The following is a 108,814-nucleotide window of genomic DNA, read 5'->3' on the forward strand; positions in this document are numbered from 1 at the left end:
AATGAACCACTTCACACTTATCTGGGTTGAACTGCACCTGCCACTTCTCAGCCCAACTCTACATCCTATCTATATCCCTCTGTAACCTCTGACAGCCCTCCAAACTATCCACAAAACCCCCAACCTTCGTGTCATCCGCAAACTTACTAACCCATCCCTCCACTTCCTCATCCAGGTCATTTATAAAAATCACAAATAGTAAGAGTCCCAATACAGATCCCTGAGGTACACCACTGGTCACCGACCTCCACTCAGAATATGACCCCTCAACAACCACTCTTTGCCTTCTGTGGGCCAGCCAGTTCTGGATCCACACTGCAATGTCCCCTTGGATCCCATGTCTCCTCACCTTCTCCATAAGCTTCGCATGGGGTACCTTATCAAACGCCTTGCTGAAACCCATATACACTACATCTACTGCTCTCCCTTCACCGATGTGCTTAGTCACATCCTCAAAAAATTCAATCAGGCTCGTAAGGCAGGACCTGCCCTTAACAAAGCCATGCTGACTATTCCTAATCATATTATACCTCTCCAAATGTTCATAAATCCTGCCTCTCAGGATCTTCTCCATCAGCTTACCAACCACTGAGGTAAGACTCACTGGTCTATAATTCCCTGGGCTATCCCTACTCCCCTTCTCGAATAAAGGAACAACATCCGCAACCCTCCAATCTTCTGGAACCTCTCCCGTCTCCATGGATGACACAAAGATCATCGTCAGAGGTTCCACAATCTCCTCCCTCGCCTCCAACCTGGGGTACATCTCATCCGGTCCCAGCGAATTATCTAACTTGATGCTTTCCAAAAGTTTCAGCACCACCTCTTTTCTAATATCTACATGCTCAAGCTTTTCAGGCCACTGCAAGTCCCCAGTACAATCCCCCAGATCTTTTTCCGTGGTGAATACTGATGTAAAGTATTCATTAAGTACCTCCACTATTTCTTCCGGATCCATACACACTTTCCCACTGCTGCACCTGATAGGCCCTATCCTTTCACATTTCATCCTCTTACTCTTCACATACTTGTACAATGCCTTGGGGATTTCCTTGATCCTGCCCGCCAAGGCCTTCTCATGTCCCCTTCTGGCTCTCCTAATCTCTTTCTTAAGTTCCTTCCTTTTAGCCTTGTACTCCTCCAGATCTTTAACATTACCTAGCTCTCTGTACCTTTTGTATGCTTTTCTTTTCCTTTTGACTACATTTATTATAGCCTTCGTACACCACGGTTCCTGTATCCTATCATGACTGTCTCATCGGAACATGTCTGTTCAGAGCTCCATACAAATATCCCTTGAATATTTGCCGCATATCTTCCATACTTTTCCCAGAGAATATCTGTTCCTAATTTAATCTTCCAATTTCCTACCTGAGAGGCTCATAATTCCCTTTACTCCAAGTAAACACCTTTCTAGCCTGTCTGTTCCTATCCCTCTCTAATGCTAATGTAAAGGAGATAGAATTATGATCACTATCACCAAAATGTTCACCCACTGAGAGATCTGACACCTGACCAGGTTCATTACCCAATATCAAATCAAGCACAGCCTCTCCTCTTGTAGGTCTATCTACATACTGTGTCAAGAACCCTTCCTGAACACACCTAACAAACTCCACCCCATCTAAACCCCTCACTGTCTGGAGATACCAATCGATGTTTGGGAAATTAAAATCCCCCATCACAACAACTCTGTTATTCTCAGACCTTTCCAGGATCTGCTTCCCTATCTGCTCCTCAATAACCCTGTCACTATTGGGCAGCCTATAAAAAACACCCAGCACCGTTATCGACCCCTTCCTGTTCCTAACGTCCATCCACAGAGACTCCGTAGACAGTCCCTCCACAAGGTCCACCTTTTCCGCAGCCGTGACACTATCTCTGATCAACAGTGCCACTCCCCCACCTCTCTTGCCTCCCTCCCCGTCCTTCCTGAAACATCTAAAACCCGGCACTTGAATCAACCATTCCAGCCCTGGAGCCATCCAAGTCTCCGTAATGGCCACCACATCATAGCTCCAAGTATTGATCCAAGCTCTAAGCTCATCCGCCTTGTTCACAACACTCCTTGCGTTAAAATAGACACATCTCAAACCTGTCTGAACCCGTCCCTTCTCTATCACCTGCCCACGGCACCCACTCCTAGCCTCCTCCACTCGAGAGCCAAACACCTCCTCCCCAGGATCCCACCCCCCAACAATTCTAGTTTAAACTCTCCCCAGTAGCCTTCACAAACCTCCCAGCCAGTACGTTGGTCCCCCTGGGATTCAAGTGCAACCCGTCCTCTTTGAACAGGTCATACCTGCCCCAATGATCCAGAAAACTGAATCCCTGCTCCTTACTCCAATCCCTCAGCCACGCATTTAACCTCCTCCTCATTCTGTTCCTATACCCACTGTCGCTTAGCACAGGCAGTAATCCGGAAATTACTACCTTTGAGGTCCTGCTTCTCAACTTCCTTCCTAATTCTCTATAGTCTCTTTTCAGGACTTCATTCCTTTCCCTACCTATGTCGTTGGTACCAATATGTACCACGACCTCTGGCTGTTCTCCCTCCCCCTTCCGGATATCTTGGATGCGATCTGAAACATCCCGGACCCTAACACCTGGGAGGTAAACTACCTTCCGAGTTTCTTTCCTGTGTCCACAGAATTGCTTGTCTGCCCACCTAACTATAGAGTCCCCTATCACTAGTGCCCTCCTCACTCCTTCCCTACCCACCTGAGTCACAGAGCCGGGCTCTGTGCCAGAGACACTGCCACCGTTGCTTCCCCCAGGTAGGCTGTCTATCCCAACAGTACTCAAGCAGGAGTACTTTGCTGTGGAAGTGTAATCAAGGACTGCCATCTCTGTTCTTGGCTCTCAGGGTTGGGCCCTTGGTGTCTGGACTGCAGATGGTCTGGACAGCACTAAAGAATCTACTCACATCGTGGTTATAAGCCAATTGCAGGGCCTCCCACCATCTATTCTTAAGGTCATGGATTTTCAGATGGACTTTGGCTGTCAGATCCCTGTACGAGCACTGTGTAGTTTCCAAGCTAAGGGAGTCTCAGATTTCTGGTCATTTTCATCAAACCGATTTGTGATGTTAACCATAGTTTCCCCTCGAAGATTCAGCAAGGAGAAGCAAAGGAGCTGTCCCTGAGTCAGTAGTTATCCCACTGTTATAAGCCTCTTGAATGGTCCTCTTGTATAATAAAGATTAACTCTTGATCTCACAGTCTACCTCGTTATGGCCCTTATTTGTCTACCAGCACTGCACTTTCTCTCCAACTGTAACATCATATTCTGCATTCTGTTATTGTTTTCCCTTTTGCACTACCTAGATGCACTTGCAGACAAATGCTGGAGGAACTCAGCAGGTCAGGCAGCATCTATGGAGGGAAATAAACACTCGACATTTTGGAGTCAAGACGTAGACAGCCTCCATAGATGCTGTCTGACCTGCTGAGTTCCTTCAGCAGTTTGTGTATATTGCTCCAGATTCCAGCATCTTCAGAATCTCGTGTGTCCCAATGTCCTTATATGTGGAATGAACTATCTGGACAGCTTGCAAACAAGCTTTTCACTGTACCTCAGTACATGTGGCAATAATAAACTAATTACCAGTTATCTCTCAATAACTATCAGAAAAACAGATCATCTCTGGTCATTATCACATTGCGCCACTTGTGGGAGTTAGTATGGATAATTGGGATGGTGTCCGCCCTACATAGCAACAGTTACCACAAATCAGAAGCACTTAAATGACTCTGCACAGTTTTGGTCCCCTTATTTAAGAAAGAACACACCAGCAATGCAGGCAGTCCAGATAAGGTTCACCAGGCCAATTGCTATGATGAAAAGGTTGTTCGTCACAAACAACTTAAAATAGTTAGACCTGTATTCAGAGACACAGGAGACTGCAGATGCTGGAAATTTGGAGCAACACACAAAGGATCTTCAGAGTTTAGAAGAATGAGGGCAATCTTATTGAAACTCAAAATCCTAAGGGGGCATGATGTTGCAGTGTTTCCCCTAATGGTAGAGTCACAAACAAGGAGATATAGCCACATGGTAAGGGGGCAGTGGTTTAAAAGTGAGGAGCAAGAAATTTCTTAGAGGGTTGTGGAGCCGAGATCACCAGAAGTATTTAAAGAGCAGGTAGATAATTTTGTTTGAAAGATTGGGAACTGAGGCTATGAGGAACTGGCACAGAAGAAGATCTGAGGCAGGGGCAGAGCAGACAGACCATATTGAATGGATGGGACCAGAGGCTCGGAGGTCCAGCTGGCCTACTCCTCCTGTTTTCTTGTGAAGTATTCAGTGTTGCCTCTTGCCTGATGGGTGATGACTTAAGAGTGGTAAATGGGGCAAATTCTCCTCTGTGTTCCCAATACAGCACAGGGCCCCTCTGAATGTTCACTGTTCCCTGCTCTGAACTTGGTGGAAACTTCGATACTAGTGGCTCATTGTTCAACTGCAGCAGTTTCTGGTCCGTCAAGAATAGAATGCGTAAGGGGAGGGGTGGGTGGGGGGGTATCTAATTATCTCAAACACCTTCAGGTAGGGAGCCATACCAGTACTGGCATCCCCAGGAATACAACGACAGGCAACTTCCTTTCCAAAGAGAAGGCAGGAACCGGGAGCAGGAGATTATACAACCCCTCGTGCTTGCTCTACCATTCAATGAAATCATCCTCTTTCCGACACTGTCCCTAAATCTCTTGATCCTCTTGACTTATCAGTCTCAGCCTTCACAATACCGAGCATCCACTGCACCTTTGACAGCAGGGGAAGCCTCAATGTCTCATCCTCTATCACGTTGCTTCAGTACTGCACTGGTGTCATATTGGGCTTCTGTGCTCAAGTTTCTGAAGCAAAGACCTTCCAATTCAAGGGTGAGGGTGTTACCAATGTGGCCACAGTTGGCATCATACTCATCAGCTGACCATTTGAGATCACTCCCACATCGTCATTGCCATCTAGAAGGTGAAAGGAGAACATCATGATGCTTTCCAAATACCCACTCCACCTCCACTTTGATATAGAAAGCAGCCATTCCTTCACCAAGTCAGAGCCTTCGAACACCCTGCCATGACACCTTGGAAGCACCTGCACCAGCATACACTGCAGAAGCTTAAGACTGTGTCTTACCAACATGGCACTTAGACAGTTGGTTACAACTGCTGTTCCTTTCACAGTACCCACATCCCAAGACCAGCTCTTAGGAAAAAAAAACTGCTATACTTGGGCAATTTGTGCCAAAGTCCTGAGACTAAACAAGTCTCTTCCTCTCACTTGCAGAGATGCAAATCCAGTGCAGAGATTTCATATCACCTTGTCCGACAAACTGCATTCGTTCTATATCTCAGCCTGTCAGGGCAGCTTCAGTTACTGGTGAGAAATATGCAGACCTTACCCTACTGTTCCCTCATCTGGTGATCCCACCATTGATCCTATCCCTCCATCTTCCAACATGTGTTGACAACGATTTCTGCAGAGGGTGGCTCTGAGCAGCTGTGACAAGGAAGTTTAGAGGGAGAACATTTTAACTGTGTGTGAAATCAAGAAAGAAAAAATTAAAAACTGATAAGCAGAAAAACTACAGATGTTGAAAGATTGAAATAAAAAAATAGAAATGTTGGAAATACTCAGCAGGTCGGGCAGCATCTGTAGAGGGAGCATCAAGGTCTCAGTTGTTAAGTCTTTCTCTCGCGACAGATATTGCCCAACTTACCAAATATTTCCAGCATTTTAGGATTTTAATTAAAAATTATCTTCTAAAAGTGCCACTAATAAACCCAACAACACAGGGATCCTTGTAATAAGAATCACTAAATGACATTTTAAATAAATGAATTTCTATTGCATCTTACGAATACTAAGATATCCCAAAGCACTTTTCAGTGTGGTCACCATTGTAATGTCAGAAATGCAGATATCACATTGCACACCACAAGTTTCTACAACACAATGTTGAAAATAACCAAATAATGTTTATTGGCTGAATGTTAAAGAGCAGTCAAGACAGCTGGGAGAACATTGCTTTTTCTCAAATTGTGTCATGGGCATCTCACAAGATGTTGGAGGAACTCAGCAGGTCAGGCAACATCTATGGTGGGAAATGGACAGTCGGTCTTTCAGGGTCGTCTGTTCCCCTCCACAGATGCTGCCTGCCCCACTGAGTTCCTCCAACATCTTGTTTATGAGCTCCAGGTTCCAGCATCTGCAGTCTCTTGTGCCTCCATAGGCATTTCTTCCAGGTAAGAGGTTAGAGGTTAGACAGAGCTTTGGTTTTTAAATCACAATGCAGCTGTCTCCCTTAATGCTCCTCTGGGCCCAACCCATCAGCATCTGTCTCAGAGGTGGGAGTGCTACCCATTGAGACAAACAAGAGAGAGAAGCCCAACTTTCATTTCCCCATCCAAACTCCGATTGCTGGTCTCCTTCCATTCCTGATTCCTATCGCCAGCTAGGAATTGTCTGGTGAATAAGGACCAGTCATATGATGTGGGTGTCATTGGCAAGGCCAGCAGTTACTTCCCATCCCTAACTGAGCTTGACGTTTGTTAAGGCCATTTCAGAGGGCAGCTAATGGTCAGTGTTGTGAAATTGGTGGTACACATAGACTAGACTGGGTAGGGATCAAAGGTTTTCTTCCCTCAGTGAACTGGCGAGTTTTTAATAACAATCTGGTAGTTTCATGGTCAAGGTCATCATTACTCTGTTTCTTTTTCCAATTCCTGATTTATTTAACTAGATTTATATTCTGCTGCTGCTGTGGTGGGATTTGAAGTCGTGCTTCTGGATCATCAGTCCAGGCCTCTAGACTTATAATTCAGTAACAACCACAATGCTATCCATACCTTACACCTAAATGCAATCCACCCTAACCTTGACAATTGCTGTCCAGCTCACTAACAGTCATTGTTCCACTGAGACTGTGAACAGCTGACAGGGCCTGCAAGCACACCAGGGAAGGTCAATGCTTTTGGAGAGAACTGTATGGAAGTTCAAAAATATCAACTTACCAAACTGAGCCAGTATTTTTGGAGCAATGCAGTCCTCAGGAAAATTAAGGTTTGAAACCCCAGAAATCCATGCACCTTAACAGTAACTAGTCCAGCTGCAAGCTTAGGAGAAAACCAAAGCAATTAGACAAATTTACATCATTTACATAATTTAACATTTTAAAGTTAAGCAATAAAAGAACAATTAAATCTGATTATATACAAAATGTAATTCTTTTGCACTCCCATATAAGTCAAGGGATTTGGATAAGTAACTAAAGGGGGAAAATAGACTTGTACCCCTCTGGTGAAAGAGCGCCAAAGTTGAGACTAATTAGGAGGAGGTCTTTCAACTGTTTGATGGGCTGAAAGGCCTCTTTTGGTGATGCATCATTCCACAAATGAGGACAACAACCTCTGCTGCTATTACACAGCAAGGAAGTGGTGAAGATTGAAGGTACTTCCCACAGTGTCTACTGGGCAGAACGAAATGATCCCAAATGGCACACAATTTTGAGATCCTCCTTCAGCAGGGCACAGAATGATCTAGACAAATTAAAACACCTTTTATACAGAATATACACACATATCTTCATATAAATATAAAAATAAATTTTATTTTAATGTGAGCACAGAGCTACTTTGATCCAACATTAATACTGATATGCTCACAGAGTTTTGGTCAGCTACTTCCAAATACCTTTCTCGATAAACATTTGTGATGGTAAAAACAATGCAGTACAGGACACACAATCAGGAAAGAGTCCAAGTCCTTTCAAGGTCTATTGACAAATTAATAATCAGATGTTGTTATGTTCCCCACCAAATTCCAACCAGCAACAGAATCTTTAATTAAAGTTGTTACAAATTCTGAATGCACATAATGCTTTGCTTTAGAACTACAAAAAGAAAATCATTTACATCTTTTTTTTGTGACCATCATTCTCAATGTTGACATTGAACAGTTTAGTAGCCAAAATAAACGCCAGTACTTTTTAATCAGTCTCTGTGATTGCAACCAATAAACATAAATAGCAGCATTGAAAAGCTGTAATTTAATCTCAGATTCAGTAGTGCTATTATTTGATAGAGAAAAGTATCGGTTTTGGTTAAAATCCCACCAGTTCAAAGTTAAATTCAAATTAATTTGATTGGTTCCAGGAAAGTAGACTTGTAAGCTATTGGAGTTCACTGAAACCCTCCTTATGTGTAGATGGTTCCTAATGTCCTCTGGAAAACAGGGATAGACAATCCACTGGAATTGCTCACATCCCAAGAATTTTAAAGATAAACCAAAAATTAATTCAGGTCATTGACATGTTGAAAGATTAAATTACAGCATTCCAATAACCAATTATCTATTGTTCACATTATGTATTTACAAACACATATTGCTTACATAGACACACAATATTTGATTGCCATATCAATCCTTCCCGGGTACTTTTTACTGTTCTCATATTTTTTTTGCTCAATGATAAGTTTATGGGTTAGGACCACATCAGAGCCACACAATTTGTTCTATGTTGGTTTAGGGGCCACAAACTCAGAACCAAAAATTTCAAAGTGTTTCTTTCTCTTGAACTGCAGAAAGGTTCTCTCTCATGTGTTCCCATGTCTGTACAATTGTAATAAAATCAATGCTCGATTGATTACAAAACTGCATGAAAATGGTTTCACTAGGAAATTTAGCTATCAACAGGAGCTATTTACCCCTTCCTCGCCCTACCACCTCCCATCTCATTCCCAGTGATGGTCAATGTTTACATCAAGGCAATATATAACATAACAGCTGAGGGTATCTTTAAGCCTAGCCCTTGGGCTATGCAGTACTGTCAACATTCCTGCATGTTGCATGACAAACTAACATACAATTACACACAAAGCACATGACAATAAACAGCAAATTTGAAAGTTACCCAAAAGGGACAAACAGATTTTATATAATGTTAGTGTATTGCTACCAAAGGCTTATGTTCTTGGAACATAATCACTCCACAGATCAGGTGAAATCGTTTGTCTGGTAGAATTAAAAATCAGCTTTCCTTAGGAAGCAGGGAATTCTTAAACATCACAAAACTATACATCTGGTGCACTGTGTTCTTTGGGAAATCTCAATCTGAGATCTTAATCTCAGTGCCACCAAACAGAGGCTAAGCAACTTTACAGTTGTGGTGGAAGTGGGAATTAAATCAGTTCCTCTCTGGGTTACATACTTACTGTGGTCCAGACCTGGGAACAATCTGTCCATCTGCATCTTGACCACATGGTGTGCAGGGATTTGGAGGAAAGAAACTGGAGAAAGTAATAAAGTGTACAGGAAATGAAACACAACAGCATAAAGAAATGAGGACATGTTATTCAGAGTAAACATGAAGAGAGAATTTAGTGGGGAAGGGATGTTTATGTGGGACAGAATAGTTTTCTTAATTAAAGCATAAGAATACCTTTCTCTTTCATCTGCAATCTGTGAATTTTTTTTAATTATAAAGATATCCGCATTTTAAATGAGACTTCCCAAAGTTCTGTTTCAAGCTTGCACTGCTGGTTAGGGGCAACATAGGAGCACCTTCCCTGTTGAATGTAATTCTCTGGAGGGATGAAGGTAATAATATAGTCCAAGTGCTCATTGTATTTTTTTTCCAAAAGTATGTAATAAGTAGAAAATTAACAAAAAAGAAATTGAGATAATATTCTGTTTACAAGTAGCAGCATTTGGTTTGAAAAGACAATTAATTTTGAAGTTAGCAAATGCATGACTCAAATGGCTAATCTTGAGTGTTTCCCAGCTAACTGCAAACCCCAACTTAAAAATTGAGGAAGCTTTCTCCATTCACTGTTTAGACCAAGACCCTTTGGAAACCTCTCACAATTTTACCAGAAAGAGCAAATATCAAAAATATTTTCATTGAATTTTTCAATAATTATAAATTAACACACAGCAATCTATTAAATGTTCCAGTTTTATCTGGTACACTAAGTCATTTGCTGGTCAAAAGCTATTTCTCTTCACCACCACACGGCAGTAGAGAGCAACCTGCATTCCCAGATTTTGAAGCACCGTATGGTGACCAGAAGGGTACCTGACTATTTGGGGGAGTAGTCTTCATGACATAATTACAGAGATGGAACCTAATATCTGATTTCACACCACAGACTGTAAAATACAGATGAACAAACTGCAAAAATATTTAAGCTGACAGATGACTTTCTAATGGATGTTCCATGGATCCCAAATGAATTCTTTATTTGCTCGTATACTTCTTATGAATATTTAATATAGTAAGCTCTAATTCATATGTATTAATGCACCTCTTCTCAAGTACAACCTTTCAGTTAATAATTGACGAGATAATGTTTCTTGGGTTCAGTGGGTCTTTAAAAATCAACACTGGGGCAATGTACAAATCAGCCACTATCACCACACCATACTTCTAACATCGCTTTTCTCCCAGGAAACAAGGGCTTTTGAGTGACCACTCTGAGGAGCAAAACTATTTACAGTGTGAAACAAAGATGGTACACCAATTCTGCTATACTACTGCTGAGCAGTGAGAATATAAAAAGTTTTAAGTAGTAAACACATGAAAAAATGCTTCAACAACTGCAAAGTACTAAACAACTGCAAAGAACTTCCCTGTGATGGTAATAACATTATTTCATCCAGTAAACCAGAGGATAATATGTTGGCCATGGACAAGAATCAACTTGTACCAACTGCACCAAAGAGTACGTTAAGAATTGAAAATGGCTATGAAAAGTGGATGCTAAAGCATTTTATAGTTCTTATTCAAAGATAAATGCTGATATAGAGCCTGAAATTTTTAATATGACATACAGAATTAATGACTGGTACCAAGAGTACCACGATCAATGTAGTTTGGAGACAGGATGCCCCATACTTTTGACTCAAAAATGTCTATGCCATAGGGAAACCATAGGAATGTAAATGAAAACAAAGTAGCAGCTACTGTGAAATGACTTTGATGCTTTGATCTCCTAGTTCCTCGGCTACCCTTTGGTGTCAAATTTTTCTTTTTATCACAGCTTTTCTTTTTATAATTTGATCTGAGTTGGCACATGTGAAAAGATCTTCAAGTAATTACAGAAGTCACCTAAAGCCACAATTAAGAAACAAACGAAGATGATGTAAAATGCAGAGAAGTTTTATCCCAATTCATTGAGGTTCTTTGAAACAAGGAATCCACTCAAATCAACTCTATTAAGGTTTCAGTGCCATCCCTTTTAAAAGAAATTGTAAGTTTTACAGCTGAATGAGCTTAAGTTTCAAATAATTTCTAAGTAGACTTCTTTCACACAGACCCATCTAATTTTACATTTGCCTCTGACAATGGTGTATGCCATATACCTATCTCAATATCAATCCTGTCTTTAATTTAATGATTATCCCCCAAAAAAAGTTGGAGTGCTATTCAGGAAATTATGTTGTGTTGGATGAAACAGCAAAGTAAACTGGAAAGATTTGCTGTGGACAATTCTGCTACAAAAATACAGTAACTGGGTCTACATTCATGCCCATAATAGTATGGAATTCTTCAAGCAACACAGAAAGATAATGAACATGTTCAAAAAAAAAGGAAGGTGGGAAGTTTTGTAGAAAAGAGTGATAAATTGTTGCGGGTTCTACCTCAGAATTCACAAAACTGCAGTAGAAGCAAGCCATCCTCGATCCCAAAGGACTGCCCAAGGGGGACACATAGCTGTAAATCAGTTTCTAGATTTCTTTGAGTATACCTACCTCAAAGATTAACAGCAATGGCAGAAAGTGTGCAAAACTGCTGTTTTCTCCAAGGATAACTATCACAGGACAGAAATTATTTGGCTAATAATTCAGAAACCCAAATAGAGAAGAAACACAGTGCAATAAGGACTTTCCAATTTTGAGAGTGACTGTTTTGTAATTTCACTGCCCTTACATTTGTCTAACAGAAAAATCAAGAAACTAACAGGCACTTAATTATTCTTGTTCTATTATCTAAGCAAACAGCAATATTAAAGGGGTTAAACCTGTAAGTGAAAACGATGAGCTGATGTAGCTATGGTCTAATAGGCAAGGGTTCTTGCAGCTAGTTATAACTCTGGAATTTTCATTAAATTCATGGAGTCAACAGAAGAGTGCACTTACACTGAAAATCTCACTCAGGTTAAGGTCAAAGTTCTGCAAGCTTGGACAGCAATGCAGATTGGAAAGAAGCTACCTTTAGGATAACGAAAACCAACTCTGAAACAACTCTGCAAATTTGGATTGGGCAAAGTATATGCAGTTCACATGCAGATGGGTTTTGAAAAGAAAGTTAGTGGTGTACTTTGGGAATTACCAAGGAGAGGGCTTTTACTGATAGTTATAATAAGATGTAATAGAAAAGTGAACAGACTACTTTTCTCATCCTTGTAAGAAATGGAATACCTGAATTAAGTATCCAACTTTCCACATCTGGCAGAAGGTTTGTTCAATTTCAGTACAGGAAGCAACAATGAAGCATGGTCCAAGGGCATTTTCCAACTTTCTACAAGGCAATGTTGGATAGTGACCCCATATATGATTGAATATGTAAGTAACAATCATCAAATATTGCGGGCAAATTTTCCAAGCAATGGAAAAAGGGCAGCTGCAAGCGCTTTTACCCATGAGATTCTGGAAAAAAACTAAACATCTAAGGAGGCTAAAGATTTCAGCAGAATCATTAGGAGCTACTCAATATATGAATGAACAGAACTCTTTTACACAAAACATTAAGAGCCCAACAAGTTCATTACTGAATGGTTGTGGTATAGCATTAATCTGGGAATTCTTGGAGCATTAAGTTGCAGGAGCTTATCTGAACATTTTCAAACTAATATGTTGGAATATGTGTGTATTTTGATTTATTAACATTCATTTTTAATTGGATCCTCATCTCCAGTCCTTTGAGTGATGCTCAGCCGGGGCATGAATTTGCCCATTTGCCCTGTGTAAAAAAAATCTCAGAAGATTAAGCCACAAACCCCTATCAATTTCAGCACTTCTCAGGGTATACAGTCTTGATATTAAATTGACCATATTATTTAGATACATAAATTAGATTGGAGATATTAAAGGTGAAGGTATTTTCAATTTCACATAAAGATGGAGTTAAACTTGGTGAGGTTTTAAAATCCAGGACTTAAAACACAATGCCTTTCCATTCTCCAAACAAATTCTGGTATGTCAATCTTGAATGTCAATCCAGCTTGCAGGATCTTTTCCTTCAGCAACTATCTGAACGTTTAAAAACATCTTCAGAAACAAAATAGGTTTTGCCAACTGAACAAGGACAGATTATTTTGTTATCATCTTCACACACACAAAGAACTGAAGTTCTGATCAGCTAGATAGCTTTCAAAGTTTCTTGATGGGAAGATGGATCCTTCCAAAGTTTCAAGACCAAGGTTGAATTCTGAGTTAGAACATCCAAAGCAACAGCCAACAGGAAACGTCAAGATTTGATGTCAAGGAAATGTACTAAATCCCTTGAGGCAGATCAAACACGGGCATCCCAAAAAATTTGATTATGGTCAAACCCTAGCTTTAAAGATATCGTAGGCAACAATTTTCTGGTTTCAGCACCTATCTTGAACATGGACTGAACTGTTTACATCTATAATTTTCAAAACATAGATGTGTAAAAACATGCCATAGAATGCAACTGAAAATCATATAGGTGGGTAAGTTTTTGCTTCCATGGAATGGACAAAATATGATCAAAACAGGATCAAACTTGTTTCTTCATCGAGGTTGATAACACATGTTGACAGTGCAGTCCTCTTCATGGATCAAAGGAACATTGAAAGCTTGTAATTTGTTTTTTCATTACTTTGAATTCCAAAGATAGCCACTTCAATATGGGCATTTGGTTTATAAATATATTCGGAATGATAGACTACGTTGTTGCATATCCCAGATTCACTAATGAATAGGAACTTAAAGGAAGAAATACTTGGAAACAAAATGTCCAGCCATCCTATGAGCCAAGCAGACTGAAATCCAGGATGCTATTGATGTCCTATTGGCATTAATCCAAAAGTCAATTTTTGAATATGAAGGAAATTGTGCAAAACATTCATAAATCGGTGACCTACACTCAAGAATAAAAGTTGTGGCACCAGATAAGAAGCAAAAAAATGCAGGTGTTGCTAGCAAGTTCTTCATTACATGTGAGGATTGAAAATGACAGTTTCTTCAGTAGCGACAAATTCATTCCAACATTAGAAAGTGAAACTTCAATGTTGGCAAGATCAAAGCTGTACCAAATATGGGATAACCAGCAGGGAGCCTTGCATTTTGACAGAGAGAACTTTACCATCAAGATAACCTGAAGAACACTTCATGCAAGGGTTCCCACAGTAGATTGGAAGAGAGGTGCCAACAAAAGCAAGACCTAATTTGTTGAGCCTGTAGAACCAAAGGGCATAAGTAGTAGTAACTGGCAAGTGAGCATTTTTAATGTCCCAGTCATATTCTGCACATTAAATCCAAAGATTTACTTTGGAAGGCAAGCTGACAATTTGAACTCTTCTTGATTACAGCTTCACATTGCTTCTTAGAACCATTTGAGTCTTCTAAAGTTTCTTTTTCTCACTTTTTGTAGAAAAGCCAACTACAAAAGGTTAATTATAGCGGTTTATTCCACATTAGTTTTCCTTGGCGTGGTCCAGAGACGTATTATTTGATGAGGCAGCCAAATGTGTGCAACATCAGGTATCTTATAGTGGCAGTTAAAAAAATGGCAATTTATTTCTTTTAAAGCACGTGATGGTGACCCTGCTGTTAAATTAGTATAATTTACTTGTATAGAAAAACAAGTCTGATCCCGGAGAATCCATTATCCACACTGCCAGAAAAGACTTGGATACTGACAGGAATCCAATGGAAATTAATTCTTATGGTTCAAGAAATGATTATATAACATGGCCAGCCTCGCCAGATTCCTTGTCACCTGGTTTCACCCAACCATCAGCAATTGTTCACAGTGGTGGAAATATGAGAACTCAAGAATGTATTTTTTAAAATCTAGGAAATATTTTGCAGTTTTAGTTTTTTTCTCAATGATTACACCAGACTGTACTCTATCAGTGCACAGTGCAAGATGTAGGAGAGTATTTCTCAGATGCACACTTACAAGATCCTCACCTGTAGATAAACACTGTTGGTGACTTAATTATTCATATCTGTAGCATAACTCCATAAAGTGCAATTAATCTCAAGCCTTGACTTTTTTTTGGATGAGATTCCATTCTACTATTTTGTGTTGGTAAGCTTATTCCTTTATGTTGAAGGACAATGACATGTGAGCATCTAGGCTGTATAATTTACACTTAGGTCCTTCCATATCTGGTGACCAGTTCGGTACCTGTTCAGCAATATACAACTGAAGCAAGCAGTTGTACTTTGCTCTATCCCTGGCCATGCCCACTGACTACACATTTTACTGTCACATGTAGGATCAGCTAGTCAGACCCAGTCAAGAAATGAGCAACTTCCCCATAAGGCGCTTCTGCTTTCAAATGCAAGTGATAGATGCAAATCAATTTCACAATCTTTACTTTAGAAATACAGCACTTCAGTAAATGATGTACCAGGCTACCTTAAATGCCAGTTTTAATTTCTATCTGTACATTAGGAAGGGCATAAAAATACTACAATATTGAGCCAAATGCAGACAACAGCAAATTTATACAGGTCTTCAGGGAAAAAAAAAGATTTCACCATCCCTCCCACTTATGTAATGTTTCAAGTACGTAAATGCTCATTATTTGCAGCAAAATGCTGAATCCTTAGTCATCCCCAAGAAAATTAGACTAGTTTCTTTTTTATTAATTACAGGTCATTTCCAAAAGCACAAGTTGTCTCTGAAAAAGCAGCCAAATCTTTCACTCAGACTTTTTCCCAACACAGGTGAGTCTAAGTGTGTTAACTGGACAATGTATTTACAGAAGAATGTTCCTCTTTGTGCAGTGACATTGGATCTATAAAGTTACCCTTTTCCTCCAGTGAAATAACATTCACATGAAAAATGGCAAGTGGTGAAATATCAGTAGTTGTACAACTTAACTCTAGTAGTGTACCTTGAAAAGGGACTTCACAGCTTAAACTTCACTTTGCAGCAAATCCTAAATATCATGTCATATTAATAACACTTACTAAATGTTTATAAACTCTTAAGAAAAATAAATGGAGAACTTGATCTTTACTTTTTAATTCAGGAAAGAAGAGTTTGTTTCTTCTTGCTACATACATATTACATTTCATCTGAAAAGTAACCATCAAGAAAATGTGTGAATGTGTGTATGTGTATATCCATGAATAGATAAAGCTTTCAAAAAAAAAAGTCAGAATTCAGCTACTAACACAGCAATTCAGTCTTCAATATTAGAATAAACTGGATTGTATGGAACCAAGTCTGGTTACACTGTATCCACCTCGATTCATTTTATTTCTTCAAAGTCACCATGAATGAAGCAAAAACGAGCTCTGAAACAGACTGATCATATAGAAGTCACTGTTTTTCAAAGCTGTTCCAATCATTACTTGGGGTGCCATTGTCCCACACAGCCCACCACCACCCCTTCCCCACCCACCCGGTTCCCTTTCCTCCCTTCCCCACTATTTATTTCTTTAAATATATAAACAGCGAACAAGGATTGTTCAGCAAGGCATTCCTTGGAGACAAGCAGGTCGATTTGACAAAACAGTGACTGGTACAGAATGAGTCAAAGGAAAAAAAAGGCTAAGAAAAACACATTGGGTAGCTTGTGCTAATCAACTGTTTCGCCAGCCTAGGGACAGAAATAATCAAAGTCTTAACACATTGCACACAATTAGGTTTTATGTAGCCTAATATCAATGGTTGGTCAGTCTATTGCAAAAATAGAAGCTCGTTATGTGCCTGAGGAACATTTATTCCAAGAGTTACCATCTTTTTGTTTTTGAGAACCAATGACAAGAATCAAACTTTTACTATACTTTTTAGAAACATCATAAATCTCATTGTGGTCTGCTAGTATAACAAGTAACTGTGCCCACTGCACACTCCACAGCTCCCAGTCCTGCTTGCTGTGATTTTAGTCTTCTTGCTTGGATTGGTGGAAGTCTTGCCATGTTCTCAGCCAGTTATTAGATGAAGCAACCAGAGCACTACACATCTCATTCCACCCAATATTCTGCGTGGCATCTTAACGAACAGCACTGGCACTGCCAAGGGAAGACGCTCCATCGTTGAGGCTGTGGAGAAAATAATTAAATGGCATGCAAGAAGCAGGGGTAGCTTACTTTTGGTTTTTAACATGGACCTCCTGCATTGAAGTGTCGTGGAATTGATGCAGGAGCCAATCCCAGTAGCTGCACGCATCCACATAATGTGAGTAAGTTTTTTGTCATTGGCACAAGCTACAGCCCCCAGCGAGCAGGCAATGGATTGCAAACGTTAACGCCTCTGCCTGCGGGAGTCAAACTGTGAGCAACAGGTAGTTCTCCCAGAATGAAACACCTGTGATATTAAGTCAAAACAAGTGTGTCGTCATGTTTCTGAAGTCTGGCACTGTAACCTGTCTACACGTAACTAATCAGACGGTAGCGTCCAAACACTTTCAATGATGACAGAGACATTTCCCATTTGCGTTTAACCACTTTTTTTCTGCCACAACTGGTACAAAAGTAAAACTGTAATTTAAAAACAACACAAAGTAGCAAAGGGTCTGAAGAAGCTACAGCCTTCTAAGACTGTATTTATAATGATTTTTGCAACAATATAAGTTTTACTTTGCGTAAAAGTAAGTGGTTGTCTTGTTCCAAGTAAGATTTCTATGCACGGCTGAAGTTTCAAAACTCTCCTGATGGAACACTGGCTTGCTGCAGTTTGTAATGACCCTGTAGTGAAATGGTTAACCTTAACATACCCTTGACCTAGCACAGCAGGTCAACGTTGGAGAAGGCAAGTGAAAGAATCAGATAGGAACCAGAAGGGAGAACAGACTGGGACACAAAAGACATGTAGGTGACCTAAAAGCACCATGCTGAACTTTTGCCACTATGACCACAAAGCTGCTCAGTTGAGCAAGGGTCAGAGATGAAAGAAGAGTTTCACATAATCCCCAATACAGAACATTCACCTTTGTCAGCTGCTTTTAATTTTCAATACCTTGGAGGCATATATGGTCTTTTGGGAGCAGTGGCAAAAGGGGGATTTCCAAGAGGTAAGCTGGATCGCTTCCCACTTTGAAAAGTTTCCCGAGGCCTAAAGGATCCTCTAAAGTCTCTATGGAAGAACCTACCAGGACTACTGTAATCTTGCTGGGTTCCAAAAGGTGGCCCATAATAATCTCTCGCAGACCTTTGCACTGGAGCCCTGTTGGTTAAGCTAAGGAAGTCTCTTGGAGGGCATGGAAGTAAGCCAAGGAGTTCTCGAGGTGGCCCAGCTAATGGGCCAAGGAGGTCTCTTGGAGAACCAGGTAGAGGACCAAGGAGGTCCTGTGGTGGAGGGCCAGGAGGTGGGACAAGTTGATCTCTTGGAGGAGGGCCAGGAGGTGGAACAAGGTGATCCTGTGGAAGTGGGACAGGAGGTGGTGGGCCAAGGTGGTCCCGGGGAGGAGGGCCAGGAGGAGGTCCAGGAGGGGGAATGGGTGGGGGTCCCAGGTGATCTCGGGGAGGGGGACCAGGAGGAGGCCCAAGGTGATCCAGAGGAGGAGGACCTGGAGGGGGCACTGGGGGACCAGGAGGTGGTCCAAGGTGATCCCTTGGAGGAGGACCAGGAGGTAGACCAGGACCAAAGTGGTCAGGGGGTGGACCAGAGGGTGGTGCAATGTGGTCAACAGGGGTCCCAGGTGGTGGTCCAACATGGTCCCGTGGCGGCCCAATCTTCTCATGGGAGGAACCGGGAGGTGGCCCACTGTGGTCTTGAGAAGAACCAGGGAATGAACCATGGTCTCGAAGAGAACCTGATGAGCCACCCATATGTTCCTGTGGTGGGACAGGAGGGCCTAAGTGATCAGGTGGAGGACCCGGGGGCAGACTCATGTGATCCCTTGGGGGTCCAGGTGGCAGTCCAATATCCCTCAAGGGAACAGGAGGAGGACCAATGTGATCTTGTGGGGGGCATGGGGCAAGGACATGATCCGGAGGAGGCCCAGGCGGGTGCCCAATGTGGTCTCGGCTGGGGACAGGGGGTGGCCCAATGTGATCATGTCGTGAGCCAGGTGGAAGTCCAATCTGCTGAGTTTGTCTTTCAAAAGGATTGCTAAAGCTGTTGGATCTATAGCTGCTTGACGTGTCAGTGAACTGGAGTCTGTGTTCTTCAAACTGACTTCTAAAGCTGGGAGGGATACCTTGAGTCATCTCAGAAACATCAAGAGACGAGGAATCATCATCAAAGTCTGAAATGCTTTCGCTAGGTTCAAACCAACTACTCCTGGACCCCCCCCTCCCATGACTCATACTACCTCTGCCTGACCCTCGGCTGGAGTCCAGGGTCTGGATGGGTTCTCCAAACATAAGCCTCCCAGCTGATGGGGTACTGGAACCTAGTGTCTCTATGGGGGCTCCTTTCTCCTCTACGTTCTCAGGTAAATCTGACGTAGATATACGAGTCTCAATGCAATGCTGCTCTCCATCTGCATTCTCTGCAATCCCAGATTGTCCAAAAATTGGCAGGTTCCCTTTCTCACTCAAGCTACCTGACGGAGCAGGACTAATGGGGCTTTCTAAAGGTTTGTCATCAGTAGGTCTACGCGAGGCATTTTTTAACATATTCTTGAACTCAATGGTTGAAGTAGCAGAGACAGGAGAGCCCAGTGTTACAGTTTTATCAATGGCGGCAGCAGATGTGCGGCTAAAAGAACCAGGTACAGCACTCTGCGAAGAGGAAGATGATCGGGAAGGGGTAGAACACAGCGAGTCAGAAAATGCTTTCTGAAGTGATCCTGTGTGAGATATATCTGAGAAGGAGGGCTGTAATATGATATTATTAGACTCTGAGCGGAAGAACTGATTGTTCTGACCTGGTGAAGGAAGGTTCTCAAGTTCAATTCCCTGATCATCTTCCCTATACCCTTTGCTACTATTTGACCTACTACCATAAGCTTCTTGCTTCTTAAGAATGGATTTCATGGGCTTAGAGAACACAGACTTTAGACGACTGTAACTGGCAGAGATAGACTGGTATTCATTGGGACTCTGCATCTGATCTGTTGGTTTGTTTGATTTGAGAATAGATTTCGGGGGCTGTTTCACCAAATTCGAAACTGAAGCAAGCGGTGGTCCAGCATAATCAAAATCAGTGCAGGATTCACCTGCATAAAACTGTTCTTGAGGAGAGTCTCTGTGGGGGGAAGATCCTTCCCACATCTCTGAGGATTTGTAGGAGGAAGGGAATGAACCCCTTCCACGGTTATATGAAGTATCGCTTTGGTAAGAAGGCACTGTACTGGAAATCTCTGAGTAACCAGAATCTATATTTTGTGGCATGGAAAGTGGGGGAGAGATTGTGCTACTAGTTGAAGAGGAAGGTGGACTGATTAGCTTAGACAGTAAGGACATTGGATCAATAGTGCCTGTTGTTGCTGGTTTGTCCATCATTTCATCCTGGGTTGGAGTTCCACCTCTCTCGTCTCTGACAGGTGTGCCATCCTGGTTGTCTAGAATGGTACTGCTGGGATTACGACTTCCATCTGAAGGCTGCAAGAGACTCTTAGAGTCGCTAGAGCCCAAATTGCTCAGGAGAGGGATATTCAGATCTAAAGCCTTAAAGCCTGGATTGACCTTCAGAAAGTTGTGAATTTTCAACTCCAAACTTGATGGTGAGGGTGGCTGTTCTTCTGTTTCAGCTGTAACTGCCTCAATGGATGTCTTCTGACTGGTCAAGCTTCCTCTTGATGAAGAGGCAGCATTGCGGAGAGAACTTTCAAGTACGTTAGTGCTGGCTGGTGTCTTCAGGCTTGTGTTGGACAGGGCAGGACTATGGTTTATTGGGGCAGAGTTCACTGAGGAAGCAGAGGAAACTTCTGATGCAGGTGAATTTGGAGAGCAACCAATCAGCCCTTGAATCACAGGCTGAGTGCTGGAATTGATAATAGGAACGTTTTTGTCCAATGGACTGGTGATGTTTGCCACTGCTGGGGTAGAAATACTTTGAGTTGCGCTGCTGGATGGGACAGAAGTGTTCCCTGTCACACTCTGAAGCAATGATGAGAGACCTAATGGGAGAAAAAAAGTCAGTTATATTTTGTAAACTAATTTTAAAACTTGCACCCTGGCTGCAAAAACAAGGGAGGAAGGGAAAACAGTTTACAGTTAAGTTAAAAGACTGGATTTTAATTCTTCTCCTTTATATATTTCTACCTTAAACAACTTTGACTTGTTTTACAGCAATACATCCTGAAATGCTTCTTGAAAATAGAGGATTACATTCTGAGGAAGAGGGAGGGCTCTTGATAGCTTCGTGGTGTTTTTGAAAGTGGGGAAAATATGTCTGGTGACTTTGGAAAGTAATTCCCAAATGCGAAAGCTTTGATGACGCTGCCACTGATGAGATAGAGGGAAAGGGTATCCTTTCTGTACATCACAGGTCACTTCTTAGGAATGTATTCAGACAAAAAAATGACAAAGTTATATTAGGATTCTAAAGCTGGGACAGAGGAATTTTTAATGGTCTTAAATGAGAAGAAGAGTGATGGGGCAGAAATTTGGGAGAGAAGTCTGGAATTTAGGGATGCCCAGAAGACTAGAACTAGAGGAATAAGCTGCTCTCAGAGGAATGTCACATGCTGAATTGGGACCTAGGGAAGCTGTGGTGTCAACATGGGCATGAGAGTTTTAAATGCAAGATGGTGCTGGCCCAGAAGTAAATGTAGATCAGCAGCAATGGTGTGAGTTATCACTGAGATAAGTTAATGGTATGTGGCAAGGAAATGATCAGAATAGTCATATGGAAAGATCAGCAACATGGAGAGTTGGAATAAAGCCCTATGGCCTAAGCCCTCCCTCCCAGTCTCTGTAACCTACCCACCCCTCTAACTTCTACTATCCCTACACTCATCCAATGCTTCTGTTTGAAGTTATCAGTATCAGGAATCGAGTGCCACAGCAGTTAGTGCTGCTGTCTCACAGCTCCAGGGACCTGGTTTCAATCTTGATCTCTGGTGCTGTGTTTGTGTGGAGTTTCTTCCCACTTCCCAAAGACAGGCTGGTGATAGGTTAATTGGCCACCGGAAATTGACCCGAATGTGCGTGCGTGGCAGGAGAATCAGGCCATACTGACGGCCCTAGAGAGAGAACAGGTTACAGGGAAACGTGGGAATGGGATCGATGGAATTACTCCGTGCCAGCACAGATGATGACTGAATGGTATCCAATATCAGGAGAAATATGAAATGTGAACATTGACCTGTAGGTTGCAGAGATAAGATCAGGGTCTGTTCAGTAGTCTTCGCACAGTTCCTTAGCTTTACCTTGCAGTGCGGGAGCAGAAGGCCCCTGGGTCTTGCTGAGTGCTGACAAGATGCTCTCCGGAGTTAATTCAACTTTTGACAGGATGCTTGCCAGAGGATTGGGAGGAACTGGAGAAGGCTTCTGAACAGGGGCCTTTTGGCCAGTATTGAGCTGCACCCCAGGAGAAGCCACTGATGTTACAGCAAGCACAGGCGTTTGACCAATCACTGGGCTGACTGCAGAGGGCAAGAAAAAGAAATCTGACAAGTTCAGTAACAAGACAAACTTGCAAAGTAATGGAGCAAAAATTAAAACAATTAAACAAGATTTCAATGCAATTTAATCCTTCAAGGGACCAGCAAATAGAAAACTCATGCAAAATATTAAACTGAATTGTAACATTAGAAATGGCACTACCCAAATATGCCGATAATTGCTAAGACAACTGGTTCAGGCTGGTTGCTCTCTTATACGTTACCAAAAGATGATATGGATTTACATGGGAGAGATCTGATCCCACAATCACGTTATCTGGCAGGGTTCAGTGGCAGCACCTTGGAGTGGGATGATGCCTGATTTACTTCCATGCCTCTATTACCCAATAGTAATACTCAGTGTAAATGTTCCTCAACTGCTGAGCATGGCTTAGCCAGCAGACTGGTGTCACTAATTACCACAGTTGTCAGTACCTGAGAACAAAAGTTATGTAATCTGCCTCTTATATGATGCTCTTAAATTCATCTCCTCAAATGCTCCCAACCCTTAGAACTTGACTCTATGCCAAGACAAAGATATATTTGGAAGAACAAAAAGAACAAAACATTTTTCTTTACAGAGCACAAACGTTTCACATGCCAAACATATTTTTGTTTGATTTTATCCACAGCCCTGGAATGTTGGCATTTTCATCAAACCACATTCTGTAAAACACTAGCAAGAAAAGTTATTTTTTCTTATAAATCTTTGGCTCAGTGCAACAATTGTTTTGCGATTTAACCAAACCTACCTGTGTTTCCATTAGATTAATGAAAAATTGCAGCGTTTACCTACAGTCACAGACATTTCCAACAAATGGATAGTCACCCTGATTTAGTCAGTATAATCCATATTCTGGTCAAAAAATTCAAGTTGTAAGGAAGGAAAAAAAGTTCTCCCGATTCATTTCTTTTCCATTATTACCTGATCCAGTTCAGTACAATAGAGAGGAGTAATACACAGCAACTCCCAAAAATGGAGGCTCTTAGAAATCAAGCCAAATGTTTGCCTCCTGGGCGCACTCACCATCCCACCCACATTTAGTTGTAATCACTCCCAATTGATGCTGGGTTATGGTACCAGCTACTCCACAGGATCCTGGAAGGGCAACCAAGCCAAAGAAATCCTGAGCTCACTGTGCGTCCATTCACACTTCCCAACTGCAGTCACTGAAAAGCATTCGAGGCGGAAGTTCTGACTGAGATTTTCCCCTCTCCCTAACCCAGGAAGGGCAGGATTGCATCTTATTACAATGCCTCCTTTAAAGTCCCTAGCAGTATATTCCACACATTAAATACTCACTAGATCTTAAAACTACTTCTCATAGCACTCTTGGCCCTGCTACCAATCACCTTCAATCTATGTCTCCTGGTTCTTCACCCCCTCAGACAATACCAATTTCTCTCTACCTGTTCTGTCTGTACCCTGTATGATTTTAATACCTGTATCAGATCCCCTTTCAACCTCCTCCGAACTAAGGGGAATAACAACCGCTTCTTCAGTCTATCCATGCAAATCCCACCCATCTTGGCAAACTTCTTCTGCATTCCTCTCCAAAGCTTTTACATCATCCTCAAAGTATGGTGCCCAGAACTGGACACAATACTCCGGCAGTGGGTGAACCAGTGCTTACAATCATGATTTTCTCACTCCTACATTTTATGTCCAGGATGCCATGCATTTTTAACCATTTTCTCTACCTGCCCCACAAATTTCAACAACCTCTGCACACATACACTCTCAGATCTTTTAGAGTTGTGCTCTGCTCATTCTTTCTACCTAAAATGTAACAGTTGACAAGTGTCAGCATTAACTTTCATCTCCCTGCCACCCATTCCACCAGCCTGTCTACATCTCCTTGAAGTCTTTTACCATCCTCCTCATGGTTCAACTTTTGAATCATGAGCAAATTTGGAAACTGTGCCCTGTTCACCCAGGTCCAAACCATTTATATTTATAAATCAATGGTCCTAGTACCAAGGGCTTGGAGATCTCCATTTCCCTCCTGTTCAAAAGACAAGCTTTCATTAGCAGTCTCCTGTAATGTAGCCAATTTTCCATCATTGCTGCCACAAATGCTATTAATTCATGGCTTTTAACCTTATAACATTTTATCAAACACCGCTTAGAAGACTGCCTCTAATCAGTCTAAGCGACTATTAATTCTATCCCCCATTATCGTTTCCAGAAAGTTCCCCATTATCAAGGTTAAACTAAAGGACTGTTAGCAGTTTCACCCCTACATCCATTTTTGAACAAGGATCTAACACTTGCAATCTTTTAGGCATCACACCCAAATCTATAGTTGTTCAGAACATTATGGCCAGAGGCTTCTGCAAATTCCTCCCATACTTCCCTCATCAACCTGGGAAGCATCGCACCTGGATCAGGTAATTGACCACTTTTAAGTGCAGATAAAATTTTCAAGTACTTTTCATCTACTTTTCCCCACCCACAATCTTGATGACACCTACCTTTGCCGAGACTTCAGTACAGCTTTTTCCTTTGGTGAAGGCTATTATAAAGTACTCATTTAGTACCTCAGTCATTCCCGCTGGCTCTGAGTAAATTTCTTTTCTGGTCTCTAATAAGACAACTTTTCTTCTTCCAACCTTTTTCCTGTTCACATTCCAACAGAATATTTTTGGATTCCTTTTACGTTTGCTGACATTCTTTTCTCGTGCTCTCTATTTGCCTTTCTTATTTCCTTTATTACTTCTCATATGTAATTAGCTTGTTTTTCACTGTTGCAAAACACTCATTGGTTTTTTTTACATGGAATGGTATATTAATTACCGAGTAACAATCAACTTCATTTCAAAGGTTTCTTTCACCATCCCTTCCACAAAATATTTACAGAACAGAGAAACATTTAATTCATGGTGGACAGAAGTCTAAGGAAATTCTTTGGTTAGAGTCTCTTTGAATTGCAACCTTTATATCTGGTCACATTCTTAGAATGAAGTAGAAATGTTCCCTACTCCATTACAGTTAAATTAATTGTTACTGAACAGGATGGCTTGTGCCTTTTTAAAGTTGAGGGAAGTTTCACAGATCTGTTATCATTCCACCTTGTACCCAGGTACTATTTAGCTCAATGCACACCCTACAAATGTAATTCAAGACCACATCAATGCTTTCTCTTTCACACTATGATTAGGAGGCGTCAGAGTTTGTGTGTTTTGTTAAGGCTTTTTGATTGAATAAAACCCAAATTAAAAATGCATAAAGGTTGTTTTTGTCAATTAATTTCATTGACAAGACTTAATGTTATACCTTTCCCAAAATGTCAATCCTCATTCGTTGGATAATCACTGTTAGTGTGTAGACATTCCACTCTAGGGCTGTTCAATGCAAGTACATCTCAACGCTGGCTTTGGACTTCAATGAAGAGAAAGAACACATCTCTTTGACCATTTTCCCATAGTTTACTCTAAGGAGTACCTGTTCAACTATTGCATGTTCTCCGAGATTGCTTCTAATCCAGGTTCCTTCTCAGAATCTCTAGACTTCTATTCATCCAGCCTCTTTACCCAAGAAGAGGTGAATAGAAACCCTGTCACAAATCATCATGTCTGCATTATCAACACTTGTTACGAAAAGCAGCAATGCAAGAATTAAGGTACTTTTTAAAGAAGTCAATACAGTTTGTATTAGAATAACTGTATTTTGCACTAAATTGTACCACATCTGTTTTTCTTATAATGATATGAAGTATATAATCAACAATACCTTTAACCTGCTTGCAGCATGGTTTGTTCCGACATTTCTTTAGTAACAAAATCATCAAACTGGTTGTCCCACGTGATCTCCCAGGAGTAACTTTTTATAATTCAGGATTATATGTTATACCCGAGCTACATCAACCCACATGTTGCAGATAAAAAGACACAATACACAGAGATAAGTCTGTTTTTGCAAATAGCAGTCAAACTTTAAATATAATAAAGATGTTTAGGGAAAATTTCAAAATCTAATGCAAGCACTCAATGGCATTATTTAGTTTTCTCAAGTTAAGTACAGACCAATTAGCTCCCTCTCCCATGTCCCATAACATGACTCAGCTGAAACCACCAAGGACAGCACAAGAGTGTGATAATTTCTCATATTAGTCTTCTGGTGTCCTCCCACAAAGACCAACAGCTTGGCAATAACTACTGCCTTTTCTCAAAGACCGACAAATGAATTTACTGCCTCAGAGTAACAATGGATTTCTCTTCTGAACTCCCAACAATCAAAGGCAACATAAGTAGACTGATATTTATAAGGCACTACATGTCATCTCAAAAAGTTTCTTCAAATTCAAAGGACTGCCATTTTGCACAGAGTATGATCCCATGAACAACAATGAGACAAGTAACTTATTACTCAGTTTTTTTGCTATGTTGATTAAAGATAGAACGACAAAGACAGCACAAGATCACCTGACTTTTCTTCAGGTAATACCATAATATCTTCAGCAGCCACCTATGAAAATCCTGTTGTGAGTGCAATTTGATTCAAAGCACACAAGTGATGACAATGTACCACCCACTGCTGCAGTGAATTGTCAGCTTAAATCATGTGCTTAAGCCCCAGAATGGTTCTTAAAGGACAAACTTCATTTGCAGGTAAGCTGTAAATAAATGAACCCGGCTAACATGCTTTTCAAATTAAACTGACTTGCAAGTTAGCCAATTAATTATCAAAACCTCTTTGCAAAAGAAGAAAATATTGAAATGTGCAACCCGCCCCCATGAACAACTCCTAAATAATCCCTTTTGAGGTGATGTCTGGCAAAGCCTCTGTGTCTCACCTGTGTTCTTCATGGCTGTTGTCAGACTGCTAAGGATAGAACTAATCTTGCCCAAGTCGATATTTGCCAGGTTTGGGAGGCCCAGGGGTGGTGTTATGGAGCTACTCTTTGCTTGTGTGCTCTCTGCTTGGGTGGATGCTTTTTCTGGCTGTGGGCTCGCACATGCTGCTGTTGTGTTTGGACTGGATTCCTCTTTCTTCTCCTCTCTTTCCACTGCTGAAGAGCAACAATTAGAAGAAAAAGGTTCAAATTGGGATATTTTATGACTGGCCACAATTGATTTATCTGCAAATATCCTTCCATCTTGTTCTTTGAGGTTTAATGTCCTTCTTGTGCTTAGATATATAAGCATTAAGTTGTCATATGATTGTGCAGTTAGACCCAATTCCATCCTTGCCAAGTGTAAACATTCTCATTTCCAATAGGAATGAGAAAGAATCATGCTCTTTCCATCTCACTGCTCCATGTTGTCAACTGTAGCATTCCTCCTATTCCATCACACTTGCAGTGAGTCTACTCATTAGACCTGTTCCAGGTGATAAGGAGAGGTCTAGCATCATTTCTGACTGTTGACCAGTGAGCTGGGCTGTTCGTGAGAAAACGTATTACACTGGATTTCACTATGGTTTGAAGGTAAATGCACCTGTGGTTTGATTTCAGCCACAGACACTGCAGAAACTTTAGAGTTAAATTCTTGCTCTGTACCACTTTAACAGACCCAGCTGGGGTCAAAGGGCACCATATGACTTCTGTATGCTGGTATATTTCAGCATTACTATGTCTGCCAAGTGACTCTTCCTGGCAAGTAGAGTTTTGTGGAACCTGCTGAGTTCTTCCAGAATTCTGTGGATGTCAGGCAAGAAAAGACTTGGGCCTGATGCCAGTTCCAATTATCAAACATGCTAGTGCCTCGATCAGTTTGTGAAACCAGGCCATCAGGTTGAGGGGTCAGATAGTATCAATCTGGGTAACTGAACTCAGATCAATCTGCCAGAGAAACAAAGATTCTAAAACAGTCAATGTAACTAATAAAGAGCACACTTTGAATTGAAAATTAAAGCTTTATATTAAGTGAAACATAAAAAAAAATCCTACATTAAAACTATCCAATAAAACTAAGATAATAAGGGCACAGATGAGCAGATCATTAAAAGAAGTACCAAACAAAGATGAAAACAAAGTACACGCAACTGAATTTCAGGGATACAAAAGTCAATAATATTGCTGTTATATACAGGAGCCCTGACCAGGCTGCAAAGAGTGTTGTGCACAGCTTAAATATTATTTATATCCGTACTAGTACTAGAGGAAGTATTAAAGAAAATATATACACGGATGTCACCAGAACACACAAAAGGTAATTTGGTCTGGAAGGTTAACTTTGTTCTTTCTCATAGATGCAGCCTGATCTCCTGAGTATTCCAGCACATTCTGCTTTTAACCTCAGAGATTACGGCGACCGAAAAAGAGTGAGAAGGTGAGGATTCTGCAAAAAAGAGGTGGAAAGATTACCTTGTAAAATTAGGAATGGACTGTACGGGGTGGATAGGGAGACAACATGTCCAGTGATGGGTAGCTTTTACAATAGGCCCATTAGTGCAAGGTAGTTGCCAACGAATTCAACAAAGAAATAAGGAAATATTTCTAGATTTAGAGAGTGGAACTTGATACCATGAGGGAGTGGTTAAGGCAAATAGATTTGACACAAGGAAACAACAGAAGAGAATTTAAAGGTATATTGGAAGAGGTGTGTGGAGGATAAACACCACCGTTAACTAGGTAGACTGAAAGGCCTGCTCTGTGCCTCTGACCAGAGATAATAACTATTGCTAAGCCTGGTACCTATTATGTTTGTTGCTCCTGCGGCTTCATCGTCTGAAAGCTCCATGTCCTCAACGTCACAGTTATCACCTGAAGCTTCAGGCGTTGGCGGCCCAGGGCTCCCTTCCACCTTCTTTGGCAGCTCTGGAACAACCTCCTCTGCAGGGCGAACGGGGGACTCAGAGCCAGTTGGTGATGGAGCGTCTATGCTCGGAGAAGGAATGGGAGACTCGTCTGGATCCGGAAGGGTTGTTTTCAGCTGATCCAACTTCTTCTTCAAGTTATTGACTCTGTTGGCAAACGTCTTATACGCCTGTAAGAAAATAATCAATAGCAACAGAGGCAAACAATGAAACAAATAGGCAACAATGCTTGTCCCACTGGCCATTTATTCCATAAGAAACTAAGAAAGTTGGATCAGAAGTGATAAGGAAGCTTGTAGCTTTGCCGTGATAGGAAGAAAAATAAACAAGAGCAGCCAACAGAAGTAACAGATCAAGGTTACTCAGGTGGTCACATGCAAACAGCAATAATCACAGTGGCTAGTTTTCTCAATCTAAGTTTGGTTAGAAGGACCATCAATGTACAACAAAGCGTGTACCATCTTCACATTGGCAACATCTCTTGGCTTATGTAAAAATTGGAATATAAGACAACCTCCAATAACACCAACAAACCAAATAGCATTTGATAAGCTGCTATACTCAGTGACAGCTCTGCAGTACTGAATTATACAGCAAAAGGTGGGGAGAAAATTGGACAAAGTTTATTGAGCATTCCCTACACTTAACTGGCAGGAAGCATTCCCTATACTATAATCATCAAGCACGCCACTCAATCGCTATTATCAACAGACTGCTTTATATGACATTCAGGAAATCCTGACCACCAGTGTGATAGTTCCATGCATGCTGCCCTTGGTGGAACAGTTCATGGGTTTGGGAGAGGCTATCGAAGGAACTTTAGTGAACTGCTACCATGGAGTGGTATGTCGTATACTTTGCAATAACAAAGTACTGGAGGTGAAAGGGTTCAATGATTAAGATGGAGGAGTACAGGACAATGAAGCAGCAAGTGGATGGGAACATGTAGCTCGTGGCCTTTCCATTCACCTGCTGCCTGTCCTTCTAGATGTCAGTGGTCATTAGGTACTTGAAGAAGCAAGTCTTGTGTTCCTGTAAACCTACAGGGGATTCTGCTTATCTTCTGAGCTAAGTGATGAAACAAAGCTTCCTGAGTGGAAGCTACCAACAGGCACAATTATGGAGAATAGGAAGCACAGTAAATGGCTTGAACACTCTACAATATTTACCAATGGTAGGGTAACACTGACACACATCTGGAAATTCAAATGTACCTGGTCAATGCTTGATATATTCAAGTTTTTATACTTTGAAATCCAAGAAGCTGAGATGGGTTAATTTAGATTTTCAATATTATGAAGGAAATGGAAGGTGGACGCACACTTCCGAATGATATAAAATTAAGAAACTCTGGAACATGGCTGAGCTAAGTTTTGCAAAAAGGATAATACATATGGAACAAGTTAACAAGACAACAAACTGCACAGTAAATGACCTTGCTACAGGATACACATTTGTGGGAAATCCCATACAAATGTGGCATGTGTTCTCACCAAGAATCTAACAAAGACTTACGTTTGCTACAATCTTCACCTCCTTATACTGAGCCTCATAGAATATTTCTGCGTTTTCGAGAGCTTCAATTAGGGGTGGGGTTTTCTTCACTTCCCTCTCAAGCTCTGCACAGAAATCTTCCAATTTGGAACTGGATTCCTCAAAATCTTTAGAAAATCGCTTCCCCCCAGCACGATCTGAAAAATGAGAATTAAATACTCCATTGAGCAAGCACTGTGGCCTGTACAAGTTACTTGCGATTGTTCAATATAAAGTTATGGCTGGCTATACAAAGGACCAGATAAATGTATCAAGAAGGGAGACGGAGAGATATTCATTCTTGAATCACTGGGGAGACCAAGTTGAAGGTTCAGAGATCAATAAGATGGACAAATGACTCTTTCCTACCACAACAGAATAAATCTTATTGAGTGATTGAAAAATAAAATGAAATTCAAAGTTTCTACATGTCAAGCAGCACTGTATAACTATTTAAATTAGATCCGATTGTCCACATTTCTCACCATTAATCCACACTCAATTTTGGTCATGTGTATTTCAACTTTTGCCCAAGCTTCTGACCATCGTTAATGATTTCACCTTTAAAGCAGTCTGTTGGCAGAGAAGTCCAGAAGCAATGCTTTTTAACTGTGGGTTCTTTCTTTAAGTGTCCCTCTGCAGCACTGTAATTGCAGGTTGCACTCACTTGGGGGCACCATATCTCAGAGAATAAACAAACAAATCCTAACCTAGGGCCCAGATTTTCCAAAATTGGGCTTGTAGTTGTGGCTCACACTTTCCACAGCCTGTGCTTATCCACAGATACACAAGGTCAAGACCATCCCAGATTCGAACAGCAAGGTTCTGAGCAGCAATTCCACCACAACCAGCACATTTTCAAGAACAGCTACTTCCTTCAACTGTTCGATTCTTGAAATAACCGGCAAAACCCTAATCACCACTAGTTTAGCAAAACTATGACCAGCCTGATCACTTTGCACTAAAATAGACTTTGATTTGTTTTTGTTCTAATTATGTTTTTCTTTTCTTGTGAAAATTCTTTATAATTTATGTTTAATTTATACTTTTCTTGTGAATGCTGCTTATATGCCATGTGCCTGTGATGCTGCTGCAAGTACTTCAGCAGCATCACATTACACATGCACTCGTGCATATGACAATAAACTCGACTTTGACTTTGCCTTAATGTCGACTGTCCATTTCCCTCCACAGATGCTACCTGATCTGCTGAGTTCCTCCAGCATCTTTTTTTTACTGCCTTAAAACACGTCTGTAAACCTTAGAGCAAAGCCCCATTCCCAGCTTTACCTTATGTTAAAGTTTTATCAATGCTTCTGATATCCCTGATATTCAGGGACATTTAAAAACTACAAAAATCAAATAAGCAATTTAAGAGTTTTTTTTTAATATACTTACCTATTCATGGCACAGCCTCACAATCAGCATTCAAATGAATGAGCTGAGAATTCTGGGCCAAGTCAAACCCACCACAGGATCTGAGAACAGATCTCCCGGAGAAAACATGGGCGAATCTCCAAAGTTTCAGCTCCACTGCTGGACCTCCTGCAGAGATCAGCTGCAGAGCACAGTAGGAATAGCACGATTGGGATCTCCGCAGTGGTGGGAAAACAGTGCGGAGATAGTGGTATTTATAGGCAAAATCAGGTTCATCTAAAAAGGACCAATGCAAAATACAAATTGGTTCAAATCCTTCTCCACAACAAGTGTTCTGGAGGTATTCAAAAGATTACACACACACTTTACATACAATTCAGTGCTTTACCTTTCAATCTCTTCAAAGTCTCTGTGCTACAGACATCCACGCGGAGAGTCCCAAGCTGTTTCTCTTTGAATTCTCGCTCATCCTCAGCTTGTTTATATGACCCCAGCTGATCAATCAGCGCTGGAGGCTGCGATGGAAGACAAGCACAGAGTCAACTTCTATGAAATTCTGATTAAACTCCCAATGTTCCACAGCACCCATCCGAGGGTCATTCACAAGCCAGGTAAGGCTCTAACACCCACACTATAAATATGGCAGGGCAATGAAATACATGCTAAGAATTCTCAAGCTCAAAGCTTAAACTGAGTGAAGGATCAAACTTATTTTGTCTCAATCTGTAAGATGTGGCTCAGTGGAAGCACTCTTGCATTTTGACTCATTAGCTCATGAGTTCGAGGCTCACACCAGGAAAATGGCTCACAACACACTCAGTGGCACACCAGGGGAGCACTGCACCAAAAGCGGTGCCAATTTTAGGCAATGCCTTGCCTGCTCTCTTGGGTGAATGCGGAAGATCTCAGAGATAACTTTTGAAGAGCCTGGAGTACTCCCCAGTACTCAACAACACCATGAAATGGAGATTATTTGATTGTTGTGTCCTGGCTCTTTATGGAATCTTGCTGCATGCAGATTGCGAATAAAATCCTTCATTAGAGAGTAGATTAAACAGCTTTCCTGTTCATTGCAAGTTTCCTGTTACAATGATTACATTCCTTAAATTCCAAATTAGACGTAAAGAGATTTAGAACTTCCCAAGGATCATTAATCAGGTTTTTCTATTATGGCCTCACCACATAATAGATACACAAGAAAATAGGATTAGGATTAAGAGTGAACCATCCAGCCTTTCAGACCTGCCATTTCTCCACACCCCGTTATTCCTTGATCTATCAACTATTTATCCACCTCCACTTTAACTAATACTAATGATCCAGCTTCTATCACTTGCTGGGATGGCAAATTCCAGAGATTCACCACCCTCTGAAAGAATAAATGTTTACATAAATCAGATCTAAATGACAGACCACATGTTGTAGTTATGCCGCCTTGTTCAAGACTACCACTAGTGAAAACATCCCAACTTCTACCCTGTCAACCTCCTGTAAGATCTAATATGCTTGAATAAGGTCACCTTCTCCTGAACAGGAAAACATGCCTAAACTATTTAGTTTCTCTTGGTAGAACAACCCTGTCATTCCAGGAAATAAACTGGTGAATCTCCTTTGTATTGCCTTCAATGTTACAGTATAATTTTACGTAAGGGAACCAGGTGAGACCTCACCAACTCCCTGTACAATTGCAACAAAACTTCCCTATTTTTAAACTCCAACCACTTTGCAATAAAGGACAAAATGCCGTTTGCCTTCTTAACTACTTGTTGAACCTGCCTGATAGCTTTTTTGTAATTCATTCACTAGAACACCTAGATTCTTCTGTACTTCGCTCACTTGCAGTTTCTCTACTTAGATAATAACCTGCCTTTTGATTTTTCTTACCGCAGTGCATGACCTCACATTTCCTCACACTAAACTCCATTTTCCAGCCTGTTGCCACTCTTATCTACATCCCATTTAGAACGACAGTATACTTGTCACAATATTCCCTTCCACCTATTTTCATATCATCGGTAAATTTGGAAACATAACATACTGGTCCTTCCTCCAGGTCATTAATGTAACTAGTGAACAGTTACCAGCCAAGATCCAATCTTACAAGTCAGAGGGTTAAATACATAGCACGATGCAAACCACGCTCTCCTTAGACTGTCTACCAAACTCAAGGAGGAACAAATCGCAGGATTCAATAACTTGCCTCAGTGTCACAGAGCTAAAAGGAGAATCAGTCAAAGTTTACATCCGTGAGAAGGTCGCTCATGTGTGGAAAATGAACTACTGGCAGAATCAGGCTTCACTGATAAATACCTGGTGAGATCTTTTTTCATCCACGAGCAGGGTGGGGTCATAAAGGATGTTTTACTCCAATCTCTCTTGGAGAGATACAACATCCATGAGGGAAGTTAAAATGTTAAATCTTATTTTTTTTCTAAAAAGAAATCAAACTTATATGTAGTTTGATTTCTTTTTAGAAAAAAAATTCTGACTTTTGCGCTCATGTCAAGGTGAGGATTATTATTATCAAATCTTTCTTCAGTGGCTATGTAGACAAAGACTAACATTTAAATAAATCCCTTTACTAGTCATTATAAAATGACATGGTCAGATGGATGATTACATTCACATTATGAACATTAAAAGGCACTAAATAAATGCAGTGTGTTGTTGCGTGTAGGGGACGCCAGAAGTGACAATCTAGGCATTCACACTTGGAACAGCACCTCAGAATAACCTCACCACATGACAAGTATACCTATAGAATCCAAATCTCAGCAACTGGAGAGATCGGAAGTAGAAAAATAAAATACAAACACAAGAGACTGCAGATGCTGGAATCCAGAGCAACAAACAATCTACTGGAGGAAGTCAGCTGCTCAAACAGCATCTGTGTTGGGAAAGGAATTGTCAACATTTCAGGTCGAGACCCTCCATCATGGAATAAAATACAAACACTCACCCTGAATTCAGCTAGAATCTTGGATTTCACAACAACTCTGGTTTTATTGCTCACTGTGGGGGACAAAAAAGAAAGGTGAAATCAGCTGTGCATACAGCAGCGCCACTGGAACAGAGGTATACATTGCCGTTACTGAGATTTCACTAATTCGTACCAATGAGCATCTAAAATATACAGCCAGTGTTTATCTCAGAGGAATCTTCAGTGAAAATCACTAACAATCAAAACGCAGAGCAAATGATCACAGAACTCAACAATGAAGAATGAAAAGAGAATTGAGCGGTTTAGTCTCAGGGCTCAGATGTGATTTTCCTTGACTACAACAGCCCAGTTCCTGTGGTTTGAATGTTATCTGAACAATAACTACTGAAGCCAAGTCTTTGCAGAAGCTCTTAGATGCAGTCTCCTGGGCCAAAGTGAGTGGGGCAATAGGTGTCCTGTAATTGGCCCCACTGGATTGTGATGGAAGAAGAAAACTGGCCCAAACCATGCTTCCAACAAACAAGCAGCAACCTCTGGAGTTGTCTCAATGAAAACTGATCCTGACAGTATAGTCAAGGTCACCGTCTTCTACCCTATCCCGAACACCCCACCACCCAGTTCCCCAATCCCAATTCTCAAAGATGGCCAGTTGGAAGGGGATCTATAAACTGTCAGTTTTTGGGAGTGGGTGTAAGCTGAATACAAACAACAGCAAGGAGAGAGATGAAGCAGACAATTCTATATTATTTCTATTGATTTGTCTTGGGGTAAACCAGTCAGGAAAAAAACTGCAAAAACTGAAGTGCTTTCTTGAGGTTAAGATATCTATTGGGCTTTAGGGCAACGGGAGTCAGAACCAGCAGAGGTTTCTCGACAAAGATAACCATTACATTAGATAGGCAAAAGTGACACAGCTCAGAGCTGGATCATCAACTAATCATCTATAGCTTAAGGTTTAATTCATTAAATATCATTATAGACATTTCAATGTCAGACTAAACAGCCTTGTGTTGGAAGAACAAGGTCCATAATAACCTACAAGGTCTGAAATGGAACTTGTTTGTCAGCCTCATGAGTAAACTGGAACAGCAAAAGTAGATTGAATGTCACCAAATATTCAACGTTTTATTAAATAATCAAATTCTGAATACATCTTTCCTCCTGCCAGAAATTTTATCCATACCTGTTTTCACTTTTGTAAAGTCAGGTGTCTTTCGTCCCACTAAAATGAATGGAAACAAGTGAAAAATAGTGAATTTTCTGTTGCTTAGTCTGAAGTCTTCTTGCAACAATCACTCCAGACTGCACTCTAATATTTTTGTTTGCATTTGCACTTAAGGGAAGTGGTAACTATTAAAAACATTTTATTTTAAAACATCTGGCCCCAGTTAATGGTCTTCACTAGTGGTAACTGACAGAAATAGACATCTCCCCAAACACCTCCCCCACCCCCCGAAATCTCAAACTCTTATCAGTCACCTCCAAGCATTTTAAATGCAAATCATTCCCCTGATAATATGCAAAGACTCAACAGATTGTTCTGCAGTTTTCCCTGCTTGAGAGGGAGTTCTTTGTTTTTGCCTGGCACATCCAGTGACAGATCGATATGCTGTAGACATGAGCCCACTTCCCTCTCAGACTATGATTTAAGAATGCGTATTAATGGGTCACCAATCAATGGTACGACGTAAATAATCCCATAAATATGTCCTGCTGAATCCCTTCTGCTTTTCTAAGCACTGAAACTGCTATATTTCCACTTACAAAAATTTCACAAAATATATTGTTTAAGACAAGGCACAAACATGATGCTCATCCAGCAGAAACTATGCCCCCAGAAGTCCAATCCTGCTCTGGGCTGATACACACACTCAATGAAAACAACAGTTATGCTGCAAAGTTTTACATGAGGAGGAGAAGGAAGAAAAAAATTGATCTTGATTGTGAAACTGCACACACAAGAGCTGCTACATGCTTCATAGGTCAACAGCCTTGATCAAGGTTAGACCAGAAGAATGACCTGGGTAGGTACTGGGTGAGCTACTGAAGTTAGTGGAACAATTCACTTGCCAGAATCAGCATATTGAGCATAACTCAAAAGTGGCTGAAGTAACCCCGGTTTATAACCTGCGGCTGCTGGTTCAATGTAAGTTTCACACCTGCAATTAGGAGGTGATTAAAATTCATAGATGATTGTATGATGGACAGACCTGAGGATTTTGTAAATTACAGAAATGCGCTATTGGAAACCTGCTATACGACGTGAATTTTCATCAAAGTTAACACTTATCAGATTAGACATCAGTCACCATCACAATATAAATGCTCAACAAATTCCATTTGTTTTTGTTTTAAAATCATATGTTTTTGGGTGGATCATAATTCTGGTATCCACATTGTGTTTCCTCAACCTTTCAACAAGAAGACAGCATAAATCATGTATATAATCTTGCAATATGTTGGCCAAAGAACAGCAGTTACTTTTCTTGTGTTGTGGGTGCTTGGTTTGTGCCCAAGGGAGACCCTACATTCTGTCAATCTGAATGCCCGACTAACCACACATAAAAACATTCTCTGCTTGACTGAGTAGCCTTTGGCATTAATAGATTTGCTCTGATGCATTTTTGTTTGTTTGATACTTTAAATAACACACCTCAGCACTTATTTATGAGTAAAACAAAGAAATGCACGAGGCATCAAGGTACAGGTAGTTCTGACATAACCTGCCATACCCATAAAGCATTGGCTACAACTTGATCAAGAAAACCTGTTTAAATCTGTGCTTTGAAGAAAACTACAGCCTGCTCTGCTATAACGTGACTTTCTATAAAGTGACATTTCTTTGAAACATAACTATCACAGTATATCAGAAATACCTGTATATCACCTAAAAAAATGTCCAGAGCATGCAATTAAGCAGGTAAAGACAGCATCATTCTGCACATCTGCATTGTCAATAGCTATTCTCTGTTGGTAGTAATAAGTTTGATGACTAGGGCATTGTGAGGGGTATCGATCGGGTGAATACATGCAGGTATTTTCCCCTCAGGTTGGGTGAGACTAGAACTAGAGGTCATAAGTTTAGAGTGAAAGGTGAAATATTTAAGGGGAATCTGAGGGGAACTTCTTCACTCAGAGGGTGGTGCGAGTGTGGAATGAGCTGCCAGCAGTAGTAGTAAATGCAGGTTCTATTGTAACATTTAAGAGAAGTTTGAATAGGTGCATGGATGAGAGAGGTATGGAGGGCTATGGTTCTCCATATAGGTGCAGGTAGATGGGGCAAGGCATGGACTAGATGGGTCGAAGGGCCGGTTTCTGTGCTGTAGTGCTCTATGACTCTGCGCAAGAGTACTATGCTTTTCTTTGTATTGTCCAGTACAAATCTTGACCAAACAAATCACCAGTTTAGCAACAGCCACAAGTCAAAGCTTCAGCCAAAAAGCAGGAAAGCAAGAGTAAGGACAAGTCTGATCCAGTTTTCTCCAAACTTTCATAGTGTGCAAGCTGCTCGATTCCTGTGGCATCACACACATTAACAGCAGTGCCACTGACTTGACTGCATCTATCACTTGTTACTCTACAGCAGGCTGTTACATTTTAACAAAAGGCAAATATTATAGACACTGGTGGCCTGGAGTAAAAATAGAAAATGCTGGGAACACTCAGTAGATGGGGCAGCATCTGTGGATTGAGCTAATGTTCCACATTTTTCTTTCTTGACATTTTCTGATTTAATCGCAGGCATATTTATTTATCTGAAAAGGGGACACAAAATTGCCCTACCATCAGAAATGGTTACTGACAATTACTTTAATTTTATTCCATAGAAAGAGGCATTTCAGCTCAACTATCTTTCCCATAGTGTATACTTCATACAAGGCTCAACACAACTTGACTCTACATCACAACCTAAGGTAGAGACTTTCATTATTCATTCACATGATGCTGGCAGACAGGTCCATATTTATTATTTCTCCCTATCTGTCCCTGGAATGAGTGGCTTTCTACGCCATTTCAAAGGACAATTAATGGACTCCACGGTGGTGGACCTGGAAACATCTACAGCCAAACTGGAAAAGAATGTCACATTTCTTGTCCTAAAGAACACTAATGAACCAGATGGGTTCTAATGTCCTAAAATGTCCTGAAATCCAACCATATTGTGACACCAGCTTTTTAATTCCAGGTTTATTTAATTCACTGAACTTAAGCTCCCCAGATACTATGTTGGGGTTCCAGTTTAAGTCAGCATCTTGTCTACTAGCTTGGCAGCTTAGTAACCCAACTACTAAGCAACCGTACCCATTATGAACAAGTCTCTGTTTTATGACTAGATAGAAGACTGCAAGGATCAGATAATTGGCACTGGATAAATAGTCACTTGAAACACAATTAGCAAAGTCTTGAGGACACCACCTCCACACAGATCTTACAAGAGTAAACAAGTTTTGGAAAAGTTATGAAGAGGGATAAAAGAATAACCAGGAAAAGAATAGGACTCATTAGTGACAATAGGAGCAATCTCTGCATGGAAGCAGAAGGTACAGGTGAGGTCCTAAATGAACACTTTTCATCAGTGTTCACAAGGGAAACAGACTCTGTAGTTGGAGAACTCAGCAAAGTGGAAGATGTAATTCTAGTGCAAGTCTCCATAAATAGAGGAGTTACTTAATATCCGAGCAAGCTTAATGGTGGATAAATTCTCAGGGCTGGGTGTGATTTACCCCAGGCTGCTATGGAAGGCAAGGGAAGAGACTGCTGGGGCTCAGGCTGAGATTTTTAAATCTTTGCTGGCCACCTGAGGTACCAGGTGACTGGGGGATGGCGAATGTGACCTCCCTTTTCCAGAGCAGCAAGGAAAAGCCTGGCCATTACAAACCTTTGAGCTTAACATCAGAAGCAGGAAAGCCATAAAAAAATCTGAGGGACAGGATTAATGATTACTTGAAAAGGCAGAGATTGTGCTAGTTAGTTTTGCGGTTTAATCTATTTAAGAGGCAGCGAGAATGGCTTTGTTAAGGGCAGATCTTGTCTGACCAATCTCACAGAAATTTTTGAGGGAGCAACAAATGTATTGACAAGGGAAGTAGACATGGTTTATAAGGACTTCAGTAAGTTTTTCGAAAGGTCCCATGAGGGAGACAGGCTCAAAAGGTTAGAGCCCATAGGATATAGAGCAAGATGACAAACTGGATCCAAAATTGGCTTGGAGACAAAGGGTGACAGTAAAGAATTATTTTTGTGATTGGATAGCTGTGACTTGTGGTGCTCCACAGGGATCGGCACTGGGACCTTCGCTATTTGTAATAGGCATGAATGATTTGAATGCAGGTGTAGGATGCATGATCAGTAAGTTCACAGAAGATGTGAAGATTGGTGGAATTGTTGACATCGTGGAGAGTAATCCAAGCCTACAGGGTGATAGCAATGTGTCGGAGAAATGGCAGATGTAAATTAACCTAGATAAATGTGAGGTGATGCATTTTGAGACTACTAATGAGGCTAGGACATACACTATTCCTTGGGGGTATTGAAAAACAGAAGGACCTTGGTGCGCATCCAAAGATCCTTGAAGATGGCAGCTTGGGGCAGAGCATTGTTAAGAAGGCATATGGGATGCTGCCACTCACTATTCGGGGCACTGAAAACAAGAGCGGGGAAGTTATGCTGGAAGAGTACAAATGCAAGTTTGAAGGAGCACTTTTTCCACATGGCACATTATTAAAACATCAAAACCTTGCGGTTGTCAAGGCTAAAACTGTAAAAGCATCTGGGAAAGGACTAGATAGTTATTTGAAAAGAATATAAGGGGAGGTTAGGGAAGGGGATTAAATAGATTAAACTGCAAAACTAACAGTAGCACAATATACTGAACAGAAACAGCACCACTGATACCGGATCAGTGATTCACCCAGATCTTTTTCATGTACAGTGGCATCTATGAAGAGATAAAAAGAGTTAATATTTCACTCCACAGATGCTACATGAATATTTCTAGCACTTGGTTTTTAGTATCGGATTTCTGGCCTCTGTAGTTTCATTGTCTTTGGATTAATTTTCAAGTACCTCTGGTTGTTGTGATTAGCTGGAAATTCTGTAGTTTCTTGCAATGATTAGCTCTCCTCATTCCTTTCTATCTACCATTCACTGGCAGCTTCCTACTTCCCAAATTGCAGCTCCCTAGCTGGGCAGTTCAATTCTAGGGAATTTTACTTTTGTAAGATTTTACTTTTAAGATTAATAATGTTAGAATGAACATTAATAGGCTGTCTGTGCAATCCAACCTTATATCCTGAAGTAAACAAAATAATATCACAAAAAAACCAGAAGGATTCTTATATTGTTTATACCCAGCTATTTATTTGGTAGCTCTAACATAGAAAATCATTTCCCAAAGTGTTTAATGCGGGCTAAGTGAAACACAGACATGGAAGTGAAATTAGATGAAATTACGCAAGTGATCAAAATAAGAGGTGGGTTCTAAATAGGATTTTAAAAGGACATGTTGGGAAGAGTTATAAACAGTGTGATCTTGGACCTAAAGATACTGCCATGAATGGTGGGGAGGGGAAAGGATGAGAGTGATAAGAGTCCAGAGATATATGCAGATTATTGACTTTGAAGAATACAAAGGTATAAACTGAAGTCTATTGAAGGTAATAGATAGAGCCCATTAAGTATGTGGTCAAGTACTTTACTCTGGAGGAATAACGAGCATTAATATGCCAGATGGATGAAGCTGGAGTGGAGGCAGACAAGGTTAGGGAGTAAGGAGTCACAATGCAATATCGCTATCATTGAGGAGATATCTGCACTATAATCTCCTTTGCAAGTGCTGTGAAGTAAACAACATCTGTGAGTATGCACACAAACTTCAAATTGCAAACTATGAGTAACCCCAACAAACGAAGGCATCCACAGAAATTTGATTTAGACTAGGCTCAAAGTTTACAATGCTGTATCCCAAGGAGTGTGATGTTTTAGAATTCTGAAAGGCAAGGTACCTATAGCCACTTTCCCTCCAGAATATGACACCATACAGGAAAAGCATGTATTTAATAAACTAACTAGATAAACAGTTCAAAGGTGTTGAACAGTAATGAAGAGCTTCTAACAAACTGATAAACTGCGAGCTGTCCCACAAAGCTGGTCACTCATGTCCTCCACACTCACTGAGTTATCTTGTCTGAAACACAAATCATTACACAAAGAGATGGAACAGAGACTAAATAAAGGGACCAAAGGTAACTGAGGTCCTCCAGAAGAGACTTCAATAACTGAGGAGTGTTGATGCTTAAGGTAAAGTTTACCTGCTTAAAAATGACAAATATCGTCTAACCATTCTGAGAACCAACAATATGCAGTTTTTTTTACACAAATTGCCTTACCAAGAGCAGCACGAAGGTCTACAATCAATTCCTCAGGGTAGACGCTCCTCTGCTCCCATATGGTAAATATACGGTCCACTGATTTGCGAATAGAAGGATCCCTAAAAATTAACCATTTGTGAGTTAGTACTAGCTTAAAATCACAACAGAATATTTTACTTAACTTTTTACACTTGGTGATTCATTAAGATGTAAAGTTTATTTGAGTTTTGTCATTGATTCATCCAGTGCTGAGTGCGACAATGGTGAAAGGTTGTAGACACTGTAGGCTCTCACTTGTAGTTCCCTTTTTGTCACATTCACCAACTGAGTCTCTCGATGACCTTTCATATCAAGTTACTTTCTATTATACTTTATGGAACTCAACTAATCTACTTAGGCAATTGGTGCATCCGTTCAGCTCTGTCCTCATTCCCATTTCCCCCTCTCCCATCTCTTCCTAAAATTGCCTCTCATCTGTTAGGCTTCAGTTCCAATGAGCAGTACACTAAATCATTTAATCCATCTTCTCTTTACAGACGTTGTCTAACCTGCTGTGCATTTCAGTACAAATGTTTTGTCCAGTTATCAGTAACACTGCACAAAATAAGCCCATGTTTGCAACTTCAGCCATGGACAGGATTAAGATAGAAGATGAAATATTAAACAATTTTTACTGGAAAAAACTGATCTGAATGATAACATGCCACATACACAAAGTTTTGTAGGACCAGAATTACTAAGCAGATGAAAACAGTCATACTGAATGGAAAGTGCAACATTTTCCGACCTCTGATGCAATAGCATTAGTTTGCAAATACCCAAAGCTCTGACTGGCTTTTGGATTTCTTAAGATTGTACTAAAGCAGGTTCCAACAACAGTTCTGACAGCACTACTGAATTTCTATATATACCTTCACATGTATGTATTCCATAAATTACTGTCAAACTTTTTCCATTAAATCTGAATGTGCTGATAGGCTCACTTCTGCTTGTTACTGCAAACTCTTTGGCCAGATTTCCTAAGCAGCTTATAGTTATAGTGGGTCATTTTCATATTTTTGTTGGTACAATAGTACATAGTCAAGGACAACTACAACAGGACAGATGTGTCACAAATTTGACAGGTAGCTAAAGGAACAGAGATCACCAGGAGAAACAAGGTACTGGTACTGACAAAGTGCCCCAGTTCAAGTTATATTTAAATGTATAAAAGCTAGTGCCACATTTAGACTTAATTATAAAGTGACAAAGTTTCAACAAACAATGTATGTGAAATCTCAGCTTGGGCCTGTAAGACATCCTTACGTAAACAGAATAAACAAATTAAACAGTTCACAGCGCTTCACATGAACAGCTTCAATGTAAATTATTTAAAATATCCCAAATATTCCATGTTTGTACTGATACTTGTCAAGCTGATATGGTGACTTTTTAAAGGCAATAGGATTCAATGATGTTAGTTACTCATGTTTGTGTAGTTTTAACTTTCAGTAACTCCTACAAATTCTTGGAATTAGTTATGATTTGACCACATGATTCTTCAGATCCAGGTCCTCCTACTTCCACACAGAATTCACTTCCAGGCCTTAACTCAGCAAAAAGTGCAGACTGACAAATGTTATATTCCAAACAAGCACGGGGAAAGGTTATGTAGTAGGACATGATAACTAAATTATTCCTGAAACCATCTTCATACAGAAGAATTAATGAACATTTCATGGTATACAGACTGTCAGAAACAATTAACAGATTTGTAGACCACTAATTGAACTTTTTGAGGGAATCACAGTGAATAAAGCAGATTTTCAAAAAGGCCTTACATAAAGAAGTCAGAAAATTTAAGGCTCAGTGTATTAAAGGAACTGCAATTACATAGGAGAGAGATAGCTATGAATCAGAAGACAAAGATTGTCGGTGAAAATGACGTACCCACACCAGGAACCAATTTGCTACCTATTTACAAAAGTAGGTTGTCAAAGACATATGAGGCATGATAATACAACTGAAAGAAGTATAGCAACCAAAGATTGTGGCATGAACAGTTTAGCACAATAAGCAATGAAAAGATAGGTGACATCAAGTTTCATCCAGTTCCACAACCTATAAAAAGAGATCCCGAATGAAAATCTGGCAATGTATTTATCAGTTCAATCTAGGACAAAAAAAGCTATTTCAATTAATTTCTACTACTTCCCTGCCACTGGATTCAGGCTAGTGCCACTTTTCTTGAATTAGAGAAATTATGGCACAGAAAGAAGTGGTTTAGTTCATGGTATCTTTCCTATCATTGTCTCCTTCCAATGACAACATGTATCATTGAAATAGTAATGGACCCAGCTACACTTATCTTTTATTGTGGGGGGGGGGGGGGGGAGCGGTTTGAAAGATTCTTTTTTCCTGTTCCACGAGTGCTGTCCCTCACCTCTCTTACTTCATTGATGACTACATCAACATGTTTCTCGCTCTCAATGAACTGAAAAATTTCATTGTTTACTTCCAACAATCCTCACTATCACACCTCAGACAATCCTTTCTTCAGTTTTTTTCTTTCTCCATTTCTGGTAGCTATTGGAGTCAGGTTGGGGACTCCAACAGCTACCTTCCCCACTCCCTTCCATATTCCATACCAGTGTTTTTTTTAATGAAGTCTTCCTTTACTGTCAGTTGAGGGTTCGCTCTGCCTTGGTTGACAGGGCCCTTAATCATGTTAATTCTATTTCCTGCACTTCTACTCTTACCCCTCCCCTTCCTCCAGAATTATGTGTGGAATCCTCTTGTTCTTGCCATCTGGGGGGGGGGGGGGGTGGGCAGAAGTTTTTTTTATTGTACTAGTATCAGCAAGTTACTGGAAGTACTATAAAATGTACAATTTGCAGATGGCAGAGCATAACATATAACAGATGGCAGAGCATAACATATAGCATGTGGGACATTTCTATCTGGCCACCTTTGATTGTCATGTGTGCTCACCATTCCCCTACCAGGAAATACAAGGAACAAAGTCACAATTCCTGATTGCCAAAGCCCTGCACAACACAGATCCCTCCCACCAATAATGAGAGGCCCCTCCCTCATAACAGTGACTGTTGGTTAAGTTGTACATCTGGGCTTACCAGCTCTCACAGCTGTGAATGTGTGTGAATGTCTCTGACATTCGAAAACAATGAAAAATATTCAAAAACTATTAAAATAAATACTTAAAAACATTAAAACTGAATACACAATATTACCACAAAACAGTGAACAATAATTAATTCAAAAATATGAATTACCGGAAACGTGCCCGGATAACCCAGTATATTTCTCAGCAAAACTACTGGAGAAGTGCAGGAAGTTGGCATCCCATTGCTGGACCTCATGAAGTATCCAACATAGGCGCACAGTCCAAGTGACAACAGTGAGGATCTCACAGGAAGTTCAGGACTCCCATGGTCACATGAAAGGCCCTCAAAAGTAATTCTGATTTTCAATCTGACCACCACCCAAAACAAAGCATGTTTAATGCTATAGACAGAACATGCTGAAGAAGTGGACTCCGAGTCTAATGCGAGTGGCAGTATTATGGAGGGAGGCAGAGGAATAATAAAAGAAAGTAAATAAAATCATTTACGTTTCTTGGGCCGATACATATCCAGTTATTCATGGTGGAAAATGAGCACATGGGAGGCCCTAACAGTTAAAAAGATTGTCAACACTAACGCTTAGGCTTACATGAATAACGATAACATGGATGAAACACTGGAGTTTGATTAGAACCTTTGAAGCTATACTCCAGCCAAAGTCAACACCTTCAACAGATAGAGATAACTGGAAAAACATTATAAGAAAAACATCCCACAACTAAAGGAAGTAGGGAAATCACGCAGAGAGGGAGCATACTCATTGAAAATGAATGGCAAGGAATATTAAATTACATTTCACTAAAATACCCGATAAAATCTTCACTCACCTCACCAATGTGCCTGCTTCAATTAGAACCTCAGAAAAAGCATCTCGAAATATAATTGCATTTTTCCTTTTGCAATTCTGAATAACATCATTGGCAACATAAAAAAGGTTCAATCGATGAGGGATTGAAGCTAAACAAGGGAAAAACAGAAAGCTTTATTAATTTGTGACAGTACTCCAGATGGTGGACAGAAGTGCAATATAATTTGCCAATTTACCAAAATTAAATATTATACACTGTGCAACATCAGCTAGAGAATTACACATGAATGGTACATGGTAATAAATGGCTGGTAATTGCAAAGCAATTTCAATCTTAGATCTTTCAACACACACACACAAAATCCATTAGGTTTGGATCAAGATGTAAATCTTTTGATGTATGTTAAGCTAAAGGTCAGCAATTGATGAAAACAAGACATTATTTCCAGGAGCAAATTTTCACACTGCTCCCACTAGAAGTACCAGTTAAGGTAAAGATTGCAAGTATTACTCTGAATGGCTCTGGTTTGTGCCTTTCAAGGACATGGCAATGGTCTGCAAAGGGTGACAATCAGAGCTACAGTACATGAACAAGAATTACAGTGTAAACCTAATCAATTGAACTCAATTCATTTTCTCTAAATGTTCTTTTTTCTTGTTATGCTTTACAAACTTAGAAGTGTTTCTCTTATTAAGCTTCTATTTCTAGATTGGGTTATTTATTCCCATGAATGAAGGCTAATTTCCCTTAGCAGCTATGTCAATAAAATTGGGACAAAAAGTTACTTGTTGGAAGGATTAGAGGGAAGTTAAGGAATTTATTTTCCTCACCAAAGAATGCTAAGGATCTGAAAATCTCTGCCTGAAATGGCAATGGATGCAAAAACATGATCACATCTAGAAAGTACCCAGATTAGCCTTAACCCTGCTGCTTAAACGGCTAAATACCAAGAATTGGCAAGTGGGATAAGGCCAGATAGTCTTTGGCCAAATGGTCTTCTGTGCAGCAGATCTCACTGACTCTATGAGATCACCGTCCTATAACAACAGTTTCATGTAAAGCTTTTTTTTAAAAAAGTATTCATTGTTCAAGATCTAGGCATCACTGAAAGGTCAGCATTTACTCCCATCTCTAAATACCTTCCTGAAGATAGTGCTGAACTGCCTCCTTGAACTGCTTTGCCTCTTCTGGTAAAGGCATTCCTGTTGAGTTGTTGCATACAATGCTCCAGAATTTAGACCCAGCACTGGTAAAGGAGGGAAGATGTACTTCCAAGTTAGGATGGTGTGCAAAGTGGAGAGCAATGTGCAGATGGCCATGGTCTCTGTACCTGAAGGCCTTGTCATTCTTGGTGGAGAAGTTGTGGGTTTTGCAGGTGCTGTCGTAGTAGCATAGATGAGTAATTTCAGTGCATTTTGTACACTGCAGTGTTGAGGTAGAGAATGATTGCTTAGAGTGGCGAACTGCATACAAATCAAGTAGGTTGCTTTGGACAGAACACTGCCTCAGAAGTGTCACACTCCTGTCTCATGCCTTGTAGAGAGTGGATAAGCGTTAGATGATTAATCATGTACCAGAGAATACCCAGTCCCTGACCTACTCATGTAGTGCAGCTTACCTAGTTGAGTTTTTGGTCATTGGTTATCCTCAGGATGATGATGGACAGGGTAACAGAAGTGCCACTGAATATCAAGGGCAAACAAATCTCTTGTTGGAGATGGCCATTGTCTGGCACATTTGAGATGTAAATGTTACATGCCACTTACAAGGCCAAGGCTGACTGTTGTCTAAGTCTTACTGCATGCAGCCATGGACTGCTTCACTTGTTGAGGAGTTGTGAATGGAATTAAAAGCAATGCAATCGTCAGCAAACAACCCACTTCTGACCTTATGACAGACCATCAACGACGCAGTTAAAGGTGGCCTGAGGAACTCCTGCAATGATGTCCTGGAGCTGGAATGGTTATGGTTGTGGTTGTAAAATCACAAACATCTTGCTTGTGTGAGGTATAACTGCAGACATTGGAGTATTTTTCCCTTGATGCTATCAGTCAGTTTTTACAGATGCACCATTGTCACATCCAGTCAAATGCTGCCTTGATATCAACAGCAGTCACTCTGAATCCGCACCCCTGAAATTCAACACTTGATCACATTTGGACTAAGGTCATGATGAGGGAAGGAGCAGCATAGTCCTTGCAAACAGCATCAATAATCAGTTTATTGGCAAATTGGTGATTCTAAAAATGATCTGTTTGTTACCAATTTCAACCTCAATATACAGCCAATGCAAATAGATAACAAGCAGCACTTAAATAGCACTTTTAAATTTCACCCCATGCTATCATTTATTACAAACCTAATCAATATCAAATTTTTAGATTCAGATGAGCACATCGCCAATTTCAATCCTTTCATCTTCCAACAACTATTGTACAATAGGAGCAAGGATCCTGGATCTTTCCCTTTTGTGCCTCAATGCAGTAAATATTAATCACAGTTACAAGTAAACTCACAAAAATAAACTGCAAAGCTGTTGTACTATGCTGAGGGTTCCTTCCGATATTGATTAAACTAGTCAACAAAAAATTTTTCACAAACCTTAGCTCATTTTTGTATATCCACCACTGGAATCGCAGACATACTCTTGTGCATTAGTTAAAAAACTAACGCTACAACTCACTAATTGCACACAAAGCTCCTTCAATGCACTTTTAATTCATCACCTCAAACTGCTCCAATACCATCACCACCAATGCAACTGCTATCTTGAGTAGTGGGGAAGAATGAGGAAAAGTTTCGCCAATGGCTACCACCTGCCGTCTGGGTCTCAAAATTTGCTCAAATCATGTTTATTTACATTCATTCTCAATCCTAAACTAATTTCAAGAGATTTATTTCACAGCAGAAAAACCAGCCACAGCAGGGTCAATGAGTTCTTAAAACTCAGTCTGGAATATATGCATTATCAGCCTATGCCACAGATTTGAGAATATTGTTCTACTGAAGAACTAAAATGAACTATTTCCTTAAATGTTTTCAGTAACTTCTGGAGGTTTTTATCCACAGAAACTGTCCAGTTACGACACCTTTTCATTTCTCAATGCCTCTCCAATCTCCTCTCCTAAATTTACGATGGAGTCAATGCAATGGAGCTAGTTGCCTTTAGTATCTCTAAGTCTTTTACACAAAGAGTTAGCAAACTGCAAAGGCAAAGGGAAACATTCTAACCAAACTTAATCCCCTCTTCCTTCACCACAAAGGATCAAATGGATAATGAGCAAGGAAATTTTGGTTGCTTTTCCGTTCGTAACCTGAAAGGGCACTGAAAGTAGCAAGGACACCAAATGTGTTCTGGATGAGGGATTTCAACATCAATTACTTAAAGTGGCTTAGCACCACAACCCACTGACCAGGCTGGTCAGTCCAGAAGATACTTGACCTTGACATTATACCCACTGACCTTGTCCCCACTAATTTACCTGCAGCAGATTTATTTACCACATTGGCATCAATAGGAGTGACTACCACGCAGTTCTTTTGGAGACAAAGCTGAATCTTCACAATGAACACACCATTTATCATACTGTATGGCACTACAATTATGCTAAATGGGATGGGATCACAACAAGTTTGGCAACTCAAAACTGGTCACCCATGAGCTGCTCTGGGCCATCAAGAGGAGCAGGATATACAGCACCAATGTACAGCACCACAATTTGTAACCTCTTGGCCCAGCATATCCCTCACTCGACCATAGCAATCAAGCCAAGGGATCAAGCTTAGCTTAATAACTGTAGAAAAGATGCTAAGAGGAACATCAGCCATTAGCTAATTCAGTGAAGCTGCAATATGAAAAAAAACTTATTCATCTCACAACCAACAGATTAGATCAAAGTTCTGCAGCCATGACACATCCAGTCATGAATGGTAGTGGACAAATAATGACATTTTTTATTAGTCACATGTACATCGAAACATACAGTGAAATACATCTTTTGCATAGAGTGTTCTGAGGGCACCCCGCAAGTGTTGCCATGTTTCCGGCACCAACATAGCATGCCCACAACCTGTACGCCTTTTGGAATGTGGGAAGAAACCAGAGCACCCGGAGGAATAATTGAAGAACTCAGAAAAATTACAATCACCAGGGAAGTGGCACTGAACAACTGCTGGAGCTGTGAGCTGACAACAGTCTGAGTCCAGATGTAATTCACCCTAGGGTCTCAAAAGAAATGGCTAGTGAGATAGTCGATGCATTGGTTGTAATTTTACAAATTTATCTAGATTCCGATAAGGTTCCATTACTCTGAAAAATAACAACTGTAACTTCTTTATTCAGAAATGGAAGGGAGAAAGAAAGCAGGAAACTGCAGGCCAGTTAGCTGAATATCAACCATTTGGAAAATATTAGAAGCTATTATTAAAGATGTTATAGCAAGACTCTTAGCAAAATTCAAGGTAATCAGGCAAAGTCAACACAGTTTTGTGAAATGAAAATCATGTTTGACCAATTTATCACCATTCTTCGGGAAGGTAACGTGTACTATACTTAAGATTTCCAGAAAGTATTTGATAAGGAGCTGCATCAAAGGTTACTGTGGAAAAGAAAAGCTTATGGTGTAGCAGATAATGTGTGGTATGGGCAGAAGATTGGCTGGCTAAGAGAATACAGAGTAGGCATAATGACTGGCGTGCCACAAGAATTGGTGCTGGGATGTCAAGTTTTTACAATTTGTGTAAATGGCATGGATGAAGGTCCCAGAAGTATGGTTGCTAAACTTCCTGATGCCACAAAGATAGGTAAAATTGTGAAGAGGACGAAAAAGAGGATAAGGGATATATAGATTAGGTGAGTGAGCAAAAATCTGGTCAATGGAATATAATGTGGAAAAATTAAACAATTGTTAATTTTGGGGAAAAATAAAGAAAGATTATCTAAAGGATAAGAGATACTGAGCTTTGGATCTAGATGTTGTGTTCCACATTTTGCAAAAAGGTTAGTATGTAGGTGCTGAAAGTAATAAAATGACAAAAGGTTATTGTTTATTGCTAGGGGAATTAAATACAAAAATAGGGAGGTCATGCTTCAGTTACAAAGGGCATTGGTGAGATCACAGCTGCCATACTATGCACAGTATTGGTGTTCTCATTTAAGGAAAAGATGTTAATTGATTGGAAGCCGTTAAGAGAAGTTTTACTTGACTGAAACAGGCGTGATGCCTTCTGAGGAAAGTTTGAGTAAGCTGGGCTTGTATTCACTGGGGTTTAGAAGAACAAGAGGTGACAAATGAAGCTGACATTTGATCCTGAGAGGTCTTGACAGGGTGAATATAGATGGGATGTGCCCTTCTGTGGGAGATTTTACAACAGGAATCACAGTTTAAAAATAAGGGATTACCTACTTAAAACAGATAATATGAAATTTTTTTTCAGAGGGTCATAGGTCTTTGAAACTCTCTTCCTCAAAGGATGGCGGAAGCAGAGTCTTTGAACATTTTTTAAGAGTTTGATAGTTATTTGATATGTAAGGGTGGAAAAAATTAACATGGGCAGCTGGCACTGAGGAACTGAGGTTACAATCAGATTAGCCATGATGTTATTAGATGGCAAAGCAGGCTTGAGAGACCAAGTGAACAACTCCTGTTCATATTCCATATGCTTATAATCAGCTGATGGGAGGAGGCAACTCCAAAAATATCCACAATGATGGCACAGCCAGCATGCAAGTGCTAAACAAAAGGCACCTGCAACCGCATTCAGCCAAAAGTGCCAAGTGGATGATCCATCTCAGCCTTTTTCTGAAACCTCCATCATCACAGAAGCCCACCTCCAGCAAATCTGATACACTCCAAGCGATGTCAAGAAATGGCAGAGGGCATTGGATACAGAAAAAGCTATGGGACCAGACTTTATGGCTGTAATACTAAAGACCTGCACTCCAGAACCAGCCACTCTTCTAGCCAAGCTGTTTCAGTGCAAATACAATGCTGGCATTAACCTGACAATGTGAAAAACTGCCCAGGTTTGTCCTGTTCACAAAAAGCAGGACAAATCCAATCAGGCTAATTAACATCCAAACAGTCTACTCTGGTTTATCAACAAAGTGATGGGAGGGTTCATCAGCAATGCTATCAAACAACAGTTACTCACTAATACCCTGTTTGGATTTCACCAGTACCATACTGCTCCATACCTCATCACGGCCTTAATCAGAATAGGTTGAATTTCAGAGGCAAGGTAAGATTTTGCTCAAGGCATCATCTGACTGCATGTGGCATTGATGAACCTTGGTAAAACTGGTCAATGAGCATCAAGGATAAAACTCTCCAACGTCTGGAGTGCCTCGCACAAAGGAAGGTGATTGTGATTGCTGGAGGTCAATTACCCCAAGCCTTAGCACATCACTGAATGGTTCCATAGTGCAGTGTCCTTGGCCCAACCACTTTTAGCTGCCTCATCAATGACCTTTCTTCCACCATAGTCAGCAGTGGGGACATTTGCTGATCATTGTGCAATGTTCAATTCCATTGGCAACTTCTCAGCAAATGAAACAGTCTGCATATGCATGCAACAAGTCCTAGAGAGCATTCAGATTTGGACTGAAAGATGGCAAGTAACATTTCCACTACAAATGTGCCAAACGACGACCATGTTTAACAAGATAGAATCTAACCACTTACCCTTGATATTCAATAGCATCCCCATTGCTGAGTTTCCAATAACAACATCCTGGGGGTGGGGTCACAACTGACCAGAAAATCAACTGGATCAACCACAAAAACACTCCAACTACAAGAGCAGGTCAGAACCTGGGTACACTGCAATAAGTGACTTGCCTTCTGACATCATAAAGCCCTTCCACCATCTTTAAGGCACAAGTGAGGAGACTGTTCCACTTCCCTGCGCGAGTGCAGATCTGACTCTCATTGAGAAATTTGAGCACACTCTTGTGTTTCTCCGTCAGTTTATTTAACCCATTTTAGCCATATGATGAAACTGAGCTCCAAGTTTTAAACAATTTTTGTTCACATTTGGCTCAACTGATAAGCTCAAAATAATCATCTTGTATCAGCTAAAGGTTGTAAAATAAATCAGTTTTGTATACATGACCTTTTGATTATGAGCTACTCTATAGCTTGTACTACCACTCCACCTTCTTTTACGTTTTTCAGAGGTGACCAAATTTTCATTGCCAGTGTTAGAGATCTGAGAACATCAATCACTTGATTTTGCCAAAATCAAAGATGTCAGCTTAATGAAGTTACAGAGAGACGGGGAAAGGAAGAGACGGGGAAAGGAAGAGACGGGGAAAGGAAGAGACGGGGAAAGGAAGAGACGGGGAAAGGAAGAGACGGGGAAAGGAAGAGACGGGGAAAGGAGAAGGCGTGACCTAACATAAAATCATACAGAGGATAGTAGTGTGTTTATTAGAAAACCTTTAGATAATATAAAACTTGCAAGACATGTTAACCTTATTTTTGTTTCGTATAGATACTTATCAACCATTGCACTCCCAACATTTTTGAGATTTTTTTCCCCCAGGAACATAGATCACCATATACATCTGCCTCCACATGCTGACAATATCTTTACACCTTTTTACATCTGTACATACATATTAGGGATCATTCAGCCCACCACACCTACTTTTCCACTTAAAAAGATGGTGGCTGGTCCGATGAGAACCTCAATTCAGTATCGCTATCTACCTGCAGTGTCCTTCCACCTCCTTGCTTATTAAGTCCAAGTACCTCTGCTTTAAAATTATTCAAAGAGTTTGCTTCCATTACCATTTGAAGAGTGCCAAGACCATGGACCCTTACAGAGAAAACATTTCATCGCATCCGTCTTAAATGCCAACCGCTTATTTAGAGGAAACATTTGGTTTTCCAACCCTATTCTTAGGCTTCCCAACAGCTCCAAAGTTCAGCAGTATTTTCCTCCTATAATCTGCAGGCTTTCCAAAGTGAAGCTTTGTAGCACCCAAGGAGTACGTCATTTATTTCCCCTTCTTTGCAACACTGCTGGGATTTTACATAAGAGTATGGTGTCTTTTCCAAAAATATAATGCAAAAGACAAGCACTGAGGCAAGCTGCAGCATTTCTGTTGCCTTACAATCACTCTTCACAGTGAATATTAGATTGAGTCTGAAGCACAGAGTTTGTACAGAAAACAAATCACAGTTTTTCCAAGATACGTAGTGAACCCACTTAAGCAAAGCACATATATATAAAAAACATAAAAATCAGTAAAAATCCATGTGATTGTCATTCGCACCAGGAGAATCCTTAAAGAGTTAGTCTTTTAAATCAGAATTAAAGCTCTTCACTATAGCTTAATGTTGCACTGTTAATTGTTTTGTCATTCCTAGGACTGAAGATTGATGAATCTCTCAGATGTGCCCTTGAATGTAAACATTTATAAACTTTCAAACACAATGAACAATTAGATAAATGTTAATATAATTTCTCTCAGCACAATCTGCTTTGGCATTGCAGATACGTTGAATAAACTTGGGGAGTTTTAAGATTGTACCAAATAAATACACAGCAACATTTGTACTTCAAATACCTAAAATGTAACTGTACAAAATTTTAAACACACCTTTGATACTCACAATTCAAGCCCTTGTGGCCTTATGACAAGTATCAATTATTCAATACCAAGAAAATTCCTAGTCTAGCTGTCTCAGACCAGTGGGCAAAAAAAGCTATAATTTAACTCAATGTCTAGTTCCCTGCTAGACACTGAGGCAATCAGTTTCCTTGCTCCTGATCCCTGTTGCGAAGAGCACTGTATCAGGTGAAGAAAGGTCAAAGCTAAACTGTGCATACCTTAAACTGTAATTAATTAACAGCTAGCAATATTAAGATTGACCACATAAGCAAACTGCCAGAAGTGCATCAATTCCAAATCAGATAAATTGAAACATAAAACACAGAAAATTAAGCAAAACAACTTCCCAACAATTCCTACATCCCTATCTTTCACTTTTAAAGGTATTTTTCTTCTCAGACAGTTTCTTGGGATTGAGGATGATTCACTTCCACTCTGGTTTTGTGGGATTAGATGGTTTACAAGGCCAATGTGGGGAACTGCAGATTGTGTCATAGATGGGGCAGGTGGTGTCTGACTGGGCAGACTCACGTGCAGTTTCTCAGAAGGTCCATCTCTTCTGCTGCTTACGAGCTCTGTGTGCTCCCAATACATGGATTTGACATCCTCAATATCATCCCAAATGCTTGTTTTAGAGGAGTAAGAGGCCAGGGATTCCCAGAATAGGGTAGCTGCATTTCTTCGAGGAGGCTTTGAACACATCCTTCAATCTTTGCCCCTGCTCATCTGATAATCTGTTCTCATAGGAACACAACAGCACTTTTGTTTCGGGAATCTGGCATTTGATGTGCAAGCAATGTGGTCAAAATAGTCAGCAGTGTAACTCATGCCTCGATACTGGGCTCCTGGCCTGGGAAAGGACACAGATGTTGGTTTGCTTATCCTTCCAGTGAATTTGGAGGATCTTCCAAGGGCAGCATTGGTGGTATTTTTCCAGTGCCTTGAGATGCCTGCTGAAGGTAGTCCAATTCTCAGAAAATTTAGGGAAGGGACCACTGCTCAGTAGACATTGAGTTTTGCACCAGACACACAAGCTAAGACATTAACTAACATGTTTACAACAAAACTTTTCTCAAAGACTGACTGCATCATTGTCCCAAACATTCTTTTCAATCTTGCTTGTTGCAAAGTTGCATTACAACTCCAACAAACTTTCCATAGAGGTGGAGCTAATCTTCAGAACGAATGAAACACTGCTCAACCTACAGCAACTATGCTCTAGAACCAAGGCTACCCAAGCTTCAGTACAACTACAATCCTTGCAGTTGTACACGCTCAGCGGCCCAGCTCCAAACCATCATATATGCTTTCACTGAAGCATACAAGAGAATGGGCCTTACACTCAACATCCGTAAGACAAAGGTTCTCTCTACCAACATGCGCCAGCTGCAACACAATGGACTACAACAATTAAGTTTCATGGTGAGACCCTTGTAAAGAAGGAACATTTCCCATATCTTAGGAGCCATCCTCAGTGAAAGCAGACATTGATGATGAAATTCACCACTGCCTTCAACGTGCCAGCACAATCTTTCGTCTATTGAGGAAATGGGTATTTGAAGATCAGGACGTCAGACCTGGTACCAAACCAATGGTTTTAAAGACTTATATGTTCAAAAACTTATAAAACAAAACAAAGGCATAATTCAAGACACCAGCCCTTAAAAACAACAGAATGGGGCTTAAATCATGCAATAATGTTTAATAAAATTAATATGGCAAAATTGGAGCAGATACTAAACTTCTGAGACCTGGTTGTCTTCTTCAAAGTTCAGTTTATTCTGAACTGAACTAACTTGCACAACATTTTTCTTTTACTAGAAATCAAGTAGAATTTGTGATGCTTGCTAATTTCCCATGCTCCTCTGACAAACTAGACATATGTGGGCTCCAGGAGCAAATATCAAAGTTGCCAACTTCTTTTCAGCTCAGGATCTAACAAGAGCGTAAACAGGGAAGATTCTCACTGAAAATCTCTTGAAACTGACAATGAAACACAAAAACACCTATAGACAGTTAGCAGATTCAAGGAATTGCCTCTGTATGAGCCAGCACACAAACTGCAGCACTAAAAAAGAAAGCCCCGGAGTGATAAAATCATTGAAATGTTTTGTTGTAATATTAATTCCATACCATTAAACAAATAGACTTCTACATAACATGACCTTTCTACTGATTTTCCCCCAAATCAATATTTTATTTAAACTATAGCTTTTGTTTCCAATTTCCTTTCACAATTATAATCCTTGTCTTTGGGGGGAAAAAATCTTATTGCCTTGATATTTCCACCATCACTCCAAGAGGCAGCATCCTTTTTGAAAAACACCAAATAATATAAAATTGTCTTCATAATGTTAGTTTTCCCACTTATAGGCAAAATGTTATATACTAGTACTTACACTTTTGTACCTTTGAGGCAGCAATATTTCAAAACAAATCTAAACAATCCAGAGCTGCTTCTGATGGCAGGCAGCCACAGTATCCCAGAGCAGTGAAGTTATTAGAGACATCACACAGTGTTTAAAGAAGATGAATGTGTGCAATTTGTGATAAAAGTGCTGGATTTAGTGGATTTAAATCTGTTGTTGAACAGGCATGAGTATTTAATTATGAACAACCACACTTTGGCAACTGCAGCCAAATGAAAACAGCCTTAAGCTGCTCTCCCTAAACAATCATGGAAACCAAAGCAATTTAACTATAAAATTACACTCCTGTCTCTATAATTAAACAGAATAACTGGTGATTTAAAGAGTTTCTGCAATCATAGAACATAATCAGCAATCTGTAGACAGCACACTTTAACCAACAGCTTACATGCTAAGGAATTTATTATATTGAGCTAATTAAACATAGATTACAGGAAACTGCCTTAATAATGATGACATCAGCTAAGTAGCTCAACGAAAAAGGTTTGATATAGTCTTGACAAATGATTGAAATCTACAGCTGTTACTATAATCTGCCTTAGTGGGCTTGGTTTAAGAAGGGAAACTGATCAGAGTTTCCATTTGTGATCATTTTCCAGCTAGCTCTGTTGGAAGTGGGCACTGTAATAGGACAGCACAAAATCAAGCAAATAACCCCAACCTCCACCAGTAGATGAACAGCCTGACAACAAATACAAGCCAAGCTCAAAGAGCTATTGCATTAGGTGTCAAAGGGTTTCCAGAAGCTGTGGTACCTTACATACAAAGGAACAGACCAAAAAAAAATTGTGGCAGTGCAATTTTGATGATGTCTCTATACTGACAGCAGAAGAGAAGCCAAGGCAAGTAAGAAACTAGCATTTACCGGATTTAGATTTTAGAATTTGTGGTGCACAGGATAGTTTCCTCATGGCTTGTAGATAATAAGAAAGAACAAGCTGCAATATAACCGCAGTATGTGTTGCATTCAATGCAGGTAAGTTGAAAGGAGTATTTGGACCATCAGAGAAGGGGAAAAAACAGATTAAAGGAGTACACAAACTGGTAATATCAAAATAGAGAGAACTGAAAATCACAAAGATCAAGAAAATGGAAAGAAAATCCTTCAACTGTTCTTTTTCAGGTATGCTCATTTAAATACCTTTTGCACACTGATCCTGCAATCTCCTACACCTCAGCCCTACTAAGATTGCCCAAAACTTTTGTTTCTTCCTCCAACAATGTTGTCATATTTATTAGTAGTTTCTTTTAATAAGTAAGCCATATGAATTTTTGGTACGTTGAAGCACAATTTAAATGCTAGTAGTTGCAATACTAACCACTAGCCCATGGACTTACAGGTAGGATAGTAGAATGGGTGGAGCTTTGGCTGGTTGGCAGAAAGCAAAGGGTGGGAATAAAAGGATCCTGTTCTGGTTGGCTACCAGTTACTAGTGGTGTTCTGCTGGGGTCGGTGTTGGGGCTGCTTCTTCTTACTTTGTACATTAATGATTTGGATGATGGAGTAAATGGTTTTGTGGCTAAGTTTGCAGACGACACCAAGATAGGTGGAGGAGTAGGGAGTATTGAACAAACAGGAAGGTTACAGAGAGACCTAGATAGTTTAGGAGAATGGGCAAGGAAATGCCAGATGAGGTTTAATGTTGAGAGATGTGCCATTGCACATTTTGGAAAAAGAAATAAACGGGCAGATTATTATCTAGAAGGGGAGAAAATTCGAAGTGCAGAAGTACAAAGGGACTTGGGGGTACTCGTGCAGGATACCCTAAAGGTTAACCACCAGGTTGGATCGGCAGTAAGGAAAGCGAATGCTATGTTGGCATTCATTTCGAGAGGTATAGTGTATAAAAGTAGGGAAGTGTTGATGAGGCTCTACGGGGCACTGGTAAGGCCTCATTTGGAATACTGTGTGCAGTTTTGGGCCCCATATCTTAGGAAGGATGTGCTGATGTTGGAGAGGGTTCAGAGGAGATTTACGAGGATGATTCCCGGAAGGAAAGGACTTACATATGATGAGCATTTGTCGGCTCTTTGACTGTACTCACTGGAGTACAGAAGAATGAGAGGGGACCTCATAGAAACATTTCGAATGTTGAAAGGACTGGACAGAGTAGATGTGTCTAAGCTGTTTCCCTTGGTGGGTGAGTCCAGGACCAGAGGGAACAATCTTAGAATTATAGGGTACCGGTTTAAAACAGAGATGAGGAGAAATTTCTTTAGCCAGAGGGTAGTGAATTTATGGAATTCTTTGCCATGTACAGCAGTGGAGCCCCAATCATTGGAGGTGTTTAAGGAGGAGACAGATAGGTATCTAATTAGTCAAGGTATCAAGGGTTAAGGGGATAAGGCCGGAAATTGGGGCTAGAAAGGAACAGTTTTTTTTCTATTTTTTTTCTTTAGCTCATGGAGCAGACTCGATGGGCCGAATGGCCTACTTCTGCTCCCTTGTCTTGTGATCTAGACCATCAAACAATACAATGGCTTTGATTCCAATTAAACATGCTTTAGCAGAAGGGTAACATAGATAGCTTACAGCAATAAACTAAGATTGTGAAAAATTGGGCAGCATGAAATCTCATAAATATCACTCATTTGAAAAGAGGCATTCAGCCCATTAATCAATACCCTTCCAAATTTTCACAATAGGAGAAAACATTGAGCCTCATTACAACAGATTAATGATATTGGTGGTGATGAGTGTGATGTGGGACAATGAGTGAAAAGAATAATATTAAAAATGATTAGACTCAATAATAAAGTGAATAGCTTGAGATACAATTATTTCTACAAAGTATTAAAGATGGAATATCAAATGCATATGTGGAAATATTTAAACAGAGAATTCCAGTAGGCTTAGTTGACCAAAAATCATAGCTGCCCACGGTGTGATGAAGTGGAGACTAGCTGTCCAATGAAAACTAAATTCATGAGCAAAAGCTTCAGGGGTGAGGAGAGCAAGAAACATAGGGCTTGAAGAGGTTACAAAGATGGGGGAAGTAAAGTCATAAAGGATTTTAAACAAGTGAGGTTTTAATTTTGAGAAATTAGTAATACCAGAGGGCATTGCAAGTCCATGAGGATAGGCAGTGATGACCGTGAAGGATTTTATGTGGAATAAATTGGAGTCAATGGAGTTTCAAACTAGACGAAATTTATAGAGGATGATGATATTGGAATAGTTGAGTTTTAGGGGTGACAGCAGCACTGAAAATATTTCAGTAGATGGTCATTAAAGAAGGCAATATCACTGTGGATATTAAATTACTTTGAAACAAGGCTGGAAGTTCAGAGGCAAAAGAAGGGTAGAGAGAAGAGAGTACATGTTGACAGAAGGCATACAGCACACAGGAACTGAGGCACATCGTTGGTGTAAATATTTACTTCACATCCAACTGTAGCACAAATGAACAATAAGAGCTTGATGCTGATACAACATCTCCAAAATGAGAATTTCTCAGCACAAAACTTCATTTGCTTCAATTTAAAGCTTATAATGAATAATCAGAATGGATTTCAAAGGAAGAATTTGCTTGATCGACCTTATTGAATCTTATTAGGAGTTAACAGACAGAGTATATGCAGCAGATGTAATTTAGCTCAATTTTCAGAAAGCATCAAAAATATTAATCCAGAATAGACTATAGTAGCAGCCACAACGGTTCACAATTTGCATTAAAGAATCAAAAACAGAATTCCTAAATCTGAAAGTGATAGCTAATAGAGGGGATAGTCAATACTGAGGATGGCAAAATGTTACAGGAGGACATAAATAAACTTGCAGAATGAGCAAATAGTCAAGTTAATAAAGATAAATGCAAGGTAATACATAGGAATAACAGTAAGATAAAATTACTTGCAAGGTGGGAGACTAAAGGCTTAATGTATGAGGAGTGTTTGATGTCTCTGGGCCTGTACTTGATGGAGTTCAGAAGGATGAAGGAGGGATCTCATTGAAACCTACCAAATACTATAAGGCCTGGCTAGCAGACATGGAGAGGATGTTTCCAATAGTAGGAGAGTCTAGGATCCGAGGGCACAACCTCATAATAAACAGACAACCCTTTAAAACTGAGATGAAGAGGAATTTCTTCAGCCAGAGGATGGTGAATCTGTGGAAATCAGCCATGATTGAATGGTGGAGCAGACTTGATGGGCCAAATGGCCTAATTCTACTCCTTTATCTTATGGTGTTATAGATAGGGCAAAGGACCAAAGAAATCTTGAAAGATGATTGCACCAAAGTATAACAAGGCTACAAAAACAAAAGAAATCAAGAGGAATATAATAAAAAGCGGGAAGCTCTGCTAAACTTGTATCGAACCTGCTTACACCTCACCTAGAGTACTGCATCAAGTTCTTGTTAATCTATTATAAAAAGACAGAGGCACTGGGGAGGATACAGAAAAAAATTACAAGAATGATGCTAGAAACACAAAGGTATACAGATCAGGAAAATATGAACAGATTGGGCCCTTTTCTCTTGGGAAAAGATTGCTGCTCCTAAGAGGTCTTTAAAAATAAAAAAGGCTGTGGTAAGAATAAATGCAGAAAGAATGTTCCCATTTGTCAGGAAGAGCATATAAGATAGTCACCAAGAAATCCAGGAAAGAATTCCGAAAAAACTTCTTTACCAAAAGAGTGGCAAGCATATCAAAGTTGCAACCACAGAGAATAATTGAAGCGAATAGTTTGGAAACACTTAAGGGAGGCCGGACAAACACATGAGAGAGCAGGAAAGACAGGAGGGTACAGTGGAGCATAAACACCGGCTGGTTGGGTCACATGCCTGTTTCTGCACCATGTATCCTATATAATCCTAACATAATAATCCACATTCACATCATTTAAAATCCCTGTTTAAAATTCAAAAAACTCACTTCTGCTTTGACACATGTATGATCACGTAATCTGTTAGGGCTTTGTGCACACATCCAGTCATTCAGCTATTTCCTAACTTTTGCTGCACAGTTAGTGTCATAGTGATGACCTGCAGGCAGGTCACAAAAAATGTTAGAGAGATCCGAAAAGGGAAGAGAAGTAAAAGCTCAATAATGTGGTGCAACAACAGATCATAACTGTCACATAAGATACATTTATACCATTTCTATACCAATGTCAACATAGAACAATACAGCACAATACAGGCCCTTCGGCCCACAATGTTGTGCCGACCTTCAAACCACTCCTAAAACTATCTAACTCCTTCCTCCCATATATCCCATATGCTTATCTAACAATCTCTTGAACTTGTTCAACGTATCAGCCTCCACCACCACCCCAGGCAGCACATTCCATGCACCAATCACTCTGTGGGTGAAAAACCTCCCTCTGACATCTCCCTTGAACTTCCCACCCATTACTTTAAAGCCATGCCCTCTTGTATTGAGTATTGGTGCCCTGGGAAAGAGGTGCTGGCTGTCCACTCTATCTATTCCTCTTAATATTTTGTATACCTCTATCATGTCTCCCCTCATCCTCCTTCTCTCCAATGAGTAAAGCCCTAGCTCCTTAAGTCTCTCCTCATAATCCATACTCTCTAATCCAGGCAGCATCCTGGTAAATCTCCCCTGCACCCTTTCCAATGCCTCCACATCCTTCCTATAATGAGGCAACCAGAACTGGACACATAGCCCACCAATCTGACAGAAAATAATAATGAATGTACACCTAAAGGTCTGAACTTTGAAATTCATTCATCAGTTAACCTGGCTATACAGCAAAAGAAATTCCCTGTTTGTACAACACCTTGGAACTTTGAGGTGGTGAGAGCTGTTCAAAACCATATCATTATTTATGGTGAACTTTGGACTGTTCGAATTGTCACTTCAGCTGACACCATTCACTGACACGACGAACCAGGAAAGGATGAATGATAATTGGCTTCAAGTATTTCAGAGGTGGGAAAACTCAAAAAGTTTTCCATTCCCAAGAAAATTAATTATTTTAATAAAGAAATCAGATTTTGATTAGGCAACAGCTTTCACACAGTAAAACTCTGATTATCCACTATCTGTATGTTCAGAAATCCCCAAATGTTCGGCATCTGGCTCACCGGGTGCTGTTTCCAGCTCTCCCTTTAAATCCATCAGTGTCCCACTCCCCTGAAACTCACTAGGACCACCATACTCACACTCCCCTGAAATTCACTGGGACCCTATACCCACACTCCCATGAAACTCACCAGGTTCCTGTTTCCTACACTCCATTTAAACTCACTGTGGCCCTGCTTCTCAAACTCCCTTTAACACAATGAGGCTACATTTTCTGTTTTTAAACTCATTTCCCACACCCCTTTAATCTCACTGGGGCTCTTTTCCCACACTCCTTTGAAACTCATTGGGGCCATATTCCCATGCCTGTTTTACTTGCTCCAAGGGACCCATTTTCCATGCTGCCTTTAAACTTGCCCAGTTCATTGGAAATTCTTTTAAACTACTGCATAAAGAAAAGTGAATTCAAAGTATGCATTTAATGGGAGTAATATCCTATCATCCAGAAAATCAGTCGTTGTGGCACCAAAGTCCAGAGGGTGCTGGATTATCGAAGGTTTACTGTATAAGCTTCACACATTAACATACCCTCCTCTTCCCTCTGCTCCCATCCCTCCCCAGCACTGTAAAAACAATATTAAACTAGGACATGGATTGAACTGTCAGTAAGTGTGCTGCTTCTAGAGAGTCCCACAAAATGTATGCTGTCCAGAGGCTTAGGAAGGGAAGTGGTTTCTATCTGGGAACAGTTAAGTAGGAACATCAGGGAGGCAGTTACACCTTACTGTGCCCTGTATCTGCAGTTTGAGGTTGGCTCACAGCCCCCCTTCTTTGGCAAACCTTAAATTGCAGTGGTAGGTAATACACACGAACATGGCAGAGAATCTGCATGGCACACGCCAAGGAGAAATGTGGGAGTGGAGACACTAGGCATGTACACTGCTCTGTTGAATAAATGGCATTTACTTTTACTGGAGCTTTCAGTTAGGGCAGGCACGGTAGTGTAGCGGTTAGCATAATGCTTTACAGCGCCAGCGACCCGGGTTCAATTCTGGCCACTGTCTGTAAGAAGTTTGTACGTTCTCCCCGTGTCTGTGTGGGTTTCCTCCGGGTGCTCCGGTTTCCTCCCACATTCCAAAGATGTACAAGTTAGGAAGTTGTGGGCATGCTATGTTGGCATTGGAAGCATGGTGACACTTGCGGGCTTCCCCCAGAACACTATACAAAAGATGTATTTCACTGTGTGTTTCGATGTATGTGTGACTAATAAAGATATTTTATCTTATAAGTGGACAACATGTATAAACTAATTTACTTGCCACAAGAATCTTAGTACACATAACCAAAATGTACTTGTGGGATATATTCACAACAAAGAAATATTACATTTCAGATAGTGGGAAATGCATAAAATCAATCTTCCATTCATCTATCAACAAATACAGAACACATTTTAAAAAGTTTTTCCACCAGGTTAAGGAACATGGTATTTACATAACACTGCACAATACATCAACACTCTAATATATACTAATACCCCAGCTGCCTAATGTTTTACTGATTTTAAGAACCACTAGAAATGGTACTGAAGTATGCAGGCCAATAGGACTATCGATGATGTAACTGAGGACTGTGGTTGGGTACCATAAGCCATCTCGATGCAACGAATGGGACTTCAAGGCTCCAATGATTTCCATGATACCTAGTGGAAATTGCACCCACATTGACATTCGTTGGGGAAGCAAAAGATCTGTCTTGAGTAATAACCATCACAGTTAACTATTCAGCTGACAAGCACAATGGAAAAATGTCCATTTGGAAATGCATCAAAGAAAAGCCAATATCTACCTGGCTCAATGGATTTGTAAAATAAGGCGAAAAGACAGAATCTCTAACTAAAATTCAGATTGAGACATCACAACTTTCCTACCAGCTCAACTTTTTAGTTTACTGCAATACCACTAGTAGCACACTTATCAGGAAAATACATCATTCAATACTCTGGGAAGCTAGCTGTACTGCTATAAACTGCCCATCAGCATTAACTGAAAAAAAGGACAAGAGACATCTGCAGATTTTAACTTTTCAAATATTAGTGTACTTGCTATTAATAATTACTTCTTAAAACTCATGTATTATTGGTACAGTGACACTGTGGTAACCCAGAAACACATTTAAATTTTGAGAACCAAATAAATCCAGAAAGAAAAGCTAATATCACAGCAAGGTGGCACAGCAGTTAGTGGTGCATCCTCACGGCTCCAGTGATCCAGGCCTTGGGTGCTGGGTGTGTGGAGTTTGCACATTCTCCCCATGACTGTAAGGGTTTTCTATGGGTGCACAAAAGCATGTATGGCTACAGCAAATTACCCCTCTCTGTAAGTTACATGGCAAAAGAATCGTTGGGCAGTTGAAGGGCATGAGAGAAACTGCAGTGATGCAGAGAAATGAGAGGGGGGGTGGGACAAATGAGAATGTTCTGTTGAAAGCCAGCATGGGCCCGAAAGGCCAAATGTCCTCCCTGTGTTGTAATCTGTAACAGCAAACATGAAATTATCAGATCGTTATAAAGCTTCTTCTGATTTATGATGTCCTTTAGGGACAAAATCTGTCATCCTTTTAATAAAGTTGGAATGTGCATACAACTCTGAATCCATAGCAATGTTGTTCACTCCTTAGTATTTGAAGGTGACTTGCCACCACCTTTACAAATCCACTTAGGGATGGGCAGTAAACCTTGCCATCAATGACCAGCTCACATGGATGAGAAAAAGATTAATTGTTTTCATATATTATCCATTGCATTTTCACTACTTCTACATTAATTACTTTAACTTCCTGTCCTGGAAGAAGTGACTTTTGTTGTGAAGAGCTTCACTGACATTGTCTCTTAATATATTCCTGTGAGGGAATTGTCGAGTTATGAACCTGAACGATAAGCAGTAACTCATTACTAAAACAGGTAAAGCACCGTATCTCATCGTGATGCTAATCCTACCTACTTAAGCTTCATGGAGACACGAGAGATTCTGCAGATGCTAGAATCTGGAGCAATACACTCAAAATGCCGAAGGAACTCAGCAGGTCAGTAGGAAATAAACAGTCAACGTTTTGGGTTGAGACCCTTCATCAGGACTGGAAAGGAAGAGGGCAGAAGCCAGAATAAAAAGGTATGGGGAGGGTGGAGGAGCACAAGCTGGCAGGTGATAGGTGAGTCCAGGTGAGAGGGGGAAATTAGGTAGGTGGGGAAGGAGGGATGAAAGGGAATGATGTGAGAACCTGCTCCTGCCCCACTGAACTTGTGTCCTCATATCTCGACTATGACATCCGTGACACTTCACATGCTCTCCATCACTTCAGCAAATTTTCGGTTCCCCGGCCACGTCTGTCTCATTTTCACCATGGACGTCGAGTCCCCGTACACTTCCATCCCCCGTCGGGAAGGCCTTAAGGCTCTCCACTTCTTTCTTGACAACAGACCCAACCAGTTCCCCTCCACTGCCACCCTCCTCCATCTGGCAGAACTGGTACTCACCCTCAACTTCTCTTTCAACTCCTCCCACCTTCTCCAAACCAAAGGTGTAGCCATGGCCTTAGCTACGCCTGCCTTTTTGTCAGCAACGTGGAAAAGTCCACGTTCCGAGCCTACACCGGTGACACTCCCCAACTCTCTCCCTGCTACATTAACGATTGCACTGGCGCTGCTTCCTGCACCCATGCTGAGCTCAGCAATTTTCATCAACTTTGCCTCCAACTTCCACCCAGCCCTCAAATTTACTTGGTCCATCTTCGACACCTCTCTCCCCTTTCTAGATCTCTCTGTCTCCATCGCCAGAGACCGATCACGCAGCGACATCTTTGACAAACCCACCGACTCCCACAGTTACCTCGACTACACCTCTTCCCAGCCTGTCACTTGTAAGGATGCTATTCCTTTCTCTCAGTCCCTCTGCCTCCGCTGCATCTGTTCCCATAATGAGGCTTTCCATTGCAGGACATCTGAGATGTCTTCCTTCTTCAGTAAACGGGGTTTCCCTTCCACCACTATCAATGCAGCTCTCATCCGCATGTCTGCCCTCACCCCATTCCCCCCTCTCCCGACGTAACAGGGACAGGGTTCCCCTTGTCCTCACTTACCAACCCACGAGTCTCCACATCCAACACATCATTCCCTGCAACTCCCACCATCTCCAATGGGATCCCACCAGCAGGTCCATCTTCCCCTCTCCTCCCCCCCTCCACTTTCCACAAGGATCGTTCTCTCTGTAACTCCCTTGTCCATTCGTCCCTCCCCACCAATCACCCTCCTGGCACTTATCTCTGCAACCATGCAGTGTTACACCTGCCCCTACACTTCCTCCCTCACCACCATTCAGGGCCCTAGACAGTCCTTCCAGGTCAGGCAGTGCCTCACCTGTGAATCTGAGCGTGTCACTTATTGCATCCGGTGTGGCCTCCTCTACATCAGTGAGACCCGACACAGATTGTGTGACCGCTTTGTTGGGCACCTTCGCTCCATCCACCATGACAGCCAGGATCTCCCAGTGGCCAGCCACTTCAATCCCACTTGTCATTCCCATACTGACATGTCTATCCACAGCCTCCACTACTGCCACTTTGAGGCCAGATGCAGGCTGCAGGAACAAAACCTCATATTCCATCTTGGTAGTCTCCAACCTGATGGCATCAACATCAATCTCTCTAACTTCTGGTAACCCCTCCCCTCTGCTTCTCCCCCTCCATTTGTTTTCCCTCATTCTTGTGGCCCCCTCACCCCTTCTCTTTCCCCTCCCCCACCCTCATGACCTGCCCATCACCTCCCTTCTGGTTCCCTACCTCCTTCATTCCTTCTTCTCTAGCCCTTTTCCTCTTCTACCTATCACCTCCTAGCTTCTCACATTGTTCCCTTTCATCTCCCCCTCCCCAACCCATCTACCTTCCCCCTCTCACCTAGATCCACCTATCACCTTCCAGCCTGTGCTCCTCCCCCTACCTTTTTTATTCTGGCTTCTGCCCGCTTCCTTTCCAGTCCTGATGAAGGGTCTTGATCCAAAACATCAAGTTTATTTCCTCCATAGATGCTGCCTGTCCTGCTGTGTTCCTCCAGCATTTTGTGTATATTATTTAAGCTTCAACTAAGTTTGTAGAACTCCAGACTGATTTTCAAAATCATAACATGGATCACTTACTCTGCACAGATGATGGGTCAAAATCTTATGCCAATCATTGCTGTTTAATACAGCATGACACTGTGCACTTATCCATTATTCTATTAAATGGATTCTTCATAATTTTTGATAATGACCTGATTTATCACTTGCTATGCATACAAACATTGGGGCAGGAGTAGGTCACTCAGGCCCTCAAGCCTGCTCCACCATTCCATCAAATCATGGCTGATTTGATTGCAACCTCAACTCTGCATTTCCATTTACCCAGGTTAACCTTACACTTCCTTGCATTTCAAGAATCAATACAAATCTGCCTTAAAAACATTCAGACTCTGCTTCCATCACACTTTCAGGAGAGTTCCAGACAGTCATAACTCAGCAAAAAAAAACTTAGCTTCTGCTTTGAGTGGATGACCTCTTATTTTTAAAACAGAGGCTCCTTTTCTAGAGAAAACATTCTCTACATACCCACCAGTAAAAGCCCTTCAGGATATTACAAGATTCAATCACGTTCCCTCTCACCTTTCTGAACATCAACAAATACAAGCTTAGCCTGTCCAACCTTTCCTCATAAGACAACCCGTCCATTCCAGGTACTAGTCTGGGAAATCCTCTCTGAACTGATTCCAAAATGTTTATATCCATCTTTTATTAAGGAGCCTATACTGTACATAGTACTCCAGATCTGGTCTCACCAATATCCTATTTAGCCAAAGCATAGCCTCCCTTCTTTTAGGTTCAATTTCCCGAGCAATAAACAACAACACTTTGTTAGCTTTACTAATTTCTTGCTATACCTGCATACTAGACTTTTGTGAATTATGTATTTGGACACCCAGATGTCTCTGCATCTCAGAGCTTCACAATTTCTCATAATTTGAGAAAATTAACATTTTGATTTTTCTTGCTGAAAAAGACAACTTCATATTTTCTCACATCATACCATCTACTTGTAGGATCTTTGCCCACTCAACTATCTGTATTCCTTTGTATCCTCCGTGTGTCTTCTTCACAACTTAGTTTTCTACTTTTCTTTTCCTGATGACACAATTTAGCAACCATAGCTTTGCCACCTTCATCTAATTCATTTATATAAACTGTCAAAAACTGAGGCCTCAGCACCAGTCCCTATGGCATACCACTCATCACAGCTTGCCAACTAGAACAAAAATTATGCCCATTCTGTTTCTATTTAAGCAGCTAATTTTCTATTCATGCTTTTCTACTTTTACTACGTTTTTACTTCCTGCAATAACTTTTCATGCTGTACCTTATCACTTCTTCTGAGAATCTACCAGTTCCCCTTTATCCACAGCACATTATTTCTCCAAAGAACTCTGATTAAATTGGTCAAACATGATTTTCCCTTTAAAACGATGCTGATTTTGCCCAATTTTCTTAAGTGTCCTGCCATATGCTGTTCAATAACAGGTATTAAACTAACCAGACTGTAGTTTCCTGCTTTCTGCCTCCACCCATTGTGAATAAAAGAGCTACGTTTGCTATTTTCCAATCCAGTAGAACTGTCCCCTAATTTGGGGAATTTTGTGAAATTGCAACCTATGAGGCAACTAGCTATCAACTTTGAAACATTTGCGTCAAAAGTCTTAAAGTGCCCCATGCAAGTTTGCTGACTTTTAAAAAAATCTTATTTCACTGTTTTTTGTGGCACTGTCAAGAAATGCTGAGTACAAGTGCTTGTATAACTGACAATCACCTCCTCTGGTGACTAAATTGGTAGAGAAGCAACCGATCAATCTAAATGTGAACATTCCAGGCTCAATTCCCAGTCAGTGCAGGGTGAGCTAATCTCAGCAGCAGGTGGGGCACTATTTAACCTCAGGGCAAACCTAAAATCAAATCTGGGATCTTCCTTTTCCATAATTCTAATTCCAGAATCAGCCGACATGGGTTCCAAACCAAAAAACACCATCGATCTAATTTTTTAAAAAATCAATTAGCATGCCATAAAACTCCATGCAGCAATTTGATCTTTGCATTATATTGATCTAAAAGAGCAATGGGATCCAATTCAATCTTGAAAGGAGAATAGTTCCCATTTGACTGTTTTTCCCTTTGCCATTTAAGTTGGGCATTACTTCAAATTCCCTGTAATTATTCACATCACAGCTTAAAATAAAAGCCATCTTTCTACAAAAGACACCTAAATGATAGGTCAAAGTGCAAAACATAACACACTTCAGTTCCAAACGATGAGATTACAAAAGGAAATGGACAAGGAGGCTAAACAGCTTCACATTGAGATTCCTCAGAAAAAAAAATACAATGTAAAGACGATCAATTTTAACACCATGGAGATACAGAAAATTATTTGCACATATTAGCTTTGCAGAACCAGGAAAAAAAATTAAGAACACAGTAATAAGCTAAAAGCAGAATTGTCATAAAATCATAAAGTTATACAGCACAGAACTCATGCCCAACTCATTCACATTGATTAAGATGCCTATCTAAGCTAGTCCCATTTGCCTGTGTTTGAACCATGCCTTCCAAAACTTTCCTATCCATGTACCTGTCCAAAAGTCTTTTAAAAGCTGTAATTGTACCTGCCTCTACCACTTCCTCTGGCAGTTTGTTCCAAGTTCATTCCATATACCAACCACCTTCTATGTGAAAAACTTGACCCTTAGATCCCCTTTTAAATCTTTTCCCTCTCACCTTAAACCTAAGTCCTTTAGTTTTAGACTCCTCTACCCTGGGGAAAAGACTGCAACTATTCACCCTATCTATGCCCCTCATGATTTTATAAACCTCTGTATATTACACTTAAGTCTCCTTTGCTCCAAGGAAAACAGTCCCAGCTTATCCAATCTCTCCTTATAACACAAGCCCTCTACTCCAGACAAAATCCTTCTGAATCTTTTCTGCACCCTTTCTAGCTTAGTCAGATCCTTGCATTCCCTCCAGCATAATCATATCCTGTGTTATATTTCAAATACAAACTAAAAGCAGAAAAACTCTGAAAATACCAGCACATCAGACAATCTGTGGAGTGAGAAATTGAGGTAACATTAAACATTTCACTCTCAGTAATAAGTCCCTCAACAGTAATTCAATTTTGTTTATGCATTACATGTTCTGAAAGCAGTTAAAAACCTATCCTGGAGACACAAAAGACTGCAGATGCTGGAAACTGGAGCAAAATGGCAGTCCAGATGACTGGTCTCGACCTGAAACATCAACTGTTTCAGGCTGAGACCAAAATGGTGTTCAGGAGTTGCAGCCTTTCACACAATTCCTAAACACCATTTGACCTTAATGCAAGTGCTTGGCATCAAATATTAAACTCACAAAATTCTGACAGGGCTAGACAACTGGACCTGGGGAGAACATTTCCCCGTGGCTAGGATGTTGAGAACGAAAAGTCACAGTCTCAGATTACAAGGCAAGAGACTGAGGATTGAGATGAACAGATATTTCTTCACTTGGGGGATGGTGAACTTGTGGAATTTGGCACCACAGAGGGCTGTAGAGGCCAAGTCGTTGAATACACTTAAAGACTAGGCATTAACGGGAATGGGGAGAGAGCAAGAATATGGCATCAAGATGGAAAAGCATTCACGATTGTGCTGAATGGCAGAGCAAGCTGGAAAGGAAAAATGGCCTATCCTTACTCCTTTGTTCAATGTTTCCATGCTTTTCATAAATACTGGCCAGAAATTCTGCATACATTCCAAAATCATATACTGCAACAACATTCACACTATCACAATAACTAAATGTTACTTCAAATCTATTCCTTCAGTGCCAGTGTGCATTTTGCAGGAACCTACTACAATTTTTGGATCTGGAAAAATCTACAATCCTATTTTTTTCGGACAACACAAACAGATTAGGACCATGTGTGTAAAGATGTTTCATTTTTGACTTAATAGTAGCCGTGGGGTTGTATAAGCAGTCCAATGATTTTGGATTGTACCTCTGTGTTCAGCATTAAAAAGACAGTTTACAATCATCAAGAACACAAGGAAGACAAACGTAGCAACACAAATACTGTTAAATAGAAAAGAACCAATCAGCCCATCACACTGAATTTTTCTAATTTATTTTCCTATATCCATTTTTGGAATCATAGAAATACACATCGTTCCATTAAACATTATTCCACTACCTCTAGTTTCTCAATGTTACAAGAGTACACCTAAAGCTCAGTTATCTTAATAAATGAGCTGAAACAGGAAACAGCAACTTGCTTTCAAATGCAAAGAGGCAGAACTGCCAAGTACAAATCTTGTCCAAGGTCTATTCTCACTTGCATTCATTCCTGTAGCAGAGGTTGAATGAAGTACCCCATTACACCATATTTAACTGGAAGATTTCTTCTGTCCCACTGAGAAAAAAGATTATTGTATTTAAAAGCACAGCTTTAAATGGTCCTGCTTACAGACTACTCACCACATCAGCCAACACAATATAATTGCATTATATCCTGTAAAAATCTTCTGCTCCTCTATACAAAACTAGTACACACACAAGTACTGTCACTTGGCTCTGGTATCACAATAGAAATGACATGCCAACAGGTTTTCCATTCATAAGCACTAAGTTCTCTCATCTATCATCACCAGTGGCAGAGCAGCAGATACCAGTCCTTCATCCTCAAGCTATTTTGCACAACATATTTGACAGAAGTTCTTAAAATTCAATGAATTATTCTGCGCAAATCAAGTAGCCATAACTCAGAGGCTTAAAGGCATGCCAATATTTCACTGTTATTTTGTTTGCACTCAAACAAATACTTAACTTGAGGTCAATTCATACATTGGAATTGCAGTTTCTGTCAACACCATCTGCAAAGCATATAACACAACCTGCTTCTTCATTCTCCAGTTAACTTCAGATCTCCCTGTTGTCATTAGATGAAGAAGGCAGTTTTCCATGGAGGACCAACAGAACACATCATCCTAACTTACACTCATACAAATCACTGTAGAACAAGTGGAATGGCAGTGGCCCATGCCCAGATTATAGCATGGAATAACTTTACATTTATAGTGGATTAGTAGCAGGTCTCGTGAACAACAAAGCAAAATCATTAAAGCTGGCTGCATGTACTCAACCAGCTCCATCACGGGCTCAACTCTTCCCACCATCAAGGCCATCTTCAGGACGTGGTGCCTCAAGAAGGCAGCATCCATCATTAAGGACCCTCATCATCCGGGACATACCCTCTTCTCATTACTGCCATCAGGGAGGAGGTACAGGAGCCTGAAGACCCACACACATTTTAGGAACAACTTCTCCTACACCATCAGATTTCTGAACGGTCCATGAACTCATGAACACCACCTCGTTCTTCCTCTTTTGTACTAATTTCATTTTTTGGTAACTTTTAGTAAACTTTATGTCTTACACTACACTGCTGCCGCAAAACAACAAATTTCACGACATATGTAAGTGATAAAAAACTTGATTCTGTATGACCCAGTTAAATATACAGATCTTTCTAATCATGTCTTCAGGAATCTGATCCCTGCAGAAAGAGTTGACTGAATAACCATAACACTACCAATAGAAAGGAGTCAACATTTTTAATGTAAAATTCAGAGAAAACAATAGCTTATCCGTAGCAATTATTTATGTAAATCTGAATTGTTGATTTCTTTTTTCTAACATTCAAAGCTCTACTTCAATGGACTAGTCCAACTTATACCTTGTAGAAATATTCACAAGTATCCTCAACAAAGCGAGACTTTTGCCACTGCCATCATAGCAAAACTAGAAAGCAGTGCCTTTAATAAACCATTGCCATTTCATTATTTCTCCACTTAGCCATGGCTTTGAAAACCATCCATTTTTAAGTATACATTCTGTTCTTCTTCCTGTATCACAGCAGCAATTACTCTTTAAAAAGATGTTACAGATCACTGAAGATTATGAAACACATTATATTAAAGACAGTATTTAATTTTCATTTCACTGGAAAATTAGGGCTATGGATATTCACTATGTACAAGCCCAACAATGATCCTGCTCGAACCATAGCTACACAAAGCTTTGCTAGAGAGTATATATATCACTTGCAATCAATTTGTGGCATGTTGTACAATTAACTGCTAAAATGCTTGTTTTAAAAAATCTATCCACTATTTATAATTCACTATTAACAAAGGCCAGATATGAGGATAGGGGCAGAGGGTTAAGTTAGAGAAAGATGGGTGTTTAGCTTAAACAAACATGTCCCATAGTCAATGAGAAGAACGTGTAGAATGGCAGCCACTTGAATTTTTCTTGGCAACTGTCAATCTGATTGGAAGGACTAGATTATAAAGGTCTGGGGAACAAAAAAAAAGCCATAAAAGAGAAGATGCAAGAAATTCTCAATAGGTCAGGAAGCATCTGTGTGGAGAGAACCTTGCTGTCTGACCTGTTGACTATTTTAAGCATTTTCTGTTTTACTTCAGATTTCCAGTATCTACACATTTTGGGGGGGGGGGGGGGGGGGGAATAACTCTACTTATGTGACAGATGCTCACCAACAGGGTGCGAAAACTTCCATGCTTTATAAAATGATGGATCTTCTAAGATGTGCCACAACATAGACCTACATTCAAACAAACACAATGCTGCTTGCGCTCCCCTCCCCCCACAACATGTACATCAAGGCGCCAGCTTGCACTCACATTTCCTCATGCACTTCATCCAGTGGCGGACGATGGAGGTGTAGTGCTTCTTGTTGTCGAGGATCCAGGAAGACAGGCCCTGGATGCTGTCCATCGTGTTGGTCACCGTCAGCAGCTTCTTCTCCAGCGTCGCCTCCAGACCGCCCGAAGCGGCCGAACCGGCCGCCGCCGCCATCTTGGTCCCCCTCCCCCCCCCACTGCGCGTCACCTGCTGTGGGGGTGGGGGCAGACAGCCAGGCGCGGGGGCAAGAGCGGGGTGGCGGGGGTGCGCGCAATCGCGGGTGGGGGGGCGCGCACGCAACCCGGGCTTGCCCCCCGAGTAAACACAGGGGCACGTAGCGTGGGAGGTGAGCTGGGGGGCGCGCACGCTTCCCCGCCGAAGTAAACACGCAACGCGCGGGGCGGGTGGGGGGGCGCGCACGCAACTAACGCTTGTCCTCCTGACGCGTAACGTGGGAGGGGGCGCGCACGTCCTCTGGCCCAAACCTACGCTTGCTGTGGGCACCCGATGGAAAACGTTGGGTTATTTTCGGATTGTCAATCGGAACGAAAAAATCTTTTCTTTGGGGGGGGGCGAGGGGGACGAAGAGGATCAGCGGGAGAAGGTGGGGGGGAGGGTTGGGACTGGAATCGGAATGGCCTCACGCACGGCCCGCGGCGGGAGGGAGGGAGACGGTCAGGGGGACGCGCCTGCGCAGTGCCCCGCTTTCGCGCTGGCCGCCGCGCATGCGCGGTAGGCCCCGCCCCGCCCCCGCGCCCAACGGACGGCGGTTCGCGCGCCAGCCGGCGGCGGCGGGAACGGCGGGCGGAGGGTTTATTTCTGGTTTACTGAGGTGATTTATTATTCCGGTACCCCCTCCGAGCGCGCTTCAGGTAAGGTCTGATCACCCCTCGGCTGCCGGCCGGTCGCTCGGCTCGTTTGTTTTGTTTTTTTTGCTTTCCCCCTCCGCTGTCGGCGATAGGTTGGATGTATTGGTATATTTGTGGGTTGTTTTTTCTCTGTGTTTCTCTCTCTCTCTCTCCGGGGCGGTGAGTCCTCCGGTCAGGGTGCCGGCCGGCCGGGCCGGGCAGCCGCTGAGGTGCCGGCTGTCGCCGCCGCCGCCATTTGGTGTCCGCTCCGCGCCTTGTGGCGGCGCGCATGCGCGGCGGGGAGGGGAGATGGCTGCGCCACTCTCGCCCCGGGGGTGAGGGGGTAGGGACACGGGGCGGGGCCGCCCTGTTCTTCAGCGGGCAGACTGTAGGACTCGGTAACACGCAGCAGCCGCGCATTACCTGCCGTTTATTCCCCCCATCCCCGCCGTGAGTGCTGGTGGAGGGACCAGGACCTGGTTCCACCCCGCCCCCTCCCCCCGGGTGCGGCGGTGGCGTGTCCCATGGTCTACGGGTCGCTGCCGGGGTCAGACGGAGGACGGAGCCGCTCCGCGCCGGCGTCGAAATCGCCGAGATACGGCAGCAAGGTCGTCGTTTTCTCGGCAGATCATTCCACGCCGTAAGTACAGCGAGGTACAGTGGACCACGTTGTTTTGCATGCCATCCACACAGATCAATTCATTACACTGTGCATTGAGGGAGAACAATAACAGGATGAAGTGTCCCAGCTACAGGGAAGGTGCAGCGCGGCCAGACAATAAGGTGCCAGGTCACAACGAAATGGATTTGAGGCCAACAGTCCATCTTATCGTCCAAGGGAACTGCTCAATAGTCTTTTATAACAGCGGGCTGTGTCCACAACGCTGCAGCTTCTGGTGGTCCCGGGCAGAGCCGCTGCCGTCCCAAGTCGTGATGCATCCGAACAGGATGCATTTATGATTAATAAGAGAACAGAATGCAGACTATAGTGGAGATACAAGAGACTGTAGATGCTGTACATATAAAGTCAAAGCTGAGTTTGTCAGATGCACAAGTACAATGAAAAACTGACTTGCAGTAGCAACACAAGCACATGGCATCAAGGACCAGGAACGTAGAATGAATGTGATTGGCAATGGAACCAAAAGTGCTGTGGGGTGGGGGGGAAGAGAAGACAGAGCGCGGAGTGTACTGCCAAAGATAGTACTGGAGGTGGAATCAATTGTCGCTTGCAAAGGGGAGCTGGATAACATTCTGACGGGAAGAGGGCAGAGAGTGGGACCAACTGGTAACAACTTGACAGGCCAAATCGCCTGTCGTACTCTAATCACTCTGTGCATTCATTGTCCTAAAATGCTAACTGTTTCACTCTCTCTCCCCAGATCCTGTCCGACCTGTGGAGCTTTGCCACCATTTTCCTTTATTTTAAACTACACTCAGCTGTTCACAGTAACAACAAAAAAATCCACCTGTCCACTTCTTGTCAATGCTACCATCCTGAATTCTGCCTGTTGCGCCCTTGGTCTCGCGCACACAAACAGTAGGAAATGCTGCAGGCAGCACTGGAGATAGGGAAGGTTTCAAGTCTGTTGGAATGAGGGTCTGATGTGTTAAATGTGGGCAGGGCGACTTTGTGGAAACTTAGCCCATCAAGCCTACCCCATTTATATAACCAAACTCCAACTTATATAGGAAATATGGAAAATAAAGACTACACACAAATACCCACCTATAGTCTGTTCTGAGCCCAAGATGGTGTTGGGTCCTTGACACTCAGAATGTTCCAACACACTTACAGTAGTTGTTATCAAACAGACATCAGGCACAGAGTCAAACATCGTGGCCCTTCAGCCCACCAACTCTGCACAGACCTACCAGCACCATTTGCACTGATCCCATTTTATTCTCCCCATATTCCCATCGACTCCACCAGGCCCCTCTATTCAACATGATCCTTGCTGATCTATAGTGGCCTCAGCTCTTCTCACAGATAGCCCTCGATGGCCACACCCCCCCCCCCCCATTCTAGGCCCCTCCACCTTTTACTCTCGATATCCTAATCCAACGGCTTTGCACTGTTTCCTCACTCCTAGCCTCAAATTACTAATTTTTCACATGGCTCTCTCAGAGTTTGACTCTCAATCACTGATTTTAAGTCTATTGTCATCATTTCCCCCCTCCCATCAGGCAGAAGATACAAAATCTTGAAAGCACGTACCACCAGGCTCAAGGACAGCTTCTGTCCTGCTGTTATAAGACTATTGAATGGTTCCCTAGTACGATGAGATGGACTCTTGACCTCACAATCTACCACATCATGGCACTTACTGTCTGCCTGCACTGCACTTTCTCTGTAACAGTTTATTCTGCATTCTGTTATTGTTTTCCCTTGTACTACATCAATGCACTGATGTGATGAAATGACCTGTATGGATGGCATGCAAAACAAAGTTTTTCACTGTACCTCAGTACCTGTGACAACAATAAATTAATTTACCTCTCTGATTCTGAACGATGTAAGCTCCGATCATATTTACCATTCACTGGAAGCATGTGCCTCTCTGGGTGGGGAGAGGAGAACAAAACACCCGGAAATGAACAGGAACACTCCTGCAATTGACCCAAACCATTAGGAGACCCCGAAAGAGAAAGCAGTCTCCTCTTGGTCATGAAGTCCAACTTTGTGGCAAGAAAATATTCTAATTACAACTGAACTGTGACCAAGGAAAAGAGCCTGTGCACACAATAGCCTTTAGTTTCACGTGCACCTGTGTCAGGTCATGAGTTCCACATTGCAGGTTGCTGCACAATACATGTTCTCCACCAGGGATTGTGTCCTTATTTTTAATTTAATGCTTTGATATTAATGAATAGCACCAAAGATCAATAAACTTGGGCTTTTGACAACAATCCTAAAGCTTTGTGCCTTTTGTTTTGGCCACACATTAGTAGAGTTTTTGGACATGAGGGAATCAGGAGAACCGGGCAGAGAAGTGGATGACATGGAGAGAGAGAATCAATTGTGATCCTGCTGAAAGGTTGAGCCGGCTCGAGAATCTGGAGGCCTTACTGCTCCTACATCTCGAGTCATTGGGACTGTAAACATGGGTCAAACAACTGTTTTGACTTGGAGACACAAGAGACCGCAGATGCTAGAATCCAGAGCAATAAACTGGAGGAACTCAACAGGTCAGGCAGCATCCGTGGAGGGAAATGGACAGTCGAGACCCTTCATCCAGGCTAAAAGACTGAGGAGAGACAGTGAGTGTAAAGAGGTGGGGGGAAGGGTGGGGCAAGAGCCAGCAAGCAATAGGTGGATCCAGGTGAGGGGGGCGATAGGCAGATGGAGGAGGGGAGGGTGGAAGGTGATAGGTGGAGGCAACAAAGGGCAGCGGATGGTGGAATCTGGAGCATGGAACCAAGGGAGGGAGGTGGAGAAAGCAGATGGGAATGGGGGGGGCGGGGGGGGGGGGAGGTGAGAGGGATGGGCCCAGTAGGTGGAGTTGTGGGTGGTGGCCAGATGGAGTGGGTGGAAAGAAATGGTGCTGGGGGGGTGGGGGGAGGGGGGGGGGAGCAGGTTACCTGAAATTGGTGAATTTAATGTTCATGCCTGTGATGCTGCTGTAAGCAGGTTTTTCATTGTACCCGTACCTCAGTGTACTTGTGCACATGACAAACTCCAGAGCCATCCCATTGGGGATCTACAAGGTGTGCTGTTCCTCTCGTCTGCGTCGAGCTTCATGCTGGCAGTGGAGGAGGCCGAGTACAGGTCGGTGTGGGACTGGGGAAGGGAATTAAAATCGCTGGCAACTGGGAGCTCCACATGGCCATGGCAGTTTTGACTTGCTCCAGTGAGGGTCAACATTTTGCAGAGATGATTTGTGGGAAAACATGGTCTGGTCACCCAGGCCTATTCAGCAGCCCAGCACACCGTCACCGTGTGAACTTGCACAATTAAAATTCATCCCACCTGTTGCCACAACAAATGTCGACAAAATCTTGAAAAGCTCTAAGCATTTGGAATGGAAATCCTTTCTGCCAAGAATATTTTATGAAGGTATTGCTGAAGGGTCTTTGCTTTGAACTGGAAGAGTGGATCATATCTCCAACTTCCATCACCATCCTATACATGCAGAAGTAAAGAGATCCATCAACCGTGGCAAATGCCAGGGGACATTTACAGAACAACACAAAGCACGGGTGTGATTTGCCTTGGAGGAAACAAAATTTATTGATAAAATAGATACAACAAAATAGCAGCCATCACTGCCTGCAATTAGGTATTTAACAGAAGGGTCCCCACACAAGCCACCCCACCATCTCTAATGCATATAGAACTCGAGCCCTAACAACATTTTACAGCATTCCTAGAAAATGGAACAATTTTGGACCAACCCATCGATCCCGTGTGGTTGAAAGTCATCCAAGGTCACCTGTAATTTTTCAGGGAAGGTAAAGAGCAGAGGAGTGAACGGGTCCACATCGACATGTTAGCTTCCGGTCCAAAGTCATGCGCAGGTGTTTGGCCCGTCGTACTTCTGTGGGCTCTTTGATTAACATCTCCAATTCAGCCCACTCCCACATTCTGTGCCCATTCCGCCCCACCCCACCACGAACACATCCAATTCCCTATCGAAAGCTCCTGTCCAATCTGCTTCCATGGCCCTTCCAGGCAACAGGCTCCAGACCCAGGATATATTCCCAGCTAGGGCTTGTATCTTATTGCTTGTAGTTTTTCAACTTAATACTGTGAGATTAGTGTACGGCATGAACGGAATAAAACTGATTGGAGGTCAAGTTTGGCAGCAGCACGAACCAAGGGACAACTTCAGAGATTCCTGAAGCTCTGGAGACAACTGCACCTGTACTGGCTTTCCAATTAAACCCTCCCCCGTCTTACTCCCAAACCCCAACTCACCCTCAACCCTGCCAGGGTTACCTCTGGGGCACCAACACCACTGGCAGTTGTCCGATTACAGTGCAATGAGCTGACACAAGCAGCTTCCATTGCTAACTCTGGGAACTGTGAGTGCAGGTTTTATTTTTTTCATAGATTCACCAATCACTGAAACTCAGGAAGAACACTCCTCAACCTTGCCAAACCTAAATCCAATCTCCTCTGCAGTGGCATTTCTGTTTACTTCAAGACACTGCATAAATCCAAGCTTCTTTTTAACCAGAGAGGTTTCCTGAAGTGACCTTGTGGTGAGATTTAGGGTACGAAAATGAGTTATGAGATGCTGCCAAATCAGGGAAGGTTCAGGCAGATTACCCTGGCGTGACTTCCTTGGAACAGAGGAGGCTGAGGGGGGAGGGATGAGTGGAGGGCTTGTTTAGTGCATGTTGATACCTAGGGTGTGTAGATTTGAGGATGAAGATTAGAGGGGAGTTGATGAAATTCTATTGTCACAGAAAAAGGGAGCAATCCAATCACTGCCTGAGGGGGTGGGACAGGCACAAAATCCCTGTGCCTAGATAAGCCCTCGATCCAGAGGCAAGATGTTTGTTTGGCTGTCTTGGACCTGATGAGGAAATGTTACAAATTTCTACAATGATGGGTGTTCATTTGTCAACTGTGAGCCATCGTCAGCCAAATAGTTTCAATTCGCATAACAGGTCCCACCCAAGAGCCTGGACTGCACTGAGGGAGCTCCGCACTGCTGAAAGTGCTGGGACAGCTCTGCACCATCAAAGGGAGGGTGCTGTGGGCAAGCCACTCCACCGAGGGAGGGTTGCACTGTGGGAGGGGTGGTACTGAGGGAGGGTCTCACTGTGGGAGGGGGAGCACCAAGGGTGCTGTACCTCCCAGAGGAGGGAGATAAATTTTGGAAAGATCAGGGAATTGAGGGCAAGGGGGAAGTGGCACAGAGGAGGTGGTGAGGAATAGGGCAGACCAGCCAAGATCACATTGGACAGCAGGGCAGGCTTGAGGGTCCGAGTGGCCTCCTCCTGTTCTGATTTCCTTGGGCACTGATGGAGGGGGAAGGCTTCACTGAAGCACTGTGCAGATGAAACGCCAACACTGTCAAGGCTGCAGCGGTGGGGGGGGGGGAGGGGGTGGTGGCGGGAGGCGCCCACACTGCCTGAGGGCAATAGAGTCAATAGAGAGGGCGTACCGCTGGGGACATCTGGCATGTACTGCTGTAACACAGGAAACATGCACAGCAAGCTCCCGGGGGTCCAGGTGTCGGCTGAGCGATGTATTGGTCCAGGAGAGTACAGTAAAACCCACCTGCACGTCTTCAAACTAACATCCCCAGGGCCCTGGTTTAATGTCCCACCCTGAAGACAAGACCTCGGGTGCAGCACTCCATGGGAGTGTCAGTCGGGGTATCACATTCACATCCAAGGAGTCAGATTCAAACCCACAGCATTCTAACTTGGTGCCGAGGCACAAGCAACCAAGCTGCAGGTGGTACATGTGGACGAGGTACAGGGCATCGGTGAAAGGCCTGGGGTGAAGTTCACTGGAATGGAAACGCCACTCTGGTGCCCAGTTACCTGGGCTGAGCACAGGCCACCACCACACCGCTCTCAGGGTGCCGCTTCCTCCCCTGCTCCAACCTGTCACCAGTGGCACATCATCCTCCCCTCAGCCACGATGCCCCGAGCACACAAGGCAACCCTACCTGGCTGGGAGAGAGCACCGAACCTGGAACCATCGCAGGACTGCACACAAATTACTGCCCAGAGAGGGTGGTAGAAACAAAGGGAGGCAATTGAGAAATATCCACAGGGCAGGGAAAGGAGCTTTTCAGAGAGCATTCAGGAACACAAGGGGTAGAATGGCTCCATTCCATCCCCTCTAATGGATGCCTGATGTCAAGTGAGGGTTGGGAATGGGACTGAGGGAAGCAAGCACGGAACAGGGATTAACGTACGGATCAGCCATGGTTCAATGGTTTCTCTCGTCTTCTCCATTCCAACAGAATCCACCCCTGGGGAAGGGAACGTGCTTTCTAGTCACTAGGGATGAGGAACGTGTAAGGCACAAAGCGACTGTGCTAAACAGCAGCCAAGAAACCCCCTGCAAAACACTGCACATTCACTTTAGAAAAAAAAATCAGTCTTTATTGTGAAACTCCAAGCTGTAACCTTCCACAGCACTGAACGCCTGAGCAGTTCCCCCCAACCCCACTCCTCCTACCAGGCTGTTCACACACTGAGGGTTTCTCCCTTAACAACTAGCTATTAATGTTGACATTAGTGAGGACAAAGTTGGCATCGAGTATAGGGTGAATGACTGTACCAGTAATAAGGCACTCCCCAGTGTCTGCACACCTCTGCTCATCTAACTTAGGATAGATCAAAACTTGTAACAATTTTCTACATCAAAGTCCAGTACCAAGCAGGTTCATTTAAGTGTCACATCACATACATACAAGATGGGGACAGTAAAGTTTATAAACAGAGTGAAGCTCCCTCCGCACCGTCCCATCACACATTTCCAGGGTCAGACACAGGGTGAAGCTCCCTCCGCACCGTCCCATCACACACTCCCGGGGTCAGACACAGGGTGAAGCTCCCTCCGCACCGTCCCATCACACACTCCTGGGGTCAGACACAGGGTGAAGCTCCCTCCACACCGTCCCATCACACACACTCAGGGCAGGGACGGCACAGGATATATATGGAGTCTATCCTCAGTTCCCAACAAATCCATTTCCTCTCACAGCAGAAACATTCCACATTTGTCTCACAGGCAGTGGGTGGCGGGGGTCTTCAGCCCAGTCGGGAGCTGCCTCCTGGCTGACCAACAGCATCACTCAACTTCCCCATAAAGTAACTACAGCCATTGACCTCTGGGAGAAAACCAGTACTTTGGGAGGGGGCAGTGGAGGGGAGGGGGCAGTGAGGGGCAGCAGAGGGGAGGGGGCAATAGAGGGGCAGTGAGGGGGCAGCGGAGGGGAGCGAAGAGTGAGCGAGGGCACTTGGAAAGTCACACTAAAGCAAGGACCGTTTCCCGTATAGTTGGACACGCAGAGTTTGCCAAACCACATTTAGCTCATTGGACGTACAGAACAAGATGGCTGCTGGCACAACAGTCAACACGCACAGGCAATCAGCGCGAGCCTCGCATTATGCAGCTGCACTACAACCAGCGCAAGACTCGCCAATGATGAACTAGATCACCTTCACCACACCTCCCCTCCTCCCCCAGCTCTTGCTCTGAAAGAATTAAATTCCATTTCTATTCTGTCTTCAACACAAACATTTTACCTGCCACTTCAGGGGGCCGACCAACAGAACAGCCCAGGCTGGGTTGCCTTCTGATGGAGGAGGGTTGAGTGTGGTTACCCAGCGAGGGTGCGCCCATAAGGCCACAGAGCAACAGTGCAGGGGTCAGCAGTGCCCTTGGCACCGACCCCACTAACAGTCGGCACCTTCAGGGGAAAACGGGAGAGGGAGGGGAGAGACCATACTTTGGAACAGCTAGCTCCACCGTTACGTCAGGGAACCATCGAAGTGACTGGAAGTTGCAGCGAGAAGGTGGGCTTGTATGTTGGAGAAAGAGCTCTCAGGGCAACGACGACCTTCAGCCCAGCCTCTGTAAACGTGTGCTCCACCTTCCCAACACTTTGAGGGATTTCCCTCCGTCAGACAACCAGTTTTCCTTCTGAAGATCGAGTGGACTGTGCCCCTTCCAGTTGGCTGACGCGCCAAGGCAGAAAACGAGCGCTCCAACGACGGTGCCATCCGTCCGTGCAGAGAGTAACAAGTCCTGGGTCAGAGACCCTTTTCAACTGCCGCTCTGGCTGAAAGTACATCTCCCGCCGACACTTCTCTGCCTCCCCTCCCGACCCCAACAAACCCGTGAAAAATCCAAACCGCCAGGCAGTCCTGAAGTGGCATCGCCGCTCCTCAGACTCAGTCCTCCGTGACCTCCAGCACCGACTCGCTGATGGCTAGGTCCCAGTACTGCTCCACGCCATGCTTCTTGAAGTGCTCCCGCGCCATGCTCTCCGTGGGGCACTGCTTGAACTTCATGTCCCCGAAGCTGCGCTCCTTCGCCGTTCCCTGCGCAGGGAGAAGAGGTTTCGCTGCGTCAGAATCAGGGGCCCCTCCCCTCAGGCTTCAGCGCCCCAGAGGACCCACCCCCACCCCCTCCCCTCCACACGCGAGGTCACCCCTTCCAACTGCACCCCCTTAGCCTGCTCCAGCACTCTGGGGTCCTGCAGAGGAGGGGACGACATCCAGTCACACCGGGCAGGTGTCAGGATAGGTACACGGGGTGGGGGGCGGAGGGAGGGAGGTGGAGTGAACCTGCCCCTCACAGCAACACAGACCAGCGACAGGCATCCCGGGGGTCAGTAGTGAAACCACTCCTTACCTCCCACACCAGCACACATTTGTTCACCTTCTTCACTGCATCGTCGTCAGAGCCGTCCTCGTCTGTGGGGGAGAAACGAGAGCAGAGTCACCACGCCGGCACTGCCTCACCCAACGTCGCTGCCCAGCCACAGACCCACACACGGGACGGTGGCAGTAACCACCCTTCGCTGCTGCTCCCTGCCGCCCGCCGCCCAAGGCTTGCTGGACAAACCTCAGCCCGGAGTCACACAGTGGTGGCCGAGGCCATCTGGCCCATCGTGCCCGCAGTGGCCCCTTGAATGAGCTACCTGCAAGTTTCCCCGAGTCACGCACTGGAGTCATACAGCACGGGAACAGGCCCTTTGGCCCAACTGGTCCATGCCTACCAAATGCCCTATCCAAGCCGGTCCCATTTGCCAGCGTTTGGCCCATGACCTTCTAAACTGTAAATCCTGACTTAGACATGTCCTTCCATCATCAGCAGATCTACTCCCCGAACTCTCAGCACAGCTGGAGTCACACCATTCAAACGTCACTTGTTTAACAAGACATTGCATTGGTTCAAGGCGGCACTCACTGCCACTTCTCAAAAGCTGATGGATAATCAATACGTTCAAGACGTTATCAATACCACGAAAACAAAGCTCCACGTTCGTACCGCATCCTCGGGTTTATGTGCCACCTGCCTGTGACCATCAGGAAGCAGTGGCTGCAAGCTCTGGGCTGCTGGCACAAGCCAGTGGGAGCACATCCCAGGGGTTGGCGCTGCAAAGCTCCACTCCGCTCCGGGAATCCTGTTCACACTCCAGCCCGGAAGGCTTCGAGGAGCTGACCCTGTAACTGCTGAGGCCCACCTTCTCACACTGCTTCACCAACACCACTTGGAGCACTGTCTGCAGTTCGGGTGGGTCATTCGGAAGTCATTACATTGGAAAGGGTGCAGAAAAGGTTCACCAGGATGTTGCCAGGACTGGAGTTATCAGGAGAGACCAGAGGGGCCGGGACTGTTTTCCCTGGAGCGAAGGAGGCTGAGGCGTGACCTTGCAGAGGTTAATAAAATTATGAGTGCCATGGACAAGGTGCGTTGTCACAGTCCTTTCCCCAGGGCAGGGGAATCTAAAACTAGACGACACAGGTTTAAGATCAGATCTCTCTATTAGTCACATGCGTGTCGAAACACAGTGAAATGCATCTTTTGCATCGAGTGTTCTGGGGGCAGCCCGCAAGTGTCGCCACGCTTCCGGCACCAACACAGCACGCCCACAACTTCCTAACCCATACGTGTTTGGAATGTGGGAGGAAACTGGAGCACCCGGAGGAAACCCCGCAGACACGGGGAGAACGTACAAACTCCTTACAGACAGCAGTGGGAATTGAACCCGGGTCTCTGGCGCTGTAAAGCGTTACGCTAACCGCTACACTACTGTATCTAGTGAGAGGGGAGAGATCTAAAGGACACCTGAGGGGAAATGCATTGTCAAGTTGCATTCACCTAGAATTGATACCACATCAGTGCCTGACAGCACCAAGCACTTCCAACACTGACACCCACCCACCTCGGGGCCCCAGACACACTCTGACCGAAACTCACCGTCGTCACGGGAACTGGCCGTCTGCTCCGCCCACTTTATACGGTGCAGCATCAGACGCTTGAACTTCTTCTGCGCTTTCGGACCTGAGTGGAAAGAAGGGGCAGTGGCTGAATCTGTGACCTGGCAGTCAGAACCCAGGTCCCACATCTGTGGTCACCTTCCAACCCAGTAAAGGTGAGGGAATGTCCAATGTCCCATCACACACTCCCGGGGTCAGACACAGAGTGAAGCTCCCTCCACACCGTCCTGTCACACACTCCCGGGGTCAGACACAGGGTGAAGCTCCCTCCGCACCGTCCCATCACACACTCCCAGGGTCAGACACAGGGTGAAACTCCCTTTACACCATCCCATCACACACTCCTGGGGTCAGACAGGCTCCCTCCACACCGTCCAATCACATACTCCCAGGGTCAGACACAGAGTGAAGCTCCCTCCACACATCCCGTCACACACTCCTGGGGTCAGACACAGAGTGAAGCTCCTTCCACACCGTCCTGTCACACACTCCCGAGGTCAGACAGAGTGAGGCTCCCTCCACACTGCCATCACAAGGGTACCCAGCCGCTGTGCTGCCAAGATCCTCCTCCCCACTTCTCCTTTGGGTTTTGCCACCTGCCTCCACATTTGGACACTGGGACTGCTCAGCAGTGAGGCTCCGTCCTGAGGCAGAGGACTGGGTGGTGGGGGATGTGGAGTTATCCCTGAGCTGGGCTTTGCAGAAGCAGAGGCAGTGATGAAGGGGCAGGGTGGCAACAGACAAGCCGCTGACGGCTCACCTCCCTCCACCACCACCACGTTGACGTCCTTGTGTAAGACCACCGTCCCTGTCAGGTACAGCTGGGCTGCGTTCGTCTCCACTTTGAACTTCTTGGCCGAGTTGCTCAGATTCCGGATTCTGGAAGAGAAGTTGATGTGTCAGTGAACTTTGTTGGAAGGGGGCTGAGGTCACATCTCTTCCCCCACCTGGGAACGTGCTGATCCAGCAACTCTCACGAACTGCTGGAGGTACTCGGCAGCTCGGGCAGCACGTGTGGAGGGGAATAAACAGTCGACGTTTCGGGTCGAGACCCTTCGATCAGGGCTGTGGAGACTCGATCCAACGATGTACCAAAGACAGAGATGTGAAGGGGATCGGGGATAGTTCAGGAAGATGGTACTGAGGTCAGAAGCTGAGTTCCTGACTAGCAGGGACTCTTGGGCCTGAATGGCCTATTCCTGCTGACCTATCCCCTTCCGAATCTCCTTGAACATCTGGGGATCAATGCAGTGCCCCTGTTAGAGAATTGGGCGGAGCAGGGACATCCCAGATCCGGAAGGGCTGGCTAAGCCCGGCCAAGTTTCTCGGAAGGCCGCGAGGAGGGCTCAGGAATTGTGCTGTGTGTGGCTGATGCGAGGAGAGAGCTTGGAAAAAAATAAAAGCAGCTGGAATCGCAGCTCACGGCCGGTCCCCCCTCTCTCTGCCCCAGCACTGGGTTGGCGGAACCTGCCCCGGTGGCGCTGCCTTCCACACAGACACGAGAGCGGCAGCCGTTCTGCGGGGCTACTGGAGGCATCTGTGAGGAAGAGGTCGTTAACGACAGGACTGCCCGAACCCTGGGACAGGTGGAGCTCACCGATAGACAGCGATGTGGGCACCCTGAGACAAGTCCTCCTTCAGTTTCTTTATCTTCTTCTCGCGCCGCTGGTCCGCGGTCAGCTTCCGGGCACTGTTGGCGTCCTGGTGAGCTCTGGCGGCGAATAATCAGCGATGCTTCGTCAGTCCACCAGCGCTTCCCAGCTCCTGTACCCCTTCCCCCCTCCCACCCACTGTACCCTATCACGCCTGTCGGGTGAACCGCCCCCTCCTCCCACCTCCGAGACCCCCGCCGGTGGGTAACCCAGAGACAAGCATCACTGCACACAGAACCGGTGGTCCACTGCCCGTGACAGACCAACCCCCTCAGTGATGCAGTGTTCCGCCCCTAACGGTAGCAACACTGGACCTCCTGTTGGGAATCGAGGCAGGGCAAGTGTCAGCGGGGGAGCACTCTGGGACCAGTGACCGTGATTCCTCCAGATCTAAAGTATTTATGGAAAGTAGTTATCACCAACAGCCTGTCCTGGTCAAATCACCTAGATGCCACGGCCGAGAAAGCTCATCAGCGCCTCTACTTCCTCAGGAGGCTAAAGAAATTCGGCTTGTCCCCTTTGACACTCACCAACTTTTATCCTAGCACCATAGAAAGCATCCTATCCAGATGGATCATGGCTTGGTACGGCAACTGCTCTGCCCAGGACCGCAAGAAGCTGCAGAGAGTTGTGGACACAGCCCAGCGCATCACGGACACCAGCCTCCCCTCCTTGGACTCTTTACCTCTCACTGTCTTGGTGAAGCAGCCAGCATTATCAAAGACCCCACCCACCTGGGACATTCTCTTTTCTCTCCTCTTCCATTGGGTAGAAGATACAGGAGCCTGAGGGCACGTACCACCAGGCTCAAGGACAGCTTCTACCCCACGGTGATAAGACTATTGAACAGTTCCCTTATACGATGAGATGGACTATGACCTCACGATCTACCTAGTGGTGACCTTGTACCTTATTGCACTGCACTTTCTCTGTAGCTGTGACACTTTACTCTGTACTGTTACTGTTTTTACCTGTACTACATCAATGCACTCTGTACTGACTCAATGTAACTGCACTGTGTAATGAATTGACCTGTACGATCAGTACACAAGACAAGTTTTTCACTGTACCTCGGTACAAGTGACAATAATAAACCAATACCAATAGGTAAGGATGGTCCCCAAGTTAAGGTCTTAAATGGGGCAGGGGAAATTTTGAAGGTGTTGCACGGGAACTTGCAATGGTTGACAGACCTTGCGGAGGCCAGAAAATGGGAGACAGGGCGAGTTCAGGGATAGCACGTTCCTGTGAAGTGAAGGACAAGGCTGGCAGGAGTAGGGAACCTGGTCTGGTCCAGAGAGAGGAGGAGGCATGTGTCAGGCACAGGCAGCTGGGATCAAATGAATCCCTTGAGGATAAGAGATGCAGGATTCCACAAGAGGGAAATCAGGAGGGCAAGACGAGGACCTGAGGTGGCTTGGTCAGCATGGACGAGTTGGGCCAAAGGGCCTGTTTCCGTGCTGGACAACTCCGTGACCCCCTGATCCTGTTCAGCCATTTGGTATGATCAGGGTCTATCCTCAGCATTTCCCACCCGATTCCAAGAGTTCCCATGGTTACAAAAACCTAATCGGTGAGCCTGGAGCATGCTAAGGGTCTGAGCAGCCAGTGTTCTCCGGGGGGAGAGGATTCCACAGGGTCTCGATGACCGGAGTAACAGTGAGACTTCTCAGAGCGTGGGAAGGTGGATTCCCTTTCGCGGGACTGGGTCCCGTCCTACAGGTGAAAGCCTCCTGTCCGTCCATCCCTCCGGGCCTTGAACTCCACCACGGAAACACTGCTCCTACTCGCCCCCTCCCGAGGTAACCACCAGTCATACAGCACAGAAACAGGCCCTACAGCCCAACTCCTCCGTGCCCACCTAGGTTCCTCCCTAAACTAATCCCATTTGCCTGTGTCTGCCCCATGTGCCTCTAAACCTTACCTATCTGTATACCTGTCCACGTGTCGCTTAAACGTTGTACATGACAAGCAGGTCCCTACGAAAGCTAACGCACGTGTGTCTCCTCCAGCCCAAGCAACATCCTCTCCACACGATCCCTCCCCACTGCTTCTGCCTCAACTGCTTCCCAGTCCCATGCCCACTGCCTTGCCTCCCTGCTGCACCGACCCGGCACGTCAGCCTGGGCCACACTCCCAGCGACAACCACCCCCCCCCCCCCCCCCCCCCCCCCACCTACCCAGCATGTCAGCCTGGGCCACACTCCCCAGCCAATCCCGTGCCCACTGCCTCGCCTCCCAACTGCACTGACCCAGCACGTCAGCCTGGGCCACACTCCCAGCGACAACCCCCCCCCCCCCCCCCCACCTACCCAGCATGTCAGCCTGGGCCACACTCCCCAGCCAATCCCGTGCCCACTGCCTCGCCTCCCAACTGCACTGACCCAGCACGTCAGCCTGGGCCACACTCCCAGCCAATCCTGTGCCCACTGCCTCGCCTCCCCCATACCCCAACCCAGCACACATCAGCCTGGGCCACACTCCCAGTGACCCCTCCCACTTACTTTAGCCTCTTGGCCATCTGTGCCCTCACGTGCGCCTCGACCTTGGTCGGATCCTGCACGGCCTCTGTGCCGAGGACTCGCATCAGGTTGGAGATCCGCACTGCGGGGAGGAAGGAGAGAGGTGAGGGGGCTGGGGCGGGAAATGGGGCGGGGCGGGAGGAGACAGGACGGTGGGGATCTCCTTACCCTTTGGCTCGGGAGGGGGCATGAGCCCCAGGCGGATCTTCTCCTGCATCTCCTTCAGGCCCTCACGGCGGGTCTGCCGCCGAAGCTTCTTCTGCTCCTTCTTGGTCAGGTAGACGCCGAGCGTCACTGGCTTGTCCGTGTCGACTGCACGAAGGGGGGCAACGAGAGAGCGTCGGTCAGCACCTACCCGTTCGGCCCCTCGAACTCGCCCCACCACCGTCATGGCTGGTCCACGACCTCAGCGCCATTTCACGGTCAGGAGTCACGCAGTGCGGGAACAGGCCCTTCGACCAGCACCCACCCATTTACACAAATCCTACTTTTCATTCCTTCCACATTCCCATCAACTCCCCCTGGATTCTACTCCTCACCCACACACTCGCGGGCAATTCACAGTGGCCAGTTTAAACTAATCCCCTCTGTCTGCACACGATCCATCTCCCTTCACTCCCTGCACATCCATGTGTCTGTCTAACAGCCTCTATCGTATCTGCCTCCACCCCCACCCCTGGCAGCACATTCCAGGCACGCACTGCTCTCTGTGCCCTGCACATCTCCCTTAAACTCTGCAGCCAGTTGGGGCTGGTGGATGAACAGACAGAAACACACTGCACTCCCTTCCCGCCGCACCGTCCATCCCCACACCTACCTGGAGGGCTGATCTGGGTCGGATGCTCCACAAGGTTCGTGATCCCGTGAAAATTCTGTTCACTGGCCAAGTTCTCCGGGGTCCTGGGTGGGTGCACACACACATCGGTGAAAGTTAACAGGAGGTGGGGGAAACATACAACAAGACAGAACGATAGACACTGCCACAACTAGCGGGTGGTATTACAGGCCTTGCTATACTCTCAGACATTTCATTGGGGCCAGTCAAGGAAAACAATTCTGGGAGCTTGCTGTGCATAAATTGGCTGTTGCTATGTCAAACATTCGGCACGTCCTGATGTTATGAAGCCAGTCACCCCATGGTGATCTAAATAACCACAGCACTGCCTGTTGGAGAGGCCAGGCGAACTCACCCCAAGCACCCTCCAACTCCCAGTGACTACTTGGGCAGAGTGGCAAAGGTTCTGGACACCTTGTGGACCCCTAGTGAAATCCCTGGCCCTTGCAGCATGCCCCAGGGGCCACCCCATCCCAGGTTCAAGTTCATTGTCACAGCAAAACGTACACGGGGTATCAGTGCGAATGAAAATTAGCTTTTCGTAGCAGCAGCTCAGTACATTATCAACATGACAAACATCATTAACGTAACTTACAGAACAAAAATAAACCAAAACAATGACATTAGTTGCCGGAAGTAACGTCTGGTTGCCCCATTACAAGATGTGGGAGCTTTGGACAGGGTGCAGAAGAGGTTCACCAGGGTGCTGCCTGGATTAGAGGGCATGAGCCATAAGGAGAGGTTGGACAGACTTGGGTTGTTTTCTCTGCAGCGGCGGCGGCGGAGGGCAGACCTGATCGAGGTTATGAGATTATGAGAGGCATGATCTTTTTCCCCAGGGTTGAGATGTCTAATGCTAGAGGGCATGCATTTAAGGTGAAGGGGGGAGTTCAAAGGAGATGTGGGAGGGGGTGCAGTGGGGCAGGTTTTTTTTCCACTCAGGGAGTAGTGGGTGTGTGGAATGTGCTGCCGGGGTGGGGGTGGAGGCAGATACGATAGAGACATTTAAGAGGCTCTTCGACAGGCACATGATTGTGCAGAGAATGGAGGGATGTGGACATTGTGTAGGCAGAAGGGAATAGTTTAGCTGGGCGTTTAAATACTAATTTAATTAGTTCAGCACAACATGATGGGCCGAAGGGCCTGTTCCTGTGCTGTACCGTTCTCTGTTCTGAAATAAAAAGAGGTGTGAGCTGGTGGCATATGGTTGAAGATTCAGCCTCTTGGGAGAAAGCGGCTGGAGACTCACAGTTCAATCCCTCCGTGGATGATGTAGGAGTCCCACCACTCAATCTCTGGCACCTCGCCTTCCCTCAGCTCCTTCTTGGGGGCGATCAGGGCCAGCTTCGTCGAGGTTTGGATCCCCGTCTTCTTGGCTGCCTGGGCGATCTCAGTCTGTAGTTTCTCCAGCTGAGCCTGTGGAGAGACAGGAAGGCCGCCCTGGTGAGATGGTCCCTGAGTCTCAGTGCCAAACCCCTCCCAGCCCTCCACTCTGCCCAGCCTCACAATCCAAAACACTGCAGATGCCAAAAATCTGAAACAAAGCCCGAGAACGCTGGAAACACTCAGCGCTCAGGCAGCATCTGTAGAGAGAGAGAGAGAGAGAGAGAGAGAGAGAGAGAGAGAGAGAGATAGAGAGAGAGAGAGAGAGAGAGAGAGAGAGAGAGATAGAGAGAGAGAGAGATAGAGAGAGATAGAGATAGAGAGAGAGAGAGAGATAGAGAGAGAGAGAGAGAGAGATAGAGAGAGAGAGAGATAGAGATAGAGATAGAGATAGAGAGAGAGATAGAGAGAGAGAGAGAGATATCAGAATTCAGGGCCAGGATCCCTCATCAGAACTGAGAAAATCAGTGGTGCAGTGGACATTGATGAAGGTCGTCTAAGATGGCAGCAGGACTCTGATCAACTGGGAAAGTGGGCCAAGGCATGGCAGGTGGAATTTAACTCAGACAACTGCAAAGTGTTGCTTTGTTAGAAGTTAAAACCTGGGCAGAACTTGACACAGTAAATGGCAGGGTGTTGCAGAACAGAGAGACCCAAGGGTACAAGTACGTGGTTCCCTGAAGGTGGTGACACAGGTAGACAGGGTGGTGAGGAAGGTGCTTGGCACACTGGCCTTCACCAGTCAGGGCACTAAGTGCAGGAGTCAGGACGACACATTGCAGATGTACAGGACATCGGTGAGGCCACACCTGGAGGGTTGTGTGCAGCTGGAGAGCCGCTGCCTTGCTATTCCAGCACCCCAGGTGAATGCTCAGATTTACTCTCAATGGTTTCAACTAAATTGTTTTAGAGTCATGGAGTTATACATCAGGGGAACAGGCCCTTTGGCCCAACTGGTCCATGCTGACCTAAGCTGGTCCCATCTTCCTGCATTTGGCCCATATCCCTATAAACCTTTCCTACCCATGCACCTGTCTGTGTCATTGGAATTGTCTGTGTCTCACCACAGCTTGTTCCACACACCCACCACCCTCTGTGGAAAAAGTTGCCCCTCAGGTCCCCTTTAAACCTTTCCCCTCTGGACTCCCCTACCCTGGAGGAGAAGGCTGACCATCCACCTTATCCATGCCCCTCATGATGTTATAAACCTCCGCAAGGTCACCCCTCAGCCTCCTTCGCTCCAGGGGAAACAGTCCCAGCCTGTCCAGTCTCTCCCCATAAGTCATACCAACACTCCCATAAATCCTTCCTGGACCATTTCCAGTTTATTGTCACCATGCTGCAGCCCACGACCACCCCTGCGCTGGAGAGACCAGCCACAGCTCGCTTGCCAGGACCCCGTGGTACCTTGGTCCGTATCCTCTGAGCGATCTTCTCGAACTTGCCCCTCTCGTGGAAGCGGAACAGCCTCTTCTGTCTCTGGGAGGGCATCACTGGCACGCGCGGATCATAGAAGGTGTTGGACTCCAGGTCATCAGTGGGTTTCTCCTTCAGCAGCAGCTGCTTGAACTGTTCCCGCTTCACGGCCCGGATGTTGGCCTTCAGCGTGGGCATGCGGTGGGTCAGCTCCACCTCCTTCCCCGTGGCATCCACAGTCCGGCCCTGGTCATCCAGGATCAGCGGCGTGGGCTTCAGGTGCTCCTTCGACTCCACCTTCCTGTAGGGGGAAAACACAGCCCACGTGACCACTGCACCCCGTCGTCGCTGGGTCCGCGCACATCGTCCGTCTCCACCCCCTCCCACCCCTCAGCCGTCTCCGCCCCCCCACCTCAACTGTCTCCGGCCCCCCCCCCCCAAAACACACACCTCGTCTGTCCGTAACCCCCCCCCCCACACACACCTTGTCCGTCTCCGGCCCCCCACACATTTGCTTATCTTTAATGGGCACTATTCTCCGCCTAGTTACTCTTTTGCATCTAACATACTTGTGGAATCTCTCTGGATTCTCCTTTATCCTATCTGCCAAGCCCATCCTATGTCCCCTTTCCACGCTCCTGATTCCCCAAGCTTAAACACCACTCTGCTCCTTGAGGGATTTACTTTATTGTTGTGCTATTTTGTAATTTACAGTAATTTTATGCCTCTGCACCGTACTGCTGCCGCAGAACAACACGTCTCATGTCAGTGATAATAAACCTGCTTCTGAGCCCAGCTGCCTGACCTGACGTACTCCTTTTATTTCACCAGAGCTCAATATCTAGAAAAATATTCAGGAGGACATCACTGGGACTGGAGGGCTTGAGTTATAAGGAGATGCTGGACAGGCTGGGACTGTTTCCCTGGAACGCAGGAGGGTGAGGGGTGACCTTACAGAGATCTATAAAACCCTGTGGCAGAGACAAGGTGAATAGCTGAAGCCTTTCCCCAAGGTAGGGGAGTCGAGAAGTACAGGGCATAGGTTTACAGTGAGGGGGGAAAGGTTTCAAGGGGGATCTGAGGGGCAAGTCTTTCATACAGAGGGTGGTGGGTGTATGGAATGAGCTGTCGGACGAAGTGGCAGAGGCGGGTACAATTGCAACATTTAAAAGGCGCTTGGACAGGTTCATGGATGGGAAAGGTTTAGAGGGATAGGGGCCAAACGTGGGCAAATGGGACTGGCTTGGATGGGCACCGTGCTCGGCATGGACGAGTTGGGCTGAAGGGCCTGTTTCCGTGCTGTGTGACTATTATCAAACATTTGATATATCATCCTGCGAGGATATTTGAAATGCCCAACACTTTGAACTTGAATCCCTCAGTCTGGCCCCAGCCTACCGGTCATCAAACTCTCAACCTTCTCTGCCGAGGAGGGTGTCCTGAGCTGCTCCAGTCTAACCGCGCAGCTGAAATACCTCATCCCTGGGGCAGCTGATGTCAGGAGGGGTCAATAAGATGCCTGTGGCTTCACTGAGGGCGGCCCCAGCACAGCGGGTAGAGCCGCTGCCTCACAGCTCGAGAGACCCGGGTTCAATCCCGACCTCCGGCGCTGTCTGTGTGGAGTTTGCATGCTCTCCCTGTGACCGGGTGGGTCTCCTCCGGGTGCTCCAGTTCCCTCCCCACATCCCAGCGACATGTGGGGTTGATGTGTTAATCCGTGTGTGGGTGAGATGGGCGAGGGATTAGGGGAGTGACCACCACCCCCCCCCCCCCCACCCCACCCCAGGGCTCTGTTTTACGCCCACATCCCAAGGATGGTGGCATTCACAGCGATGGTCGGGGTGCATCAGCCATGGATTGGATCAGGTGCTGAGGCCTTTGCTTTTATCCCTGAGCCAATTATGGGCTCTGTATCCAAGGAAATACGTGCTGGCCCTGGAGAGGGTTCAGAGGAGGTTCACAAGAATGGTCCCAGGAAGGAAAGGGTTAACGTACGAGGAGTGCTTGATATCTCTGGGCCTGTACTCGATGGAGCTCAGAAGGATGAGGGGGATCTCATTGAAACCTACCGGATACTGAAAGGCCTGAATAGAGCGGACATGGGGAGGATGTTTCCATCTGTGGGAGAGTCCAGGATCCGAGGGCACAGCCTCAGAATAAAGGGACGTCTCTTTAGAACTGAGATGAGGAGGAATTTCTTCAGCCAGAGGGCGGTGAATCTGCGGAATTCGTTGCCACAGAGGGCTGTGGAGGCCAAGTCATTGGGTGTATTTAAGACAGAGATTGATCGGTCCTTCATTGGTAAAGGGGGGGGGGGGGGTTAAGGATTACGGGGAGAAGGCGAGAGAATGGGGTTGAAAACGAAAGTCAGCCATGGTTTAATGATGGAGCAGACTTGATGGGCCCGAAGGGCCTCGTTCTGCTCCTGTACCTCACCATGTGATTGCCGGAGTCTGGACCCAGGCTGGGATGGAGCGAACCTGCAGAGCTGTGGTGATGTGTGGGAGAGCGGAGGTACTCACGGAGGGGCGATGCCCATGGCGTGGAGGTTGGCCAATCCCACCAGGTTGGTGCTCTGCAGCAGCCCGGGCTTCAGGGAGAGCTGGGTCTGGATCCGTGCCTGCAGTTCCGCTGCCTTCTTGGCCTTCTCGATGGCGTCGTTCATGAAGGAGGCAGCCTGGGAGGGCTGGATGGTCTGTCCCATGGGCGGCAGGTCTGCCGAGGGCGCAGGGGCCGACACCCGCTGCAGGAGAGAGAGGCCGTCAAACGAGGGGTCGTGTGGCCGTCCAATGGTTCCACCCCACCCCAACCCCAGGGAGACAGTCCCAGCACCCAAGGGCTCCCCCACCCCAGGGAGACATCCCAGCACCCAAGGGAGACAGTCCCAGCACCCAAGGGACCCCCAACCCCACCCTCAGGGAGACATCACAGTACCCAAGGGAGACAGTCCCAGCACCCAAGGGACCCCCAACCCCACCCTCAGGGAGACATCACAGTACCCAAGGGACCCCCCCCCACCCCAGGGAGACAGTCCCAGCACCCAAGGGACCCCCCCCACCCCAGGGAGACAGTCCCAGCACCCAAGGGACCCCCCCCCACCCCAGGGAGACAGTCCCAGCACCCAAGGGACCCCCCCCCCCCACCCCAGGGAGACAGTCCCAGCACCCAAGGCCCCCCCCCCACCCCTACCTCAGGGAGAAGTCCCAGCACCCAAGGGCCCTCCCCCCACCTTCGGGAGAGCAGGCCCCAGGGACCAGTCACAGCAGGAACCCACGCGAGACTCTCAGGGTAGACCCCCCCATGGGAAAGGAGGCCACTCAACCCCCTGAAACCTACCCCACCATTCACTGTGATCCTGGTGGTTCTGTTCTGGAACACCATGACCTCTTTGCACTACAATGGACTCTGTCCTGTTCCACTTGTGCCTTTTCTTGTAAAAACTGTGTATAACATGTCTAATCAATGCTTTCCTTGTGAATGCTGCTGATCTGATGCACTGTGCCTGTGATGCTGCCACAGGGAAGTTTTTCCTTGCCCCTGTGCACACACGGACTTGTGCAGATGACAATCAACTCATCTTTGATCTGTCCCAGGCCTCATCTCCTCTGTTCCCTCAACTCCCTGATCTTTCAAAATTGACCTCCACCCTAAATACTTGAAACGATCCATGCTTCCCCCACCCACCGGGACAGAGAACTCCAGTGATTCACCGCTCTCCGCAAAAAGAAATTTCTAAGTCCCTCAGTTTCCAATGACCAACCTCCTCAGCTTGTAACTCTCCGACCCGCAAAAACATCTCAGCATCGTGCCCCACTTACAGCCCGATGTCTTTCACTAAGAAAACCCATCGTTCTTCTAAACTCCAAAGGATTCTTTATAAAACTCTAATTCAGCCACATCTGGAGTATTGCATTCAGCTCTGGTTGCCCCATGACAGGGAAGATGTGGGGGCTTTGCAGAGGGTGCAGAAGAGGTTCACTAGGATGCTGCCTGGATGGATTAGAGGGTGTGAGCTATAACGAGAGGTTGGACAAACTTGGGTTGTTTTCACCGGTGCGTCAGAGGCTGAGGGGAGACCTGATAGAAGTTTATAAGATTATGAGAGGCATTGAGAGAGTAGACAGCCAGTATCTGTATTCCAGGATTGAAATGTCCAATACCAGAGGACATGCATTTAAGGTGAGAGGCGGTAAGTTCAAAGGAGATGTGTGGGACATTACGTTTTTTCTTTACAGAGTGCTGGGTGCCTGGAATGCACTGCCAGTGGGGGTGAAGGCAGATACCACAGAGGTGTTCAAGGGGCTCTTAGATAGGCACATGCATGTGCAGGGACTGGACGGATATGGAGGCAGAAGGGATCAGTTCAGTTGGCCATTTGATGATGAACATAATTAGCTGGTGGACAGAAGGGGCTGCTCCCGTGCTGTCCTGCTCTATGTTCTAATACACAGGACAACACTCTCAGCCACTCCCACTACACCCTGCCTCCAGTAAGGAGCCCAAACCTCCAAGGGACCACGGTCACATGCACTCCCCTCCCTGACCAGCCACCGGTGCCCTGCGCTCGTTCCCACTCCAGAAACGTCACCACTCCCTGAAGCTGCAGTTTCGTTTGCCCAGGACCTGCGAGAGACTGGTGGAGCCAGACCCCACCACACAAGTCTCTGCTAGAACCCTCTCCAGCTCAGCAGAGCTCTCACCAGGCCGACCCCAGCAGGGGGGTACAGCAGCCCTACCTGCGGGAAGGAGGGGGTGATCAGGCTCAGCTGCCTCTTCCGTTCCTCGATCTGCTTCGTCGCGGCTTCCATCATCTGCTTGATCTGTTAACACCAAATGAAGGCAAGAATATAACAGGTGGCGTCACAAACAACCGGCAGCGTCTCACTGAGGAGGTGTCAGGCTGCAACACTCCTGGGGCAAGGACAGTCAGACAGAGTGAGGCTCCCTCCGCACCGTCCCGTCACACACTCCCGGGGTCAGACACAGGGTGAGGCTCCCTCTGCACTGTCCCATCACACACTCCCGGGGTCAGACACCGAGTGAAGCTCCCTCCCCACCATTCCATCACACACTCCCGGGGTCAGACACAGGGTGAAGCTCCCTCCACACCGTCCCATCACACACTCCCGGGGTCAGACACAGGGTGAAGCTCCCTCTACACTGTTCCATCACACACTCCCGGGGTCAGACACAGGGTGAAGCTCCCTCCACACCGTCCCATCACACACTCCCGGGGTCAGACACAGGGTGAAGCTCCCTCTACACTGTTCCATCACACACTCCCGGGGTCAGACACAGGTTGAAGCTCCCTCCGCACCGTTCCGTCACACACTCCCAGGGTCAGACACAGGTTGAAGCTCCCTCTACACTTCCCATCACACTCTCCCAAAGTTAAAAACACAGAGAAGGTCCCAGCAAGAAGCTGAAACTTTTTTCTCACTATTCAAGCTATTTTCTCACTTAACAGGCCAACTGATTTCCAGCCTACTTCCTGTGGTGTGTTCAAATAGACTCTGCGGACTGTTTGCTTTGGTGCAGCGAGGTAGACCGTACGGACTGTCTGCTTTCCCGTGCTGCGTTAGTACCGTTGATTTGATTGGTACTCTGGGTAGGACGACAGTGCTACCACGCACCCTGCCTGTCCCTATATCAGGGCACATTCTGGAGTTAACAAATTCACACCTGAATCTTTGTGAGCATCCCTGGGCTCTCAGTGGGTGGACCTGGGATGATTTCATTCTCCTCCACCTCCTCGAACCTCGGGATCCGTTTCCGCTTGGCTGACGATTCCCGAGTGACTTCCGAGTCTTCGCCAAAGACTTCCTGCCGACAGCGAATGAGACCAATGAGCCCGGATTCAACATGAGCAGGCCTCTCACACAACAACTCTCATTCACACGGTGCCGGTAGCATCCAGCGCACGTCACACGCCAACCAAAAGCTCGGCGAATTAAGTCCATTTTAAGGAGCATCTTAAAGGAACGGAGATCAGAAAGTATCTGAGAACCAGCAGTGAGGAGCCAACGACTGACCTTCAGCTCCCTCTTCCTGTGCTTCTCGCTGCTGGACTTGGAGTGCCGGGTGTTGCGTCCTTCCTCCACTGCCTCGAACAGCTTGTCCACAAACCGCACGGTCGAGTCGTCCAGGAACGGCTTCAGGTGCTCTGCGGGGGCAGGGGGGGCGAGAGGAGTGGTGGGGGTGGGGGGGGGGGGGCGGGGGGCAGAGGTCAGCCGCGCACGGTTCCAACTCTTCCTGCCACCCCCACCCAACAATACCTCCTCCATCGAAGCTCCACGTCAACCCCCCCTCACAGCACCTCCCTGCCTGGTGTGAGGACAGGCTATTCGCCCGGGAGAGGCATCATGCTGAGCACCTTTCTCTTGGGGCTACAGCTGTAGGGGAGGGGGAGGGCGCTGCTTGGTGGCAGGACCCCCACTTCCACCTACGGCCCTCTATTCCTCCCCTCCTCTGCGTATGCAGACAGACCGGACACTTCATGGAGGGACTGGGATGGCGTGGGTGGGTGGGTGGGGGGGGGGGGGGTGGTGTGAACCAGACACACCCTCGGTAGTGTGGACCCGACAGCACCCCGTCAGCACACCCTGCACCAGCCTGAGCCCATCACGGATCACAAGGGAGCAGGTTACCGGGAATAAATGGGATTGTTCTGTCGGGGGATAGGCTCAGGGGCCGTATGGGCTCTCTCTATGTGGCAGAGCCGCTCCAGCGACGCCAGCTCGATCCCGACCTCCGGGATCTGTGTGGAGTTTGCACCCTCTCCGTGACCGGGTGGGATTCCCCCAGGTGTTCCGGTCTCCTCCCACATCCCAACCACGTGCGGGCTCGGTGAGTTAGTTGGCCGCTGTGACTGATAGGATCTGGAGGGGAATTGATGGGCATTTGGGCAGAATAAGTTCTAGGAAAAAGTCAGCAGGGAATGGTAATCAATAAATTGGCAGAGGCTAGAAATCTGAACTGCTGGAAAAGTCTCAGCAGGTCAGGCAATGCCTGGGTGAAGAGGAACCACAGACACAAGCTGTGGGTAAAGGGGTTGCTCTGTGTGCCAGCATACACTTAATGGGCTGAAGGGCTCCTTCCACATGGAATTAGGTTGACCTTTCCCTTGCCCAAGAGAAAGAGGGTGGATCTGACTGAGGTGCCACAGTCTGTCCGGGGGAATGGTTAACGTGAAACACACGCACAGCCCCGCTCTGTCCGAGGGTTGTCCCCTCTAGAGCGGCGGATGCTGAGGGGAGACCCGATGGAGGTTGATAAAATTATGAGAAACGTAGGTAGAGTAGACAGCCGGTAGCTCTTCTCCCAGGGTTGAAATGTCTAATACCAGAGGGCATGCATTAAGGTGAGGGGGGAAAGTTTAGGAGATGTGTGCAGCACAGAGACTGGTGGGTGCCTGGAACAGGCTGCCAGGGGTGAGGGTGGAGGCAGATATGATGGAGGGGTTTAAGCGGCCCTCAGATAAACGCATGGATGTGCAGGGAATGAAGGGACGTGGATCACGTTTGGGCAGATGGGATTAGCTAGACTGGCATCACGGTTGGCACAGACAAGGTGGGCCGAAGGGCCTGTTTCTCTACCGTTCCACGAGCCCAGGGGGCAGCCCCGGGGGGCAACGATCATCGCCGCCCCTTACCCACTGTCTTCTTCTTGTCCATCCCTTTGCCGACACAGTTGAGGGCGGCCGTCACCACCGTCTGCTCGGAGAAGCCCAGCACTCGCTTCACCGTCTTCTCCACCCATGGCTTCAGCTCGTCCAGGTCCCGCTTGGTCAGCGAGAGAGACATCTCTGCCCAGGGGAGGAAAACAGAGGCAGCGTGAGGGACGGGCACACACCCGAGCTGCCCGCCCGGTGGGGGCTGACTGTGGACACCCGCCCGCTGCCAGCACGGAGACTGTCCGTGGTGGATGGGGCGTTAACCCCGTCTACCCCACCACCAGAGCAGTCCTTGTAACATGCCCAGCGTCCAGCACGTTCTTCACTTACCACATTCCCTGCCGCTGTGGGAACTCGCTGCGCGCACATTTCTGACGTTTCAACAGAGGCAGGAGAGAGACAGAGCACTGTGCTCCCTCCCCATTGTATCCTCACAGGCCTCATCTCCTCTTTTGTTTCCTCAGTTCCCTGATCTTTCAAGACTGACCTCCACCCTACAACGGCCCCAGTGGAACACGTCATTTGAAACCTTGGCTGAATCAGTCGACTCGCTAACTGGGAAGGCGTTGTGAGGGACTCAACTCGCTGAGTGGGAAGGCGTTGTGAGGGACTCGACTCGCTGACTGGGAAGGCGTTGTGAGGGACTCGACTCGCTGAGTGGGAAGGCGTTGTGAGGGTACAGAGCTCAGTGCCACAGCAGGTTGCTGCTTCATACTGGAACAGACTTCCTCTCACCCAGTGTCTAATACTGTGAGCAAGTTCAGGCCCCATACCTAAGGAAGGATGTGCTGGCCCTAGAGAGGGTCCAGAGGAGGTTCACAAGAATGATCCCAGGAATGAATGGGTTAACGTATGAGGAGCGTTTGATGTCTCTGGGCCTGTACTCAATGGAGCTCAGAAGGATGAGGGGGATCTCACTGAAACCTCCTGGATACTGAAAGGCCTGGATAGAGCGGACGTGGAGAGGATGTTCCCGTCAGTGGGAGAGTCCGGGATCCGAGGGCACAGCCTCAGAATAAAGGGAGTCCCTTTAGAACTGAGATGAGGAGGAATTTCTTCAACCAGAGGGTGGTGAATCTGTGGAATTCTTTGCCACAGAGGGCTGTGGAGGCCAAGGCAGAGGTTGACAGGTTCGTGATTGGTAAGGGGGGGGTTAAGGGTCACGGGGAGGAGGAGGAGGGAGAATGGGGTTGGGGGAAAAAAAAATCAGCCACGGTTTAATGGCTGAGCAGACTCGATCGGCCAAATGGCCTAATTCTGCTCCTCCATCTTATGGAGCTGAGAAGAACGAGGGGTTATCTCAGCGAAGGATGTTATGTTGGATTCTCAGGGGGCACAACACTGGGGTGTTTCCCTGGTGGGAGAGTTACAGGATAAGGGGGGGGTTGGTCATTTAAAACTGGGGGACAAAGCAAGTTCTTTTCTCAGAGGACGGTGAACGGCTGGAGTTCTCAGCCCCAGCAAGGGGGGGGGGGGTGGGGCAAGGGAGTTAGAAGTACTTAGGGTAGAGGTCAATCTTGAAAGATCAGGGAACTGAGGGAACAAGAGATGAGGCATGGGACAATTTTTGGCTCTGGAAGGATACAACAGGGAGGGCAGGTTCATTGTGTTTGGGGGAGGGTGGGTGTTGATGGACCACCAAATGCTTCTGCTAAGGGAGAGGAACCAGGCTCACTGTGGATCCACAGTGAGTGACCAGCAAACGATGCCAAGTAGTACAGAGACCACCATCTGTCCTAACCTGAACACAGGGTCCCGGCTACCGCCTGAACATCCAGAGGTTCACCCTTCATCCCAACATCAGTGCTTAAAGTCCCCCTGAGATCAGGTGTGAGTCGTGATGTCAGAGTGCCGTCTGACGGTGAGTCTGCTGTAACTCAGGACATTGTGTACACGTAGGGGTCAAGCTCCAAATCACCAGAAGCCTCTCCACCACAACACATCAATTGTCAGTCATACAGCATGTCCGTCCTGCTTATCAATGCCATCCATACTAATCCCAAGAGCTCAGTTAATTCCTTCTTAAACATTGTGGCCACCCCTACCTCCACCCCTCAGACAACGAGCGCCAGGTTTGCACCACACACTGACTACAACTTTCTACCCTTCACCCAAAACCTCCGGTCAGCGACACCTCTGCTGTTGGGAATGGGTTTCTCGACATCTACCCCCTCCGCCTCTGAGGATCCCACCTCGACCTCCTCTGCTCGAAGGATGACAACGCTGCCCTCGTAGGTGAGACTCTCCAATGCAGGTTGCATCCTCTCCCCCAGTGGTGACCACAACTGCAGCTGTGGCCTCCCTGATGTTTTATAAAGTTGGTCCACAACATCCCTGTGCTAATGCTTCACTGTCCCAGCTAACGAAGGCAAGGATACTGTTTGCTTCTTAACTACCTCACCTACCTGTACAATAGCCTTCGCGTATCCTTGGGCACGTGCACCAAAGCCCTTCTGCTCCTCAGTACATCTAACAGCCCTACCATTCATCATGTTTTCCTCATTTACTGGCCCTCCCCACATGCACAAATCTGACAATTTTCAGGATTAAATCCCATTTGTCATTGCTTCACCCAGCTTACAAACTCAATGTTATTCTGCAGCCAAATATCCCCCCCTCAACCCTTCACTTTCAACAAGACCACCAATATTCATGTCATCTGCAGCCTTACAAATCATACCGCCTACATTCACACACACATCAGTGGGAACAGGACTGAGATCTAAATTCATTTCATGTCAAACACAAACTAAAATGAAGCCATTCAGCACCCAAGCTGTTCCACCCAATTATTCAGATCCTCACAACCCAAGATCTCATGCCAAAAAGCACTTTAGCTTTTCAACTGCAAAAATACATAAATCATAGATTAAAAATTAACAACAGACCACACATAACCTGCAGAATTTTAACCAAGTACTGGCTACATCACCACCTGGTACGGAGGCTCCAATGCACAGGATCACAAGAGGCTGCAGAGGGTTGTAGACTCAGCCAGCTCCATCACGGGCACAACCCTCCCCACCATCGAGGACATCTTCACGAGGCGGTGCCGCAAGAAGGCAGCATCCAACATTAAGGACCCGGGATATGCCCTCTTCTTGTTACTACCTTTGGGGAGGAGGTACAGGAGCCTGAAGACCCATACTCAATGATTCAGGAACAGCTCCTGCCCCTTGCCATCAGATTTCTGAATGCTCCATGAACGCTACCTCATTATTCCTTCCATTTTGCACTATTTATTTAGTTTTGTAATTGATAGTAATTGTATGCCTTTGCACTGTACGGCTGCCACAAAACAATAAATCTGACATCATATAAGTCAGTGATAATAAACCTGACTCTGAAGTAGTCAAGATAGTTTCCTGTGATCTTCAGTCTCTACAGTTCTCGTCCTGCATTCTGAAACGTTCAGTGGGAATGGTTTCTCTGTCAGTAATGTCAATATCTTATAGATTTCAAATCAAATCACTTCACAACTTGGGAGGGGGGGGGAAGGTGGGGGGAGGGGGGGGAAGGTGTGGGGGAGGGGGAAGGTGGGGGGAGGGGAGGGGAAGGAGGGAGGAGGGAGGAGGGGAGGGGGAGGAGGGAGGAGGGGAGGGGGAGGAGGGAGGAGGGGAGGGGGAGGAGGGAGGAGGGGAGGGGGAGGAGGGAGGAGGGGAGGGGGAGGAGGGAGGAGGGGAGGGGGAGGAGGGAGGAGGGGAGGGGGAGGAGGGAGGAGGGGAGGGGAAGGAGGGGAGGGGAAGGAGGGAGGAGGGGCGGGGAGGGGAAGGAGGGAGGAGGGAGGAGGGGAGGGGAAGGAGGGAGGAGGGGAGGGGAAGGAGGGAGGAGGGGAGGGGAAGGAGGGAGGAGGGGAGGGGAAGGAGGGAGGAGGGAGGAGGGAGGAGGGGAGGGGAAGGAGGGAGGAGGAGGGAGGAGGGGAGGGGAAGGAGGGAGGAGGGGAGGGGAAGGAGGGAGGAGGAAGGAGGGAGGAGGGAGGAGGGGAGGGGAAGGAGGGAGGAGGGGGGAAGGAGGGAGAGGGGGGAAGGAGGGAGGGAGGGAGAGGGGGGGAGGGACGGGGGGGAGGGGGGGGAGGGGAGGGACGGGGGGGAGGGGGGGGAGGGGGAGGGGGGGGAGGGGGGAGGGAGGGGGGAGGGGGAGGAGGGGAGGGGAGGAGGGGGAGGGGGAGGGGGAGGGGGGGAGAGGGGGAGGGGGGGGAGAGGGGGAGGAGGGGGGGGGAGGGGGGGAGGGGGGGGGGGGGGGGGGGGGGGGGGAGGGGGGGGGAGGGGGGGAGGAGGGGGGGAGGAGGGGGGGAGGAGGGGGGAGAGGGGGAGGAGGGAGGGGAGGGGAGGGGAGAGGGATGCGGGGATGGAGGGAGTGAGGGGAGGGGAGGGGTCGGTGGGTGGAGGGGGGGAGGCGGCCCCCGGGACCGGGCCCTCCGGACCCTCCCGCCCAACCAAAGCGTGGGGCCCGGACCCGGGGCCTCCCCTCAGCCGCAGCACAGGGCCCGGGGCCGCCGCTCCCCTTCCCCCCGCCCCAGCTGCTGCCGGCCCCCGGCCCGCGGACCCCCCTCCCCCTCACCCCCCTCACCCCCCTCACCCCCTCACCCTCCGCCGCTCCCTCCTCACCCTCCGCCGCCGCCGTGCGCCCGCCTCAGCCGTCCCCGCGCCGGAAGTCGGTGTCGCCGCCTCAGCCGTCCCCCCCTCCCGATATCTCCGGTGTTCCACCAAAACATGTCCGGTTGCAACCTGCCCCCTCGCCCATTCGGTCCGGCCTAAGACCAAAGGGCCCCCCCAGGGAGGCTGGTTCTCTCCCCACAGACGCTGCCCGACCCGCTGAGTGTTCCCACCGGTTACCCGCCAGTCGCAGTTTTTGAAATCTCCGGGTAGAAGCGAACGCTGCCGGTCCTCAGCTGGTGACCTTCTGACCTCCCTTCACAAACTGGAAAGGCTGGTTATCTGAAATGGTTGAGGTTTGAGGCTGTGGTTTGTCCCGCTTGTCTTCCCACTGCCTGTAGCTGCAAAACGAGGCTATTCGGCCCCTTGGGCCCATGCTAGTTCAAGGGCAGCAATCCCAGGAGTCTCATTTCTCCAACTTGTCATCTTGCACCCATCCGCTGCCGTTCTGAGACGCCGGAGACTGCAGCTGCTGGAATCTGGGGCAACGCACCCGCTTTGATTCCTTTCCCACTGATGTGCGCTGAGGGTTACAACCAACCATCATGTGGTTGGGATGTGGGAGGAAAGCAGAGCACCCGGGGGAAGCCCACCCGGTCACAGGGAGAACGTGCAAACTCAGCGCACACACACACAGAGCACCAGGGATCGGGATCAGTTTGACTAGAGGAGGTGGTGTCAACACCAACACACAGGTGGTGTTGTATCTCAATCTCCCCACAGTATCTGTGTGTTTTCACGGGCTTTTCTCTTACAGGATCGGCCCGAGAGACATTGGAGCAGCGGGTCCCTAACAGGTGCCGACAGAGTATTTAAAACAGAGTGTTGATTGGTTGATTAGAGGGAGTGAGTACGAGATCATTGGCAGGGACAAATATCAGGAGGGGTAACTACAGAGGAGCGGCCAGTGTGTGAGTGGCTCAGGGTAGGAGTGGAACTTTGAGGAGAGGCTGAGGATGAGCTTGCTCCCAGAGAGGTAAGGCCAGGTAAGTTCCTTTAATTAATTTAATTAACTTAGGAGTGGGTAATGAAGGCAGCAGTTAGGGCAGTTGTGTGCTCTGTATGCAGGAAGACAGGGCCAGCACACGTGTCTCTGATGACCACACCTGTAAAAGGTACATCCAGCTGCAGCTCCTGACAAACCCAGCTAGGGAGCTGGAGCTGGATGCACCTTTTATAGGATCATTCATGAGCAGAAATAGACAGGAGTTTCAGGGAGATAGTCACCCCTAAAAGTCAGGAGGCAGGAAAGGGAAGGGCTATAGACAGAAAGAGCAGAGCACCCCTCTGGCCGTTCCCATCAACAATAAGTTTACCATTTTGGATACTGCTGGTGGGGACGACCTACCGGGGACAAGTTGCAGTGGTCGTGTCTCTGGCACTGAAATGGGACCCTCAGCTCAGAAAGGAAGGAGGGTAAAGAGGAGAGCAGTAG

At 45.1% G+C, this 108,814-nt stretch overlaps 2 protein-coding genes across 4 annotated transcripts; both read right to left on the reverse strand.

The window, feature by feature from the left end:
• Nucleotides 1-16,596: 16,596 nt before the first annotated feature.
• LOC127587415 (regulation of nuclear pre-mRNA domain-containing protein 2-like) lies at nucleotides 16,597-76,200 on the reverse strand. The gene is made up of 12 exons (XM_052045712.1): nucleotides 76,118-76,200; nucleotides 75,473-75,996; nucleotides 46,637-46,766; nucleotides 42,706-42,806; nucleotides 36,501-36,539; nucleotides 35,336-35,388; nucleotides 32,765-32,891; nucleotides 30,982-31,157; nucleotides 29,345-29,636; nucleotides 27,503-27,718; nucleotides 22,473-22,688; nucleotides 16,597-21,218 (listed from the first exon to the last, which is right to left on the reverse strand). The coding sequence occupies exons 1-12, from the start codon at nucleotides 76,198-76,200 to the stop codon at nucleotides 18,163-18,165; spliced, it is 5,013 nt and encodes a 1,670-aa protein (XP_051901672.1). The 3' UTR covers nucleotides 16,597-18,162.
• Nucleotides 76,201-80,542: 4,342 nt separating this feature from the next.
• Nucleotides 80,543-107,439, reverse strand: prpf3 (PRP3 pre-mRNA processing factor 3 homolog (yeast)). Of its 3 annotated transcripts, none has more exons than XM_052045740.1 (16): nucleotides 107,332-107,439; nucleotides 102,704-102,856; nucleotides 101,085-101,215; nucleotides 100,735-100,875; nucleotides 99,789-99,872; nucleotides 97,575-97,795; nucleotides 95,044-95,353; nucleotides 93,503-93,669; nucleotides 92,236-92,318; nucleotides 91,587-91,730; nucleotides 91,401-91,500; nucleotides 88,842-88,955; nucleotides 88,005-88,123; nucleotides 87,225-87,308; nucleotides 85,653-85,714; nucleotides 80,543-85,339 (listed from the first exon to the last, which is right to left on the reverse strand). In XM_052045740.1, the coding sequence occupies exons 2-16, from the start codon at nucleotides 102,852-102,854 to the stop codon at nucleotides 85,190-85,192; spliced, it is 2,061 nt and encodes a 686-aa protein (XP_051901700.1). In that variant the 5' UTR covers nucleotides 102,855-102,856; nucleotides 107,332-107,439; the 3' UTR covers nucleotides 80,543-85,189. The 3 variants fall into 3 exon arrangements, with proteins under 3 accessions (XP_051901700.1, XP_051901701.1, XP_051901699.1); XM_052045741.1 differs by having other exon boundaries at nucleotides 107,311-107,347; XM_052045739.1 differs by lacking the exon at nucleotides 107,332-107,439 and adding an exon at nucleotides 103,055-103,103.
• Nucleotides 107,440-108,814: the final 1,375 nt, after the last annotated feature.

This window comes from Pristis pectinata, chromosome 40 (assembly GCF_009764475.1).
Source record: "Pristis pectinata isolate sPriPec2 chromosome 40, sPriPec2.1.pri, whole genome shotgun sequence".
Taxonomy (NCBI): domain Eukaryota; kingdom Metazoa; phylum Chordata; class Chondrichthyes; order Rhinopristiformes; family Pristidae; genus Pristis; species Pristis pectinata.

What these genes read in the sequence shown, in the direction of transcription:
- LOC127587415 (XM_052045712.1), bottom strand. Translation starts at nt 76,200, where the DNA reads ATGCGCGGCGGCCAGCGCGAAAGCGGGGCACTGCGCAGGCGCGTCCCC. An exon ending in CCTCCCGCCGCGGGCCGTGC is followed by an intron (nt 75,997 to 76,117) that starts GTGAGGCCATTC and finishes AATCCGAAAATA; the next exon opens with ACCCAACGTTTTCCATCGGG. An exon ending in CTTTACAAAAGTGAAAACAG is followed by an intron (nt 35,389 to 36,500) that starts GTATGGATAAAA and finishes TGTCCCCCACAG; the next exon opens with TGAGCAATAAAACCAGAGTT.
- prpf3 (XM_052045740.1), bottom strand. Translation starts at nt 102,854, where the DNA reads ATGTCTCTCTCGCTGACCAAGCGGGACCTGGACGAGCTGAAGCCATGG. An exon ending in ATCCACGGAGGGATTGAACT is followed by an intron (nt 92,319 to 93,502) that starts GTGAGTCTCCAG and finishes GCACCCACCCAG; the next exon opens with GACCCCGGAGAACTTGGCCA. An exon ending in GGCCAGTTCCCGTGACGACG is followed by an intron (nt 85,715 to 87,224) that starts GTGAGTTTCGGT and finishes TCTCCCCCACAG; the next exon opens with ACGAGGACGGCTCTGACGAC.